Genomic DNA, 144,179 nt, shown 5'->3' with positions numbered 1-144,179 from the left:
TTACTTGCAGTGATTGTAGAGCATGGTGTATTGTGAACTGTTTCAGACTGGGCCCAGCTGATGGGGAGTCAGCTTTTGAGAGTTACAAGACCTGCAAGAGCCTAAAACCAGAGTAGGTGCTTCTGTCATATACACAGGAAACCATGCCACAAAACCAAACATATTTTCTTAATCAAGCACAAAAGGTTGTGTGTAGGTGACTGAGTTTGAGGAAAGAGAGGGTTTCATGACAGTGGGTTTCAAAATTTAGTTTTAAAGTTACAGAAAGGCAGACCTCTGTGCTAGCCAAGCTTAAACCCAGCATGGACCCATTTCTGCTAGTTTTACAGCTGTCTGTGAGAAAAGTAGTTCAGGAGTCCACAGACAAAAATGTAGTCATGACCAATTTCACTTTTGTTTGCCTTACAGTCACGTTTAAAAAGTAAGGGTAACCATCTGCTTTCAGTAGTACTCCAGCATTACTGAAAAGAGCTTGAAAAGAGTCTGGTGGAAGAAGGCATTCTCTGTGAAATTTTTGTTCAGTGGGATTAAAAGTGTTCAGACGTTTCAATTTGGTTAAAACACACTGCCAAGTAGTCCTTATTGCCAGACATAAGCACTTAATTTCTAATGTGTTTTGCAATCATTCAGCTGAGAAGTTTTCAGTAACTTGTAATATTTGGTAGTGAGTGTAATATGAGATAGTTCTCTTACATAAAACATCCGTTTTTATACACAGTTTAAGAGGTAATTCATACAAAACTAAACTTTGTTACACAGAAATGTTTCCCAGACACCTGGCTTTAGTGTTTGTTTATTGATTAGATCCATTAAATGCTTTAAAAGTTGTCTTTCTTCTTATAGTTCATTTCTCTGCTCTTTTTTTTGCAGAGTGCCAAATCTAGACAAGTTTCTCTAAATTTCTCTGTAACAACTGCATGCAGTTACATGTGCATCAAGTAAGTGTAGTATGTCTAAACAGTGTTCTTTGCATTAATAACACACAGAGTTTATTGTGTTTAAAGCTTTTCAGATCTTGTGACTACAAGTTAGATTGCTTCTCAAACCGTATTTTTCCCATGTTCTTTCAATCTGTTACTATAGGACTGAAGAAAGTGGTTTAAGATACTAATTTTCTTTTTTAACTTTTTATTGTTCTTAGTGAAACTTTAGCCCTGAATTTTCTTGGAAAATGCCTAATGTAGAGATGATTGCAGTGTCCTGTTCTGGTTTTATTCATTGCCTGTGTTGCTGCCATAGGAATCTTCACAGATCCCTTTGGATCTTTGGTCCAGCACCCTGCTGGGGGCAGGGACATTTCACTAAGTCAGGCTGGTGAGAAATGTCTGTCTCTTTCTCTTTCTCTCTCTTAAATCCCCTTTAAATATTGAAAGGCTTTCAAGAAGTTCTTTCTGGAACCTTCTCTTTTTGAGGTTGAGGAACCCCAGCTCTCTCAGCTTTCTTTGTAGCAGAAGTGTGCCAACTGTCTGACAGTTTTCATGGCCCTCCTTTGGACCTGTGCCAAGTAAGGAATGTTACCTTTAAATTCTTGTGTTTGGGAATAGTAGTGTGTGTTACATATAGATGAGTTTGTTTATTTTTGACTTGAAAATACCCAGAATCAGTTTGATTGTTTAATCTGATTTTGTAGGTGCTTTGTCATAACACAGCATAAAACAGCTTGCATTTTCTAATTGCTCCTGTTTTACTTTCAGATTTGCTTGTGTGCATGCAAGCATATATACAGTTCTCACCTCTGTATTTAACCTGTGAATCCAAAACATTACTGAAGGGCAGGGAAAGCCCTGTAATGAAACTCATAAGTTATTCTGCTTTGAAACAGTCCAATCTGTATTATTTTCAGGGAAAATATGCTTAATTTTATGAAAAGCGATGCATGGCCTTAATTATTGAGGAAAGACAGGTAAGGTGTGAGCAATGAAAGCAGTTATTTAACTGTAGTGATTTTCACTACATCCTAGTGCTCTAAGAATTTTCAAGGAGAATTTGATTACGATTTTCCCCTGTTTACAATACCAGCACATGATCCATTTCCAAGAGATATTTCTAGCTAATGAAAAGGAAATAGAGGTTGTGTGAGGCTTAATTCTTTTACTATTTAGCTACAAAACTTCCAGATCCTTCTAGGATTATGTCACTGTTTACTTTTTTATTTGTGGAAAAAAATTCAAATCTTCCTTAGATTTTATAGATTATTTAAGTAGAAAAGTGTATTGTGTTGAGATCATTTAGGAGAAAGAATGCAGCACAGAGTATTACACCTTTTAAAGAGTCTGGATTTTGTTAATTTATATTCAGAAAAAATATTTTTGGATCAGTTATGTTTATTTTTGTAAGCATTGATAATTTTGGTTGTTCTTTTCCCTACAGTTCCTGTTTATTTGTGAAGCACAGCTTGACTGCAGAAACACAGGCAGTGACTGTTGAGGTTTTGACATTCACAGGTTCCCCTTTATAGTCTTTGATAGGAAGGTGCTGCTTCAGGGAATGCACCTCTCACCTCCTGCAAGAATGCCTTTTTTGTTGTTTGTCATCTGTGGGAAGCAAACACTTTCAGCCCTTTCATGCCTGCTAGAGTGGCATATGTAGATTTGGAACCTGTTTTCAGAGGTAAAATTACGGAAATTTGTAACCCTGCTAATAAGTTATTTGCCTAGTCTAGAATGAGTTCTAACAGTAATTCAGCAATGACAGCACCTCCTTTTGTTAGCTGCATCTGCCACAAGATAGCTGTAGGGAAGTATTCTTTGTCAGTAGCTACACAATAAGGACATTTTATGGAGGGTCCTTTGGATAATGTAATTTCTTCTTTTGAATGCTTTGAGCTTTGCTGGCATTACCTGTTGGTAAAGATGACTAGTTACAACACATTCCAGGAGGTGCAGCTGTTTGCCTCTTGCAAAGTAATGAATGTATTTGTTGTAGAGACTGCTCAAGGAGACAAATACCCTAATGACTGATACTGCTTTCCTTATGGGAGGGCTTGAAGCCAGGAATCTGGCTTCAGCCAATGCATGTTAAAACCAGCATAAGTTTTTCCAGTCATAGACTGAAATCAGCTCTCCTGCTGCAGTCATCTGCCACCTTCACTCAGAGCCTTTTCTTCCATTGTTACATGAAGAGAGCCTGTTAAAAATACCACTTCCGAATCTCTTCTCATGAAAGGAGAAACTAAACTTATAATATTCAGGGCTTTTTAGAATAGTTTTTGATGTGGCAGAGTAGAAAAAGGTCTATAAATTTGCTAAATGTTGACCTTAAGTAAAAAGATTAAAGAAATTTAACTGTAAAAGTGATATTCATAATAGCAAGTGAATCAGAATAAACTAATGATGGCCAGTTTTGTCAGTTCTGCTGGCTGTGCAATTTTTAGAAATAATATGTCTCTGAACAGACATTTCAGTGCTGTTCCTCAAATAATATTGAGCATGACGTACTTTGATTCATAGAGAATCTTTTCTAGTGTTTTATCACTAATCCTAGGTTTCGTACTAAGTATTTCTTGCTAATGTTTTTGCTGTTACCTCAAAATCAGGTGATGCTTTCCAGACTTTTTGCTCTAATTAAGACATTGCCTACTCCTTTTTTATAAAATGTTCATAAGAAAGAGGCCTTCTGCTCTTGTCCTGTTCCTGTATACACTCATACCTGTTTCATTAGGCTGGTGGTGGCTGTGTTTTCGGAAGAGGTAACTGGGTAAATTCTGTATCCTGAATCACAGGGTCTAGGTCCCCCTGCAGCAAGCAACTGCACCCCATGTTGCAGTCAAACTTCAATTTAATTCTGGGTAGGTGCTTTCATCTTCTGTACATGGTAGAGTATTGCTCTAGTACTGGAGGCTTCTGATTTTTAAAGTTTTACTCGTGTTTTGTGGTTGATGTGATCTTACTTGTTCTTATATCAGCCTGTGAGCTGTTTTTATATTTGAGGTCTTCTGTAATGAGTTGGCTTGTTTAAAGAGTAAGACGAACTATCCTGCCTGCTGCTACAGGATGGGCACTGCCTCTCCTTGACTTCTACACTCTTCCTTTGCATTTCCTCTGGTTTGAATTCTGCTCTTCTGAACAGCATAGGAACATGCATGTGTTACATACATACTTATGGATGTCATAAATGTAGACAGAGTTCTATCTCTGCTGGAGTTATTTCTATTTTTTTTTTCTTTTCTTACTGGAGAGAGACTAGAGGCCTCTTTTGCTAAGGGTTTTATGGTGCCACAGGCATAGACATACCTTAGCATTGACTGTTGTTGTATTGTGGCAGCATTTCTGGCATGGCTTGGAAGACTAATCATCAACATGCAGGCTCTTCTGGTTATGTTATCATCCAGTTGTTACGCATTACTGGTAAACATATGGCAAGACATGTTTGTCTCCACGTTTAGCTGTGAAATTTGCTTTGAGCAATGATGGTTTAGCAGATGCTTTTGGAGCTAAAGGACATACGGGGCTTTGAGCTCCTGAGCAGATTTGACCCTGGTGTGTGCCTCAAAGCTGTGAAGTCCTGACTGAAGCAAAAGAGGTGTAGCATGTTTGGCTCCTTCACTTTCTGAGTGCAAGAAATGGTACACGGTGCTTTGTCCACAAACATTGGCAGGATTCATCCATTTGTGCTAATTGCAAGAATGGTGGAAAACCTGTGAGCAGATGGAGTTGTCCTTGCTTCAAGCAAAGGTTAAACAGTGTTTGTTCTGAGCACTTGCTGCTGAGATAACTGCTTGTCTAGGGTTTGCTTGAGGGTGAAAAAATCCCAGTTTAATAAGATTACCCAGTCAGCAACAGAGAAACTCAGTGATTTTTGTTAATTTTGAAGATACAATATTTCAAGCATCAGTAGTTGGTAGGATTGTGTGTATGTGAGCCTCAAAAGAAGCTGGTGAAGTGAGCAGTCATGCTGCTAGGTTCCCAGGCTGTGGTGGGTGATGGATTTGAAGTCCTCTTCTTGCACCTCCCCCAGGAGAACTGGGTGCTATGCAGTGAAAGGAGAGGTTGCTGAAATGAGTGGAATCAGCCACTGATGCTGACATGGCAAATACGATGCAGTGACAGCCAAGCTAGGAAATTTGGATCTTGAGATGGTCAAAATGCTGGCAGGTTTGGTGCAAGGTGAGTAGATCGAAGAAAATGTGTTACACCTAGGAAAAGCTGTTGAGGGTTGGTAATGTCCTTTACTTACCAAGCATGCTTAATGTCTGAGTGAATGTACTGGGAATTTGGACTCACAGACAGGCTGTCCAGGAACAGTGTTACTGAAGATGTGTCGTGTATGATACTTCAAATTCAGGAGGCCCTGTGTAATTAAGTAGTGAGGGGTTAGGCATGACAGACCACTGAAATGGTAGCTTGGTTAGGGGATGAATAACAGACCAAAATAGTGTATTGTCAGCTGATAAATTTTCAACCTCAGAACAGAAATGAGTTGATTGAAACCATTTTTTGACCTGTGTGGTCTCTGGTTAAAGGAATTATGATACTCAGTTATTAGTAGGTACAGGATAAGAACCAAGGCATCCTTAAGACCATTCAGTTCATGCCTTTTTGTGAGTTTCTATAGAAGAGTTGAAGCTGTGGTTTGTTGTTTAATCACATACCCAAGTGCCTGTGCCATTCTTTGTATGCAGATTAAAGTCTGTGCATCCCACCATTGTTGTCTTATCTTTTCTGGAGCACTGATAGAATGGTTGATTTGTCATCTTGTGGCACCGGGCCTTTCCTTTCTGTTTCCAGCTAATGATATCCTCTCTTTGCTGAAGGATTCAAGTGAGTAAGCACTAATTTCACACACATCTTCGGCTGCCAAAAATGTCATTCAGTCCTGCTCCCATGCTTGTATTATTTTCTTTCCTTGTGTCAGCAGAAACATTCATGTTCATCAGACTGAGGAACTTAATCACAAGATCAGTTAGCCACTGTTTTCTTCAACAAGAGTCTTTTTTTTTTTCCTCTGAATCAATTCTGCAATCTGGTGTACCATACAGCTAAACAGATGCTTACACTACCATGGGGAGCTCTCGATGTGGGGTGGAAGGAGAATCACAGAATCATAGAATCAACCAGATTGGAAGAGACCTCCAGGATCATCCATTCCAACCTATCTAGAACCACTAGAAGACATGTCTGAGGCTTGGGAATTGTGCAATCATTTCTTTTGGAGGCATTGCTTAAAGGTTTGTGTTCATAAAAGTCTCTGTCTGACTTTGTGCTTAGAAAAACTGGTCTGTATCCCATTCACTCAAACTATCCTGGCTCAAATGTATGCTTTTTGCTGTGTGCTTTGTCTTTCTGTGCCAAGGATGCCTCTCAGCTGTTTGGTAGGCATCGCACAAACATGCATATTCTTTTGAGCCAAGTTTTATTACTGAAGTTTTGGTTAAATATGTTGCAAGGTTTAGCCACACCTAAACCGTAGAGCCTGAATTCTTTTAGCCAAACATGTGCCCTTCCAGTAAACCCTGTTACCATTTTCCTTTTAGCAAGTCCACTGTCCAACTATGCACAGTCATCTGCCATTCACTAGTAGATTTCTATATATTAAGCCTAGATCAGGAAAGATAGTAGGTTATTTTCACGACCTACTTTTATGATAACCATTTCTGAATTACATTTCAGTTCTATTAACCTCTCTTTCTCTAAGAGCTTTCCACAACCTCAAATGCTGCTTTAAATCAGTAGGCTTGCAGCTGGTCACTTTTTGCCTTTTTTCATTCCCTTTTGGTTTTTGCTGCTTTGTAGTTTTCCTAAATTACAGATGTAATATATTCAGCTTTGAAACAATGAAACTAACATCTGTATAAATAATGATTTGTAAAGTTTTATAGAACTTTTTGTAGGACTGTGAAATATTTTTAGGAAAGATGTTTGATTCTCTTTAAGCCAGCTTTTAAAGTGTTTTTTGTTGGGGTTTTTTTGTTTATTTTTTTTGAGCATTGAATAGCTGAATACCCCTTGGCTTTGTTTCTCAAACATAAACATGCAAACCAGAAAAAGCTGCCTTTCAGTAGCGCTTATGATCCATAACATGTATGCTGTGTCACTGCAGCATTTGGCACTTTATTAGTGCAACTTGCCACAGCAAAGTGAGAGATTTAACCTTGGAATGCAAGGAAATTTGACCCAGGAATGTCTAAGTGCAGTAGGATGTTTGGAAAACAAAAGATGCTGGATACCATTTTTTTTTTAACTTCATTAATCGTAGCCTTCCTTTAGCTATGTCCAGGATTAAAATTTGCAGGTAGTTCTCACGAATATCTGTCTTCTCTGTGTGAGCAGTGGTAGACTTGCATTCCAGGACATAAATGAGAAGGACTGATGTAGCATCTGCAATCCATATTTGTGTGTTTTATGTTTTTGATAAACCTCTTGCTGTATAAACATCTCAGTAAATAAATATGTAGCTGACAGACATATGCATGTCAAAATATTCTTGTGTTTATACTAGTAAACATGCAGAGTTTTAAAATATGCTATAATGCAAATGGCTAGTCAGTGCATGCAAAGGAGACACTGGGATTTAAAAAAAAGTATTTTAAAGATTAACTGAGGGTGAAAAACTGGTAGTATTTAATCCTTTTTTGCAGTCTCTTTTTCAAAATACATGAAAAAAGTGAAAATTATACTGTTTCTTAAACTGGTTAGACCAAATCTGGAGGTGTTTGCTGTAGTGCTCTGCTTCTCCAAAAGTAATGCACAGAAGGCAAGATACTGTGTCTTGCTTCCCTATTAAAGTTGTATTTTAATATCTGATGAGCCAGAATGTTGAAAGTATAGTAGATATGGATGTCTGATTTTACTGTTTTAAGATTTTTTCCAACTTCTTCAAGAGACAGCTGGTGAGTACATTGTTTAGAGATTGAGGAGGCTAAGGCATTTACTGATTATAACGACAAGAAAGAAGGGGACTACCTACACAATTGTGGCTAGTATTGAATATCTAGGTCATGTAATGCCTTATTAAAATAACCCAGCATTTTCTGACTAAAGCTGGAAGTGGGGAAATTCAGACTGGACGTGAGGAAGAAATTCTCCACCACGAGAGTGGTGAGAGCCTGGAATGTGTTGTCCAGGAAGATGGTTGAGGCTCCATCCCTGGAGGTGTTTAACACCAGGCTGGATGAGGCTCTGGCCAGCCTGATGTAGTGTGAGGTGTCCCTGGGCATGGCAGGGGGGTTGGAACTAGATGATCCTTGTGATCCCTTCGAACCCTGACTGATTCTATGATTCTGTATCTTTGGGTAGAAAAGAAAGCAGAAAGTATCTAATATAGTTTGTGAGATACAGAACAAAAAGTGGAAGCAATGGATATGCTTTTTCATGCTGCTACATCAACTTACACTGCTAGTTTCTTCATCAGTCACCACTTAAATAAAATAAAAAGATAAGTGCTAAAACAGGAATTATTTTATGTCTTACTAAAACAGTCTGGGTTTTGAGGTGTTCTCCTGTGGATTTTTTCTTAGAACAATTACCTGTCAGTACTCAATATTGTGCTAAAGAATTTCTCCTGGTTTTACATAAACTTGTAAAGTTGTCTAACAGCTCTGATCTGCCCTGCCCAAAACTTGTTTGTCAGAAATAATGAGGATAAATGCCCTAAAAAAGAGAGCAGGTGCTGGAAAGTGGTGGAGATCTCCTTTGCTGAGTTTTGGCTTGGAAACCAGAGTGCTGCAAAACTGATCTGTAGCAGCTGAAATGGACAGAGGGAGAGGTAATAAAATGGGTTCATACCGATGGAGCTTTTGACTTTCCTTCTTGGGATGGGGTGACTGTGGTCAGCAGATAAGTTGCCACCTAGTCACTTGCTCGCACCCCTCAGCAGTAGGGAAGAGAATAAGGACAAAAATGAGGAGAAAACCCTCATGGGTCAAGGTAAAGACAGTTTAGTGGGTGGGTGGAGAACAGAAACAAGTAATGCAAAAGCGATATGACCAGTGCTCAACCAGTCCCAGAAAAACAGCTACTTAGGAAAAACCCACTCACCCCAGTTTTAAAGCTGACCATGGCATTGCATGCTGTGGAAAATACCTTTGGTTAGATGGAGCAAACTGTCTTCTGAGCCACCTCCTGACCTCTGGCCCACTCTCAACCTACTCATGGGGCAGAGAGAGAGAGGGGAGGACTTGTTGCTGCTCAGTAGTAGCCAAAACATTAATGTTACCAAGACTGTTTTGGTCACAAATCCAAAATGCTGTAAAGACTACTGTGAAGAAGGTTAACTCCATCCCAGCCAAACCCAGCACACTTCTATCAACTCACCTGTATGGCAGCAAGTACAGTAAATCTCAATAGGTTTACTAAGTTTGTGCTGAAAATCCAAATAGTCTACAGATAATGCTAAAGGGAGCACTCCATCTTTATATGACAAACATTTTAATTTTATTTTTCAAATTAAGGAGTAAATTCTAATGGCCAATGTTAATTTTCCATAAATGCAAGCCTCCCATGTGAAGCCTCATTAAATTAAAACAATAAAGGCTCATGTGAATGAAGATTTTGAGTCCTCTTTCTAACAATTAGACTATTTTCTTGCTCATTAGTTCATGGTTCTTGAGAATAAATTTTTGAAATGTAAATCAAAGTTAGCTATCTCCGTTTTTAATTATCAAGAAGAATAATCTCTTTCTATGCTTAAAATTCTTCTTTAAAATGTTCACTGCATTCCATATCTCTAGCTTTATTCATTTTTTTTTTCTGAGTAAATAACTCATGACTTTCCACGATAGAGTTCTGAGGGCTTGAACTGCATACTTTCCATTATTGGCACAATGTACTGCTATGTAAACACCAAAAATTGAAATTTATTAAAATCATAGAGAAAAGGAAAAATAATTCTTACCCTGAATCTTTTCCTCAAATCAAACCCTTTCATTCAGTCTCATAATTCAAAGAAAATGCAGAAGTGCAAGTGAAACAATTAACAGCTGTGTGAATTAGGTCTGGAAATTAGTTCTGTCTTTGGAAACTCGTATCCAATTGACAATACAAAGCTTCCAGAAAATAGCTTTTAACTCCCTGTCTATTGTTGTGGAGGATTTCCACAGACAGATTCAATTGTAAGCAAACAAGCATGTGCCGTCCTCAGGACTGAGTCTGGTTTTGCTCAAAAGCTTGGCTTAACAAGTCCTGTGAGATGTGTCCTCCAATAGGATAGGCAGATTGTTTCATGAGCTTTTGGCAGATTTTTGTGATTACCAGTTGGTCCTTACAAAGAGACCGTATAACCCAGCACAACTCAGTCCACCAGGAATTGTGTCATGGTTCTTGGAATCCTTAGTCCCAGAGCTAGCTGAAGCACCAAGGTGGTTTCATAAGAAATCTGATGGTTTACATGCTGTCTACCAAAACACCTAGAAACATGGCAGGCAGAAGTTCCTAGTTACTCAATTGAAATGTTTTGCTTGTCTTTTTTAGCAACGAGGATTGTAGTTGGAGTGTCCATGACGCTTCTTCACTTCACATCACAATCCCGAGTAGGCAGTGAGAGGACAACCGCTGGCTGTCGCTCTCTGCCAGGGTCCTTCCCCGCAAACCCCAAAAAGAAAAGAGAGGGAACCCAAAGCAGGCACAGCGGACCCGGTGTCAATCCCGATCAGCTCACCAGCCAAAATGGCAGATGAAGGACAAGAATGGAATCTGGAGCGATTAGCATAGATTTACAGAAGGCAGATTGTACTTGTGCAACCTGATGGCCTTCCAGGGTGAGGTGATGTGATAGATACGGGGAAAGCACTGGATATTGTTTATGTCAACTTTGGGAAGGCTTTTGATATTGTCTCAATCTCTCATAACATCCCCATAGGCAAAATGACAAAGCAGTGCTTAGATGAGTGCATAGTGAAGAGGTTTCAAAACTGGCTGAACAGCTAGGACCAAAGGGTTGTTGGCAGTAGAACAAAGTGCAGTGGGAGGCAAGTCACTAGTGATGTACTATAGCAGTTAATACCAAGGCCAGTATGGTTTAACCTCTTCATTAATGACCTGGAGGCTGGGACAGAGTGGGCTTTCAACAAGTTCATAGGCGGTACAAAACTGGGAGGAGTGGTGGGTACACTGGCTGGTTTTGCTGCCACTCACAGGGACTTAAGCTGCAGAATTAGGCTGAAGCAAGTATCGTAGAGTTCAACATGGGGAAATGCCAAGCCAAGCAACCTCTGGAGATCATTGAGTCCACCTGCTCCTGCCAAAGAAGGATCACCTAGGGCAAGTCACACAGGAGGGCATCCAGACAGGTCTTAAAAGTTTGTGGGTAAGGAGAGAGACTTTCTGGGGAAGGAGTAAAGAGGAGGAATCACTTCACTCATACTGCTGATGACACATCTTTAGATGCAGCCTGGGATATGGTTTGCCTTCTGGGCTGCAAGTGCACATTGTTGAGTTTTGCATGAACTGACACCTCCAAGTTCTTCAGAGTGCTCTCCAGCCACTCCTTGCCCAGCCTGTATTTGTCCTTAGGATTGCCCCAACCCAGGTGCAGGACCTGCACTTGGCCTTGGTGAACTTCATGAGGTTGTCATGGGCCTACTTCTCAAGTCTGTTCACATACTTCTGGATGGCATCCTTTCCCTCCAGTATGTCAGCTGTACCACACAACTTGGTGTCATCTGCAGACTTGCTGAGGGTACACTCAATTCCACTGTCCATACACTGACAAAGATGTTAAACAGCATATATATTCAGAAAAGGAGGCAATGCTGATGATAGTCTTCCTTTCTTTGCCTCCAGTTGTATCTCACCACCACATCTTTGACGCCCTGCCAAAAGTGGTGTGTTCTTCTTCTTCCTGTCTTCTGTATTTGGTCACAGGCTGTGTATTTTCCATTTCCCTTACAGGTATATCATCGTGAACATCACTTACGTTTATGAGGGGTCTGGGGGGAAGCTCCTGGGAGAGAGAGAGGCCCCTTTGGGAGGGTCCCCTTGGGGGGAAGCAAAGGGAGATCGGTTGAGCTTTTCTGTTGATTGTATATATTTGTAAGTGTTGTGAATTTTGTATATTTGTATATATTCATTGCATTTCATTGTAGATTTTAGACTCTGCTTGTAAATACAGCCTTCATTTGCTTCCAGACTGAGCTAGCCTGGTTATTGTTGGTGGGGGGGGCGGAATTTCAGCTCACAACGACACAGTATTGGAATACATGCCACTGTGGGGATGCCACAAAAGAGGAATTTCTATTTCTTGCAGTCAGTAGTGTCAAAACCTTATAATTACTGTACTATTAAGATGGCTTTCCTGTGTTTTTTGTCGCACCTGTGGTGTTTGCAGTGAAGTTTTCTTCTTTGATAAGCCATTATACTTTTGAATTTTCAGGTATCTACATGTGGAGTCTACTGTGTTTAAATTGCATAGGAATTTTGAAAACAGATGAGATTTTTTTTCTGCAGCAGCTGTTAAAAGAGCTGTCTTGAACTGATCACAAGCTTGAAGGTCAGTCTGCATTCACAGTATAAACTGTGGAGTAAAAACCAGAGGACCATGAAACCAAACTCTCAGGAAATGAAGGAAGTATGATGGAGTTAGTATTATGTTGCCCAAACATCTTCACTGTTTACTTTCAAGTAAGCTTCTGCTGGCTTTTTCCTGATCTTAAAAATAAGTTGTTATGGAGTTGTTGGAATGATCTGTTTTGGGAAAGCATTGCACTGGTTTTGAGTCAAATATATTTGTAGCCTGACCTCATAATGCTACATTTCACCTCTGCTTTTCCCCTCATCGACTACGTTTGCTGCTGTTTCCTACTTGCAGTCAACTGTGCTGAAATCAAGTAAGTCTGTTTGGATATAAAACCAGCTGTATAGCTAAGTGAGCATATGAGCTTTCTGCTGATTAGGTGATATTTTACTGCTTTAATTAATGTGTTCTTTAGTACTGTTCTTTTTCACTGGTATTTGATAAAGAATGGAAATTTGTATTTGCAGTTTCATTTACAGAGATTGAGAACTTGATAACTACATTGGCTTAAAATATGGATCAGGATGATGGGGAACATCCTATCTGCTTAGACAGCAATGGGAATGTTTCTTCATAGAGAATGTGAATGCATTTGTGCTACATTTAGGATTAAATAAGGCAACTAAGAAGTAGAAAACATTGATTTAGTATTTGTTTTATTTTCTTATTGAAAACATGATAGGTAGATCTCTCTACCCAGCAATGATTAAACTAGAATATATTAATTTGTCATATTGCATGCTGTTACTGTAAGTGATAGATTAGTTGCATTTTGTTAAAATGTCTGCTAAGATTTTAATTGCCATGTAGAAAAAATAAGTGACTAATTCTTGGGAAAAAATTATTATTTGGGATAGGCCCCACATAATATCAATTCTGCAGTGTACATAGAAACAACTACTATTGTCTAATTTTAGGTGAACCATCCTTTCTCCACCATTTGAGTTACTTTTAATTTTCAAAAGAAAAAGCACTTCAGAATTTTTGAATTCTCACAGAGTTACTGAGGCTATCTTTTTCTGGAAGTGACACAAAAGCAAATGTGACACTTGGGGATGTTTTGCAGGCTTAGTGAAGGTTGTGTGGCCTTTATCCATGGCATTCCTTGGTTATGATGGTTATTTTAATAATGCACAGTAGTTCTGACGGCATCAGACCTTATTACTGCTACACATCAGGTAAGAGGCCCTCAGGATTACCAATGATTAGATGAGGACAGATGTTCTCTCTCCCTTGCTCTGGTCCTAGGACGTATTTCAGCATGACATCGTCTTCACTGAGGGTGACTACAGTGTGACAAGTCCAGACCCCTCCATCCCGACCCCTTTATCCACTATCTCCTGATTTATCTGTGCAAAACAGTCCTGTATCTCATGTGATAGGAAAGGCTGCCACTGACTTTGGAGCTGGAGAGGTGAGTTAAAGATACCTGAAAACCTCTCCTATTGCAGGGGGGGAAAGGTTGCATTATCCCATTTCTTTAAAGGATATAGCAGGATTGGAAAGGGGAAAACATACAGGCAGAGAAAAGCTGAATTGAGTCATTGCAGGCAGAAACTTGGGGCAAGAAATGAGCATCATGAGTAGCACAGTTGTATCTATACCTTGCAGTGATAGTTGAAATTTTATTATGGTTTTAAATTCATGGAGCCAAGCTGTTAGCAATATACCATCCATTATATTGCTGGTTTAATGTTAGTGTCCTCTAGAAGGATTTGAGTAATTTCTCAAACATGTCTGGGATTTGTGTTGGAAAAAATGATTGATATTTTCTGCTGCTGCCTCATGTGTTAGCAACCCGTTTCAGGTGGCAGCCACTGCATCAGGAAGTGTTCGGTACCACAATTTCAACCTTTCTGTGAGTTGCAATATAAAATGTTAACGCAAGGCTGTGCATGAAGCTGCTTAACTTTTTTACCAGCCCTTTGCTTCTGGCTGTGCTCTGTCTCTAGACAGGAGCAAAACAACCATGAAGGCCTGCTCTTTTTTCTCAGGGTGCTGTTGCCACCTGGTGGCATTGGCCAAAACCAACAACAAATACTCTGTGACTTAGATCAGTCACTGACTGATGTCACAAGTGAGATGGATGTGGGATGCACAGATCGGAGCAGGTGGATGTCTTTTGAGTTTCTATGTACACTGCAGAATTGCTATTATGTGGGGCCATTCCCCCATAGTATTTTTTTCCCAAGAATTAGTCACTTATTTTTTCTACATGGCAATTAAAATAACAAACATTCAAAAGTTTGTTATGTGGGACTTCTAATATAAGTGCCCCATGCCTCGAATGCCAACAGTGGCAAAGTCGGTGATAGTCTTTATTATTTTTTTTTTTCTGTTTGTCCTCAGCCTTTAGGAGGAATTGCAGTAGCACAGTCCTGGTAGAATATCCACCTGAAGATTAAGTCATATGAAGTATGTGCCATAATTCAGCTTTCAGCAACTGAGATGTTGAGCAAAAAGAGTAGGAAGTCTTGTTCAGATCTTGTTGTCTACATTTTTTTTTTAACTGAATACTTGAAATAGTTCATGGGAGTCTTGCGTGAACCCTGTGAAGTGGTATGGGCCTAGCCCCAGAGTGCAAACTGTGTTGTGTTATTGTTGCTAAAGCATTCTAAGAGCTGAACTATGAATTTCCTGCAAAGTAGATAAAATACTTGAAAGGTTAAACATACTTCTAATAATAAACTCATTTGGGCTCCTGCAAAAATCATGTCATTTCTCCCTCCCCCCCCCCCCCCTGCTTTTTTTTTGTTAATTGGAACTCACAGCAGTAAATAAATACCTGAGTTTTTAACATAATGGTAAAATACCAAACAGAGTTTACACCTGGAATTTGGGAATTTGCCTGCATTAGTCATTACTGTAAGCCTTCTTAATATAGAGAAAAATAAGCAAGGTGTGGGATTTCAGTTGTCATAGCCAGATTAGAACTCAGCCAAGACCTTCTTTTGTGAAAGAAATTCCTACTTTTAGTTGAAATGACTTTAGTAGATTATTTTATTGGGGGGGGGGGAGGGGGGGAAGAGAGAAAAAAAGGGATCAGAGAGCTATTTTAGGCCACAAAAAGGCATTAAATTAAATGTTAGCTATAACTGGGATCTTCCTTAAGTGGACACCATATGCATACACTGGCACCATAAGGGGAAAGAAAGATGAGGAAGACACTGCTGCTCTGTTAGGTAGTCTCACTTAGATCAGCCTAAAGTGTTGATCTCCCAAATGTACTTTAGTTAGGAAAATGTCACCACAGGCCAGAAGAAGCAAGTGCTGAAAATCATCCCTTTAAAGCTGCCATAAATGCTGAGTTCTTAAATTTGTTTGGATATTGGTAACTGGTTTTTCAGCACTTATTCAGCGTAGTCTTAGTTAATATTTTCCCAATAGAAATCCAGTTCGTGTCAGTACTTTTCCAGACTCTTAATGTGGCTTTATTCTAAGATTTAAGTAATAGACTGATTTAAAACTAATTCGGACCATACAGAAATCAGTATGGTTCTTTGAATGAACGCTATAATTAGATACATCTGGCATGTGAATGTAAACTATAGCTGAACCAGATTTCTAAAAAGCAAACTCTGTTTAGGCTTAATATTTATTTAAATCCCTCTTTTAATCTGTTTTAATTAAATTTGAAGTAAAAGGAGATTATTCTCATAGCTTGGTATTTTTCAGTTTTGTTCGATTTGCAATTATATCTAGGTAAGATTGCATTTGATACAGAAGTGGTGTTTTGACTGTTTATGTGATTAATGGCTTTGGTATCTAAAATATAAAGGGCATAGTTTGATAGTTACACATCAATTCCTTCAGACTGGAACACAGCCCTCGTGAGCTGAGATACATGTGTTTTTCCATATGTACACAGCTTTTACATGAACTAAAACCTTACTTTTTAAAGACAATATTCATTTTTTTTTAATTCTGTCAGCATCACCGCCATACTTTACAAAAAACCAACCAACCAACCAACCAACAAAAACCCCAAAGTGCCTTATTAGCCATACGCTCCAGTAGCAGTGTTTAAAAGATACTGTATTTAGCACTGGTTCAGACACTTTGTTTTACAGTTCTTTCTAACTTTTGGCTATGTGATAGTGTATTTCCTGGTTTTAATTAAAATATCCCATTTCAATTAAAATTGTTCCAGCATTAGGTTTTGATGTCTGAGTATCTGGCAATATGTCTTTTCTAATGTCTTGCTGAGAGGGGATCTGGTTTAAGTATCTCTTCTTGTGGCCTGTGTCGTCAGTCTCTGTGTGGCACATTGACTCACCACTTGTGTAGGGAATCTGTGATGCTTTTGTGTGATTTCTGTTTCTGATGCAGGGTTTATTCATGTTTGGTTTTGGCATTCTGCCCCTCAAATTTCTCCTTAGACTTTTCCTTCATTTTCGTTAAGGCTACAGTGTTGCATAATAGCAATAATTTACTAGGTTCACAAAGGTCTCTTCATCAATATCTTGCATGCTGCCTTTTGCTCATCATAGCTATGTTGGCAGTAAGCAATGTGTGTGTGTTCCTTTTGAAGGAAAATTAAAATCATGAGTGAAACTTTCAGTATCTTGAGAAACAGTGCTATAGCTTGCCATCACTACCCGTTGCAGTTCTTGGTGCGAGGCCCTCAAAAGGCAGCTGACCTTGACTATCTGTAACTTCTTGTTACATCCTCTGGGAACTGAACACTCAACAACCATGATTATCTCCTCTTTGTGGATAGCAGCCAAGTCACTGTGTGTTACTTAGCATGTTTGCTCTTGAGAAATTGTTTTATACTTGCTCCTGCACTGCAACCTTGTTTTCAGTAACTGGTAGCTGATGACTGCCAGTGCATGGCATCTACATGGCTACAGTAAACCCATTGTTTATTGTTAGTGGTTTTATACATCATGAAACCTCTAGTCAAGGGAACAGAATTACATGAGTTCATGGCTCGGAAGTTATGGCATTGCTGTGTGTGTGAATGTGCAGAGGTGTTTGGAAAGGAATAAGGTAAGCCTCTGAAATCTGTTCTGAGCCAAGAACAGTCTCATACCCCAGGAGTGTGCTGCTGTGCTGTGACAGATAGTTGTCTTGAGGCCAGAAGGTTTAAGACAGTATTCCAATCTTTTCCTGAGGCTGTACTGTGGCTGAAATAACAATTACTGGCAGATGCAGATAAAGCTCCTGAAGAAAGCTGCGTTGTGAGGCTAAGTGAAGATGTTTCTTTATCTCATGGTCACAGAGATTTTTACTAGAAGCAGCAGCAGCTTGAAGATAACCTGTCACTGAAAACAAATAATCTTGGCATATTTCTAACAGGGACATAGGTTTGAAAGATACACACTGCAGAGGGGCCTTGACAGTTTGCAAGGTGTTTACTATTCTCAGGTTGTCAGTGCTGAAAATTCATAGATGTGATTGTGGGTATTGAACAGGTTGACAGTGTAAACTATATGGATGAGACTAATGTGATTTTCAAATTTCATAACCATGTTATGTTCAATATTAAGCAGGCACCACTTTATGAAGGGTATGTTTGAGTATACTCTCCTGTCTGTTTTCTGTCTGGTGGAGAACAGCTGAGGTGAGTAGCCTCTGTAAGGCAAATTTTACAGCATCCATATGGAAACCAGGTTCTGTTCCCTATATGCTGCTTCTTCCTATTCCTAACTTGATAGGTGCATTGTGAATTTGTTTGTCGCCTTGTGTTGCTGTTTATTTTGCCAGTTCATTATCAGAAAGGAGGTCCTGAGACATACTATTGTAGAGCTTACTCTATGATGAATGCTTACTTTGACCGAAGGCCTCATCAGCAGTGTGGCATGGGTTCATACCACACTAGATTAGCCATATATTGCTCTTCCTATTTGGAGATGAAAGAATGTATCGTCCTCAATAAATCACTAGCAGGGTGGAGAATGGATGCTGAACAGAAGAGTATAGAAACAGGTAAGGAGGACAGCACAGGGGAGGAGGGAGAATAGGATAAAGTGCTGGATGCCAAGCATGGTGCAGAAGCTGTTTAGCCTGATGCCTTGAGCCTGTACTTCTCATAATTTGTTAACTGTGCGATAGCAGCGTGCACCAGAGTCTCCTTTTGGGTCTGCCCAACAGGTGGAAGTATTGTGAGTGCTTCAGTAGTTGGCACAAGCATTGTCTGAAGTCCGTTGTGCAAAGGAGAGAAAACAAGTTTACGATAAGGAACAGCAAGGTGTGATAATCAGGCCAAAACCAGGAATACCCATATTTTTGAATCTGGTTTATAGATCTGTCTGCTGGTGTTTTAGTTTATTTTGTCTCCAGATTTCAGTGGACAGAATTTTCCTAAAGTAAAACCAGTACCCCATATATGGTTTATGTCCATGAAGACAAATTGCTTAAAAATTCTGCACTGTAGATCACTGAGCTGTTCAAGTTGTGCTGTTGTATGAAAACACTGAATGCTGTATGCTGAAAACAGTATTTCTGACATCAGTCAAAAGCTAAGCACTGCCTAGATTACCTGGATACATCTGTATTTTATGGTATAAGATAATAAATAGAAATTGGAAGCAAAGTCTGGCTACAGTAACAACAGATGGGCTATTGTACACCATCCCTTTAGTTACAGAACTATATAAACAGTGTTATTAAAATCAGACAGCTATTCAAAAGTCCGCTTTTTACTGTAAAATAATATTAAACCCCAAATTAATAAAATTGCATAAAAGTGTGAATTGTTTTTGCTGTGCTTACACTACATAATGCTTACTGCACTTCCTTTTGCAATAATAGAAGTAACCACAGATGGTGTTGCTCTACCTCTGGGTTCGGAACTGACTTTAAAACAGCATCTCAAGTTGCTAATTTCAATGTCTGAGTGTAACTTTAAGTGCATATTTGAAAGGGGAACAACTCGGGTACAATACAAGAAAACTGAAATTTTACTTTTTTTTCCTGTGACTCTTCTTACCCTCTACACCTTTCCTCTGCCCACGCTCTATTGTGCACACGTGATGTATGTGTGCACCTTCATGCCCACATGATAACTGTGCGTGGCAGCAGCAGACACCAGGCTAGGGCTGCACTGTTTGCCACCTGAGATGATGCCTGCAGATGGATTTCCTAGGGCATGGGCAGTGCTGGGGGAGGCAGCAGCCCTTTGCTCTGTGCTGCAAAATCTCAGTGCTCTGTAGGGATGCCAATGTGCTCATCCACCAGTCTAAACTAATAGGGAAGGACAGGAAAAAGTGCCTCCTGTTTTATAAATGTCTGCATCTTGAAACTCAGGGCAGCTGTGATCTGCCTACCTGAAAAAGCGTTGTAGAGGTACTGGAAGAGATGCAGAAAATGGAGCAAATCAAGGGCACACTTCCATATTGTCTTTGTTTACTCAATCAGTAACTTCTACTGTCCAGGTTTGAGGCCAGACAGAACGTCTCTTGCCCCGAAAAGGACAAAAGAATCACACACACAAACGGATTGGAGAGTGATGGAGAGTTTAAATGGAAAAGCAATTAGTGAAGCTACAAAAACACTACAAAGCATAGTGGCAAAGAACATCCTAAAGCATACAAAGTCCCTTACACAATTCCCAGAGGCTTCCAATCCTTCCCTCCTCTCACCTGAGGGTCTACCCAAAACCCCCAGGGCTCTTTCTTCCCCCCTCCCACTGCTAGGCAAGTCTCAGGCTGGCCTGGTCTGAGACTGTCCCCCCACCCCCCTCCATTCTCCTCCTGGCATTAGGCCTAGACAGGCCTAAGGGGCCTGAGATACTCCCCCACTGTTACCCGATAAGAGAGAGCATGTCCCACGGGACCAGAGAGGGAAGAAAGAATATGACTCTGCAGATGGCTTTATAGGGCGCAGGATTTATGGGTAGAAATACGCCGTGTCCTGTGTCCACCCCTATTGGGTGGGCACCCGGGACACCAGAGGTGTATCTCATGTAGCAGTGGCAGGGGGCACCCAGCCTAAACTGCCACATCTACCAAAAGATCTTTGTGGCAGAACCTACAAGTTGACAATGTATCACTTGAAGAAGAGACAGGTACAGTTAATTCCTTACAATATCTCAGTGTGTCTTCCAGGCTTTTGAATCTAACAGTTGGCCTCTTTTTTCCTTTTTTCTTTTTTTCATTTAATTTTTTTTTCCCCATGATATGCTGTGTAAATGTCTTACTGCCCTTCTGACCGGGCAGCATGTTTGGAGATTCCATAGGTGTGTGCAGACCAGCTCTCTGCTGCACTTATTTCTGCCTGGGAGATTGTGGATTGACATACATCAGTCTCACATCTCATTCCCTTTCAGAACATTAGCCTGAGAAAACCTCATGTATTTGAGAATTGGTGAAATGCGTTAACTGTGGTAGGTGTAACATATAAATTCTCATTGTATTTTAGAAATTATACATATGAAGATATAATACATATGAGTGCTTCAGGACAGTATTCAATGTTCTCCTTGTCCTGTGTGAAAACTTGCATTATGTGCCTGGAATCCACACCCATTGAAAAGCATTAGAGGCTGAAAATTTGTCAACTCAAATCTCTTGTATCAGAAATAAGGACCTTTTGCTGGGGCTACAGAAGAAATTTGGTGTGAACTTTCCTTGTATTTATTGCATGATTACTACGTGGTAAAATTTACATAACGCCTAGGTTATACTTTTAAGTATGATATATTTGTGTTTACTCCATGAAAGCAGCTGGTTGACAAGCTTTGTTTGTAGTAGTACTGTGAAAGCCAGTACCATACAGTCACACATGGGACAGTGTAGTACAACACTTCTACGTCATTAATCCACACAACATTCCACATTGCTGCAAATTAATGAGAAAGAAAATCCCTGTAGCATGGTTGTTGGCATACCACAGAGAAACCATACCTGCAGTTATGTGTATTATGATCTTTCAGGATACTTGTACACCTCTTTTCTCAGCTGGGAGTAGGGTGGGAAGCCTAGATGTCCTCTGCCACCATCAGAGTTCTGTCGTGTGGCTTTAAATAACTCAGTGCAGTTACAGCTGGTGCCAGACATAGAGTTGACTTAGAGAAAATGACTGGTGGCTGTTGTCTTTAGCGATGAGTTGAAGTTGGTTATGGACTTATTTGTGTAGTTTAAAGATTTGTAGTCTATTGACCATGATATTCTGGAAGAGAAGTTACCACCAGAGAACTTGAATTACATTAACCAAACATAGGGAGATTTTAACTTTTTTTTAAAAACCCTGTTATAATGTAATGTCTGAAATGTTATATTACCACTTCCTTCTCTAGAACTGTCTTAGGGCTGTGCAGGGCTTTTTTTTTCAGTGGGAGATTTTTTGCTTCGCTGTGCAGGGTTTTTTTTTTCAGTGGGAGATTTTTTGCTTCCATGCCAGCTGCCTCCTCTTGAAAGCTTCTTCCTGGTACTTTTCATGTAGTACTGCTGCTTCCTCTTTTTTGTGAACCAAAACATGACAGTCTTTTTTGTCATTTCAGGACTAAGCTTCCTTGGCAATAATTTTAGCACCATGATTTTTATTGTTTACTTTAAATATTTATAAAATATGTAATAGGATTTTTGACTTGTGTAGCTAATGAAAAAATGCTGTTGCTGCATGCAGTGAGACACAAAACATAAGCAAGGTGTGGTAGGTTTCCTTTTTGCACCCAAGGGTGATTAATTTACATTCCACCACTTTCTGTTCAAGATCTACGCAAAAGTTTAAAGGTACAGCCTAAAACTACCACAGCAAGGTTTTGAGCTGGGCTGGAGATGTGCTAACACAGCTACCAGTCCTTGCACAGTGCCCTACATACTGCTGTAGCAGGCCAAGGCCTGGCTACAGCCTGTTCTTTCTGTGGTAACTCTACCTTAGTGCTGGCAGAAATTAGGACAATTTTGAAATTATGAGCTAAAAGGCAAACCAAACCAAGCCAACACCAACTTTTTTTTTTTTTTTGTAAACTTAAAACTAGATGTTTTTCTTTCAGCAGAAAAGGGTATAAAGGATCATACTTCACTGTACCACCTTGTCTGACCAAGCTTCATGGTTTTTGGACTTCTAACCACTGAAACTTAGTATGTAAATCTATTTGTGTGTGTGTGTGTGTGCACCACACAAAGATTTAATTTTCCTCTAAGAATTCTGGCCATTGCTCCAAGACAGGGTTTCTCCAAACATGTGATGGGTTTTAGGTTTTTTTAAGGAAATTTATTTGCTTTTCCCTAAGAAAATCTGCTCTTTGAAATTTAGTTGTATCTGATGATTTCTATTTTTAGAGGTTTCATTATTCTTTGTTTTGTCCTTCCTACTCTGTGTTGCATGCACAGTTTGCAATTTAAGAGGTTTTTTTTAAGTTCCCAAGCTGCTTGCTTATCATGGGATTCAAAAATCACTCTGGATGCTTTGATAACTGTCTCTTCCATGCAGGTCATCCCTTTCCTGGGCTCCAAGTGTTGTCAACAGTTGTTTAATTGTTATGTGCCCTAGTCCATGAATTTTACTGGCCTAAGTGAAAATATTTGAGTTCATTGAGTGCAGACTCATGGTGATAAGGTCCTCATGATCAAATCATTGCTTGCTAAGATCAGAAAACTACCTACCTAAATTCTACCTGGTTGGGTTTTTTTCAGATGATGCATGTGTTCTTTAGAAGCATAACAACCAAAATGAAACATAAACTTTTATGGAGTCTGAATTGTGACCCAGTATGCAGGAGAAACAGGGCTGAGTGAGGAGATGTAATCTTGACCCTTTAGGGAAGAAACAAAACAGAGGTCTGAAGTTTCAAGAGATTTGTGAAATTTTAATTCACAGAATTTGCAGATGTTTAACCACAAGGCTTGTTATCTCTCCATACCCATCTGTCATCTAAAATAAGAGAAGTATCAGGGCTCCTGATACTGGCTTATATTCTGGCTATTTTATCTGTCTACCAACACTTACTAAAGGGCTCCACAGGCTATTTCACTTCATGATGATAAACACTGTTTCTTCCTGTTCCTCCTTTGTGTGGATTTTTTTGAGTGGTTTCAATCTACTAAACAGTAGTTACCTGAAACCAGTAAGTTTGCAATTTTTTTAAAATACTTTTTTTTTTTTTTTAGCTTGAAAATGGCACTGCTTTAGGTAGTCCAGTTTCTATTTTTTTTCCGCTTGTGATACTACTCAGGGCAACACTTACTTTCATTCTCTGTGCTTTGAAGGATACAGCTGCTGTGCTTTGCCACACCACAGGACAGCTAGCTTCTCTAGGAATGTTTGTAAGGGACCTGTGGAATTGTGTGCATTGCAAAATAAAAAATTGGCATTTATATAGCTTTTAACTAAAATGAGATCTGTTTTAAGCATGTGTGAAGTACATTAATAAAATCACTCAAAACAGGACAAAAGTTGCTTACATTCTGAAATGTTCTTTACCCCAGTCCCCATAGCAACTTTTCCATGTCAGAGGAATTCTAACCACCTTTTCTGACTGCCTTTTACTTAGAAGAGCATCCTACCTACTTATAGTCTTCCTATAAGCTTTAATAAATACAGCTGAATGTTATAATATGAAATGCTCTGGGTTTGGTTGGTTGGTTTTGTTGGGGTTTTTTTTCTTCCCTATGTGCCCAAATTTTGTGCACCTCACAGCTTTGGCTCCTTCTGACTTCATTTTGAAATGTACTTATTTCTGCTCGACTCCACTGGTAGCTTGCTGACTAGTAATAGCAGTAAGTAGTATTACTTCGACCATGATAGCCCTTCAGGTGCACACATTTAACCTTATGAGGGGGCGTTTGGTTGCATGTCAGAGCTAACAGCACCACCAGGATTTCTCCTGAAAGATCATGCCTCTGCTTTTGTCTGAGCAATCATGTTTCCACTGAGATTTTGCCCTATTCACTGTGCTAAAAATATGTTAAATGAGTAAGTAGGAAAAGATGATTCCTTTTAATGGTAATTTTGCTGGAGGCTATGCCAGTTGGAAACTAGGCTTCCAAGTAATTCCCCTGATTTTGCTCCAAAGGTGTGTATGATGTATGGCAAGTTGGGGGGTGACTGCAAAAGACCCCAGTTTTCCTGCTGTGCTGTACAGCAGTATTGGGTAATAGAAAAAAATTATCTTTTCTACGAGGCAGGGGTCTCTGTAGCACAAAGAAATCAGATTTTCCATGAAGGAAAGGCAAATCGCTCATTTTGGGCTAGACAGCACTATGCACTGAATGTGATTAAAAAAAAAAATATATATATATATAGCTTGAACTACCTGAAAGAAAGCAGCAGTTTCTCATCCTTCAAGCATATATTTACTCATCCTGTATTAGTCAGTGTCATTGCAAAGGCTGCAGAACTAATTCCAGATAGTATCCTGGTGTTGAAATGTACAATTTAGGCTCACAAAATAATTTATTTTAATTAGATTTTCCTGCAAGTTAAGAGAACCCCACTCTGATTATCGGCTACCGCAATCAGACAGTGCTCAATGCTCAGGGATTTTTGGTCTCCTCTGCTTGCTTTCCCATACCACGTTGGCAAGCTGCAACAAGTGAAAACTCCACCCTTCCTACAGACTGGAAAGAATAAAATGAATCAACGGCAACTGCTGGCGAGTAAAATGAGGGTTTCTGTGAAGGTGCCGGGTTTCTACACAGTCGCTGGTGTGCAGTGAGAAAGGGGCGGGATCTCCTTCAAGTACCTTAGTTGTGATTTGCTGAATTTACAGACTTTTCCCCTTAAAATCCCAACCCTCTCTTTCCCTTTTTTTTTTTTTTTTTGAGAAGTTGTCTTGGGGCTGTTTCTCAGTGTGCGCGTCAGCTGTGATCTGGTCCTCAGTGCCTTGTGCTGACACCATGAGTCTGGAGGCTGATGAATCCAAGGAAGGTATGGTTTTGGTGTTTAATTGTTCTCACAGGAGAGGAAATGTGCACGCTTGTGTCACAGAGGAGCCGCTTTTTGAGCACAGAGGAGAATTTCTGCTTGCTGTAGCTTTCGGGTGCTCAAGGGGGGCGGGGGAAATGCCTTGGCAAGATCATCCAAAGTTCCTGCCAGTTCCGCTGGATTTGAAATGACCGAAGTGGTGTTCCTCAGGGGTATCTGTCTGTCTCGACAATGATAATTTACTCAATGCGTGGAGTACTGATAAGTGGAATGAAACAATGTTTCAGAATGCTGGTAGAAGAATATAGAAAGAGGAAGATGGTTTTTGATTTGGTGGAACTGTGTTTTTCAGCAAAAGAGGAAGTTGCATGAGGGAGAAGTGAAAGGTCATTATTTTAGGAACAAGCTTGATGCCGCTTACTTCCCTGCCCTGTGCGTATGTGTGTGTTAAAGCTGAGAGAAGTGTGCCAAAGCTACAGGGTTTCATTTACTACTCTAGAGTGGAACGTGTGGAGAAGCTGGAAGTGCTCCAACAAAAATACAATTATTCCCTAGTGTTGATTGGGAGGGGGTGCAAGCCAGAGCAGGACAGTAGGGAGCAAGCGGGGGAGGAGGAGGGCGATTTCCTGAAAGTGCCTATACACAAAAGAGCATTTATACAGAAGAGGGAACAGGGCAGTGGTGGGGTTATACACTGAATTTCTTAGAACAGAACTGATGTTTCATGGCTATGAATAGTCCTTGGGGAAGGGTAAGGGGCGGGGGGGAGGAGGGGGTGGGGCACAGGACACAACTCGAACTCGATCCAGTATGGGTCAGGGAAGTAATTTAAAAACCATAACACATAAGCAAGCAGTAAGGCAACCTAAGCATTTTTATTTGGTGAAAACAAAAACTTCTCAGAATATTTCAGGTGATTTTCCCCACATACTCTGTACAACTTCCCCTGCCTGAAGAATGATGTTACCAGGGACCTCTATCTGTTTATTGTATAGAAGAGTCTGGATGATTTGTAGAAAAGTCAGAAACTGGACTGAAACAGGTTGCCCAAGGAGGTGGTAGAAGCCCCATCCCTGGAGGTTTTTAAGGCCAGGCTGGATGTGGCTCTGAGCAAGATGATTTACTGTGAGGTGTCCCTGCCCATGGCAGCGAAGTTGGAACTAGATGATCGTTGTGGTCCCTTCCAACCCTAACAATTCTATGATCTATTAATGCTAATGATGCTGATAGAACCTGATTAGTAACAAGGAACAACAGCCTGTGTTTTAAAAAGAATTGCAGCGGTGCTTTCTGCTTTCTTTTACTTCTTTTCATCAAATGAGCAGAACTAAAAGGATCTAAAAGGCAGCTTTTTTTTTGTTCCCCAATAATATTCTGTAAGACAGATTTCCTGAAAAGCAGAACAGAAAAAAATTTATCTATAGAAACTGTTTAAAAAAGACAATTTGTGAATAAGATTATGTCAATGTGAGCATTCTCCCTCAGTTTTACAGCAAGAGACATTAGCATATGTGCCATAGCATGAATGATCCTCTGGTTTCATGCAGGAGGCTCCAGACAATTTTACCAAGTTGTCTGTATTTGAAATGTAAATTTTCTTTTTTAAAGAAACCTCTTGCCTTCTTAGATGACTCAGATTCTTAAAATACTTTGAAAGTATTTTTGCCTTTCTGTGCATTTCATTTGAAACAATTTGAAATGCCAGGACCTTTATGCTGGAAAAAACCACACTTGGAGCAGGTGGCTGAGACAGAAAAGAAAGGATGGCTTTTTGTTTAGTTATTTTTAGCTAGGAAAATATTTCGGTTTTGCTGTCCTGTGATTTTAATGGGTTAGAATGGAAAATAAAAACAGTAGGCATTGTGGGAAGGTGAGGTACAGATGTCACTGAGAAGATTTTCCTGTTGGTTTGTGAATGTATTCCTGGTAATATATTCCCATCTGTAAAGGAATAATTTAGAAGGTGCATGAAAAAAGGGAGGTTGGTGTGTATAAAGTCTGAGATTAACAGATGAAAATGTAGAACTGCAATTTTTACACTACTTTGACCTGTCTGAACGTGGCATGAAAGATCACTAATCATATACAGTCTGAAAAATACAGTCAAATACCTGTGGATTTGTAATGGTCCAATGTATGTGGCATAAAAATAGGAATTAAGAGTCTTTCAACTTACTAGTTCTGTTAAGAAACTGTAGGTATTGCATAAAGAAAATTGATGCTTCACAAATTCAAACTTAATTTGGGACTCAGGCTTTTGACACTGAGGATATATAATCTTTTAAGTGGTTTACAAAAGGGGTAGTGGTTGACTTTCCCTTTAGGTGCAAGACTGAACATCACATTAAAATAGAAATTTTGATTTACTCTCAAAGGATGAGGGCCAGCTACGGAATTAGTAGGTAAAGGTCTATGACTGATCATGGAAGGTGTAGAGGGTACATTATTGTGAAATATTTATTTTACCAAATTGTGTACATTTCAAGCCCAAAGCTGGTGATGAAAGTTTAGTGGTAGGTCTGCTACATGATAAAAAGGGGAAGAAAGAGAAAGCTACAGGGAACGTGTTACTTTAATGAGGTTTGAAAGCAAAAGCAGCATTTTTCCATTTTCTTTAAAGCAGAAATGCTCAGATGGCCAGGGAGCATCCAGAACAAAGGTTTTACTACAGTAAAAATGAGCTATACTCATTGTTGCAGTGGAACCCCAAATAAATTTTGAATAGCAAACTCCTGAAGATTTTATAATTAATCAAATAAAGGTAACATCTTTGACATCAAGTCTAATTTTTTTTTTTTTTTTAACAAAGAGCTGGGAGTAAAAAGACTTTGTTAGATGTTAGTTATTTCACTGTATTTTGGACTAATTGCTGGATATGGGCTGTGTAGCAGTGTATCTGGGCTTTTCAGCTTCTGCCTTTGATCTCTGCGTGGTCCATATTAGAATGGTAACATGAAACAGGCTTTTGTTGCCTCCTGTCTTGCTGCCTAGTTACATTAGAACTGTCTTCATGTTCATCTTTATCCCACAGTGCTATAGTAAATACGAATGTGTTGGTTTGTTTATGGCATTGATCTGTATTGCATTTACAGACTCCAGCAACTGTCATGATGTAAATAACCCTGGCATATTTTTCTGTAGTTATTTTTTATCATGATGAAGCTAAGAGCATGGTAAAGTCCTGAAAAGGACAGTAGCATTTAACTGCATGGCGTAAGTCAAGTCTGGTGTTGCATGGTGGCGTGGCATGTCATGTACCAAGGAAGGTACCAAATGGTTTCAGACTGCTATTTGGCTTAATTCCTTTCTGAAGCTGAAAAAAATGTTCTTAATGCAGTCATGAAAAGTATGTGTCAGCAATATACGTTTTTAATACATGCCAGTACCAGTTTAAATTGTACTACTAATGGGTTTCTTACATAGTATTGCTTAGCAGAAGGAAAAAGTAATTTAGGTAGAGCTTCAGAAAACTTCAGTTTCGTTCTACAGGTTTTATCTTGTATAATTAGAAAACAAGAGGAGATAAAGCTGGTGTCTCCAAGGAAAAGTAAAAAAAATAACAGATACCAGAGTGAAAATAATACATAACTTATGAAATGATGGATTTTTCATTACAGACTTGGAAGCAGTGAAAGCCTGCGCTGGCCCTTTTATCATACTTCATTTTAAGTAACCATGTTTCATGGGAGAGAGAGGTATTTGCATTCCTACAAGTGCTCAGAGCATTTTACATACAATTAGCATTTTTTTTTAATCCAAATGAGATTACTGAGGAATGAGCTCACCTGTTTTCTCCCATTTAGAACTCAGAACAGAGACACAAGGGTTATAAAAGCACAGCACACTCACCATTTTGAGAAGTCAGTATTTCCTGCTCTAAGTATTCATGGATATGCTTTGATATTTTGCAGTCACCTCTCATTGTATGAGTTTTCCAGGGTAGAATCATGTCCATTTAGATTACAAATTGTCTGCTATTGTGCTCCTACAGGCTACTTGTTCTATCTAAAACATTCATGGGAGTCTGTTATGTATGAGTTCCCATCCCACTGTCTCCAAAACCAGCATTTGTCAGAAGCTTTTGTGCTTTTATGACAGTTAACAGGAAGATCCAAATTGTGAAAGTAGAGCGTTATTCATAAAATTAGTACTTAACCCCACATATTAGACCCACCTTCTGCTCTCACCTGGATGGCTATGAAATGTAGGCTTTGTTTCACCTGCTTTTCACCTACCTTCCCTTGTCAAAAACATCTCTATAAAACAGATTTAAGGGCCACAAAACAAGGGCTTTAGGTTAAAAGTATTCTGAAAAGTTCACTTCAGGAGCAGGAAGAATCACCTGGCCCCATTAGATGTGTCAGAGGTTAGTCAGTTTTATTTTTTTTTATTCCACAGGTAACTTGTCTACTGCTCATGCAGAGGATTAAAAGGTTACTGGGGTCAAACAAATCATGTATGCAGCTCTATAAATGAGAGCAATGGCTAACAATTTGGCATTTAGAGGAATCCCTTCTACAGCTAGAATCCAAGATTTAAAGGGCAAGCTGCAGGCAAAATATATCACTTCAGTGCAATTAAGGAGAAAAAAAAAAAAGACCTAAGCTTATGAGACATTAGCAAGAACACATTATTACTACCTGAACAGAGTAATATTTTATATGAACAAGGAAAAGTATTTTCAGAGTTGAAAATAGTGGGGTTGGAGGGAAAACCAACTCCTTAATGAGGAAGGAGCAAAGGCAAATTTGTAGGAAATAAGACCATGGTACACAGGCAAATCTGAACTGCTACTTTTTTTCATGTATTTTGGAGGATTGTATGCTTAATGAAGCAAGATGCAGGAACCAGATAAGAGGCTTTAAGGACAGAAGTAAAACTGCTGTGGTCTGTAGTACAGCTGCTGCAGCTCCATCTAGATACAGGCACTTGAATCTCTTGATAAGAAATTCAACTTAAGCCATTAAACCATAAGACTCTGAAAGCAACTCTGCATCTCTCCCCTTAAAAATTAAAAGAATGGTTTGTTTTATTTACCTGGCCAAATCAGGGTAACCTTCAAAATAATCTGTGAATGGCTTAGGTTGTCACTCATTGCTTGTTCTATAGTCTCAGAACTGAATGGGCTGAACTGGTGGTGGTGTATGTCATATAATGTTTGGAAGCCCATATAGAGTAGTTGTCTTCTGTAGAGCACTTTGTACCCCCAAATATTTAGCAATCTCTTCTTGTACAGTTGGAGCAGATGAGGAAGCTGGATGGTAATTTCAGCAGAGGCCACAGGATAAGCACTAGCTGTAGCAGGTGCTACTGTAACTCTGAACAGGTTAATAATTTAGCTGTGATTGTTGGATTGAATGCTAGATTGGTTTGAGAAAATTCCATTGATATACTTACATAATCAAATCTTATAATCTATAGCAAACTGCAAGACTCACATGTTTAATTTCAAGGGAGATACAGCCTCTTGAGTTACCTGCTCAATAGAGAGAATCAAAGATTAATTGAGGCTGCAGGGAACTTCTGTAAGTCGTACCTTCCATTTGAGGCAGAGTCAGCTTTGTAGCTGGATTGAAATTCAGAGTGATACGAGGTTGCTTTAGGGTTTTTCCAGCCCAGTTGATAGTGTCTTCAAGAATAGAGGTCCCATAACTTCCGTAGCAAGGTACTGCAGTATTTGACCACCTTTGCTATGAAGGTCATCATTCTTAGAATTTCCCTTGCTGCTGCTTGTGTCTGTTGACCCTTCCTCTTTTGCTGTGTATGTTCAGAAAAAAAGGCTGGCTCTGTCTTCTCTGTAATTGTTTGGTATGAAGTTATGTGCCTGTTAGGTCCACTAGTAGTCTTCAGGTTGAGCAGATCTAGCACCCTCAGCTTCTCTTCTGTATCATGCACTCTAGCTCCCTGATCATCTTGGTCATTGTCTTCTGGGCTTCCCTGTTTGCCTCTTTGGAGAAAGGTGGGCGAGCCCCAAAATGGATACAGTATTCCACATACTTTGTTTTCAAATTCTACCAGTCTTTTCCATCTTACAGACCTGATTGTTGTACTGGAGACTTAAGCTTTCCCATCTTCCTTCCATTTAGCTGATGGTGACAGCATTTGATATATTATAGACTTCCTACACTCTCAAGTTTTTTTCTTTGAGGAATTTGCAAACTGTGCTGTCATGAATGAGACCAAGGTTAGAGAACAGGGAACAGAAGTCAATGAATCTCTGGAGAATCTGGGTAAGGGAAGAACCTTGCACCCAAATTTGGAAAGCCTGAATTCTCCGTTGGTATCATTTCCAAGTACAGCAACAGGCTGAATGAATGGCTTCTACAAATGGCTATTTTGCAATGGATGTGCCAGTGTTAACATAAGGAAAACATAATGCTCAGATACTGATCGTAATTCCTATTTTTTATTCAAAGACATACATCCTTCCTTTAACCAGTAGTGATTGTTTGGTCAAATCTCAAATGGGACAGTTTTATAAAGGTTCTTAAATACTTTTTCTGAGAAGCATAAGCTTATTTTTCCTACCTTTTGCTGAATTCACTATCAATATTTGTGACAATACAGATTTCTAGTGAAAGATCAAAAAGTCTGTTTTACATAGCAATAGGGGAAACAAACATTTCCGTTTGATCTACAATATACAAATGCTGGGGTGTGTGCAGAGAGTCCTGTTTCTGCTGGCACTTCACAGTAATGAGAATAAATTGCTTTAAAGTGGAAGTAAGTATTTAATCTGTTTGAGAACACTTATCCTTGAAAAGTTTGCAATTTGAAATCCAGGGACATACTCTGAAATGTATTTTACATATCTATGAAAAGTAGTACTTGCAGGCATCTCTGAGGAATTGGTACCTGACTTGTGATTTCAGTGAGCCTCTGAGAATGTGATACCCTAATTTCTTGATCCCAAAACGTTTACAATTCACTTCATATAGGAGTAAAGCACTGAATCAGTGCTTGCACAGACAAGCTTCCACTTAATTAACTTCATCAAGGTGCGTAGGAAAATTTTACTTTGCAAAATGCAGAAATTCCATTGTTTTAATACTTAAAAGCTTTCATGAGCTCCGTTTTTGCTTTTATGGGGTCTGCTTTGCCAATCTGTTTTACAAAGGTACTTTTATTTATAGAAACAAGTTTAACAATAGCAGAAGCAAGTACATGGTACTGGTGAATATTTCAGCTGCTGATTGCAAGGGCTATTTTCTCGTAGTTGCCAAAGAGAAAAGGAATGACTGTTTCTGTTCACTTAAAAACTCTTATATCAAAAACATTTATATTAAAAATATTCACAGGGAAATGGTTACTTAGACTTCAGAAACTGACAAAGAACTTGAAACAATGAATCATGAACTTGAGCAGCTGTGAATAGGAGCAGTGAGTACTTCAGGAAATTGTAAGAATAAAGCTTGGCTCTGGAAGTGGTGAGAATAAAGTTTGGCTTTGGTGTCTACATCTGTGAAGTCTTCATCAAGATCATAGGCTTGTCCTCAGTGCAGGGGATTAGAGATTTGGAATTCCATGATGCAAACCATCAGCGCCTTGGATGTGTATTTAAGCATATGTTTCTTTACATCAAGCTGTTGGTATTATAATCAATTCAAAGAGATGTAAGTATTGTGGATTTAAATGATGGTCAGTTTGTTGTGGCTTCTTATGAAATGCAGTGCAGTATGGGAGGACAGAATGGCAGTATGACCATGAGATAAAGAGAAACTGACATTTTTATTTCAGTGCAGTAATGTAATCTAATTAATTCAAAACTGAGCTTGATGCTGTTCATTTTCACCACTTGAGGCCATTCCTTCTCTTAGTTACCTTCCTTCTTACTTTTTTGGGTAATCATTCTGAAAATGTCAAGCTACAACGTTTCCTAGAGAGGGATGTCCCTTCATAGTTGGTCAGTGCTGTTCATCATCTTCTTTAAAGTAGCATTTGATGCCAGAGGAAAGTAAAGAAGCTGGACATTGAAGTTCTACAGTGGTCAACAGCTGAAAAAAACAGTGCACTCAATCTCCTCCTTTGCCTGGCCCTAAGGAGTGAACTTATGTTTTATATTCTACTAGGATTTACGGACATTAATTAAAGCAAAACCAAACTCTTGAAATATGTGGACCGGTGTTTTAGCAAGTCTTAGTTTGTGCTTGAAAATTTAGGTATTATTAATTCAAAGACGTTAAAGGTGGTTGGTTCTGTTTTGGTTTTTCTTTTTTACTTCCTGTACATTTGCATATTTTTTCTGGGGGTTTTTTTGAGCATTGGTTTTGAACTGAAGATGCCAGAAAGATCTGAACTGAAGATGCCCAGTGGAAACAATTTTGGAGTCAAAGCAAAACCTCTAAAAGATAGACTCGGGGGGTGGGGATGAAAGTCCTGGTAGTTGTAATACGGATACCAAAGGAACAGGCTGTGGCTACTAAACATGGAGAGAAGAAATTAAAACTGGTGCGTTGGTTTATTTTCCTCCTTGTGAAGAGGATGAGAGATACATGTTGGCAATGGAGAAGACCACTATGTCCACCAAGTGTATTCCTCCATAATCATAGGTCTCATGAATGACTGGTGCAGAACAGAAGACAAAGTATATATTCTGTGTACAGCCATGCATTTAATGCTAGAAAACTTACCTCCATGCTATAAACCAGGAAAACATATAGTGAACAATCAAACACTACAGAAGACATGAAGGGTGTCACTAGTGTCTGAAGCCTAAAGAACAGCCATTATCTGGTAAGTAAAATTCTTAGGTGGCATATTTCCTTATACTGTATAGTCTGTATTTCAATGTTGATATTGAGAAAATAATATACAATCCAGACACCTGAGAACAATGTTCCTTGAGAATCACTCTCTTGTAGCTGTGGCAATCTTCACTGCCTCAGAAGTGTCTCCTCCTTTAGAAAGGAGAAGACATAAATCAAATTATTTGTGTGTGAAACAAGTGTCCTTTAGTTTCTCAGAGCAACCAGTGGAAGATACAAAAGTAATCATAGGTTGGAAGGGACCTCTGAAGGTCATCTAGTCCAACCCCCTCTGCAGTAATCAGGGACATCCTCAACTAGATCAGAGCCCTGTCAAGCTTCACTTTGAATATCATCAGGGATGGGACCCCAACCACTTCCCTGGGTAACTTGTACCAGTGTTCCCCTACCCTCATAGTGAACAATTTATTCCTAATATCCAATCTAAATCTACTCTAGTTTGAAGCCATTGCCTCTTATCTATCACTACAGCCCTTTGTAAACAGTCTTTCTCCATCCTTCCTGTAGGCCCCCTTCAGGTACTGGAAGGCTGCCATTAGGCCTCCCCGGAGCCTCTTCTTTTCCAGGCTGAACAACTCCAACTCCCTCAGCCTGTCTGTAGCAGAGGTGCTCCAACCCCCTGATCATTCTTGTGGCACTCTTCTGGATCTGCTCCATCAGGTCCATGTCCTTCCTGTATTGAGGGCTCCAGACCTGTAGACAGTACTCAGGTGAGGTCTCACGAGTGCAGAGCAAAATGTTGGAACCCCCTCTCTGGATCTGCCTGCAACACATATTTTGATGAAGCCTAGGATGTGATTTGCCTTCTGGGCTGCAAGCCACACTGTCTGCTCATGTCCAGCTTTTCGTCTACCAGCACCACCAAGTCCTTTTCCACAGGGCTGCTTTCTGTCACCTCATTCAGATTGTTCTGACCCAGGTGCAGGACCCTGCACTTGCTCTTGTTCAATCTCATGAGGTTCACCTGGGCCCATCTCTCTGGCTTGTCCAGGTCCCTCTTGATAACATCCTGTCCCTCTGGTGTATCAGTAGTAAACTCAGCTTGGTGTCATCTGCAAACTTGATGATCCCACTGTTTATATCACTGATAAAAATACTAAACAGTACAGACCCCTGAAGGACAGCACTCATCATTGCTCTCCAACTGAACTTCAAGCCATTGAGCACTACCTTCTGGAAGCAACCATGTGTAGTTAAAAAAGTGTAAGCCAGCAGTCCAGCCTTCTTTCAACATTATGCTGAAAGAGAGAGATGGAAGGACTCCTGTCCTTTCTGCAAGACACAGACAGGGTGGTGATGTACAGATTAATGTTGAGAACTAGAACCAGAACTAGAAATACAGGAAAATCATCTTTGCTACTTCCAAAGACTGTTTAAGATAATTTTCAAAACTTTCCATCATTCAAACCCTCTGAAGCCTCCTCTATGGCTTTCTATACATACTATTCAAAATACATGCCCTTTGCATTTTGACAGCCAGGTTTCTACCTTGTCCTTGTAATTGAGTTTCCTGTTCCTTTCATGCCAGATTGCCATCTTGTCTCAACCTTCCAGTTAGTGTTACTTTTGCCACATGTGTCTTAAACTTGCTTTTAACTTCCCACTCTGTCCCTGTGTGTGTTGGTGTGAGCTGAAATTCCCCCCCCCCCCGACAATAACCAGGCTAGCCCAGTCTGGAAGCAAATGAAAAGCTGTATTTACAAGCAGAGTCTAAAAACTACAATGAAATGCAATGAATATATACAAATATACAAAATTCACGACATTCACAAATATATACAATCAACAGAAAAAAGCACAATCGATCTCCCTTTGCTTCCCCCCAAGGGGATCCTCCCAAAGGGGCCTCCCTCTCCCAGGAGCTTCCCCCCCAGACCCCTCTGGACAGAGAAGCAGAGTTAGTTAAGCAGAAAGTTGTTAACTTAGCTGCCAAGGTCAGTGTGTTATCTTCAGCCAGAAGAGAAGAAGAAACAGCAGCCAGACAGCCCAGCAACTGCCCCCACTGCCGAACGCAGAATGTGCAGAATGCCTACTTTGTTTTGGGTAATAGTTCTTAAACATTTCTATCTATCCAATGGAAGTGTTTAGAACAATCGTTATTTTGCTTTCTTACACCCAATAGTGACTTATTTACATTCTTTCACTTTCTCTGTTCTGAACTTTGCAAGGAAAAATTAAAAAGACAGTTTCAAACCACCACAGTCCACCCCTTCTAAACAATTCCATTGGCTGCTACTATCATTTATCTAATCTAAAATAATATCTACAACAATAGGTGAATAAAGACCATAGTCCATTCCGGCTATTTCAGATGTAGATGATTCAAAAGAGTCAAATCACAGGAAAAAACAGCAAACAGCTTGTTTCCTCGCAGATGGAGCGAAGGAAGGAACAGGGACTCTCAGGTGACTCAGGGCTCTCAGGGTTCGTGCACCGTAGATCTCATGGACTCTCCTCTTGGGCGCGATGCTGTATCTGCGCAACACTCTGAATTTAACCTCTCTCAGCCAAAGTTAGATTTCTTTGTGGAATACACTGAATTTCACCATTTTCTTGCATCACCCAATAGGTGTGACCAGGACCTTCAGCAGAAACCACCCCTCGGACAGGTTTGGCCTCTCCTGAAGGAGAAAATACCCAAACAGTTTTGCCTAACAGATTCTTTTCTCTGATAACAGGAACTCTATCACCTTCCTCCTTTCGCAACAAATCTGATTGGGCAGGTCCAGCTCGATTCACTGAACCTCTACTATTCACCAACCAGGTTGCTTGTGCTAAATGTTTCTCCCAGTTTTTCAAAGATCCACCCCCCATGGCTTTGAGAGTGGTTTTCAGCAAACCGTTGTAGCGTTCGATCTTCCCTGCAGCTGGTGCATAGTAGGGAATGTGGAATATCCACTCGATGCCGTGCTCTTTGGCCCAGTTTTTTACAAGATTGTTCTTGAAATGAGTTCCGTTGTCCGACTCAATCCTCTCTGGAGTTCCGTGTCTCCACAGGATTTGTCTCTCCAGGCCAAGAATGGTGTTACGTGCAGTTGCATGAGGAACTGGATAAGTTTCCAGCCATCCAGTGCTTGCCTCTACCATAGTCAGCACATACTGCTTACCAGATCGAGAACGAGGTAGAGTGATGTAGTCAATCTGCCAGGCTTCACCATACTTGTACTTGGACCATCGGTCACCGTACCACAAGGGCTTGATCCGCTTTGCCTGCTTAATAGCAGCACAAATGTCACAGTCATGGATGACTTGTGTGATAGCATCCATGGAAATGTCAATGGATCTGTCACGAGCCCATCGGTAGGTTGCATCTCTGCCTTGATGTCCTGACGAGTCATGGGCCCACCGAGCTAAGAACAGCTCACCTCGGTGTTTCCAGTCAAGATCAGGATCAGGATCAGAGTTTGTGTCCACCTGGGAAACTCTTGCAGCTAGATCTGCCTGATGGTTGTGGTGTTGTTCCTCAGTAGCTTTGCTCTTAGGAATGTGAGCATCGATGTGTCTCACTTTCACTGGGATTCTCTCAATGTGAGCAGCAATGTCTTGCCACAGATCTGCAGCCCAGATTGGCTTTCCTTTCCTCTGCCAGCCATTCTTCTTCCAGTCTTTCAGCCAACCCCACAAGGCATTGGCTACCATCCACGAGTCGGTGTAGAGATAAAGCTTTGGCCATCTCTCACGTTCAGCTACGTTAAGAGCTAGCTGGACAGCTTTTACCTCTGCAAATTGACTGGATTCTCCTTCTCCATCTCTCGCTTCTGCAACTCTGCGCGTTGGACTCCACACTGCAGATTTCCATCTCCGCTTGTTCCCAACAAGACGACAGGAACCGTCTGTGAACAAAGCATATCTCTTTTCATCATCAGACAGATCACTGTAAGGAGGAGCTTCCTCAGCACGAGTTACTCTCTCCTCTGGAGGTTTAGCACAGCTTGTGCCTTCTGGCCAGTTTGTGATCACCTCCACCAAACCAGGCCTTTCGAGATTTCCCATTCGAGCTCTCTGTGTTATCAGAGCCATCCACTTAGACCAGGTAGCATCTGTTGCATGATGTGGTGAAGAACCTTTGCCTTTGAACATCCAATTCAGAACTGGCAATCTAGGAGCTAGAAGAAGTTGTGACTCAGTTCCAATCACTTCAGAAGCAGCTTTCACTCCTTCATAAGCAGCTAAAATCTCTTTCTCTGTTGGAGTGTAGTTTGCCTCTGAGCCTCTGTAGCCACGACCCCAGAAACCAAGAGGACGTCCTCGTGTCTCCCCTGGAGCTCTTTGCCATAAGCACCAGGTTGGACCATTGTCACTCGCGGCCGTGTACAGAATGTTCTTAATGTCTGGACCAGTTCGGACAGGTCCCAGACCCATCGCTTGGACTACCTCTCGCTTGATCTGGTCAAAGGCTGCTTGTTGCTCAGGACCCCATTGGAAACTGTTTCTCTTTCGAGTCACATCATAGAGAGGTTTCACAATCTGACTGTATCCAGGAATGTGCAGTCTCCAAAATCCCACTATGCCTAGGAAGCGCAGAGTTTCTTTCTTGTTGATGGGATTTGCCATGGTGGAGACTCTGTTTATCACATCCATTGGGATGTGACGGCGACCATCTTGCCACCGCACTCCCAGAAACTGGATTTCTCTGGCAGGTCCTTTCACCTTGTCTCGCTTGATAGCGAAACCAGCTTGCAAGAGAATGTCAATGATTTTGTTACCTTTCTCGAAGACTTCTTCAGCAGTCTCACCCCAGACGATGATGTCATCGATGAACTGAATGTGTTCTGGAGCTCCACCTTTCTCCAAAGCATCATGGATCACTGCATGGCAGATGGTTGAACTGTGAATCCACCCCTGGGGCAAACGATTGAATGTGTACTGAATGCCTCTCCAGGTGAAAGCAAACTGAGGCCTGCATTCCTCTGCTATGGGAATAGAGAAGAAAGCATTAGCAATGTCTATGGTAGCATACCATTTGGCCTGCTTGGATTCCAGCTCATATTGGAGTTCCATCATGTCTGGTACAGCTGCACTCATGGGTGGAGTTACTTCATTCAAGGCACGGAAATCAACTGTCAGACGCCACTCTCCATTCTGCTTTCGCACAGGCCAGATTGGACTGTTGAAAGGTGAATGAGTTTTGCTGATGACCTTCTGACTCTCCAACTGACGAATCAAGTTTTGAATGGGCACCAAAGAGTCACGGTTGGTTCTGTATTGTCTGTGATGCACAGTTTGAGAAGCAACCGGCAGCTTTACATCCTCTATCTCATGTTGTCCCACAACTGCAGATTCATCTGAAAGCTCAGGTCTAATGGACAACTTCAATTTTCCTCCATCAATTTCTACAGTTGCTATTCCAAAAGCCCATTTGTAACCCTTAGGGTCTTTAAAACGCCCTTCTCTCAGAAAGTCAATTCCCAAAATACAAGGTGCATTAGGTCCTGTTACAATAGTATGTTTCTTCCACTGCTTCCCAGTTAAACTTATATCAACCTCTATCTTAAACAACTCTTGAGATCCACCAGTGACTCCCTGAATAGTTATAGATTCTCCCCCTTGATAATTTGATGGTATTATGGTGCACTGAGCTCCTGTGTCAACCAAGGCCCTGTACTTCTGAAATTTTGAAGTGCCAGGCCACTGGATGTACACATCCCAATAGATTCTGTTATCTCCATTATCCCTTACCTCCCCCTGGCGGAAGGCAGGGCACCCCTAATGGTGGGGATTACCTCCACATGTACAGCCGGCACAATGTCCAGCACCAGAATTAGGATCACTGTTGGAGCTATCAGAGTTGTTCTGGGAAACTGAGGAAGTGACAGCTACCCTCCTGGTATTGCTACCTCGGGATCTGCCCCTCTGCAGCTCCCGTAACCTCTTGAAAAGATCAGAAGTTGGTTGACCATCCCATCTGTTCATGTTCTCACCAAACTGATCACGCAGAGTTATCCAGATACTGCCACGTGATTGCCTCTGCTGTCTGTTTTGGTTTGACCTATTCTGGAATGGCCTTCTTGGAGCACGTCTGTTCCTAACAGCTGAAACTTGTATCCATCTGGAGGAAGAGGAATTAGAATCATCCCCCTTCATCAAGTTGGATATGGAGGTTTTAAGTTCCTCCTTCAGCTCTTTCATGCAATTCTTCATTTCTCCAGACAAAGTTTCAATGGCTGAAACCAAAGAAGTACGTGCAAGACTATCCTCCAATTGCCTCATCTGGTCAGTGAAATGGCCAACAGTAGGAGGTGCTCCACCATAATTTCTTGCCACAATCCTGCTTGCCAGAATAGTGGCATAATTAGGAGGAGCAAGCTTAATGAGCTTTTTGGCAAGGCCTGTTCCAACAGGAATTTCATCAGGATTCAGAGTCTTATGATCTCCATACATTACTTCTCTCACAGCAAATTCTCTCAGACGCTTGATTCCCTCAGCTATTGTGGTCCAAGGCTTAGGGTTCCATGGTAAATCATCTCTGCTGGGGTACCTCAGCGAGACTGCCAGTAGGAGGCGTGCCCACAGAGAAACTTTACCAATGCACTTGCCTAGATGCCTGTCTATGCCTGTATCCTTTGAGAGCATCCCCAACTGAGAGGCCGACTTGTCACCTACCACCAATGCTGGGGCTCCCATATCAAAACACCTGGCTAGCCAAGACAGGACTGGCTCATTATCTCCTCTGATGTAATCCTTCCTCACATGTCTAATTTCCTGTCTGGGTGCATTAGCTGACTGTATGTCATCCTCATCTCATCATCATCATCATCCTGAGGTTGCTGTCCCCATAATCCTATTTTAATCCTCCGTTGAATTTCTTTGAGTTCAGAGGCACTACCAGCAGTTGCTAATCTACTAGGGTCTACATCCTGACCTACATCTCCATCATCCATGTGGGGTCTCAAGAGGTCTACCAGAGTTTTAAGGCTAACCCTCTCTTCCTCATCAGAAGGATCTTTCTTAAGAGAGGGACCCTGAGTAGAAGGACCCTCATCTCCATCTGCACCATCTCCTGCAGCATCTGCATCTCCTTTACGCTTTCTGGTTACAGTGGCCACCAAATTTACTGGCTTGGTTTTCACATTCACAGCAGAGTTGGAAGAGCAAGTAGCCTTATGTCTTTCTTGACACAGTGCTATCAGTAGCCATATGATTATTCCAAGAAGCAACAAAATTAAGATTAAGGCTAGTACAAGATATCTAGGGTACCACTGGTTACAAAGACCCTCTGTAGTTGTAAGAGGAGTAACAAACTCATATGTGTCTGCTAGCAGATCCATAGTTGAGTTACCATAGCTTCTTAGCCCAATAAGACCATAACAGAATTCACCAACATTCAGTAACTTGTTCTTAACCCAAAGAAATGACTTATATGCCACATATCTCACAATCTTGTCTATCATGCAGGAAACAGCCCATCTGTAGACAATCACACTGATAACAGAGGAAATAAAATTACTCAAAATCCAAAACAGCTTCATTTTGCTTCCTAATCTGAGCAGAAATAAATCAAACAAGCAATCGAGCCCCGAGTTGGAGCGCCAAAAATAAAAAGTGTGTCGGTGTGAGCTGAAATTCCCCCCCCACCGACAATAACCAGGCTAGCCCAGTCTGGAAGCAAATGAAAAGCTGTATTTACAAGCAGAGTCTAAAATCTACAATGAAATGCAATGAATATGTACAAATATACAAAATTCACAACATTCACAAATATATACAATCAACAGAAAAAGCACAATCGATCTCCCTTTGCTTCCCCCCAAGGGGACCCTCCCAAAGGGGCCTCCCTCTCCCAGGAGCTTCCCCCCCAGACCCCCCTGGACAGAGAAGCAGAGTTAGTTAAGCAGAAAGTTGTTAACTTAGCTGCCAAGGTCAGTGTGTTATCTTCAGCCAGAAGAGAAGAAGAAACAGCAGCCAGACAGCCCAGCAACTGCCCCCACTGCCGAACGCAGAATGTGCAGAATGCCTACTTTGTTTTGGGTAATAGTTCTTAAACATTTCTATCTATCCAATGGAAGTGTTTAGAACAATCGTTATTTTGCTTTCTTACACCCAATAGTGACTTATTTACATTCTTTCACTTTCTCTGTTCTGAACTTTGCAAGGAAAAATTAAAAAGACAGTTTCAAACCACCACACTGTGTCAAATCAGTGTCTCTCCAATGAATTCAAAGTTCCCCAGGGCTGTGAGTCTCAGTGTTTTAACATCTGTGTTCAAGCCAGAAGCATTTCTGTTATACTGTAGGCTCTGCACCTACAGCTGAGGGTTTATTTGTGAAAAGACACGTTTTGTAAGAGCCATTAGACACCTCTTTTAAAACTTCAACTTGTGGTAAAGCATTCAATTATAATGGCCAGAATATTACATTGGAAGTGCCACTTGGCTTAGGGAGCTTGGCACATTTGCCTTGCAGTTCGGTATGTGTTTGTAAAGCTGGACAGAAAAATACAGTACCTGTGTTGCATTTGCTTGGTTGAAAGGAATAACCTAAGATACACTTTGCTTCCTAAGAAAAGATTTGTGCAGCGTTACTGTTGAGTGTTAATGAACACCTGGTAGATACAGAGGAGCTTGATGTAGCCCTGAGATGGCCAACAGCTGAGAGGTACAGGGTGTATATTTAATACCACAGCACCTGTTGTTGCATTCCAGAGAGGATAACAAATGGTTGCAAAGGAGAGAAATACCAAATTGAGTTCATGACCCTACTTTATGTGACTGTCATTATCTCTGTTTAATATCCAACACATTTTAAAATACCTTTCTCTAAGAGCAGTCACCAGAAGTTAATCTGGTATTTTTTTTTTCTTTCTTATTAAAGCTTCAGAGTTAATTAAAATATGTGGAGAGACTCTAGGAAAAAGGGCTTTAAGAAGGCTTTTAAATAAAATTTCTAAATCAGCTACAGTCTGTGTATCATGTGATGCACAGGGTGGCTGTGGGAAGCATGGGCGTGTAGAACCAGAATAACTTGTTGGCACTGACTGCTCTCATGGGACTGCAAAACTCTGCACGCACATTGTTGGAAATAGTATCTTTCCTTGCCACACTACCCTTAACCTCCAGGTGCTTTATTTTGGCAACTCTTCTCACCTCTTGATCAAGAAAGTATTTGATTTTCTGGTTTTTCATGGTTTGGGTTTGGTTTTGCAGTTAGAATGTAGGCCATCTTTTGCCATTGGTCAAATTTTGGACATTCTAATACACTGAGCACAGAATTAAATAGCAACTCTGGGAACCATAGAACAATATTATATGCATTTTGCAAACCTAATAACAATGCCTTCTTCAGCACTTTGAGTGAAATAAAGGTGTTCCCAGTGGTATTTGCTAGCTGTTCTTTTATCTTGCCTGTGTTCCTGCTGCTGAATATATCCTTACTTTGTACAGATTGGACATACTACATATTTTTTTTTTAATGATGGTCTAGCCAAATTTTTTTCCAAAAGTGATTGGTTAAGTGTTGCTTCAGAGTGCCTTGCCAGCCTCAATATTAACTTCCAAATCCAGTAAGCCTGCTCATGCAGTATTTGCCATGCTTTAGTCTTTCAGACCTTTCTTTTGAAGGTCTTCCAGTGTGAATGTTAAAGGTAGTATGCTTTGCTTGACTAATTTACAGTCTCAGTTGATAAATGTTATAATGAGTGAGAATTTGGTACAATTTACTGTACCTACTAAGACAACTAAGGCAAAATTTACTTACCTTTATGAACGAGTGCTTTGTATGCATTGAAAAATTTAAAGTGTTCTCTAGTTAAAATTGATATGCATATATAAATCTCCCTTTTAAAAGCAAAGTGCCAAATAAAATATTTGCTCTTCAAATAAGGACCTTGTGTACCAGAATTTAAAAAAAAAAAAAAGAGGTGAGGCATATATGGAAGAAATAACTACTGTATAGGGCCCTTGTTGGGGATTTTTTCCTCCTTCTGCACTCAGCCGTGTCCCCTCTGGATTTTCCACTGCCTGATGATGCTTTTCCAAGCTATATGCCCAAGCTATGTGTTGCAGTCCTTTTTCTCAATAAACCTTGTGACTGCCCTGGTCTCATCTCACCCGTTGCATCTCAGATAGCTTGAAAGTTGCAGTTTCAATGTCTGAGGAATGAAAGCTGTCTTACTTGTCTGGTACAAGCTTCAGTTTTCATCAGCTTTTGAAAAGCCAGCAAGTGAATAAATGCTTGTGAACACAGAGACTGGCCAATATGCTGAAGTGACCCTCTGGGGACTGTTGCATTTTTGGAATGATTTCCACATTGCAAGGATTTTATTTGTGCTTTTAAAAAAGTTTAAATTTAACACACCTTTCACCCAGGAAGCTTTGAAGCACGTAGATAAGAATCAAAACACTGACTATTCTGGTTAAATTAAAAATAACAAACCACCACCAAAAAATGTTCTTTTAAACTGTGACTCACTCAGACAGTTATTAAGAAAGAAGCTATAAATCATGGTGGCAGCTAGAAGATTCAGCTTACCTTATTCATATCTTAAGAATTCATAATCTGTGTCCTACCGTTTTTTTAATCTTATTGTCATGTAATAAGTACATTATGAAAATTGTTACAGCCCTGGTAACACGTTTATGACTGTTTCTGCCTGTCCTGTACTTCAGGACTTGTTCATTCTCTTGCAGTTGATCGCCGTTGGAGCTTTACCTTACTGAAGTCATGTGTTTATACATGAAGTCATATATTTATGTGCCTCAGTATATTTATTTTTTTAGTATTTCTGGCATTTATCATTCCTGAACACAAGGATAGCCCTCTAAAGACTCAGAAAGCAGAAGACACAAGAAGAAGTAAAAATGCAGGGTGTTGTTTTTTGTTTTGTTTCTTTACCCTTTGATATCTAGAAATCTCATGGTTTTGGAGGTGCATGACTCATGGTCATATATGTTTGGGAAACATACCACCTTCAGTCCCTTGATTTCAAGTTGTCTTCCCCCAGGAAAATGATGCTTTCTGACTCTGGGAGTTTGACTGAACATGCAGTTGTATGACATGTTCAGGCTTTTAGCTGTAGCTCTCACCCACAGTCTGTAGAGAGGCAAACATGCTTGTCCACACAGGAGGCTTGGCAGAAAACCAGTTACCACGTTTCTGAAAGCGGTGTGATACAGTCTTCTAAATGTTGCCTGAGGCGCTCAGTCGCTGCTCTCTTGTTTCCTCCTAATGCCATATAAGTGTCCTTAGCACCTTGCCCAAAAACCTCTGTCATTTTTGGGCTTTGTGCTCAGCAGGTACTGGTGCAGTAAACAGTTTGCCAGTCACTGAGATGAGAACTGGGCCTCACGCATCGGTGTTGTTATTAACGGCTTCACAGTCACATTTTCTCTTCTGCCACGACTGTTGTATCAACATACCGAGAATGTGTGCTGGATGTGCAACTAATGTCAGAAAGCTCAACTCTTGACTTGCCCATGGGACTTCACTTTGTTTACTGAAACTTTTTCCTAGATGCTTTTTTCTGATCCTTCTTTATCACACCAAGTTTAAAAATACTCAGTGACTCAAGTGTTCATTGTCAGCACACATGAGATTGAATACACTCAACTGCAAGTGATGTTGAATCTACCATCGACTATCATCTTTTGGGAAAAACATTCTGCCTGAAGACAATGAAATCATCTCATTCAACTTTTTTTTTTCTCCCCCAAGCACTTCATGAGTTTTTAGTTGTTTTTTATTTTGTTTAAGCAGAGTTGAGAAATAGTGTATTTGGTAATAGGTATTTGTCACAGCATGGAAGGAAGTATTCTGGCTTCCATGTCAAGAAAGAGTCAGCGTCGTAGCCATAAGTGGGAGCCTTCTTGTACTTTCATACCAGTTTCCTGGGAACTTATTAGCCTGCAATTCTAAATTTTCACTGGAAGTTTACACTCCTGCCAGTTTTAACGAAAACTTGTGTAGGGTAAAATATTTCAGAAAAAAATACGTACAGAATTGCTACATGTGCAATGTTTATTGATTTCATCATACAAAACCTAATGTTAATTAAACCTGTACTATCGGTTGCAAAAATAAAGGCATTTCATAATTAATAAGCTTCCAATTTTGATGGGAGGCAGTCTTTAGCAACTAGATTAAGCTTTAGATTTAGGAAACTTTGCAGATGTTCCCCTTATGCCTAAGATCCTGTGAATTTTGAAGTAACAGAGGCAGGATTTCCTCTGATAACTTTTCCCCTTGGGCTGCTCTCTTCCATGGAGGGGCAATCAACTGAATATAATCATGTTTATTAGTATAGATCATCCAGAAAATAAAATCCCCTTGATTTCAAAGAGGTATTTTTGGTGATCCACTTATAAAAAGTGAAGTGTAAAACTTCACAGGAAAAAAAACAGGAGGTATAAAGAGCAGTCATGAGAAAAAAATATTGGAGATGCTTATAATTGCTTGGTCTGCTAAAGGCCACTAGAGAAATGGCACTTATTTCATATCAAAGTGCAAAGATGCTACCTGTCAATCCAGGAGGTGTGGTCAGAGGTTTGTGTGTCCTGGTAAGCTACTGTAATCACTCTTAAATGGTGGCTGACTATGTACAAACAACCCAAAGTAAAGGAAGCTGCTTTAAGTAGTTGTCTAAATGTGGATTTGCATGCTTCTTTTTAGGTGCTCACATACAAAGTTGTAGTCAGAGGTTTTAAAGGGGTTGCTCGGCTGTCCTCACATTGGGAAGGGTGGCTGGTAATGAATGCAGCCAGTGACTGCCTCTCGCCATCACCCTTAATCGGGCGTCTCCCATACGCACCAGTATCTGCATTTGCAGATACCATGTTAATGTTTTAACCTCTTCTTGAGATGTCTCCTGCCCCTTGGAGTTACAGGACCTTTCTTCTCTCTACCTTTCTGCTACTTGTTCCAGTTGTCAGTTAGCAGTAACGGCTGTTGGTGTTGCACTGCTTGCTCAGCAGTGCAATTTCCTTTCAGCTCTCTTTTCAAGGAAGTGAAACTACTGCCTCTGCAATGTACTTTTGCATTCTGAGGTGCCGAAGCAAAATGAAGCACTGCAGGCAGGAGAGAAAGGTAGCTGAGAAGAGCTGATATTATGGTGAGGGGGAAAACCCCACCTTCACTCTCTGATACCTTCTGACAGAGTTTCAAAGAGTGTGATAAAGTGCGTGCTGGATTTAGTGGAATAAATAAGCCTCAGGCCAGTCTTCACCTTGGGTAGTTTGCCTTCCTTTCTGCTGTCAGCACTAACAATTGCAATTTCATTTGATGAATAAGTAAGTAATTTACTGTTTTTTAACGACCTGTGTGTGTTGGTTACTGCTTAAACTTGGTTTTATTTAAATAGTTGACTGTGAAATACATTTTAGGTCATTCTGCCATCAGTAGTGAGGGGGAGTTCTGATTATAAAATGCATACAGTATGCAGGTTCGCGTTTGGATTGACTCAAATACCAAAATACAAAAATTATATATTAAAAATATATATTAAATTAGATTCAGGGAGACCAGTGGATATAGTCTACCTTGACTTCAACAAGGCCTTTGACACTGTCTCCCATGACATCCTAGTGAGCAGCTCAGGAAGTGTGGGATGGAAGAACAGACAGTGAGGTGGATTAGGAACTGGTTACAAGATAGAGGTCAAAGAGTGGTGATCAATGGTGCCAGGTCCAGCTGGAGAGCTGTAACTAGTGGAGTCCCCCAGGGATGAGTGCTGGGTCCGGTGCTGTTCAACATCTTCATCAATGACATTGATGAGGGGACAGAGTGTCTGCTCAGCAAGTTTACTGATGACATCAAACTGGGAGGCTTGGCTGATACAGCTGAAGGCTGTGTGGCCATCCAGCGAGACTTGGACAGACTGGAGAGCTGGGCACAGAGGAGCCAAATGAGGTACAACAAGGACAGGTGCAGAGTCCTGCATCTGGGGAGGAATAATAAAGTGCACCGATAGAGGTTGGGAGAACCGCCCCATGGAGAGGGACCTGGGAGTCCTGGTGGACAACAAGTTATCTATGGGACAGCAATGTGCCCTTGTGGCAAGAAGGCCAATGGGATCCTGGGGTGTATTAAGAAGAGGGTGTCTGTCCAGCAGGTCAAGGGAGGCTCTCCTCCCCCTCTACTCTGCCCTGGTGAGACCTCATCTTGAGTACTGTGTTCAGTTTTGGGCTCCACAGTTTAGGAGGGACAGGGACCTGCTGGAGAAGGTCCAGCAGAGGGTTGCAAGGATATTAGGGGACTGGAGCACTGCCTGGTGAGGAGAGGCTGAGGGACCCGGGGCTTTTTAGTCTGGAAAAGAGAAGATTTGGAGAGGATTTAATAAATGTTTATAAATATCTGAGGGCTGGATGTCAGGAGGAAGGGAACAGACTCTTCTCACTTGCTCCATGTGATAGGGCAAGGAGCAATGGATGTAAGCTGCAGCATAGGAGGTTTCACCTCAACACAAGGGGGAACTTCTTTACTGTAAGGGTCACAGATCACTGGAACAGGCTCCCCAGAGAGGTTGTGGAGTCTCCTTCTCTGAAGACTTTCAAGGCCCATCTGGATGTGTTCCTGTGTTATGTGAGCTAGATTGTACAGTGCTGCTCTGGCAGCGGGGTCGGGCTTAATCTCTTTGGGTCCCTTCCAACCCCTCACATCCTGTGATTCTGTGGTTAGAACCTAGGTAATAACACACGGAAAATGAAGCTGACTTCTGGTGTATTGCAAAATAAAGAGAAAGCAGGCTGTGCTTGGAAGTCCCAAAATTGGGACGGTTTTAAAGAAATGCCACAAAGAGTTTAATATCTCTTCTAAGTGAGCAATTCCTTTTATGCTTAGCAATGGTAATTACAGGTCAAGCTCCACTTTGTCAAATGTTAAATTATGTACTGTGAGGAGGTTTGTGTTGAGAAACTGTAAAGTTTTTAGAAACTTCATGTTTTCAGTTTCCTGAAATCAACACTTTGTGTTTATATGTAAGTGGTTAATACCATACTTGAGTATTTGTATGAGTTGCTGGAGGCAGGTTGTAAAGATTTCTGTTCAATTACAGTGGAGCACTGTATGTGACACAGAATTTTACAAGAATACCTGCAGCATCCTGTGAAAGATGTTTTAAATCCATACCTACTGCATTGGCAGGGAGTGTTTCTCAGCAAACTCATGGAAAATACTTTGAACAGCAACTGCTAGTAGTAAAAACATCAATACATTTTTGGGGAATGTCCCAAAGTAGACATCATGAGCAATTAGTAAATTGGAGAGCTTTAAGAAATGAAAGTGATGAAAAAACAGTAAGTATTGCTGGTTTGGAGACAAAAGAAATATTCATCCATAGTGCTTTGTAAAGCAATGGCTCTTGATTTCTAGGATTTGGTCCCCCTTCAAAATACTTAGGTTAATTTGATTTGAATAACAGTTGCAGTTTTATAGTTAAAAAACACAGAAAGTGAATCATTTTTTTTGCAGTTCAGTTCAATTCCTTAGCATCTTTGTCTTCCTGGATCTTTGTGGTAGATAAATGTGTCTGTCTTGTGACCTTGAGTGCTTTTCCCAAGATAGGGAACAATGAGTTCTTTGGGTTTTTTAGGGTCCTCATGTAGTAAAGTGCTCAAACACTTCATGCTTAAAAACAAAATACAGATATGCATTGAATGTCTTAAGAAACAAATCTGCTTTAAAGTTTACAAGATGACAAAAAACCAGCTTGTTTATCAAGGGCAGTGTTGAAGAAAAAAAAATGCAGACTTGCGTCTCACATGTCTTGATGGACAAGTTCCTTTTATTTGTTGGAAGCCCAGAGGCACCATGCATCTGAACATGCCCAGATACAAACAGTTAAGAGGAAACCTTTTCCAAATTCATGGGCTTACTGTTTGGTATCTCCAGACTTTGTTTTCGTGAAAAGAAACAGGGAGGCAAAAGTGCTTCAAGGCTTTGTGTTTGCAAAGCAAACCTTCCATGTGTAAAGTAAATGTAAACTGATGAAGCTCTCCTTTAGCCTGTGTGAGACTCCAGGAAAGCTGCAGAGTAAAAGAAGCCATCTCCCAGACTTTTTCAATGTGCACCTTGGTAGAGAAGGTGCTGCAAAGGGAATGTGCTGTCAATAGCTGTCACTGGCAACAGAACATGAGCAGGAGTATTTCACAGAATAAGTTTATAAAAGAAGTGTTGAAGAAATTGCAAAATATCACTGGGTATTGTGCTGGTTTGAGGCCAGAGAGATTCTCTCTTGCCCCAAGAGGGACGAAAGAATGACACTCACACAAACAGGTTGGAGACTGATGGAAAGTTTAAATGGAAAAGCAACTGGTGAAACTACAAAAAACTACAAAACATAGTGACAAGAATAACCCAAAGCGTACAGAGTCCCTTACATAATACCCAAAGGCTTCCCAACTCTTCTCCCCACCTGAGAGTCCACCCAAACCCCCAGGGCTCTTTCTTCCCCCTCCCCACTGCTAGGCAAGTCTCAGCCTGGCCAGGTCTGAGACTGTCCCCCGCCGGCCCCACCTCCTTTATCCTCCTGGCATTAGGCCTGGACAGGCCTAAGAGGCCTTGAGGTACTCCGCCACCATTACCCAATAAGAGAGCATCTCCCACGGGAGGCGAGAGGGAAGAAAGAGAGAATGACTTTGCAGATGGATTTATAGGGGGCAGGATTTATGGGTAGATATACGCTGTTTCCTGTGTCCACATTATTGGGTGGACACTCAGAACACCGGAGGTGTAACTCATGTGGCGGTAACAGGAGGCACCCAGCCTAAACTGCCGCATTTATGTATATAGTTTTGCTTCTTGGTAGCGCCGAATGTCCTGGCAATCCCTAGAATGTTAATTTTTGGCTGTTTCCGCAGTACATATAGGACATAGAAGTGTTAATCAATACTTTCTTTCCTTATGAAAACAATCTTGTTCAGATTGCATCTAGAGAATCTCAGTATGGTTTGCTGACAAAAAGATTTTGGTGTTTGTCTTTTTTTTTTTATCTATATGTTTATATAAAGTATATGTGTAAAAATATAATGTATGTGTTGGATCTGAATTCACTGATCATGTAAAATGCTAAGCAAGAAAAAGTTTTCCAATAGTCATTTCACTGTATATTGTCTCTGAGTAACACATAATTGTCATGATGTTGGGATAGTCCTGGTTTCATATTTCAGTATGAATATGAGAGTCAGATCAGACTTATGGCTCATGTGATCAGGTAGGGCAGGTTATTGTCTCAATTTGAAATACCATTAATTCATATATATAGAGAGATTTTGTACCATTTTTTAGCAAGTTCTATTGCATTTTGTATTTTCTCAAAACAGTCTCAGGTAGTGTAAACCTAAAGAGAATAGCATAGTGATTGAATAGATGGAGGCTTCTGCATCTACATACATATATTTGCATTATTTTTGTAGCAGTTAGTAGGACTAATATGAATTGGTGTATGTAAAATATTCCTCAGCCTTCTGTTCATAGAATTTCTGTTATGAAGAATTGACTGATTATTTATTTATTTATTTATTTCCCTCCCGCCCCCTGCAGTGGCCACAGATGTCTTCAACTCCAAAAGTCTGGCCATTCAGGCTCAGAAGAAGATCCTTGGGAAAATGGTGTCCAAATCCATAGCAACTACTTTGATTGATGATACAAGCAGTGATGTCTTAGATGAGCTCTACAGAGTGACAAAGGAATATACACAAAATAAAAAGGAAGCAGAGAAAATCATCAAAAACCTCATTAAAATAGTTCTTAAATTGGCAATTCTCTACAGGAACAACCAATTTAATCAGGATGAAATAGCCCTGATGGAGAAATTCAAGAAGAAAGTTCATCAGCTGGCTAAGACCGTGGTCAGTTTCCATCAGGTGGATTATACCTTTGACAGGAATTTTTTGTCCAAACTGTTAAATGACTGTAGAGAGCTACTTCATGAAATCATTCAGCGTCACCTAACTGCCAAGTCACACGGACGTGTCAACAATGTGTTTGATCACTTCTCTGATTGTGAATTTTTGGCTGCCTTGTACAATCCCTTTGGACCTTATAAACTCCATTTGCAGAAGCTTTGTGATGGTGTCAACAAAATGCTAGATGAGGGGAACATATAAGTGCTTGTATGAAAGTTGACTGCCTATGCATTAGTTTTAGATGGAACACTTGATTTATGAAGGAATAAGGGAGTATGCAAAAATGTTTTTTTACATTATGACAAATATTTCTAAAATATCTTTATTAAATTGATTCCTTATTATGAGCTATCTGTTGCTATTCACAATCCATCTGGAAGAAAGAATGCACATGACCATGTTTTACTGTACTTTGCCTACGGAAATAGCTGGATAAAGACAATAAACCAGAATGGTCCCAAGTACAGTAAGAGTCCTGGAAGATAGATATGCAAAACGAAACAATATGCTGTGAGACAATCCACATCTTTCACAGGTTTAGAGAATTACTCCTAAACTATCACAGTTCAATTATGTTGGTAACAGACTGTCATGGTGATGGTACACTCTATAATTTCTTTGACTTATTTGTAAACTACATATATTTGATTCACATTTATAGTCTTTGTTGCTCTCTGCACAGATCACAGCTTCCTAATGTTGCCCTTATGAAGCATTCAGTTTTAAATAATACCAGTGATGCTGTCATGTAGAGTCTTAACAGGTGAAAACTTTTCTGTCTGCAAGGCTACCAAGTATAGTACCTTATAGACCTGCACAGATGCTTGCTTCCTTTGATTATATGGGGATTATTTGAGGAATAAGCTACAGTAACACAGCCTGACTGGGGAAGCACATTTCCTTGAAACCACTTGTGGTACATAATTTTAACTCTATGCCTATAATAAGGTGAAATGCAAGGACTATCTGTGCAATTCCTTAAGATATTTAGAATCCAGCTTAATAGGTCACAGTTCATTTTGAAGAGGTGTGAGTCAGGAATTTTTACCACACTGATGTGTATGATGATGTCAATTCAGAAAGTTTGATCATCTGAAAGTTAATTTCAAGCCTATTTGGTGATGAGACTGGCAAAAGAATTTAGTCGTATTGTGCTATATACTATTTAACTAATGGAAAAATAGAACCTTGAATACATTTTTTAAATTTCCTCTTCTCTCCCCTCCTACCTTTCATCTCTCTTCTTCTTCCAGCCTTGCTCTTGGGGATAAAAAAACAAATGTGACTTCATAGACACTGTAATGTACTACTTAAAAGCGTGAAGTTAATACATTTCAAACACCTGAAGACTTTTTGTTAGGAAGCATATAAAGAATTTGCTGTTTATTTAATTGCCAGTGGTTTTGCTGTTTGCTGTGTCTTTTTTGTTTTAATGAGTAAACCAAAGAATATGTGCACTTTGAACTTTTCATGCCTTTTTTTTTTTCCTTGTCACATTTTAAGTTAAAAAGAGCAAGCTCGGCCTGTGCTGTGCTGTGCTGAGCAATAAAAGCATCATGGCCTCTTACATATGGCTTCAGGATTACTTACAACTTTTTAAGAGACAAAATTCACTTTTATTTTTGTTTGGTCACTAGGCTCTGAACATTCCCAGAAATGTGGTTTTGAAATGCGAATTAATTTTATGCAAGCCACTGTTGTGCAGCAGAGAGAGAAGATTAATGTACTAGTAGGCTGGAACAGCTGGGAGCTGATGTAAGGATAATACATCAGAACTTTCCAAGAAATAGATTATTAGGTTGATAATCTAAAAGAATATAATTAAAGATTCCTTCTCATGTTTTACTTAAACAGAAAATACATTGTACATGTGTCTGTCAGAAGCCAGGTGCAACAGGAGTGCAACATCATGAGGAACATCCCACAAATTGTAAAGAGTGTAGTTTCTGATGTATTTGTTCCACCTATTTATTTTCTTTTCTCACTTAGAAAAGGAAAGCTGTTTTTTTTCTCAGTTCTCTCTGAGGTGAGAATAAAAAGTAACTTCACAAGTCCTGTTTCTAAATCATGTTCTGATTCTCCAAAATTGCTTTTATTATCGTTTATAATGAATGGTAACAGTTACTCAAAGGAGGACAGAACAGCACCTTATTTGGAAACAGGCATAACATATTCATGAATTTGTAAACTATGAAAGATTTTCTTCAGCCATGACGTAGAACATTTTGACTGTGCTCGAATTAAGATTTTTCTCTGGTACAAAAATTGCTTGAATGGTCTTTGTATATAGATTCCCACTTAGATGTATATGAGCCCTATTGTGTCATACTATGTGTATTTTCAGTAGCAGAGTAACTTCTTACTCAGCTGCATTATCTGGCCATTTAGTTTTTAGAAGAAGTGAAAATTGCTCATGAAGATTTGCTTATAAGCATAAAAACTTGACAACTAGGAGAAGTTGTATTTAGCTTGCAATCTAGTTACATTCTTCTGAGATGCTCTAACAGTAGTTCTGCCTGGCATTCATTTTCAATTGCAAAAAAGTGATTTCTGTAACGATGAAATAAAACAATTGTATTGGATTTCCAAAGCCATGCTTTTGTAGGGAACGTGACATAGCACTCCAGCTGTATGTTTTTGCAATTAGTTTATTTTTCCTGCAGAATACATAAATAGTGTCTTTAATTGCCAAAATTCAGAAATAAATCGATGGCATTTTTTTCTTGTACTAACATATTGACCCTTCTAGCTGAAACTTCATGAAGTCAAGTTTAAAAAAAGATTACAGTTGGGCCATTTAATTAGGGGTAGGGATAATGCCATTATTTAATGCAGTGATGCTGTGTTTTAATAGAGCAGAAATTATTAATATATTAAAATCCAATCATAATGGATCCGTTTCACAAATGGCTTTTAAATCTCGCTTACCTTAGATGTTTCATATTTTAACACCCCTTCAATGTATATTGGAATATATTTTGAAAGTGTATATTGTTAAAGTTGTCAGAGTCACAAACTTGACATTACAGCCTTTTAAAGGCTTTGAAAAAGTGGAAGTCAGACATTGGCTATATTTTTCAAGGCATACCAAACAACCATGGTCTAAGCCATACAAAGAAAAACAGATGGAGGGAGGTTATCTGGGCTGTTTTGTGTGTTCCCACCTCAAAAATTAATTCACTAGAATTTCTGGCCACCCCTTAATTAAGTTTACATGCATTTGTATGTATGCACAGACAAAAAGAAAGAGTTGTGTAAGTTTCAAGGTTTGTTCTGGTCCTTAATGTCTCTTGAGATATATCTCCACTTAGAAGATACAGAAATTATCAGGAGTCTGGAATCTTTCAGTGACTAGTGTGGTTTATATTTTTTTTCTTTTCGTTAGGAAAACACCAACTCGTGTCTCTTCTAAAAAAAGATCCAACCTCTCCCATAAAGCAAATTCCTGTAAAATAAAGGAATGAGGAGATGGCTAGTTGCTTCCTCACATCTATTCCTAAAAGCATTGCATTGTTCCAGGGAAGGAGGGAACTGATTTTTATGGCAGTTGGCTTCAGTTGCTTTCTCCCCCTTTATTCTAGCTATAACAGCTATAATATACTATTTAAAGGTAAACTTGAATCCTGCATTTAACTCTTCAGAGGACCAGAACATGCTTGGTTTTGTGGTCTAGCAGAGAGGAATCCACACTACTCCGAAGTCCATCGTTGTTGAAAATGACAGTGTTATGAGGAGGACAGAGAAGCTGCACATTGTATGGGCTTAGATGTTCTCTCTATGGTGAGTGTTTACCATCTGGTGACCTGCTACCACAGCTTTCTTTCAGCCTTACGTGCTTTTCCTGCTCTTTTGAGCAGCAGAGCTACTCTTCAGACAAGTCTGTTCCTTCCCTACCATTTATACCCCAGGATTATATTACATTGTGTATGTGTCTAAGGAGAACAGCAGACAGAACGTGTTACCCACTCTGCTTAAATGAAATAACCCAGAGCTAAATACCAGTTTCATGTTTGGTTTTTTTATGTTGTTTTTTTGCAATGCAGTTTGAAATCTGAAAGAATATTCTGCATCTTGATTTAGTTGCTAATAGTGTTTTGACTGTAATCTATACCCTTATCAGTATAGTAAGCATTTAGCTGTGATTTCAATACATGTACTTCTAAGTCTTTATAAAAAGCAGTGCTTTTGGAATGCATTACAGGAGGGTATATTTTAGCATGAACATGAAATGAAGATTCCGTTTGCATAACCACTCTCAGAGAAACTTTCTTGTTACAACTGGTTTTCATTGAGATTTGAGCAGGTCAGCCAACATTCATGGTGAAGTGGAAAACATCTGTGCTCTGGATACAGCAACTGTCAAAGGAGATTAAAATTGTCCAGAAAGGTTCTGTAATACCTTATTATTATATTTTGCACATAAATGAAACTCCTTTGGGGAGAGGAAATTCTCCTATCTATTTTTTAAAAAAGATCCTTACCCAAAACCACACTGTTGGCTAATTCTCAGAAATTTTATTCTAAGTAGTTTAGTTATTTCCAATTAATGTAAAAAACCACAAATCCCCTTGCATTTGTTCTCCTAAAGAAGTTCTAAAAAAATAATCCATACTGAATTGTTAATGTATTTGTGATGAAGTTTGTATACTGCAGCTGAAATTATATTGCAACTTTGACATTCATGTCTATAGTACTAAATATTTTAGGTTACCATGTGACTTATTTTCATTCTATGAAAATAAAGGAGTGGTATCCTTACAGGCTATGCCTTAAGGCTGTGTTCTGTGTTACAAAAGTCTGTATCACAAATCAAGGTTTCTTAATGCTTAAACTACAAGTCTCTGAACTGACCTAGTGCTCAATTTTAATATTTAGAGTTTTGGTTTCCTATTTTAAAGCTGGTATTTGTGGCCAAGACATTCCTGAATCAATACCAGCTTCTTCTTGTGAGCAGCTCATAGCCCATAATTACATAGTATGAAGCAAAGCAGCAGACTATAATAATTAAGAATAATGGAATTAAGCAGGTACATTACGTGCCCAGCTTTCCCAAGCAACTTAAACCTGTTTGCTGTTTGTGGTTCTCCCTTGTGGGAAAGTCTTGGTGAGGAAGGTGGAGGACAAAGGTGGAGCTTCCTACAGTTGCTGTGATTTAGATATAATTTCTACCATTACATCTAAGATCTTCCACTATGTACTTTACAAATCTTAACACTGGATTTTAAAATCATACTCTCCATTGGTTTTGTGGCAAATTAATTCCTTTTTCAGTTTGTATTAGTTGTTTAGGCTATGTAATTTTATGCATAATTATGATCTGAAACAAAATAGAAGTCATCCTTCTGCATCACATTTTTTTTCCTGGATATCTTTTGGTTTTTTAGTTCAGTCAGTAGGTGTTTGGTGCGCTATAAAAAACCTTCTTGTTGGATGTAATTCTGAAGGTTTTAGTAAATGCATGGTGTTAAAAAGAAAACAGTTTGATTTTCATCCATTTGTTCTCCAGGTCCTGCTGGCACATTTTTAAAGTATCAGCCCCACTGGTCTTTAAGCATGGCAACCTAAAGCTTTTCATTTGCAACACATTTGTGTAAAATTTTTCAGAATTCATTTGTTGTTCATTGTTCAGGCCAAACCACAACTGATACCGGATGAAAAATATTATTCCTTTTAAGTTGTGTGATTTTTTTTTTTTAATACAGATAGTATAATGGTGTAGATGGAGTAAATCAAATCCTGTATGCCACCAACCCTTCTTTTCTTGCCTGTGGTTAGAAGCGCACATGTTCTACTACATTATAGAATAGCTTTGAAAAAATATGTGGCTTTATTTACGTCTTTATAGAGCTGAATTTAATTTAATTTCATTTCATAAGCTATTTCAGTAGCTGGGCTTTGCTTAAGTTCTGAAAAGAAAGCCCCCCAGTTGCTGATAGACTTGCTGTTAAAGGTTTCTGTGGTGTTAAAGGACAGCCTTTCCCCATTCCAAAATGCTTCACTGACTGGACTTGAGCTACTGTGAGTTTTTCCTTTGTTTGTTTGGGGTTCGGTTTTATTTTGTGGGGCGTCGAAACCTACAACGCTATCATCTTCTAGGCCTGCTAAAAGACTTCAGAAATAAAACAGAATGAGGCAATGCTTCAGGCTGGGGAGTATAAGTACACTGGTCCTAGGATGTGACAATGAGATCTGCTGTTAATTTCAGGAGAGCTGTTTCCATATCTCAAAGATCTTGATAATTCAGCAACAGAAAAGTGATCTCATTCTTGGAACTCCAGTGAGTCTCTTTGCCCAGCTGAAAAGCTCTCTCAGTTACAAGCTGCCAATTTCAAAGATATGGGCACTCCCAAAGGTACATTTGCTGTGCCATCAGACAAAAAACTCTTAGGGAAAAGCGGAAAGGAAACTTCATCCCTTTTTTGGAAGACAGGGCTGTGATCAGATGAAGTTCTCATTAAGTTTGCTTTACCATCTTCCCTGTGGTACTGCCTACCATAGGCACAGACATTTGATTTCAGCTAAGTAAGACAATATAGAATCATAGAATCAGCCAGGTTGGAAGAAACCTCCAAGATCATCCAGTTTAACCGATCACCCAGCCCTATCCAATCAACTAGACAATGGCACTAAGTGCCCAATCCAGTCTTTTCTTGAACATCTCCAGGGACAGCGACTCCACCACCTCCCTGGGCAGCCCATTCCAATGGCAAATCACTCTCTCTGTGAAGAACTTCCTCCTGACATCCAGCCTATACCTCCCCTGGCACAACTTGAGACTGTGTCCCCTCATTCTGCTTATTTCTGTAGACAGCAATAAGGTCTCCCTTGAGCCTCCTCTTCACCAGGCTAAACAACCCCAGCTCCCTCAGCCTCTCCTCATAGGGTTTGTGTTCCAGGTCCCTCACCAGCTTTGTTGCCCTTCTCTGGACACATTCAAGCAACTCAACATCTCTCTTGAATTGAGGAGCCCAGAACTGGACATGATACTCAAGGTTTGGCCTGACCAGTGCTGAGTGCAGGGGAAGAATACCTTCCCTTGTCCTGCTGGCCACACTCTTCCTTATACAGGCCAGGATGCCATTGGTTCTCCTGGCCACACTACTGGCTCATGTTCAGCCTACTGTCAACCAGTACCCCCAGGTCCCTTTCTGCCTGGCTGCTCTCCAGCCACTCTGTCCCCAGCCTGTAGCACTGCTTGGGGTTGTTGTGGCCAAAGTGTAGAACCCTGCACTTAGCCTTGTTAAATCTCATCCCATTGGTCTCTGCCTACCTAACCAGCCTTTCAAGGTCCCTCTGCAGGGCCCTCCTACCCTCCAACAGATCAACACCTGCCCCTAACTTGGTGTCATCTGCAAACTTACTGATGATGGTCTCAATCCCCTTGTCCAGATCATCAATAAAGGTATTGAAGAGGATGGGGCCCAACACTGATCCCTGGGGGGCACCACTAGTGACTGGCTGACAGCTGGATATGGCACCATTCACCACCACTCTCTGGGCTCAGCCCTCCAGCCAGTTCTTGACCCATTTCAGAGTGAATCTGTCCAAGCCATGAGCTGACAGCTTTGCCAAGAGCTTCTTGTGGCAGACAGTGTCAAAGGCTTTGCTGAAGTCCAGGTAGACTACATCCACAGCCTGCCCCACATCCACCAGGCAGGTAACCTGATCGTAAAAGGAGATCAGGTTGGTGAGGCAGGACCTGCCCCTCCTAAATCCATGCTGGCTGGGCCTGATCCCTTGACCATCCTGTAGGTTCTGTGTGATTTCACTCAAGATTTCACTGTTCCATAGTATGTTTAAAGCTTACATGTAGTTCCAGTATAGTATGACATAGCAATCTACAATTTACCCCATAGCTAGAACTGAGAAGCTCATGCTGCAAAACAGGGAACAGAAAAGTAGGCCATTTACAAAGCAGTATCAAAAATAAATCTTTGCTACTGTTTGGAGTTGGGAGAACCTTGGCTGGAGAATTCGGACTTTCCACCTCCTTTCTCATTAGCAAAGTAAGTGCTGAAGAGGAATACAAGCTCCTGTGGGAAACTCTGGGGTTTATGTTGTTGACTGGCTGTTCTCCATCTATCCATCTTGCTTCTCAGTGGGATATTCCATACTTCATGTATTCTTGACTAAAATTGCTCTTTACTGCAGGTTAGGGAGGAATTCTTACCACAAAATACAGTCAATCTGAACCTGTGGTGTTTGGCTTTCATTCTAATTTTTGTGCCGGTTGGGATGAGAGCTGTTGGAGTGGATATTTCTGAAAGACAACTCTAAGTCTGCTCTTTGTCTGGGGGAAGTGAGTATTTGTGTGCTGTTGTGCACAGAGAAAGTTTCTGTAACATTGGGAGCAATGATCTTGGTGGCAGCTTGAAAGTAGAGGTTATTTTTGGAATCAGGGTAAAACTAGCTTATCTTTTGTGCATGTTTTCTGTTTATTAAAGGAACTGCCTGGATTTATTCTATGAGCAGAACCTCTTGGAATTTTTGACTGTTCCAAAGTTCAATATTGCTGTTAACTCAGAAAGCAACTCCATTGAATTAGTTTTCTCAGGAGACATTTCAACTCTATGCATTAAAAATCCAGTTTAGAATCTGATTTTCACCAAATGCAACACAGTTATTTGGTAGTCTTTTTAACTCCTGTTTTAATCCATGTGGATTTTATTCTCCAGAGGTGTTTGTTTTTAAGGAGACTAAGATTTTTCATAAGGAATCATTTCATTTAGGATGAAATTGAGTGTTTTTTGTTATGGGGCAACACCATAACCTTTTGCTGGCCCCTCCCTAAAATCTCTCCACAGGATGGTTTTTCAAACGTGTAGATGTGCACAAGCAACTCGTTTCTGCTTAATGAGTTTGTTCTACTAATCTGTTACTACATACCAGCTCAGCAGTCCACTGAGCCCTGACTGACCCAGGGCTTCAGTTTCCTTTAAACCTTAAGTCCTTGATAGAATCAAATGGAGAGTTTCCATAGCACGCTGCTTGTGCCCCCAGCATGGATTTTCCACTTAATTGAGTGGTATGTGCAACAAATGCCAAAATTAACGTTTCTTGCCACAACAGGGACATGAGACCTCCTGTGATGAGGGTTGTTGACAAGAGCTATAAAAATGTTTGCATCTACATTTGCAGCTGGTTTGTAAGGGTATATTCACTGTAGGCTGCTCCTCAGCATCACATCAGGAGACCTGCTTTTCAAGTTCTGAAGATGACAAGCAATGGCTTCAATGGCAAGAAAGCCCCCAGTAACTTATGTAGGCTCACATAAAAAGAACACAAGAGAATGCAAGTTAGAATGGAAATAATACTTTTTGCTCTTTCCACAGATGGAAGGAATAAGTAGAAATGCTAAAAGTTAGCTATGAAGAATACCTCAGCAGGGGTTTCTATCACATAAATTTACATACCTGATCAAAATAAGTAGCTTTCTGTAACCAATATTACTAGGAATTAGTGGACTGAGCTGGGCATAAAGTTAGTTCAAGATGTACAACTGAGGGCTAAGACCTTTCTATGATGCCTCTGCACAGGCAGCCAGAAGATGGCTGCAGAAAAAGAGGAAAAAGGAATGATGACCTGGCTGCAAGCACGGCTTCTTTGGTCACAGCAGAAAATGTCTGTCTTCAAAACCCCCAGGAATTCTACAGGACTAAGGCTGTAGGAAGGTACCATCTGTTCTAGGCCATGCTGCTTTTGTAGTGTTCAGTGAAGGGTGCCATAGTTTTTAATGCAGATTCAGTATCTAGTTGTTGGTCATGTCAAGAAACTTCTGTTTGCTCCCTTTACTCATGTAAGTAGAGAAATTCCAGCTGGTTGATGGGGTCAAGGAGCAGTGTTGTACTCCTGAAATCCATGTGGAATTAGTTTGAGACTTGTTGAGTCACTTGGATATTCACAAGTCCATGGGACCTGATGGGATTCATCCTAGGGTGCTGAAAGAGCTGGCAGATGAGCTGGCCAAGCCTCTCTCCATCATTTTCCACCAGTCCTGGCTCACTGGAGAGGTCCCAGAAGACTGGAAACTGGCCAATGTGACACCCATCCACAAGAAGGGACGAACAGAAGAAGCTGGGAACTACAAGCCTGTCAGCCTGACCTCAGTGCCAGGGAAAATCATGGAACAGATTGTCTTGGGGGCAATCACTGCGCACCTGAAGGATGGCCAAGGAATCAGGCCCAGCCAACATGGATTTAGGAAGGGCAGGTCCTGCCTCACCAACCTGATCTCCTTCTATGATCAGGTAACCAGCCTGGTGGACATAGGAAAGGCTGTGGATGTAGTCTACCTGGACTTCAGCAAGGCCTTTGACACTGTCCCCCACAGCAAACTCCTGGCCAAGCTGTCAGCCTGTGGCTTGGACAGCAACACTCTGTGCTGGGTTAGGAACTGGCTGGAGGGCCGAGCCCAGAGAGTGGTGGTGAATGGTGCCACATCCAGCTGGCAGCCTGTCACTAGTGGTGTCCCCCAGGGATCAGTGCTGGGCCCCATCCTGTTCAATATCTTTATTGATGATCTGGATGAGGGGATTGAGTCCATCATCAGTAAATTTGCAGATGACACCAAGCTGGGAGCAGGTGTTGATCTGTTAGAAGGTAGAAGGGCTCTGCAGAGGGAGCATGACTGACTGGACAGCTGGGCAGAGTCCAACATGATGGCATTCAACAAATCCAAGTGCCGGGTGCTCCACTTTGGCCACAACAACCCCCTGCAGAGCTACAGGCTGGGATCAGAGTGGCTGGAGAGCAGCCAGGCAGAAAGGGACCTGGGGGTACTGGTTGACAGCTGGCTGAACATGAGCCAGCAGTGTGCCCAGGTGGCCAGGAGAGCCAATGGCATCCTGGCCTGCATCAGGCATAGTGTGGCCAGCAGGAGCAGGGAAGTCATTGTGCCCCTGTACACAGCACTGGTTAGGCCACACCTTGAGTACTGTGTCCAGTTCTGGGCCCCTCAGTTTAGGAAAGATGTTCTGTTTTCCAGGGGGAAAAAAAAGAGAGAGAGAGAGAAAAAGGAAAAGGAAAAGAAGAAGAAAAAGAAAAAATGGAAAAGAAAAAGAAAAAAAAAAGAAAAAGAAAAAAATAAGAAAAAGAAAAATTTGTTCTGAAGAGTGAGCTCTCTGCTGATTCTAATCCCAGTTTATGCAGCAGAATGAGGAAGCTATAAAAGAGCCTAACTTGCTTAGAAATCCTGTGTGTTAGCTACCTGAAGAACAAATCATGTTAGAGAAATACCTTAGTGTCTAGATCTTACTTGGGGCATGTAACTGTTACCTTCCAAGCAATTCAAGAGTAGAGTCCTTTCCTTGAATAAAAAACCCAGGACATAGAAAACTGTGGAATATGGAAGACTAAAGCTGAAATGGCCTTTTCAAGACCATGTTAGACAGCAGAACCAGTACTGAAAACAAATCAAGTTCTCCTAGGACTAGGTTGTAGCCATGCACACTGAACTATGCTGTTTTAGAGAGATATGATTATATACAGGATTGCACAAATAAATTTGGTGGTGTCCTTACATGACCACATTTGTTCCTGTGAACCCGATGTTTCCAGAAGCATATGCACAGCTGACTAAACTGGGAATTTCTGCTGTTAGTTTGCACCTGTTTCCCTACCCTAACTGAGTACATCCCAAACTTACTGGACAGTATAAACCAAGCTCCTAACTTCCCCAATAAAGGCGTGGAAGCAAATAAGGGTACGTAACGCTCAGCAGGTAGTACACTGGCAACAGTACTCAGAACAAGGCTCTCTTCTGTGCACTGTACCTTTAAAGGTGCATGGTGTGTCACCGTCACCCAGGCGGTTCTGGCAGCAGAGAGCCGGCAGAGCTCTTACCCTGGAGCCTTCCCTCTCTTCTTTTAAGTGGGAGCCCAAAAACACAGGTCTCAACAATAACCAAGATATTAAGTGCTGAGGCTGAACCAAAGCTCCCAAACGGTTATGAGCTCAATCTGTTACTTCCTCAGGAAGAGCAATCGCAAGCTGACTCACTGCTCTGCCCTCTCGGGAAGCAGCTTCCTCCTGCTGTTGAGTGTAGTGCAGACTAGTCACGATCACTGATGTCCTCTGCAATAGGCAGCCAGCTGCACTGGGCTTCTCACTTCTAGGAAATTTTCTCGTGTTGAGCTGTATTCGAACGCATAAACAAGCAAACCTCAAAGGGGTGATTAATAGTAGGTGTATTTCGTGCTCAGTGCCAAAATGCCACACATCCAGTGCAAGGGGTTGTTTCTGTGCACATTCAACAATATTTCTCATGATTTTTGTATACTGTTTACCTGTCCTGCCTTCCCTTACCTACTTCCAGAATAACTTTTTATAGTTCCCAGTGCATACCATAATGTGCCCATACAGTCAGAAGAATGCCACCATGCCAGTGAATCTATTGGCAAAGTAATACCAGTGTGTTTTAAAAGCAGTGTCCCTTTGACTCCCTCTATGCGCAAGCATTGTTCAGTTTCAACGTCTGCGAATTTAATCACTTGTGGTATGGAATCTATGAAGGGAGAGATTAGTCTATTTTACTGCAGTACAAGGCTCCCTCCGGTGCCCAAACTGTGAATTGCAGCTATAGTGCTTGCCGCAACGCAATTTCTCCGTTCAAGCGGTAACTGCACCGAAGAAAACCATAGGCAAGGCGATGCATCTCTGTCCCTCATACTTCTAAAGGAGTGATTGGTACAGATTACTTGAGGCCAGAAATGCTAGTATCTTCTAGTTTGGAAGTCTTCAATTTGCTCTTCCTTCGGTAACCATCACCTGTCTTTACTGTAGAGAGTAAGGCAGTAATAGACAAAGGCAACAACCTGCAGCAAACAAAATTTTCTTTCTACTACTTCTAGAAATAATCCAAACTTTATAAACTGTACAAGAAAGGTTAATAGTGAATTATGGTTTATCTGTGCAGAGGGAGTATGTAGATGATTTGCCCAACAAAATAAGCTAGTCAGCTGCTCTGAACTCTGGGCACTTATTACACCATCCTCTGTTCCCTGAGGAACTCCTACATTTAAGACAGACAAGGAAAAGCAGCAGGGAGTTTTTACGGCTCCCAGAGGTTCAGGCTTATAGTGTTCTCAGTCAGTAAGGAGAGTGAGCAAGTAAGAAGGAATAGCCTCTGTCCTACAGTTCAGATAAAGTTTGTTTGGTGTGCAACACTGGAAAATCCTAGCTCAATACACTGCTGAGCTGCAGAGCTGTGACCCTGTGATTACATTCTGAATGATAACGTCTCACACTATGCCATGCCGGCAATTTTGTAATGAATAGACCCCTATGACCTTCTTAACCCGCTGGCTAGTTCTCTCATCCCAAAGGCAGGCTTATTTACTCAGTGTGCAACAGCAAATAACAAATACAGAAAGGAGGTGCTTTACTTACCTCAGAATTGCACAAGGCCAGGAGCTAGGTGGTATTACACAGACATACCTCTACCTATTTACAAAGATTCATACATTTATGCAAGCCTCATTAACATACTCCTCCTGCCCATACATATCTATAGTTATTATGATTCGTGATTGGTTTGCAGCTCCTTCACCTTCATTTAAAGCAATAGCACCTACAAAATTAGTAGCATATGCTCTGGGAGGGGTGGTCTTGTAGGTAAGGGGCTTCTCAGCTCAAGGGGGTGTGTGTGTTTTAGTATTATAATTGATGGGACTGAAATTTTGTGTTTACAAATGAAGATGCTGCTAGATGAAACTTGAGATAACAAAGAGAGGACCAGGCTAAGAATCTTGGCAATTTGGCCAAAGGGTAAAGCCTAATTTTAACGAACATGGTATGTAAGATGCAGAGAGGTGTACATGTAAGGGAGGCAGACCAGGAAGTCTGTACATTCCAAGTACCTCAGCCAGTGGGGAAAGGAAGAGGGTCATTTATGAATTTAGATAAAAGGATACTGCATTCTCCAGCAATTTGAGAGACCCCACAGAGATCTGCCCTGTGGACTCTCCCTTTATTCAAATAAAGTTTTATAGGACGCCTCTGTTTCCTTTGTGAACATTAACCTCTAGGGGTGAATTTTTTCCTTATATAATGATATATAATAAGTTAAGTTAGGAACATAAGTTGCAAAACTTTAAAGTCATCATAGTTTGCTGATAAAAGTTTCTTGCATTGACAAGTTCTTCTTTCTTTAGGTCTTGATGCTGTTGGTGTCTTACAGCCTCTTTTTACTTTTATGGGAATTTCAGCACAAGCCAGCCATCATCAATCTTTTAGCTCCTCTTCAAGTCCACAGTCCGTAGCAGGGCATGCATTCTGTATACAAAGTGACCAGCTTAACACCACAAAACCTCAAACAGTGTCACTGTAACCTAGGCATTTATTCAAACAGATTCACTTACATAACCTTTTCATAAAATACTATCCTCTCTGCTGCTCTTTCCTCCTCAAGCTGTTCCTCTGCTTTACTGTGAGGTCACTCCCATATTCTTCAAGAACTGCTCCAGCATTCTTGAATGGGATGCCACCCAGAGGGACCTGGATAGGCCAGGGAGGTAGGCTGAGGAGAATCTCATGAGGTTCACTAACACAAAGTGTAAGGTCCTGCACCCAGGCCTAGATATGAAAATAGGCTGGGGAATGATAAAATTGAGAGCAGCCCTGCAGAAAAGGAATTTGGGGTGCTGGTAAATGAGAAGCTGGACACGAGCCAACAGTGTGTGCTTGCAGCCCAGAAGACAAGTCACATCCTAGGCTGCACCAAAAGACGTGTGGGCAGCAGATTGAAAGAAATCTACTCTATTCTCTTCTAGTCAGACCTCACCTGGAGTACTGTGTCCAGCTGTGGATTCCTCAACACAGGAAGGACATGGACCTAATGGAGGAGGTCCATAGGAGGGCCATGAAAATTATCAGGAGGCTGGAACACCTCTCCTGTGAGGACAGGCTGTGGAAGCTGTGGTTGTTCAGCCTGTAGAAGGCTCTGGGCAGACCTGATAGCAGCCTTCCAGTACTTGAAGGAGGCCTACAAGAAGGCTGGAGAGGCATTGTTTACAAGGCCTGTAGTGGTAAGACAAAGGACAATGGCTTCAAACTAGAGAAGAGTAGATTTAGATTGGATGTGAGGAACAGGTTCTTTTCTATGAGGGTGGTGGAACACTGGAACAGATTGCCCAGTGAGGTCGCCGAGGCCCCATCCCTGAAGATACTTAAGATCAGGCTCAACAAGACTCTGGGCAGCCTGATTTAGTGGAGAATGTCCACCCACAGGCGGGTTTGGACTAGATGACCTTTGGAGGTTGCTTGCAATCCAAACCACTCTATGATTTTGTGATCTCCACAAAACGGTAGTCTTTCAGGAACAGACTCCTCCAATATGGATTACCTGGGGGTCACAGGTCCAGCCAGAAAGCCTACTCCACTGTTAACCTTCATGGGCTGCAGAGGAACAACCTGCATCACCATCATCTCCACCATGGGCTGTAGGGGAATCTGCTCCAGTACCTGGAACACCTTTCTTGATACCTCCAGAGTTATTTCTCTTTTCTCGCTGACAACTTCAACACGGTGGGTTTTTTTTACCCTTTCCTATTGCTTTGCAGAGGTACCACCATCTTGGCTGCTGGGCTCAGCTGTGTCCTGCAGCAGGTCTGCTGGAACTGGCTGGAACCTGCTGTGACTGGCACAGCGTGGCTCTGGCCTCTCCTGAGGACCCTGCAAGTCCCCTGCCTGCAGCCGGACAGACACTCAGTACAGCTTGTCACACACGGAGAGGCAAAATCGGAGGGGGACGGTGGGGGAGACGGTGTTATTTCACATTTTTTGAGAACTCCTACGACCAGGAAAGAAACAGCTGAAAACAGTGATTTGCATTAGGAAATACATCTTAAAAATTACGCAACACAGGATTAATGTAAAATAAGTAAGAGCTTAAGTTTAAAGAGGTGTGATGTCTACACTCAGGCAGCCAGGTCTTGAAATCCACTCTACGGAGTTGCGGCCTGTTTAGACCCTTGTGAATACGTCTGCCTGCCCCGAGGAAGGACAGACACGATCGCCTGTCTAAACCCCTCTACTCCACAAACAGCTTGCGGACTGCAGCCCGCACGCCCTGACCTGCTCCGGCCTCCGGAGCCGCACTCCCCGCCCGCAGGCGGGCCTACGTATCACAGCGACGGCGGTGGCGCATGCGCGGCTCCGCGTCTTGCTCCGCCCCTACCGCGCTACCGTGTTGTCTTCAGTCGTGCCAGCGGAGGGTGAGCTGTTTGGCAGCGTACTGGCAGCGTCCAGCGGCATGGCAGCAGGCTTGAGGTTTGACGGGCGAGTGGTGCTGGTGACCGGCGCTGGAGGAGGTGAGCAGCACTGTTCCGGGCTAGGGTGCGGTGTGACAGGGCTTTCGTCCCCGCGGGAGGCGTCTGGGTCCGTGGCGGAGCTTTCCGCGGAAGGTGGAGCGAGGCGGACAGCCCACAGTCGCCGCTGTCCTGACGGGTGTCTCCGTGCCCTCAGGTGGTAGCCGCGGACAGCTGTGAAGGCTTCACTCGTTAAAAGCGTTTTTTCCCCTCAGAAGAGAGAGGGGCGGCGGCGGCGGGAAGGAGGCACGGTGTGCCAGTTGGCCGCGGCGGGGGAGGCCGGGCCCACCGGTGGCCCTGTCAGGTGCCGGCCCTGACCCGTCGGGGGTGCCGCGTCGGTGCCAAGGCTGTACAGGGGTTACCGCCGCGTTGCTTGCAGCCCTTTGGAGCTACTGCAGTTTGATCTGAGTCCCGCTACCGAGGAAAACGAGCAAGTTAGTACTGCTTCCGAATGCGTTCTTTCTGTTCTTCAAATACAAGGGCAGAGTAACGCTGCTTTACATCAGTCAGTAAGAGATGTCATACTCCCCATACTGTTTTGGTGTCCTGACTGCCTTGGATCCAGTCATCGGCACTTGTAACCTGCAGTGTCTGGCATGGTGTTGTTCCATCAGGGGTTTGACATGTACCAGCATTGGTGCAAAAAGCAGCCTCTGACCTGCTGCTGCCTTCCCTGACCTCCTGGGAGGCAGCCTGAAGGCGCAGGGAAAAGGGCAGCAGTACGGGGGGCAGAGATTTTCCACAGCAGAGGTGGCCCTGTGCTGTTGGTAGGCTGCGGGCCTGGCCTCTCCAGGGTGGTGGTTTTGCAGTGGAATTCTTGGGTTTGGCCAGAATTGTTCTTGTATTTGCTGTTGTGGCTTGGGGTTGGGTGAAGTTTGAGTGTGTCTTTCTTTTTTCTTCTGAATGTATGCTTTGACTTCTGGCTGCTCTGGTAGTTCCAGCAAAGATAAGAGCTATTAGTATGGACAAGGGAGGGAGACAAAGTTTGTAGTTGTGATGAGCTGCTGAAGGAGCTTGTTCTGCTATCCTCAGAGAAGGTTTTGCATTCCCACAGTGAGCTTTTACCTTTTTTTTTTTTTTCTCCTGTGGAGCTGCACCACCAGGTGAGTAGTTTTGGAGGCCTGGATTATGTGAGGTTGAAAAGGCCCAAGAATGTGAGATTTTTTGTGGAAAGCACTGAACAGTCCACTCAAATCACCTGGATGTGACAAGCCTGAAAATAACAGTCTAGATCTTTGTATGGTGCTTCTCAGTTTTTACCATACCTGTATGTTCCTCTTTGTACGAGATGACTTTAAGTGGCATCAAAACAAAAGACACTTTGGCAATAACAAAGCTTCTAAAACACATTTCATGGAGCAAAAATTGCTCATTGTAAGTGTGAGTAGAGTGACCCTTGTACTTCTTATATAAGGCCATTTGAAAATGGTTTGTTAATAGATAAAACTGCCCTTGGAAGTTCTGTTTCACAATAGTTTTGATAACATTGATTATGTGTACAGGCAAGGTACAGGCAAGGCCTATTAAGTTCAGATTAGTTCTTGTTTTACAGCACTGTAGTTACAGTTTACTTCTAATAGCATTGTCAGCATTGATTTTTTTTCTTTTTTTAATTGGATGCTGGTGCACAGATTAAAGCTGGGAATTTATCTAAAACATTTTAATCACTAACTTGTTTTAAAGCAAGACATGTTTTCAGATCCACAGGCATCTAAAAATGCATCAGTTTTTCACTTTGGGCCAATCTCTTGTGAAGTATGGTTCCTGCCTGTCTTGTCGCATTGTCACTGTTCATGCAGTTCAAGATAGTTTCTAACTATCTAAAAAGGCAAGCAACATCACTAATTTTAATAACTTTTGACTGGCACAGTAGATAATATCTCTATAAATCATTTGTTGCAACAATTAACTAATGTGTAACACAGAGTATAAGCCGGAGTAATGGTGCTATAGTCTTGCTTTTGTATGTAAGGCAAAAATGGCAGTCTTCTGTTATGATAGATGAAGTATGGATGAATCTTGTTAATTGTGGTATTAAATGATTCTTTTGTATCCAAATACATGGAGGGGTTTTGTCAGTGTATCTTCAGTTACAGTTAAATTTTCAGTTTCTTCTTCAAGTTAGTCTTAAAGACTAACTTACTTTGACTGTAATTAATTAACTTGAAGCATCCCCTCCTCCTTCAAGTTTGCATCAAAACTTTAAACCTTGTGCCTTACAAATGTATTTTTCTGTCACAAGCACAAACTCAGCAACAGACAGCTTTCTCTGATGGTTCTCTTAAGTGCAATACAAAAGAGTAAGCATGGTTTGTTTGCTTTTTCTTGTCTTGACTAGAGGTTTTGTCAACAATTTGTCTGTTTGCTGACAAGTTTTGAACCTTTTAACTTGTGGGGGAAATAGTTACTTTGAACCTTTGAGGTGTCTGAAGATTTGGTGCATTTTTCTTGATGCAATTAATTTTTATGCAGCATTTTCTCTGAATTGTGATCTGGGAAACAAAATAACTTCCTTTTTTACTTTTTTTCCTTTTTATTTTTTCCAACTAGGCTTGGGGAGAGCATATGCTCTGGCTTTTGCTGAAAGAGGCGCTTCAGTAGTTGGTAAGTTTTTTGTTAACTAACCTGATCTAGACAATAACCTTTGGCTTTCCACGTAGCTCACATTTTACATTCTAGGTCCTTCTAGACAGTAACCTTTGTTATTTATTGGTTTTCTATCTTATCTTTTGCTATTTAAATTTTGTTTCTAAGCTTCGTTTTCTCATGAAATAAGGTCTCCAAATGTGCCCAAGTGATTATCTTTTCTGGAAAACCAATTTGAATCAGATAATTTCCTGGACTGGACTTTCTTCCACGTATACCAATCTTTATCATGAATTATGGCCAGAGAGGGTGTTGTCTTGTGTGGATACTGTTCAGAAACTTTTAATGTGACCCTTTGAAAATGAGAATATGTTATTGCCTATTACCTTCTCCTAGGAAAAGAGTTACTGGAATGTAATGCCCAGAAAAATGCTGAAAGTGCCCTGCATTGTTTCTTTTTGCAATATATTGCAGAGAAGAGCCATCTGATTTCAAAGACAATGCCAAATAGCTCTCAGTAAAGTGTTTCTGCTAGTTTCGTAGTCATGTGGTTGAACCTTCTTCAAGGAAGAAGTGCAAAAAGCTGTATCACAAGCTGTTTCTGAAGGCTAAGTTGTGTTCTTGAGCATGTTTTGGCAGTTGGCTATACCATTTTACTGTGTAGAAATTATTTTGCACAGGTGGTGTTGGTGAGTTCCAGATTAAATGCATAAACAGGTTGTGGGCAAGAGCTTGCTCACTTACTCTTAGTATCTTTCTAATGAAAATCCCAATTGCACTTTACAAATGTAATAAAATTGTTTGGGTTTACTTTATGGATTAAATATGAAAGTGTTACATGGAGACAACTTAAAAATAAATCTAGGTTGTGGTTTGGGTTTTTTTTTTTTTTTCCGGTAGTTGCCCCTTTGATACTTACTTACTAAGAACATGAATACTTCATTTCAAGTTCTCATTTAACAAAAAATAAATTACTAAAGCAGCCCAAATATTTAGTTGTACTGACTCTGTGCAGCTAGAGTTACGACTTTCCAGAATGATTGGAAAGAATACATACTGTATTGCCTGATCACAGCTAATGCACCTTTCTTTTATTGCATGGCTTTGTTATACAACAGCTGAGTCAGTATGGGAAACTCATTTCCCTTTGGAAACCACTTCATCTCTTTCTAGTAATGCTGTGCAATTACCTCTGCATGCTTGTATTTAATTTTCTTGCTTTTGTTATTTTCTGTTTCTGACTTCAAAGATTTGAGAAATTCCTTGTGTAAAGATTTTTTGTAACAAAAGCAGGTATGAAACTTTTATCTCTTTAAAACAAATTCTCTTAAGATATGGAAATGAAGATTCATTGTAAGAATAGTGATCAAGTACTCTAGCTGGAGGAGTAGCAGTGGGTCCCAACATGATGTTCCACATCTCTCTCTGTTTATAATCTTCTATTGAGCAAGTTGCTGTTGGTGTGGCTAGACTGGCATTTGTGACCCACAGGGAACTCTCCCTTTTCTTACAACTTTTGCTACCACCTTTGGTGGTTTTTTTTGTTGTGGTTTTGTTTGTTTTGTTTTATGCTTCATCTCTTAAATGCTTTTCATCAAAAATAGTTGACAGCAGAAAGAAGCTAATGCTTTGTTCTTGTCTTACAACCTCTGTATATCCAGACCCTACTGTTTCTTCAGTTTCCCTGCGAGCTCTTCTGTGTAGCTGTTTTAGTTTGTTTGTTTACTAGTCCTGATTTGTATGATCTTATATTTTTTGCTTGCATTGTGGGATGGCACTTAAGTGCATGAGTGGAGTTCTTTTGAAAACTAAACCGAAAGGTACATTTTGCTGTACACCTTAATTGTTTGGTTTGTGTCAGATGACAGCAAGAAATGATCTGTTTTTTTAAAAATAACCAAATGTACTGTAGATGTCAGGTCCTCAGCACCAACTGCTTCACTCTACAGATTTGTTTCTCCTTGCTGATAATGTACTTATAGCCTTAGAGGAATTCTTTTTTACAGTTCATACTATAACTATACTCTGTCATATCTGCAGTCTCTGGCTTGCTTCTGCTGGATGTTCTTAACAGCAAATTACATGATGTAAAGCTTGATTTTAAAATTTATTTGTTGTTTTGTGTTGGTTTTCATTACTTTATCACATTTGTGGAGTATTTTATAATTTTCAAAATCTAGAATAACTCTTGTGCGCTTGCTTTTGCTTCAACTCAGTGTTTGCACTGAGCCTGAAATGGTTTGCTGCTTCTGGAAGTTTTGTCCAAATATTTAGTTAAGCTTTTGTCAGCAAATTTCAATTGAAGTGAAGGATAATCATATATAAGCATGTCTTCAGTAGAGAATTGTAATGTCTTAACAAGACTAACAATGCTTTTGTATAAATGTTTACCATAAAGTCGTCCACTCATCTTTCCCAGGACATATGAGAAATCCTGGTGCTGTTCCTGACTTGCTCTTCTTTTGTATGTGTTAAAGACCTTTGATGTTGCAGACAGAGCACTTTGACCCTGTTGCCTATTGTAACACTTGGAAATTTTCCCTAATGCCTCATCTGTATTGTGCTAGCTGCATGTTCAACCTGTTAGATACTGATCTATTTAGCTTGGAGATTTTATTTGATTTCTCTTAAGTGGTGCACACATACTTGAATACAGGATTCTAGAAAAGACTTTTTTGATCCGTGTAATAACAAACATTTTTCTCATGTGTTCTGCAAGCTATGTTCTTCTTTACACGGAGATTTAAACAAAAAAAGAAGAGGCCCAGTATGGGTTTAATTCCTTTTGTGATGATACAGCGGATTTAGTTACAGGACCAGCAACAATATCTTGCATACGTTGCGAATTTCTCTGTCTGGCTTCTTGAGGACTTAAAAACGTTAGAAGGCACAAAGGTAGAGTTCACCAAAGCAAAAGGCTGCTTATCAAACTACCAATGTCACGTGTAAATCCACAGTCATTTCTCATTTCCTTACCATTTCACTTTGTAGCAGTTTAAACATACTTCATACTATTACTAGGTTTTAATTCTTTGTCCAAATATGATGGATAAATTGATTTTTTTTTAATTGTTTTGTTTGAGAGTGCTTTTGTTCCTCTGAATTCTGTGAAACTGTGGACCATGCAAATGCAACAGTGTAGCACTTTGTGGTGATATTACAGAGCAGCCATAGATAATGATTCGTGCCTGGAAACAAAGCAGCTCTCTGTATCAGGTGGCCCTCTTACTCCACAGGAGCTGTTTCTGACACTTCAGAGAAGGCTCTTCTGTCTTTCGTCAGAAGGCTTAAACTTCACTATAGTGAAGTTTACTACTAATGTTTCAGCTATTGTATTAAACAGAAATAGTCTTGCCATCTGGTTTACAATTCATGCAGCAGATGTGTAGCAGTTTGGCAGGAGACCAGAGTTAATTGCATATGTTTGGTATGTAATCTTGATCTTAACCTCTGAATTACAATAACACAATTGGAGAGGTAGGCTAGAAAGAGGAAGCAAGTTGAATATATGGTGGAGGTAAGAAACATGATTCTGTTTCATATGGTGTGTATATGTGTATATATATATATATATATGAAAAGATGTGTGTTATGCTACTTCTAAAACTAAAAAAGCCCAGTGTGACCTACTGTTCTCTAATCATCTGAGATCCTCAGTGGTATCCAAACACAGCAGATTTTAATACACCTTATAACTTCCAGTGTGATAATGAGACAAGGGGAGGCCATGAAGTCTAAATGTTAACAATGAAAAAATCATTTCTTTGTGATGCACAGTGAATGATCTGGGAGGTGATTTCAAGGGGTTTGGCAAGAGCTCCTCAGCTGCTGACAAAGTTGTCAACGAAATCAGAGCAAAAGGAGGGAAAGCAGTACCCAATTATGGTATGTTATTTTTCCAGGTTAGTATAATGCTTTACCTATAAGGAATAGTGCACCTGTTGAATGAAAAGTTGACAGTGCTTAGTAAAGGACTGCAGCTAGCTTACCAATACCATATGAATTAAATAGGTGTAGTGTAGAGTAGGGAGACAGAGATACTAAAAGCAAGCACATAATTTTTTTTTAATTAATAATATCTAGTAATACCTGTTTCTTTCATATGATTTCTTAATATTGAAATAGTAAGAAATGGCCCATCTGCAGTTCTCAGAGGCAAAATGGAAATGGATTCTTACTTGTTTTTCTTCATGATGTTTTGTGTTGTGTTTTTTTTTTTTTTTCAGTGGCAAACATTGTGCCATTTGGATTTACTGTGTGGGATTTACTGTAGTGCACACGCAAATAGTGGCTGGATTTGAATTATTGTATATTGGGGTTGCATGCAATTTATTTTTCTTATCTTCATGGAATTATTTGTTTGTATTCTGGAAGTGCAGTGTATCCAGTTAATTTAGCTTGAAAAATAATACTTTTTTTTCTCTCTACAGATTCAGTGGAAGATGGTGAAAAGCTTGTGAAGACAGCCCTTGAGGCTTTTGGGAGGATAGGTACATTTGCTTAATTCTTGCTTTAATTTGTTTTTAAGTGCAGAGCCATTATAAATGGTGCAACTGAGAGCAAGTATATGAATTACAGTCACAACAGTAGAACTCATCAGACCTTGATGCCCTTAGTCAGTGAAAGCTAAATTAAGGGCTTTTCACTGTGTTTTTCGTACTTTATGGCAGAGGCTATATATATGATTCTTGTTTTCTTGCCCTTCAAAATTTTAATATTTAAGTAATGGTTAATGATTCTTATCTCAAAGCACGCAATTCATCAAGTGTTACAACTAGCTGAATAAAATTAAGGTAAATGATACTGCTGAAAAGTCGGAGATGCCCTATCTTGTTTTGGAAGCTTTGTGCCTGTGTGAAGATCAAAATTCTTAAACTAAAAAAAAAAAAGCTTTAGGTATTTTATCTAATGAGTAACTTCCCTCTTTACCATATGATTACCGCTGTTGAATTGTAAAGTTTTGTGATTTTTAACTCGGGGTTGAGTAGCTGTAAGTACATGTGAACAAAGCCTACAGGAACCAGACTAAATATTTGATGGAAAATTATGATGATCCAGGTTGCTTTAATGACTGTGACTCTGTGATTCTTCTAGTTATGATTTGGACTTTCTGCAACAAAGATGGTGGCACAAACTGCATAATCAGAAGCACTCTGAAATTCAGAGCAACCTGCCAAACTGTAGGGTGGCTGCATTCTGCAGATACTGTGTTTCTAGATCATGACCACTTCTCAGCTATACCTCATTTATCATACTTTGTTCTGTTGGCAGGCTGAGACTTGCCTGTACTGAAGTATTTTGTCTTAACTATTGTTCAATGGTAGGGTTCCACTATTCAGGACAAGAAGCTATAGAATAGCAGTATGATTTACAGTGTTCTTGTCTATATATGGTTTTAGAAGTGGGGAAAAAAGTAGAAACAAGCTTGTATTTTATCGATTCATTCCCTTAGTGTATTTTTTTTTCCTTTCAGATATTGTTATAAACAATGCTGGGTGAGTAAATCTGGAGGTTTGATTGTGGGCTGTCACTTTTGTGTAAACAGCTTTCCATCTTTGTTTTAATTTGTTTTATTCTGTTCTAATGATACGTTTTAGGATCCTAAGAGACCGTTCGTTTGTTCGGATAAGCGATGAAGACTGGGGTGAGTTGATAAACTTTAAAATGTACTTTCTGTATGAAGGGTAATGGGCACATCTCTCCTATTGGAAGGAAGAAGAGAAAGTGGGAAAGGCTGTCTGTGCCAGATCAGGGAATTACCTTTTGCCATGAAAGTTTAGTGGTAATCTCCTTGCATTCAGCTGCCTTGATTTCCACTTGCAAAACAGATCTGTGCTGCAATTCATGGTAGGTGTTCCAATGGGGAAGAAAGGCTCTAGCTACCACTCTGGGTTGTCTGAGTGGAATATAAAAAAGTCACATGAAATGTATGCAATAGTTTTTGCAAGCAGAACCCATTCCTAGTGCCAGCAGTCACTGGGTGAATACTAAACAGGCTTAAAAGACCCAGAACTAACAACAGAGGAGAGGAAGCTGATGTCCCAAGGGGTGTAAGAACTGGGGGAATCTTCAGTGAGATAGCTGAGCAGACTTTTGCAAAGATGGTCTAGCTTCTGTAGTTCTTACGTGCAGGACTGTCCTTAAGTGCAGGGATTTTGAATACTGGTGGATACTGTACAGGAGAGCCCCATCCAAGAGGCGTAAGACAGTCTATGTTCAGGCAAGCACTTCCAAATGATCTGTGAAAAAATCACCACAAAAAAAAAAAAGAAAAAAATCCCCGTTTCTTGTAGCAGTTTGAGAGTGTGAAGGCATGCAGTTTTCTTCAAGACAAAACAAAGGGTGTAGTTGGGAGACAAAATCTTGGAATCATTAAACCAACATAATTTGTTCCTAGATATAATTCATAGAATTCATTTGAGGGGATCATTCCTGGTCACCCGAGCTGCATGGACTCATATGAAAAATCAGAAATTTGGCAGGTAAAAATCTGTCTTTTTTTTCCCCTCCATTCCTTTTCAGTAAAGTGTAACAGAGTGATACGTGCCCTGACAGTGAAGGCCTCTTGCATCCTTTTGTTTCACTGTCGCTGGAATGAAACCAAATCAGTGTAAATGTATAAGCCTTTAGCTTTCAGTCCTGCCCTTCTCTACCTCTCCAGCCAAATATTTAAAGCTTTTTTTGGTGTAGATGCAAATATCCTATACAGGAAGAGTAGGATTATAGAAATACCATTTCTTTTCATGAGGAGTGGTTAGAAAAGTTTGTTGCTTCTATGTTACTGCAAGTCTGAGACACTTCTCTGCTGCTTCCTTATCAAATAACTGGTACATGCAATTCTGCTTGTGGGTATATTTTCAGTTTGGGTGGCTGATTTTTTTTTTTTTTTTTTTATTTCCCTCTTTGGACAAATGTTTTAGAAGCTATGGGAGTGTTTTTACTGTATTTGGTGTGTGTTACTTTTAATTCAGAGTGAAGTGAATTCAGACCTTGAAGTTTTTTCACTTTCGTTGTTTTTCTAATCAAAATGCTGATATGATTCTATTAGTCTTAACAACCATATTCATATGTTGAAAGCAGTATGGACTTCTTTGTCAGTCTGTGACCAAACTGACATTCATTCTTATCCAGTGAACTGAATGGTAGGAAAAAGGGAAGAGATCAGCAAGCAGAATACACTGCTGAAGTCCAGGAGTTGCATCCATTTAGGAAATGCTTCCGTAGGCTCCTTTTCTGTATTTGCTTAGGTAACAAAGATAGTGAGTCCTTCTGAGTCTCTGTATAGATGTATACCATCTGCAAAATGCCTGCTTTATATAGATTTTGTGGCTTTTAATATCTTGATTGTACTTGCAGCACATCTCTATGTTAAAGACATTGGATTATTGTCAGATAGATAATAAAGATTAAATAGGTTTTGATCCCAGCTGTGCAGTGTTTATGGTAGATTGGAACAGATTCTGATAAAGCTTGTTTTAAAAGTGAAGGTGGAGACTATTGGGGTTTTTTTGGGTTGGTTTTTTTTTTTCCTTTGAATTCTGTTTCATGAGAAGACATACAGCATAATGTTTCCCAGTTGTCTTGCCTCAAACCATCTGTGACCTGCAGTAGTTTTAGAGACTTTCTCTGAGCAGGTCCGTCATCTCGACAGCAATAATGTCAAGGGACAGCAGGAGGCAAAACTTTGCTATCTTCTTGCCTCATGTGTTTAATGCACATTAGGATTCTTTGAATGTAAATTCTGTTAGAATGCATCTTCACATGTTACCAAGTGGATATTAAAGTGACGTAACTTTCAGTAAAATAATTTTCTTCTGACTGAAACCATTTGTTAGTTACAGGAATAACACCACTCAAACTGCAGTTAGAACAGGAAAAGACATTTCTCTATACTATGTCTCATCATTACAGAATGTCTCCGTTCTAGCTTTGTAGACAAAGTCAGAAAGGCTCATGACTTTAAGTTTCTGCTACTATGACAATGCTTTGGGAGTTGTCAGATGTTTTCTATCCATACAACATAAAAAGGTAGATATTTGTTAGCAAAACTAACAAATAGTGTTTTATTTGCATACTTTTGTGGAATTTGGAGAGTATAATGCCAAGCTCTTTTATGGAATTACACACCTTGAAGAAAACATTGAACCTTTGTTTTGTTTCATTTGTTTGATTGCTTTTTCCTCCTCTCTCCTAAGAATAATTATGACTTCTTCAGCTTCGGGAATATATGGAAACTTTGGTCAGGCAAACTACAGTGCTGCAAAACTTGGCCTTTTGGGTCTTGCAAACACGATTGCAATTGAAGGTGGGAAGTATAACATCCACTGCAACACAATTGCTCCTACTGCTGGTTCCAGAATGACCCAGACTATCATGTCACCAGGTGAATAATTTAACGTCTGCATGTACTGGTATTTTTCAGGAAATTGAAGCACAGCTGGCTTTCTTACCTCTTAAAAAATATAAATCCTTTATGCCTCAACTGTTATCTTTTTGTCTCTGAACTGTCAACTTAGTCTGTTGTAAGGGATTCCAATTTTCTGCTGCAAGATAAGATGCAATTTTTGTAATTCATAAAAGCAATTTCATGTGGCAAGGTGCCTTAATTATGATCTAGGATCCTCCTATAGTATATGAAAGGCTTATTTTTTTATCAGCTGTGGAATCAGGTGTTAGCCCTTGTTATATTGCAAAATTAATTGCAAAATACTGTCTTTTGCAAAACATGTCATGTGTTTACTTCTTTGTTCCCTGATCAGCAGGAGATAATGAGCTGAATTGCCTAATATACTCTGGTTTTCTTTATTGCAGTTACTAATCCTTAAATGCCTGAACAGGTTTTAAGGGAGTGCTGCAATGAGAAATCAGTACAAAGTGGTAGAGACAGCTGTGTAAGAAGTGTAAGTTTAGGATAAATAGAGTGGCTAATTACTTTGGCAAATGACCAGAAGAAACAAGAATTTGGTGTGGTAGTTTTAGGCTGTATTTTTACAATTTTCCACAGATCTTGAACAGAAAGTGGTAGAATGTAAATAAATCACTATTGAGTGTTTAATTTTCTTCCCACCCTTCTTTTCCTTAGTGATAGTGAGATTTCAAAGCCAGTGGAATCACTCAATTTTCCACGTGTGTATGTAAAATAGTGAAGCGTAATATATTTTATACAGTAGCATGTGGATTGAACACATGATTTCATTTGACTGATTAAGTTCTATGTAAAGTATCCTGGTTTAGTTCTAATTAATCCAAATTATCTAGAAATTCAGCACCACTGTGGGTCGTTTGTTCCAAGGACTTACTGCACCTACTTACAGAAGAGTAAAATGCATTAAACTTGTCGCCATGAGTTCCTGAAGTGTAAAGTGGAATTCAGCAGCTGGAATTTCCTGAAAATATTTACACAGAGCACAAAAAAAGCACATCTTATTTTTCTTTGTTACTTAAAGAATAATAAGATCCTCTGGTCCTCCTTTTAAGTTAAAGCTCTGATAATTTATTTCTTACCTTGCTCCCTCCTTCCCTGTCCAGTTTTTCAAATGCTCTTAAAAAGTTTGGACAGCAGACCTTTAAAAAACATTTTCATATGTCTTATCAAATTATCCTTGTTATCTTAGTGCTTCCCTGTTCATCTTTAGATGTCTGCAAGCACCTGTGCTTTAGCATTACCCTGGCTATTATGTTCAGCTTGGCCCACTTACTGTTCTTGCTAGAACTGTAAATGTAGTTTGTACCTTTTGTATGTTTTTTTTAACTTTACAACCTGTTTCTTAATTTAATAATGGATTAATAACATCAGTGATAACAATCTTGTGCTAATTTTTGAGAGTAAATAGTATGTAGTGTGAAGTTGAATACTTTAGATAAGCCTAACGGTTTTGTTACGCACTTAGCGCGTACCATATGAAATGGAGTTCAGTTAGATTTTACTTTTGTGGAACTTCTGAAAATGAATTTCTGCTCTTTCAGCTTGGATATTAACAGTATCTGTAATGATAAACTTTCCCAACTCTTTGTCTGTCAGGATACATCTAAAAATACATGTTGACCTTTAGCTGAGGGGTCTGTTGCTGTTGAAGGAATGATATTTCAAAAGCTGGAAAAAGGGAATTAAACCGGGTTATTTTTTATTTTTCAGACAGTGGATAGAATATATAGTAAGAGCTGCCTGGACAACCATACTTTGCTCCGCAGCGATATCTCCATTTTCAGATAGTTTTCTTCTGTGATAGATGACAATGAAAATCCCCTAATACAATTGATACGTAAATTTGGAAGGGCTGATAACTCTCAGTATCTCATTTGGAAATATTAGCATTTTCAAATGGGATATTTCTAAAATATTCAGCAGCTGCATTTTTTTTCATGTTGTCTTTTTTTTATCACTGACTATCAAATTAAGAGAAATTGCTCAGGTGCATCTCCATCAGGATTATGTCTAACCAGCTTGTCCTTGCTTCTAGCTGCCTACCAGATGGAGATACTGACATTGCAGTCTGCATATTAGTGTTCCCAACATTTAGAGAGTCCTTTAGACTGTCTGAAAAACAGTGTCATCGGAGTTGGAGGCATAAACGTATCTCAGGAATTGTTTGTTTTTTGTGAATCTTCAAGTGTTTCATTTCATATGTCTGTCCTTTTCATGGTAAAACGTTGTTTAAATTCTCTGCTGTTCATCAGAAGGCATTAGATTAATAATTTCGTGAAATCCTACAACATTTCTGTTTCATGATTTCACCTTCCAATTTGCTCTAGATCTGATCGATGCTTTCAAACCAGAGTATGTGTCTCCCTTGGTTGTTTGGCTTTGCCACGAGAGCTGTGCAGAGAATGGCAGCCTGTTTGAGGTATTTTTTATATTCCCTTTCATCCTTCTCTTAGCCTCATTTTGCCCCTTCCAATGAAATCAGTCACTTGCTTTAGCCTGTCCAGTCTTAACCTTTTTGCTAAAACTGAATTATCATGTGCAATACTACACAGTCAGTGGTCAGAACAAGTGCTGACCCTGTTGTGCTGTGTGACAGTTACAACCTTGTCAGATTCTAGTTTGTGCTCAAAATGCTACTGATTTGATTGTTACAATTCTTGTTGAGCGCTATTAAGTATGAAAGGTACCAGAGAAAATACTACAAAAGACGTTTTTGTGTTCTAAAGCATTTAAACACAGAAAGCAACGTGCAGGAAGGATTAATTACTTAGTTTTGGAATACATTGTAGGTGTTGTCATCAGACTGCTAGCTCAAAAATTGTATGCAAGCTGTTGTTTTGTTCTTAGGGTTTTATGTTGCTTGCATTCTAGTGCCTAACTAAATTGTGAAATACAACCAGCAGTAGTTCAGAAATTTTTTTATGTTGAGTTTGTTCTGAAGTGTAGTTTTGTTGCCCTTCATAAGCAAAAATTGGCTTTGTAACATGGTAAGCTGATGGATTTTCTTTTTTGTCTTGGCAGGTGGGAGCTGGATGGATAGGAAAATGTAAGTACTTTGTGTTGCAGGATTGATCTTGTTTCTTGAATCGACAACAGAAGTGTGCAAATGATCTTTGCAGTTAGCCTCTGCTCAAGACATTTTTATTTAGAGAGGATTAGCAAAAGCCTACTGATGAAACTACTTATTTTAAGTAAAGGTCGCGAATTTCACTACACATGGGAAAATCTGGTAACCTCATATAGCCTTCTACAAGAGTTTTAATAAAGCCAAAATCTGTGGCTTCTTCTCCCTGGTCAAAAGAAAATACTATTTTTCGTCGCTATAATGGCTACTGTTGATGTCTTTAAAGTGAAATTGGGTTGTTAATGAGGTTCCAGTATGACCTTATTCATTGTCTATTACTAATTAAGAGTGAAACTAACATGACGGATTAAGGATTAGTTTCAATTCAGGAAGTCTGTATCTTTCCAGAACTGATTTTACATTAACCTTATCAGTTTTTCTCAAGTTACAGTATTGAAATAAATCTTCATGGACCATTTAGATATGCTTGATGTAGTAACATTCTTTCATGGATAACAAGTAGTTTTCATATTTCCCTGTAGTTTTCCAAAACTTATAGAAGATTGTTAAGCTTTACTAACCAAAATTGTATTGAAGACAACATATATGGATACCTACTAGCTACAACTTTTCACTAGAAGCTTCACTAAAACTGATGTAAGATTTTCAGGGAGCAATCAGTTTGTGGTGGCTTTAATGAAATTTAAAACCATGGCATTCCTTTTCTAGATGTCAGTTAAAAGCAGTGAGCCCCTTTAGTTCATCTTGAAGTTATGCTAATAAGCTAAATGGGAATACTTGCAACATTCATTTTTTTTGCACCTTCTTGAAAGTAGTGGCCCAGATGAAAGTGATCTCAATGAACTAAACGTTTCTGTATTTGTTACTTGAACTTTCTGGCTCATGTTTTTCATTAGTACGCTGGGAGCGATCCTTGGGTGCTATTGTCAGAAAGAAGAATCAGCCAATGACAGCCGAAGCAGTGAGAGATAAATGGGAGACGGTCTGCGACTTTGATAATGCCAGTAAACCCCAAACTATCCAAGGTAAAAAAGACTGTGTACTGGTTTTAGGGTTATACCTTTAGAATTTTTCACAGATCTTGGGCAGAAAGTAGTAAGAATGTAAATAAATCACTATTGGGTGTAAAAAGGAAAAATAATGATCATTCTAAACAATTCCATTGAAGGGATAAATCCCTTAAGATTTAATTCTCAAAAAAAAAAGTTTGGTCTATCTCTATTGCAGCAGTCTAGCAGGGTGTTTCTTCATTTCTTGCATCCTTTGCTGGGGAAGGTAATAACCTGCATGCTGACCTTGGCAAGTTCTAAAATAATCTCTGCTTCTTTTTTTCTTCCCTTTGGACAGGGAGACTGGGGGGGAGGCAGAGTGCCAGCTTTCCTGGCTTTGGCCAGGAAGGTTTTTGTGCTGTTTTTTAATTGTAAATATCTGTAAATATTGTAAATACTGTATTTTTATATATATTGATTGCATTCCATTGTAGACTGTAGTTTTGCTTGTAAACAGCCTCATTTGCTTCCAAACTGAGCTGGTCTGGTCAAGTTAATGCGGGAGGGGGATTTTAACCCACCACACTTTGATAGATTGGACAAGCAAAGCTTTCTGGAGAATGCTTTTATGTAAGACACTTACTGAAAATTAAAGAACCAGTGTATTCTTTTGTAAACAAGTAATACAAATCATTTACTGTTGCAGTACAGCCAGATCTTTTTAAGGAAGCTTTTGTGTTCTTACCTATTGAATTAAGTCAGTTTTATTGGTCTTAAGTGTTTCTAGGGAAACTACATCACTGTCATTTTATGTCTTACATCCTGACTAATGGTAACATTTTATTTGCACCTACATACAGATAATAGGGTTTTTTGGTGGGTTTTGTTATGTGTTTTTGGTTTCTTTTTGTGTCCTGGGATCTTGTTTTTTGGTAGGTATTTCCGTACCAAGTAGTTCTCTGCTGAAGTCATTTGGTGTAACACAGAAAAGTTCTTCCTTACTGCCTTGAATTCCTGGGTAATAGCACCCAAATGTACTGTCTCTTTCAATATTTTCTTTGTTCCTTTCCTTTTTTTTAGGATTTTTTCACCAAAATTGCACTGATCTTTCCTGCTTCATGCTTCCTTCTCTTTCATCTTCCAAGCTTTCTCTTTTTTGTCTTGTGACTGTTACTTATTTAGCTCTGTAGTTGTCATAGTTCATAAATGAATGACACAGACTGATTTATCCTGACTGCTTTCCAAGATTTCTCAAGATGTTAACCTTTAGGTTGTCACTGTGAGTTACATGTGCTAAGTATCGCTGATGGCTGTTTCATTATTATGCAGATTGTTATTTAGGTCAAAGATTATTTGTCAAATTAAGAAAAGGTGGAAGTGGGAAGGAGGCATGCTTATCTACAATAACAGCTGAATTTCAGAAACACTTGGATACAAAATAGATGTTAAAGCTGTTGATCCTGAAATCCATAAAAGTACATGGATGTGGTTTTAGACCTATACCAGATAATAGGCCACACCTCCTTTCCCTTAGATCCTGATAGAGGAATGTAACTGACTGCACAGTAGCTCTGTCACCTTACTGACTGGTGTCCCATTTTCAAGTGTATGTCAGTTTTGTAAATGTTCTTTGTCCTACTATGGCGTGGTCTCTCTAACAGCATAATGCCAGCTTTATAGCTTCAGATCTGTTCTCCAACCTTTCAGATGTACTGTGTTATTTTTATAGGCTGCTGGAATTAAAAATGTTGTAGAAAAAAGTTGTAGGTGGGAATTTATTTTGACTTATGTTTCAGCATTACATGTGATATTCCACATCTGCCTCTGGATGCTATTGGGAGAAAAAGAAATTATAAGATTTTGCCCTACTGGAGTAGGTGTGCTTACATTGTAGGTTTCTACAGTCAGAAAATTGTACCTATTGTATTAGTATGTGTCTGCCATGCAGAGTACTTAGCTTAACTTCTATTTTGTAAGGGACCTAGCTAAAAGACAGCATTGTTCTCTCAGTGACATCAAGATATACATACCATCAGGCTGAAAGAAAATGCTTGCATTAATTCATTTTATGTGAGCAGAAGGGTTGAAGAAAATTCTGAAAACGTAGAACTTATAATTCAGCTATAATTAAAGCTTTTTCTACTGCCAAAATCTCCACCTTCTTATTTGAAGGTATTCAACTGTTAAATAAGGGAAAGCAATTAGTGCTTGCATTGAAAATGAAAAGCTACAATACCTAATATCTGCAAGTTAAATCTCTTCAAAAAGATCTCATTATTTTGAGTAATTTGATGCTGTGAAGAGCAATCATGTACTAACTACTATGTATAATTATTAAAAAATACCCAATTTGATAGAGTATTTGCTTGTAATATAGTAGAAAATCCCTTAATCAGAGATGTTAATCTTGTTTCATAATTCAGGCATACTGATAAGTGCATCTTTATTTGGTCTGGGTTAGAAAAAAAGTAGGAGAGTCAACAGTTGATTGGTTAATGTTTAGTTTTTTTCATGTAGTTTTTTTTTTATTTGTCTCACAGTCCTACATAAGTCAGTATTTGGATTCACATTATACTTTTTTCTTTACTTAGAATTCTCATTTTTTGCAAGGATGGGGGGAAATCATTCTCATAGAAATGGGGCTTTACAAGGGCTCATAATGGTAGGATGAGAGGGAATGGACTGAAGCTTGAGGAGGGCAGATTCAGGCTAGATACTAGGAAGAAGTCTTTTAGAGTAATGGTGTTGAGACACTGGAGCAGGTTGCTCAGGGAGGTCGTAGATGCCCCCTGCCTCAAGTTGGATGAAGCCTTGAGCAGCCTGGTCTAGTGGAAGGTGTCCCTTGCCCATACAGGAGGTTTGGAACTAGATGAACTTCAAGGTCCCTTCCAACCCAAAACATTCTATGAATCAATTAAAACAAATGCTCCATAGCTAATGTTTGAATGATCATGCCCAGCAAAGCCCTCCTTTGATGTTTACCTAGAACATATTAAGAACTGTATTTTAGCTGTTCTGCTGGAGATGTTGAACTCTTGAACACTAAATGGGAGTACTGTCTCATCTCTGTTTTAGGAGCAGTCTTGTAAGAAGTTAAAACATTGTTTGTTTTTTTTTTTTTTCCCTTAAAGCCAGTTGAAGTAAAAATATTTTGTTTCTTTTTTTCCCCCATTCATTTTCTTTTTGATTTTTTTTTTTTAAAGTACTTCTTCAGTTTCTAGGTGTAACTTGTTCTTCTTGCACACAAACAAAATCAAACAAACCCCCTCTTGTTTGTGTAACAGAATATGCTCTTCTGGATTTGTGCAAATTTTAGTTAATAGGAGATACCTAACTGTCACTTAATTTAGCAGTTGATGTTAATTTGCTAACTCATTGAACTTTCTCAGACATCACAATAATGTGCTTAGTAAAGCAATTTTCTTGGAAGCTACCCTACATATTTCTAGATGAGCAGTTGCTGATAGTGCAGTACAGTCTTGCATAGACTCTTCCCCTTACCCCAAAAGCTATCTCACAGTCAGTGTAACTGACTGTGCCTGCCTTTTCACTTTCCTTTTACTGCCTCAGGTGTCTTTGAACATTCTCTGAGGTTATTCCCTAAGCTTTACAGAAGTAGTCCTTAATGCATGTGGAGAAGTTCTGGCAGGGCCTATGTACTCCCACACGGTTTTCAAGTTTGTTAACCAGTGAAATGAAACCAGATATGATTACTTGTGCATTCATGTCTTTTTAGCAACAGAAAAAAAATATGAGAACAGACTTCTTAAAAAAAAAAAAACAAACAAAAACAAAACAAACCAAAAAACCCCCCTGTGCTAGGTTTTAGGCCTTAGGAAGTTGAAGTAGAAGGTACAGTTTTACTGTCTTGTGTTCTTCTGCGTCCTCTTTATGAGGAGTGAAAGGTAACCATCTATTTAACGCAATATGAAAATGTCACTGCCTCCAAGGCAGCAGTAAATCTGCAGCTGACTTATGTGTTTGATCTTTTTCCTAATTTGCATGATGATGCCACTTTCTTACCAATGATTAACTTGAAGTAATAGTTTCAGCTTACTTTATACAACTTCAGAACAAGTTAGAAATCTTTCAAGAAGCTAAGTAGGGCATAATCAGAGCCTTTACATTAGGACATAGAATCAACTTAGTGTACATCAGTGAGTCCCTCTGTGCCCTTAGGCAGTTTCAAATGCAGAATAATGTGACTTGGCTTAACTAGAAAATAATTGCTCTGGCTCTCATTTCCATCTGAATCTAGTGAGCTGACATGCTTGTCGTGGTAACTCAAGCCTGTGTTTTGAGATGCTGAGGAGTCCTGTGCTCCTGTGCCTGTCTGTAAGCAGAAACACCAAATTAAATACTGAATTGATATAGAGAAGCTTCTGAATGTGTGCTGCTTGTGCATTAAGTCATAGTTGCACCTTGCACTGATCAAGGGAGGTGATTCTCACTCTCTGCTTCTTGCTGGTGTGATGACATGGAGTATTGTATACAACTCTGAAGCCCTCAGCACAAGGACGTTGGCCTGTTGGAGTGGCAGAGGAGGGCCACAAAATGTTCAGAGGGCTGGACAAGCCCTCTGTGAGGGCTTTTTCTGTGAGGACAAGCTGAGAGACTTGGGGTTTAGCATGGAAAAGAGAAGGCCTCTTCTTATAGCAACCTTACAAGGTCATTGTAAGAGCCCTTTGTACAGAGCCCTTTCTGTACTTAAAGGGAGCTCCTGTAACAAAGATGGGCCCTTAGCAGGTCCTGTTTTTATTGGACAAGGGGTAATGTTTTTAAACTGAAAAAAGAGTAGATTTAGAATAGATACAAGAAAGAAATTTTTTACTATGAGGGTGGTGAAACACTCACACAGGTTGCCCAGAGAGGTCATAAATGCTCCCCCCTACCATCAGGGGAGTGCTCAAGGTCAGATTAGGTGAGGTTCTAAGCAATTTGATAAAGTTGAAGATGTCCCTGCTCACTGTACAGGGATTGGACTAGATGACCTTTAAAGGCCCATTCCAACACATACCATTCTGCACCATTATATTCAATTACAGATTGCTTTTGTCCTGTTTGTCTTAATGATATAATTGCATTTGAAATACCTGCTAGTAACCTTCTTTTCACATTTTACCATTGAGAACAACAGTCATTTTTCCTGCATGGAAATGAGTTGTGGACTTGAAAAGCTGAGGAAACATTCAGATTTACTTTGAGGTCAAAGCTGCACTTTACCTTGAAGATTTTGAAGCAATGTAAAACCTTCTCTTTGGTTCATACAGGAAAGTTAGAAATAGCATGTTGCTTATTCCAGCTGCTTACACAGCAGCTCAATGCTACTTTTATTTCATTAATTTTAAAGGGTTCTTACAAATTACAAATCTCATCTTGCAAATTTTCACATTCCACAGATGTCATAACCTCATGTCATGTTACAACATTGCTCGCACTGAGAGATAAAGCTAGTCTTTGGCAGGTGACAACACACATTCATTTTGTAGATGGTCCTTTGTGAGATTCAAGCCACAAATAAAACATTGGAAGTGAGACTGAGAAGCGAGAAGTAGTTTTCAGGAACTACGATTCTGCAAGCGGGTATGCAGTGAACTCGCAGGATATTTAGGGGAGGCCTGTGTAATAGGGCAACATGATGTTAGTCTGAGCAGCAGTGCAATTCAGTATGGGTATGGGGGTTTTGAAGTGGAGCAGAGTAGTTCCAAAGTAAAGGTATTTCAGTAATGATCACAGAATGTTAGGGGATGGAAGGGACTTGGAAAGAGTCCAACCCCGCTGCCGGAACAGGATCACTTAAAACATTGCCTTTATTTTTCTGTGCGTGATTCTCACTGCTTTTTGTTTAAGTCTAACACAAGTGTTTAATACTGTTCTAGCCATGCTGAGTTTCAAGAAGCAGGCTGTTACTGGTTTCTGCCTTTACTGTAACTGAATTCTGTGTCTCTGCCATGCATCATCTGTCTTGTAGTCTTGGCATTGTTCAAGTCACAGATGTATTTATTTGTTAGTGTGACTCATGGCTTGAAAAGTGGTGTATAGCATCAGTTACTGTGTTTCACCCATTTGAATTAAGTAGGTGTTACTGATTGCTGGGTGCAGAACTATAGGGACTGCTGTAGGGATTGCTTATCAACTGTTGTGTAGTTTCCTGTAAAATGCAGCATTGTGCTAAATTTGCATATGTGTATTTACTGTGTTTAAAAATTAATTGAGAGGTACCAGGCTATATCTCATTTGCTAACATGTTTGTTGTATGTGTAACTGGAATTAATTTATGGTTATTTATAAGTGATTTTATTCTTCCCAATCCTTTCTCCAGAGTCCATAGCTCTATTGAATGATGTTCTAACTCAGATAGAGTCTCAAGGGAGCATTTCTATGAATTCAACAAGCTCTGGATCAGCAGTCTCTTCATCTGTTGACACAGTGAGTACCTCTATCTACCAAATGCATGTGGAAAACCTTGAGCAGAGAGACTTGTGTTGTTCATCAGCTTCTACTCTGTCTCATGGTCTGCAAAAAAAGGAAGGTAGGGTTTTAAGCTAGAAGTGAGGAAGCACAATAAGAAACATGTTCAGACTCTGCTTTATTTTTCTTACTGATGGTGGGAAAACTTAAAGCTAAATAGACAATAATGCAGACTGCTAGTTCATGTAACTTCTGTAAGCCTCTGTAGTTAGGATATTGTTCAGGAAAGGGAGAAGTCTTTGGCAACACAGCCTCCTTCTCTATAGATAGATAATTTTAGCTTGTTTCAGTCTTGTTATAGTGTCAATTATTTTTGGTTTATTTTAGAAAAATTGTTACGTACTGCTAGGAGTGGAGCTCTGTGAAGTTACACTACTTATTCTCAAAGCAAATTGTTTGCAGCATGATACAATAAGGTTGCTTGTACTGTAACAAATGCATTTGCATTTTATGGTTTATTGCTTTATGTTCAGGCTTGACTATGATGAAAACGCTCAACCATGAATTCTGTTTGGTATGAGAATTATAGAAGGAATGTGAAATATTAGCTGTTACAAATTTCTATTTTTTACTCACTTTTTTTCTTATACTGACTTTCAATTTCTAGGCAAGCGTTGTTGGCCGGGAGTTGTCTACCAATGTGTATACGTATACTCACTTAGAGCCTATTCTGTATGCCCTTGGTGTGGGAATGTCAACTAAGGATCCGGATCACCTAAAATTTCTCTTTGAAGGAAGTGAAGAGTTCTGCTGTCTACCGACCTTTGGAGTAATTCCTGCTCAGACATCAATATTTCATGATGTTCCTTCTGTTCCAGGACTAAATATTGATTTCACAAGGGTATGGAAGAGTTTTATACCTAGATTTGTTTGTGCTTTGTATAACAAGAAACTTGCTAATTAGTATATTTGTAATATTATTAAGTTCCCTTTATTACAGAAAAGGGAAACTCAGTATTTTGTGTTCTTACATTCTGAGAAATTATGTCACTAATGTCATTTGTGTCATTTGTATAAGCTGTGTCTTCCTAAGATGGTATGAATGATCAATTTTGTGTAAAATTTTCAGTTCACTGTGATTTCAGTAAAATACAAAAGTTTAAAGCTTTCTTTGGAAATATTTTGTGCTGGGGATGAAATGGCAAAACAAACCAAAAAGTTTTGGAGTTCTGCACACTTTATAAAATAACTGTGCATCACAACTGCAAGGAAATACAGCAAGCAATAGAATATATTGATTGTCGGTATCCTTTCTTTATGTAGATGCTGCATGGTGAGCAATATCTGGAGCTGTATAAACCATTGCCAACCTCAGGTCAGTCCTTTTGTGTTGCTTGATTTGCTTTTCATTATGACAGCAGTTCATGTAGACATACTATAAATTGTGAGAGGTAAGCTCTATTTCCAGCTTGATTTTTTTTCCATATTCTTTCTACAAGGGATGAGGGAGAAGAGAGGTAAGCTGTATTATTGAAGGAATTCTGAAACTGTGTTCTTGGAATCAGGTGTTGCTTTTCTATAGTGTACATTACATGCTGGTATATTACTCATATAATTTGATACTTATTAGCAGACTTCTGACTCTTGCTGTAAGATTGTACTATAGAAATTTTGGGATGCTTACTTAAGAGTTCTTCAACATTGTTTGCATCTGTGTGCCTACAAGAGGACAAGGTTTAAATTATCTAGTTAAAAGAGGAATGGACATCTTAACAGGGAGGCTACAAACCATTTACTTTTCTTCCTGTCAAAATTCTCAATATATTGGTTCTGCAGCTCTTTTTGCAGATGACAGTTTTCCCAGATTACAACACTTGAGAGGTGCTTCTTAGACTCATTCAGGATATGCATGGATGTGCCTGGGTTTCTTTTAGTGTTTTTTTTAAAAATAACTTTTACAGACTGTAGAAGGGAAAAGAAAGTAATCTTGCAAGCCACAGATAAATGGTATAATTGCTTGTTGAAACAAAAAAGAGACATGTGAATGTTACATGAACTTCAGTCTGATCATAATGGATTGCCAGGGTTTCAAAAAACTTTGTATTTTTCCATTTCATAGGCTAACTGTGTAAACATACATGGTTACATGCCCCTCTAGAGCAATGTCTTTAGAGGCAAACTTCATAAACTCACAGACCTAGGCCCTGAGCTGAGCTTCTCTTCTGTAGAACTGTAATTGTCACAGCCCTCTTGAAATTTGTGGACAATCCTGAAGTGATTGGAGCGTCTTTGAAGTCTGTGATGTGTTTGAGCCTCAGAATTGATTTGTGTTTAACCCTGAATAGATGAGCTATAGCAACATTGTATTAAAAATACACCAAAAACTTAGGGGAAAAAAACAAATATTCCTCATATCTGCAAACAAATATTTACAAAGATGCCCAGACATTTTTATTGCAGTTATGATGATTGTGGTTACTGTGACTATTACTGTGATTATTCTTACTGTTAGTGTTAGTAAGGAAGTGTAAAGTGATCTGTGGACTTCATTCCTGAACCTTACAGTATGTATGTGTTCTTCCTTTCTTACAGGACAATTAACTTCAGTTGCAACCGTTGCTGATATTCTTGACAAAGGATCAGGAGCAGTCTTGCTCGTAGATGGTAAGAAGGTTTATAATTTTTGGAGAGGATGCAGTAAAACTTGACAGGGTCAATTTAGCTGTACCAATAATTTCCAGCCTTTTCACAGTAAAGACTGTTAGATTACCAAATGTCAGTGAGAGCTGAGAAATGAGATTAGTGATAGCTATGTAATGTAAAATGTATTTGTTCTTAGGCAGTTAAGATACTGAAATAAGAACACTGACTTTTGACAAAGATTTCAGAGTTTAGGTTTATTCTTATGTAGGTGGAAACATGCACTAGGCAAACCAAACAAAATTCTTCTGATAATAACACCTAGTCCTATTTAGTACTATTCTACTGGCTTTCAGAAAGGGGATGTGCTTTTCTGGGGGGGGAGAATGTGTGTATGCAAAGGTTAGTCATATATATATTGTGGAGACTTCTGCAAAGCAGCTATGTTTATGAGCATGTCCAGACATTCTTTTTTTGTCTGCACTATTCTCTTCTAAACAAAGCACCATTTTCTTCATACTGTATCCAAGTTAAATGATGTTCAGAATTTGAAGTTGTCATTTTCAGAATTTTGGTGTCTTTAGTTGTGATCATACAAAAACACCTTGGGAATTTAAACTGGAAGGGTAGGCAGTGAATTCCTAAACATTCTTGAGCTTTTATTCCTTCAGTGTACGTATAAATCTGTAAAAAGGTCATTGCTGTCCCTTTGTTCCTTCTAGCTGTGTTGCTTCGATACTAAGTTAACATAAAGTTGTCCTGTGTTTGCAACATGCAGAAGTTCTCTCTGTCAGCGCAGTATCACCCTATATCAGAGGTTGGAAGGGACCTCAAGAGATCATCAGGTCCAAGCCCCCTGCCAGAGCAGTCCTAGTGGTTTTTAAATTTCTTTTGGAACTGGAAATGAACATTGCTAACAATACTGTAAATTTCAGTCTCAGAGGAAAGGGAGTGGAATAGGAAGTGTGAGGCTGAATATTGATTCAGCTTAAGAAGTACAGCTTCTACAAAAGAAGGGACCAGGTGACCTTAAACTAAAGCCTGCTCTAGAGTCCTTTTCTTACAGAATACTAGTACCACATTTGCTTTACAAACATGGGATCCTTAATAGCTCCAAATGCAGCATATTTTATGGTGGAATTTTATCATATTTAAATGAATTGGTAATTCAGTGTGATATGCTGAAATAAATTCTAATTTCAGCACTCTGAAATATCTTCAGTGCCTTGAATGTCATCAGAATTTTGATGGCTCATGTTTAAGTTTTAATGCTTTCATATAGATAAAATTGATGATTATGTTACTTGAAACAGATCATAAATCTTCACTAGTCAGAAAGTGATTTGCAACAGTGCAAAATCAAAGTGTTGACCATTGCCCTTTCAGGTATTAAAATGAACTTTATCATGTTGGAGGTTGAACTTTTCTTCTGTAACAACACATTCAATCTCTTTCTCTTTTGTTGTCTTTCAGTGAATACCTATTGGGGAAAGGACCTAGTGTGTTATAATCAGTTCTCTTTGTTTTTTGTTGGAGCTGGAGGATTTGGTGGAAAACGATCATCCGAAAAGGCAAAGGTAAATTCATGCATACCTGCTTAGAAAACCCCACAAGCTTCTGTCAGCATGGCAAGAAATACTGGAAGAATAAACTAGCATTTGAGCAGTGTGTCAGTACAAACTCAAATGTCATTTAAACATTTTTGTTCATTAAACAGCTTGGATAAAAGGTACTCTTCAGGGAAACCAATGGTTTAGTTCTGACAGGAGAAAAGTGAGTTGCTAAACATGCAACTGATGAGATCTCTACACTGAAATATTTGAAAATGTAGGTATGTAATATCCTAATGGTAAACAGAATAGGGAGATTTACTGAAAAAAGTTTAGAATCTAGATTCTTTGGACTTAATATTAGAAAACTGTCTGGGATTAAACTAAAATTGAAACTAATATTAAATACATGATGATGTGGAAGAAATTGCTCCGGTAGAGGATTTTATTTAGACCTTTTAGAAAACAATCTTGAAGTTTACACTATGGCAGCAATAATCTGACCCAATTAGTTCCATGGAAGTGGTAAAATCTGCTACATGTACTTTGGGCTGTGCTGAATTACTTTGAATCTTTCTTCAGCAGGTCTTTAGACTGTCTGGCTTGGCAAGAGTCTTACTGCCTGTTTTGGGAAACCAAGATGTAAACTTTGCCAAAAAAAAAAAAAAAAGAAACTTTATGTGGTTTGATACTGTTTTTAGATACCTTAGCTCACACCTGTAAATGAACAGATGAGGCAGGTTGGTTAATTTCATGTTAAAAGCTTGGGAAAGGCTTTGTTTTCTTAATCTGCTTTTGGTCTGAAAAGTTTTTAGAGAGTTCTTAGAAAAAGAACAGAGAAGTGGCTTTTATTTATTAGTCTTGTTTTTCTTCAATTTGATTTGAGGATCTTTACCTCTCTTCTATGTTTAGCTTTAAGAGCAGATTTTTTTGGCTGCCCTTGTTTGAGTATGCGCAGCAAGGAGAGTGACTGAGACATTGAGAGTTTACATGCTTTTTCTGGAGGCCTGCTACTGAATTGCTGCATCGTGTCAGCTAGACTCACAGCAGAGTCCGATTTAAGCCTTTCTCAGCTCTGCTGTCATGATCACATGTCAGTTTCTGCCTCTGTGCTCCAGTCAAGAATATGTGGTCTATGTGACGTCAGTTTAGCTCCAGCTCAGAGATTTCCTTTGCTTCTGTTTAAGGTGATATTTATTTAAAAATAAATTGATAGTTTTAATTTCATGTGTACGTATACAGAGCGTTCATGTTCCCCTTAGCCACATGGTTTTCATGTGTTAAATGTATGCTAATAGATGTGACCGTATGTTAATATCGCAAGATATTGCTGTGGTAAAAAGACTAGCTCAGTGAAAAGCTGGGAAGTTCTCAGATGTGTGGTGTTAGGTTTGAACTTGTAATTTCTAGAAGAGATCTCTAGATGTAGCTCTATATAAACCAAAGTATTTGTGAGAAAGAGGTTTGGAAAGTATAAAGAGGAAAAGAGAAGCAGCATTCTAGTTTCTTCCAGTGGATTAGAACTTCTGCGTTTTGGTAGCAAGTTAGCAAATGGAAAACATTGAATGTCACATGAACACAGAATGTGTTTGTCCAAATGCATGAAGTATCTATTCAAGGACCTGACATATAAGTGTTGTTTCTTTCCATACCATGTTTCATGGTAAGCTGCAACTGAAAGTTTTTTATTGTGAACTAAGTCCTTAATCACTACAGTAATAGTCAATTAAATACAGGGTATCTTAAGCTCAGTATTTTTTGAAATTTTTAATGAAATACCTATGTTTTTTTATATCTGTAATACTGTAGGTAATGTTCTTTGGGATTTTCTGTTTAAATTTAAAAGTTTTTTCACTTATATCTACATCAGTTCATGTAGTTTTTCCATTTATAACTTTACAAATGAGATCTTGAAATGTCTGCTCCTTGAAAGAGAAATGAAAAAGGCCTGCGTAGTATAAAAACTACACAGAATATTTATTTTAAATCGTGTATAAAAGTCTTCAGAATCCTTAATTATTCCATAATCAGATTTTAAAATAGTGCATGTGAAAAACCGCAGTGGGTCATAGGAAATGTGCTAATATGTAGTGGTAGTGTCAGTGACTGCACTATAGTGGCTTGGCATTTTTTAATTAAGCATTGCACTTTAGGTCACTGCAACTTCTTCACACTAGAGAAGTATGAAAATGCTATATAAATGAGGCAACAATCTTTCTTGTGATAGAAGAATAAACAAAATGTATTCTAGTTAAGATAACACAGTGGTAGTGACTTAAACAGAGGCCTCTGTGTAGAAGAGGCCAGTTGCAAATACAAATTTTCTTGCTTTGTCTTTGCAAACTATTTAAAAAGATTTTCAGATCCCTCTGTGCCAGAAAGAAATCCCAATCTGTGTCATTTTGTGCTTTACAAATTTACTATATCTGTGGACTGTGGCGAACAGATTTCCAGTTTGTGGTCTCTAATGCGCAGCACATGTAGGTCATGTCTCTCCTCTTGAGTTAGCATTTTCTTGCCCTATTGGCAGAGGAGTTTCCTTAATTATTCATATGCTGCCAAGTTGTAGTGCCGTAATGACCTGGTAGGTCAGGTTGCGTGTCTTCAAACCAATCAGATATAGGTTGTTGAGACATTCTTGTTTTGAAAGAGTTTTAGGTAGCGTCCTTGTTGTCAGGCTGACAAAGGTGTAAATTCATTGTGGTTCTCTGAAGAGACAGAAGCAGGAGCTATGTTACCAAGTTTTTCTCTGCTGTTATTAAATATGAAACTGCTCAACTGTTTTGTTTTTTTTTTTTGGTTGGTTGGGTTTTTCCTTTGGTAAAGAGCTTACACAAACTAGGTAGAATTCTTACATGTGAGTCAACTTGCTTTCTTTTATTTTAGAAAATTTCAATTTCTCCTTGTTTAGGCTTCTGTGTTTGTTTTGAAAACCTAAGGAGAGGGAGGAAAAATTATTTCAGCTACTTGAATTTTGAATTGGTTATGGTGCTCTTTGTTTATCATGATCTAAGATTTCTCTGTTTAGTCTGTTGGTAAAGTTTATATCTGAAGCTGTAAATTGCATGAGGAACAGCTGTTGTACGATAATGTGGGACTTAATATGTAGCATGTCATTGCCAAAACAAAAGAAAAAAGTTCAATAGTGAAAAAAACACCTGGAAGCTCTTAGAAGCCAGAATTGATATAGTCTGTGAGTAAGGTAGTATCTAATTTTGTAATCCATTGTGCTTTTGTGAAGTATTACTTTGAAAACTTCGGTTTTGTGTTCTAAAACATTAATGTTCTACGAGACAACTTCCCCCCTGCCAAGGTAATAATTCTTGCTTCAGTTTTTTGGGTAGGAGGAGCCTTAAGAATTTTGTAAACGCGATTTCATTTTATACATGTATGACATATTCTGGCATGGGTACAGATAAAAGATTTTTTTTTTTTCAGTGAAATATTGATACTACTACTTTTACTTTAGGCAACAGCAAATCCGCCCAAGAGACCCCCTGATGCTATAATGTCTGATGTCACAACAGCTGATCAGGTAAAATTTTCTATGCTCTAGGTGTATGTTTGATTGGTTGGAGAAAGGAGTCTTTCTTGATGTTTGCTGATAGTTCAAATTTTCTGGTATACCTCAGTCATTTATATATGTTTATTTGTGTGTGTATGTATATGTCTGTATAGGTATATTGTGACGCCAAAATTTGTGCTAGATTGTGTTCAGTGTTGCAGTTCTGTGAGGTTTACAACAAATAGTGTAAGCAAATACATCATGACTAAAAGAAAAATAAGTTCACAATTTTGAAAAAGCTAAACTACTTGTCAGGTAAACCTGTAATACTGCCAGAGACCTGTCTGCAGGTCTGTCTATCTGCAGTCTCACTGAATCACAAGCATTTACTTTTCATTAAGTAAAATCTGAGTAAATAAATGTATCCTCCTTTAAAGGTAAACATATGCATATGTCAGATGAATAAGACAAGAGAGTCTGGAGCTAAGACAGAGTAGTATTTTCAAAAGAACCTTATTCATGGCAGGAGGCTGTAGCTTCTGGTGATGCAGTTACAATGTCGACCATGAGCTGAACAGTGGTAACTGGGATTTCTGCTTAGCTTGATTGTATATGGAGTAATTAAAGTCTCATCCAACTCATTCATGTGCTTGAAATCCAAATTAGCCCTATGCCCTTAAACCAGGAAAGAAAGCTTAGGTCAGCATTTCTATCACTGATTTACTTGCTGCATCCTAAAATTCACAGCATCAGTGTAGGAGGGACAGACGCCTAGTTCTTCTGAATAGGCTTTGTTGAAAGCTGACAAGGTGAGTGTTGTGATCCATTGTCAGAGTAAAGGTTCACAGGAGGCTCTTTAGGGATCCCTAAGGAGTGAGATGAGGCAAACTGAAATGGCTAGAATGATTACAGATTTATTAATTACATGTTTGTGCAGGCCATGTGCTGCTTTTGTGTTGGCACAGGCACATTGAGTCCCCTGTCATTCTTGGGGCATGTGATGTTATGGTGGTTGCTGAATGGTGAGTGCTCCCAGTATTCCATGTGACCACTGCTTCCGCTTTCTTGGGCAAACTGTTGTGAAGGTGGCAGCAATTCCTTGAGCTGGCACAGGTGTAGGCCCCCCAGGCAGTGTCTGAACCACAACATCCTGTTCCAGGAGCAGACTCTCATGGTTGCTCATTCTGATTAGTTGGTCTGTAGTAAACACCCACAACAGTATCAGTCATGCTAGCCTGCCCCTTAATTAGCACTCAAACTCTCAACGTACCCCTCCTCCACCCCTGGACAGAACTCAATACATTCTAGTTGCTCCCTGACGTAAAGAGCAACTCTACCACCTCACTTTGTTGACCTGTCTTTCCTAAAAAGGACATAGCCATCCCTGACCACATTCCAGTGATACGTGCTGTCCCACCATGTCTCTGTAATTGCCACCAGATCATAAACCCTTGACATCACATGGATTTCTTACTCCTCCTGTTTATTCCCCATTTTGTGTGCATTGGTGTACAGGCATTTCAGGAAGCCAGCTGAGCACACCGATTCTACCGTTGTAGGGTGGGAGCACTTCTGGTCTTCACTAATACTGGAGCATTGCCCCACTGGTGCAAACCCAGCAAAAACCCTTTCCCCCTTTGATTCTAGTTTAAAGCTCTATGAATGAGCCCTGCTAGTCCTTGTCCTAGAATCCTTTTTGCCCTGTGAGATAAGCCTTTCCCATGTACTAGCATTAGTCCTGTTATCCTATAAAACCAGCCATTATCAAAAAACCCGAAGCCCTGCCTGCAGCACCAGTCTTGGAGCAAGGTATTTATGGACTGGATTCTTCTATTCCCTTCCATATCATAGCCAGGTACTGGAAGCAGGGAAGTGAAAATAACTTGTGCTCCAGACTCTTTCACCAATTATCCCAATCAATGTCTGCGGTTATCTTGAACATTATGTTCAGTTCTAACTCAACTACATTGGATTCATTTTTTTCCCAAGAGGAAGCACTGCTTAGTGAAGAAGATACTGGGAACAGAGAGCTAATAACCATATTTACCCTTCACCATGTGTTCAGCAGAACAGAGGGTACAGCCACCTACAGTTTCTTGAAAAAAAAAGTGTCATGTTGGTGACCACTGATCCTTTTGGCTAGTGGTATCAAAGACTAATAACAGGTACTATAATGAATGTTTATTCCTTTCAAATCTGTTCCGATTCCTGAGACGTTCTTTAAAACCCAACCAGTGTTTATGAATGAGTTGCTGTACCATGGTGTAAGCTGCTTAGAGATGAAAAGTGGTTAAGGAAAATTTAGAAGTAGTATATAACCTTCCAAAAGGCTTTAAGGCTTAAAATTTGCATCTTGTTTATGGACATAAAAAAAAAGTAATCTAGTTCTTTGTGGAAAATTCATCAAGACAGAAGAAATATTTTATCATCTTGCCCTGTAGAGATATGGATGCGCTGTGGTAATTTTTTAGCTTGTTCTTTGTCTGTAACGTGATCTGTGCTTTACTAGATATACTGCCATAAATCTTTTGAATAAAATAGACCTTTTGACAGAAGATCAAGAAGACTAGAGAGTGTTTGACTATTAGCCATTTAGCAAGGAATGAATCACTCAATTTCAACCCTGTAGGGCATGTTTAATGTGGTAATAGAGCTTCAGTATCACCGAGTTACTTTTGTCCTGTCAGTTTTCAAATTAGGACCTTAAATTAATCAAACAGATTTTGCTTGATGGTTCATAATGAAATTAAGAATCACAGGCAGTGAATGACCTGTCTCTGGAGAGTTTTGTTTCTGTAGAGCTTTCTTTTCACTCCATTCCCAAATGTGTTGAATTCTTCGGAATTCATTTTTGATGACCCAAAATAAGCTTCAGTGGGTTTTTTAAATGGATGATGTCCAAATGATAGTGGCAGTTTTTGAAGGAAATAAATACAAAGTATTGAGTTTGTTGAGGGCTTTCTGTTTGTGTGGTTGGGTGGGTATTGGTTTGAGTGTGGGTGTTGGTTTGGAAGAATGGGATTTTGATCTTGTTGCCTCCCAAGAAATTAACTGTTCTCTATCTCCAAATATCAGAATTAATATTGAGAATATGCAGTGTTGTGGCAATAAGTGAAAGAGTATAACAGTAGCCCATAGATTGAATTTTTCAATAAGTCATTGAAGTTTTACTATTCTGTGTTCCTCCTGCTCTGAAAGCTACTTTGTCCTGTTTGCACATATGAAAAAAAAGCAGTAACATGGAGTTTGCAAGAAATCCAGCTATTGGTTAATATCAGTTCATTTCAGTATAATGTCTTAATTATTTTAAGAAATGGCTGCCACTTGAAAAATTCTCTTACTCTTTTGCAACAATCTTACGTATTTCATCAAAGCATTCTCCTACTTCAAATTCTGACTCAGTGTATGTTACTCACATTTATATAAGGAGAAATAGACATGAAAAAAGGGAGATGATTAGATTTTGAAAAACATGTCTCATCCTGCCATGCGGTGTACATGCAACTGTTCCCTCTATAAGTCTCTACAGAGCAGTGTCATGTGAGTTATGATGTGAATTTTTGCCAGAGCTACTTTTCCATGCAACTTACGTATCTCAAGCATGTAATACTCTGAGCGGTTTCTGGGGTCAGGAAAATCAGTCATTCTTCCTTTTTAAAGTCCTTGTTAGAGCCAATGAAACTGAGGAGGAACAGTTTTTTGATATCCTGTAATTTTTAAGTTGCTTTCATGTGGAAAACTAAAGTAGTGTTTTAAATGTTTCAGCATCTCTAAAAAGAGAATAAATCCAAATAAAGCTTGCTTTGTTTGTATTCTTAATACCCTTTGTATCCAGTGCTCTCTGGTACAGTTTTCAGTCATGCATGCATAAATGATGAATTTTATCTCCTTCAAGAACTCCTTCCACAGGCAGAGAGGGCTCTAGACATAGATGAGATAGTGTAAGAGTTAAGTTTTCCTGTGCTATTTGTTGGAAGAAGTTGTGTTCTGAGAAAAAACGGAAGGAAAATGATCTTGGGATTAATGACTTGTTTGAGCTGCATTTTTTTTTTTTTAAGATGGATTTTCTTGCTTTGTCCATGAAATTCTTATGGCCTGTGGGCAGCTCTTGCTCAGGTATCCCAAAGTACTCAGCCATATGGGTGTTCCTTAATCAATGGCTTTCACAGGAGAGGATGAGATCATGGAATTAGGAAGATGGGATTAGAACTAGCAGGAAGGTGTCTGAGCATCACAGGCTGAAACTGAAATTCATAGGAGCACTGAGTTTGAACAGTATGGCGCAAAAATGTGGTGCACTTGGAAGAACTAAGCCTTCAAGTGTTCAGCTGGAGAGCTGGAATTCATTCGTGCTGCTGACAATTACAATCTTTTCTGCAGCCTTGTATTTTCCAGTCAATAAAGTAAGGATATTTGTGAATGAGACATTTAAAATCGTATAGTATTTAAAGGAGTGGCATATAGCACCCAGTGGTGATATTTGAAAATGTGATACAATAAGCAGCATTAAAAATAAACCACTTTGGAGAATATAAGGATGCTTTACTAATTCATGGAAATTTAGACAAATTCAATAAATTCACACCTAGATTAATCTGATAGGATTTAAAATATGCAAGGTATGTAAAGCCTTCTGTTCTAGGTGTAAATCAAGCATTGACTGACAGAGTGTAACAAAATTGCTGCTATTTAGTGGTTTGGGCTTTTTTTTTTTTAATGTACAGTTATTTTCCATTTTTTCAGAAAAGGGGATAAAATAATTGGCACCTGCCATGTTTCAGAAGGCATCATCAGCATGCAGTGACTAATACTGCAGGATTGTCCTTCCCAACCTGAATCATTCTCATTCCTGCAGTCCTCTTGCTCATCCTGTTTTTAGTTAGCTATCTGAATTTTATTTTTTGTGTCAAGCTCAGCTATTGCAGTTCTTAATGTAACTGGAAGCAATTACGAAGACAATTCTGCACAAATCTAGTTCACTGCAAGAGAGTGGACTTTCTAAGATGTCTTTTTAAGAAGTTTTTATTGCAAAGTAAAGAAGTTCATGGGAAACATTTAACAGCCTAATAAATTACTAAACTAAAACCTACTGTAAAATGTTTTCTGCCTGTTGTCAGCAGGTTCAGAACTATGAGTCAGTGCTTTACTTTGAGAACCCTTGCAAGCTTCTTTGTGATTGGGAAAGTCAAAATCCCTTATTCTTTATTTAATTTGTGGTTTAAGTGTATGTAAATATTTGCATGTGTTTTTTGAGAAGATATCTGTATTTAGAATAAGTAATTGTTAACTATTTTTCTGTTGTTTGTTTGTTTGTTTGTTTTTGAGTGCAATGCAGTTTCCAGCATTTATTTGTTTCTAGAATTTAAAGAAATTATATGTGGTTTGAGCTAAGGTTGGTTGTTTTATGAATGAGTGCAATCAAGTCATGTGAGAGAGAAGATGATGAAAACATGTGCATGGATGGGGAAAATACAGTTACAGGACAAATGGGGTTTTTATGTCCTGCTCGGTAAAGATTGTAGTACAGTGTTGCCTGAAAACATGTAAATTTAAATTAACTTCAGAGAACAGCACAAAAGAGCCTCCTGAAAGCCGCAGGTGATTTTTCTCCTGTTTGTAGCATAAATAATTTGTGTCATGATAGAGATAATGAAGTGCCGCAGTGGATTCACAGATAAGGAAAGCACGCCAGGAAAAAAATGCTTAACAATAAAGGACAACGCAAAACAAAAGGGATGTGAAGCCATTGCAAGGATTTGGTAGTGTTTTCCTAATTTCTGTAGAGATTTCAGTATGCAGTTCATGCTCTCCAAACTCTTGACACAGTGAGTGACCAATTGTAATAGCAATTACTTCAAAAGTTTGTTACATGCTATGATGCTAATTTCCAGATTTGTTACTCCCCCCATACTTTCTCCATTTATATTTTCATTATGAAGAGCAGAATATAATTTTCTAATTAGATCAATTTTGAAAAGTGATTGAGAGCTTACATTGTATTAGAATTTTGCGTGTTAAGATGATAAAAGAAGAGGAGGTACTAGCCTGGCAGTCATTTCATTTAAACAAGGTGGCCTGCATTACCCTTTATCCTTAGTAAAGAATATAAAAGTTGTTACTTCATTTGAAGTGCCCCAGACCAAAGCAGTTTGCTCTTTTTGATTGAGAGTTACTTAAAGAAAAGCTTTCTTGTGCTTTTGCCATGCTACTGAAGAGCCTGTGCCAGAAAATATAAGTTGATTTTAAATTTGAAAAATATGCGGTAGGGATAAACACTAAAGACATGAATAATGCAGTCTGAGGAGGGAGAAAAGATGTACTACTGGTTTATACCTAAAATACTTATTCATGTTTATAGCTGTGTATGTGAGGGTGTTTTATGGAATGTTCTAGTAATTCTTATTCTTGAGGGATTCAAAGGTATGAAGGGAATAAGGTTGTGTTTGGATACTCCAGACCACTAAGGACATATAACTTCAAATTAGTCCAGGAAATTATACACTTGTATTTCTTAATTAGTTTTGCTTTAAAATAGAATCACGTGTGATGCAGAATTTCCACAAAATATACTTAGCTATTGGAAACTGTTATGAGTAACTTGAACTGTCTTATTTTGTTTCTTTTTGGCATGTATCTACTTTGAGAACAATAGTTGGTTATCTGGAGGAACAAATGAAGCCTTTTGTCTTTGTGTGTTGATTTCTAGCAATCACTCTTGCCTAATAAATCTCCTTATCCCTACAGAGATAATTAATTAGAAAAGAAGGTATGGCAAATGGCAGTCAAAGAGTAGCTGCTCAATTTTAAGTAGAGTCAATTACTTAAGTACTGTGCTAAATTGAGCCCTTGAAGCATCAGCAATGCCAGTTTAACTGGAAACATTCATTGTTCTTCATGTGAATTAAGAACATTGTTCTTAATGTAAATTGAAATGTGTAGGTGAAATTTGTGTGTTTTTCTTTATAAGATTGCCTTGACTGCTTTCTCTTACTTAAATAAGCTGTTAGGTAAAGTACACGTTCATACATGTACAGATGTATGCATGTACATATATACACATACATTTGGTAGGAGAGGCTCTTTTGCTCCCCAGTTAGAAGGGAAAATACATGAATAGTTGGCTTCCTTTTTTGTTATCTTTACCAGTGACCTTTACTGCAGTCTGCAGCCAAGACTGAAAAATTGGCAGTCAGGTTGGGTATCGCCTTTCTTTTGTTGTCTGGCAGAAATCCTAAATTGTTAGGAAATGAGACTTGACAGTTTGTGTTATTAATTGGAGAACAATCTAACCATATTATGACTGACTTCAATCTAATGCCTCACATCAATTGTCTCCTGTCATCCTCTAAGGATACATAAATGTGTTTTGTTTGGTTTTGTTTGGGTTTGTTTTTGTTGTTTGATTTGGGGATTTTTGTTTGGTTTTGGTTTTTTTAAATGCTATCACTCAAGACTTCAGGAAATGTCATCGTTCAAGGAATATCTGTTCTCACGTGGAACATAATTTATGTAATGAAGTAATACCAAAGGCTGGGGTAAATGAAAGTAAGTTTTCTGTAAGAGCTGACTTGACTGTACTGGATCTAAAATAACCTGCTGTGTAACTGTTTATTCAGTTCAGCCTATGTGTTCTCTGGCTATGACCACTGCTACTCTAGTTGCTGAAAGTACAAAAAGAAAAGTACTGTCACCCATACTCATGTGCCAGACCTTTAGTTAGATATGTTGATTCCACATAATTCTTTGAATGTAATTATTTCCTCACTGCTCTGTTTTTGTTGAGAAAGCACAAGTGTTTTTACTATAGTAATTTCAAAACTCATTTAGTGGAAGTATTGTCTCCCAAGTAGAGCTTTTTATCTCTCCAAATAAATGGCTGATTCTTTAGTAAGCTACTAAAGCTAGTACTAGCTTACTAAAGCTTAGTACTAGCTTTAGTAAGTAGTACTAGCTAGTACTAGCTTTAGTAAGTAACAGCTGCATAGCTAGATTCAAGTTCATATGAGCTTAAAACACACATTTGTCCTTTTTTTCCCTATGTAAATAGAGCTTTCCAGTACTACAACTGTTTAGTTTGAATTAAAATTTATTATAGCAGCTCCTTTTAAAAAATGGCCTCCTGACAGCTTTCAGAAAAAGAAAAGTTAATGGAAGAATGAAAGTGAGATCTTAGAATTTTAATCTAGATTTAAAGTAATTTCATTATTTAATGTAATTATTTCACATCTGGCAATTTTTATTTTCTGATTCTCAGGAGTGGTGATTTCTATAAAGAGCAGCTCTTTAAGTTGTCAAGTTTTGGCTTTGGGTTTTCTTTTAAAAGGAGCTAAGGGTTTGTTTCTCACTAAAATCTTTTTCATAATGTTACAACTGATTGTGGTGGCATTAAAGCTGCTTATCTCTACCTTTCAACCATGAAACCATAGTTTAAACAGCTAGTCAAGGGGAGAGTTACAGACAAGTGAAGACACAACAAACTGGAAGAGCAGCATGTGCACATTCTTCTTTTATCCTCTGCTGCTCTGGGTTTCTTACGTGTGCAAGTAGGAGTGTGGTGGCACTCTTACCTTGTTTCTCTTCTCTGTGTAAGAATCGAGATAGAGAAGAACAGTTAAGGGAGCAGGTGCTCTCCATGGATGGCAATTATTAGCCTGTTCCCAGCTGTCTCTTTCCACTCATTACCCTGACTGCCCTAGTGGTGAGGGAAAGTGTAAATATTTACATTATCTCAGTTTGCTTTCCTGTTCCACCCCCAATCAGAACCATGTTTCACCACATGCTTCTTGGCTTCTCCCTATGGAACAGGTTCTGTGGCACAGGATCACTTGGCAGCCCATTTCCCTTTTGGGTTGCTAGCTGAAGGGTCTTGGCACTGGAGGATACACCTTTAGGAGATCTTGACTTAATTCTTCAAGTGAGATGACTTAGAGCATCACTAAAGAATAGAAATAGCTAAGATTAATTTAAGGTTGTCTGTTCCTTCAGCAAATTATTTGCCCTTTGTAAAATTCAGGTGTGTCTGAACTTAGTCTTACGTTAGTGTGAACTTTCCAATCTTACTGTTTTCCACAGAATTTTTAGGATTGGTTAGAAGATAATTACCAAAATATGTTATAGTAAATACATGTTTTGGATGAAAGTAGGATGGCAGTTAATTTCAGATCCAGTGATACTGTCAAAAGGACAAGTTTTTCAAAAAGATTAAACATCAATGTAAGCAGTCAAGAAGAATTATTACCTTGGTATTTGCCTTTCTATTATTGTGTGCTTAAACTATGTTGCTATTTAGGATTTCTTCTTGCCGTTTTTAGCGTGTGTATCTGACCCTGACCCTCATGCACAAAAGCAGTCAAGCTCTTCTACATTCCAGTGTAACTGAGACTCAAAACATTTGCTTTATTCATGAATGCTCTCAGGACAAATATGAGATAATTGAAGCTAGTGTGAAAGTTGTATATACTTGAAGAAATGGACCTGAGTATTAACAGACTAAAAATACAACATTAATTATGGATTAAAATGGTAATATGAGTTCAGAAAATCTTTAGTTACACCGTCCCTTGCTTCAGAGTTCACAGAATCACAGGAACATTCAGGTTGGAAAAGACCCTCCGGATCACCAAGTTCAACCTATAACCCTACTTTACAAAGTTCACCCCTAAGCCATATATCAAAGCACCAGATCCAAACGACCTTTAAACACATCCAGAGTTTGTGACTCTGGGCAGCCCATTCCAATGCCTGACCACTCTTTCTATAAAAAAACTTTTCCTTATGTCCAATCTAAGGCTACCCAGTTGTAGCTCAAGGCCATTCCCTCTTGTTCTGTCACTGATTACCTGTGAGAAGAAACCAGCACCAGCCCCTCTGCAGCGTCCTTTCAGGTAGTTGTAGAGAGCAATGTGGTTTCCCCTCAGCCTCCTCTTTTCCAAACTAAAGAGCCCCAGCTCCCTCAGTCACTTCTCATAAGATTTGTTCTCCAGACTCTTCACCAGCTTCCTTGCCCTCTTCTGTACTTTCTCCAGCACCTCAACATCTCTCCTGAATTGAGGTGGCCAAAACTGTACACGATTTGACACAAGACACAGCGTTAGACATGTATCAGAAAAGACTTCCTTTGAGGAGTCTTTCTTTTTATTTTCTTTCTTCCCTTTAAGAAGTCTGTTAGCTTGGATAAATACTTACTTATGGTGTGGGAGAAAATTCTTATGGAAGAGGTTCGGAAAGCTAATAATGTGCTTGATTAAAAATAAAATTTGTTTTTTGTTTAAAAGCTCTTTTCAATTAAACTAATGTTCAATTTGTATATGCTATCATATAAAACTATTATATTCTCAAAGTCTTTGGCATTATTAGTTAAACTGATGTACTAATAGTCTTGGTACTTTTGGGAATGCTATACTAGAGAGTACTCCACAGTTGCTCAGACACTGAATTGTACTGCAATCTGATATAAATTTTTAGTCCAGAAAGATGCACAAGATTGGCTTGTTACACTTCTCATACTATGAAATGCCGGTCACTGTACACATACAGCAAATAGAAAATTTGATAATATAAATGCTGTGGCCATATAGAGACAGAAAACTGAAGTGCAGTGGCCATTATTGGATTTATTTATGTTCACAGTATATACAGCACACTAAATCGATCTCTCTCCTCTTTATCCTAGTGAAAGAGAGCCAAAAGTCTTGTAGAAAGCTTGGCCTGTTACTTGGGGGTTTGTTTTTAGTATTGGGACCAGCTACCCATGAAGCTGCAGTCAGTCATGTTAGTCTTAAAAGGGAAGGAAAAGGATATTTCTGATCTCTCTAAGATGAATCAAATGTTGAAAAAGCATAGTAGTTTCTGTGTTTACAAACCAAAACCTGTTCAATATTCAATTTTCTTTTAAATTGGGATGAATCTATTGTGGAGGAAGACTCTTTAAAATGACATCTCAAGCTAAATAACCTATGGACAAATTCAACTTCACTGTCACCAAATTTTAGTGAAGCCAGATCTGTATTGCAGCAGAGTAGGTTGTTTTTTCCCTCCCATTAAGCAGTTCTATTACTTTTTTTGTATACCAGGACCACACACAGTTCTTGGCACATTTCACTGGAGCTTTAGCAGTTTGTCTGCTCAGTAACATTTAATTTCCATTTTACTTGCTTTGTTGTAAAGTATGCTATCTAAGTACTAGTGAAAAGGATTGTGATAAATTTGTTATTCTGTCTTAGTTTTTGAGTGACTCTTATCTCTGCCAAGCACAGCTATCCTCACATTTTTCTTTGTTTCTGTAGGCTGCCTTGTATCGGATGAGTGGGGATTGGAATCCTTTACACATTGATCCAAGTTTTGCTTCTCTTGGAGGTGAGATGAGGGATACCATTTTATTAATACTTGTACAAAGAATGATGTAAATATATTTTTTAATTTGCACTGTACATTTTTGATAAGCTAGAATAAGCAGTGCTGTTTTTTAACTGTTGCAGTGCCATAATTAGATGTCTTCAATGTTCTGTGTATCTCCCATAATATCCTCATAGAAATGCTTAGGAAACATGGCATAGATGTCTGGTCGGTGAGGTGGATTGAAAACTGGTGTGACAACAGAGTTCAGAGGGTTGTCATCAGTGGTGCAAAGTCATCTTGAAGGCCTGTGGCCAGTGGTGTTCCCCAAGGATTGGTACTAGGTCCAGTTTTGTTCAATGTCTTTATCAATGACCTGGATGAGGGGATTGAGAGTACCCTCTCAGCAAGTTCGCTGATGATAGAAAACTGGGGGGTTTGGCTGACATCCCATTGGCTGTGCAGCCATGCAACATGACCTGGACAGGCTGGAGAGCTGGGTGCAGGCAAACCTCATAAAGTTTAATCAGGACATGTGCAGGGTCCTACATCTGGGGAGGAATAACAACAGGCACAAGTACAGGTTAGGGGCTGCCCTGCTGGAAAGCAGATCCACAGAGAAAGACCTTGGAGTGCTGGTGGACAGCAAGTTCTCCATGGAAGAGCAATGTACCCTTGTGGCCAACAGAGCCAATGGTATCCTAGGATGCATCAAGAATGGTGTGTCCAGCAGGTCTAGGGAAGTTCTACCTCTCTGCTCTGTCCTGGTGAGACCACACCTGGAATACTGTGTCCAGATTTGGGCTCCCCAGTTCAAGACAGACAGAGAACTGCTGGAGAGCATCCAGCAGAGAGCCACGAGGATGGTTAGGGGACTTCAGCATTTCCCCTATGAAGAGAGACTGAAATCCCTGGGGCTATTTAATCTGGAGAAGACTGAGAGGGGATGTTATCAATGTGTATAAATATCTGAGGGGTGGGTGTCGAGTGGATGGGGCCAAACTCTTTTCAGTGATGCACAGTAATAAGACAAGGAACAATGGGTTCAAACTTGAGCATAGAAGATTTCACCTCAACATGAGGAGAAACTTTACAGTGAGGGTGATGGAGCACTGGAACAGGCTGCCCAGGGGGTTTGTGGAGTCCTCTTCTCTGGAGACTTTCAAAACCCACCTGGATGCGTTCCTGTGTGGGCTACCCTAAAGGATCCTGCTTTGGCAGCTGGGTTGGACCTGATGATCTCTTGAGGTCTCTTCCAAACTCTAATATACTGTGATACTGTGAATGTTAAATGATGCTTAGACTCTACTTACAATGGAAACCTGGCTCCTAACCTTGTTTTCCTTTCAGATCTTAGTATGTTAACAACCATTTCTACAATCTATTTCACATAAGTAGACATAATTGACTTGTCAAAATTCAGAAGGAATTCCATGAATTCTTTGATAGATAATTCTTTCAATCTAAGTAATTTTGAAATTATGTTGGTCTTGGTGTAGTCTTGTCAATCCAAATAAAACACAGGAGGAGGGAAGAGAGTTCATTAGCACTTCTCTCCTCTAAAATTCCTTAACTGCAACTCTTGTTAATGCTGCAGTTTATGTAATACTACATGCCAAAACACAGAACAGAGGCTACTTTAACTCATTCTTGCAGAGATGTAGTTACTAAAGAAGGGTCTGTTTTCTTAAATTTCTATTGTAAGGCCTTTAAAATTTTTTTTTCAGTCCTTGCTAGTAGTATGGGGTGATTACGCAAGGTAGACAGCAATTTGATTTACTTAAGAAATTTTTCTAAATGTATATTATCATCATAAACTTTACTGTATGACTATTATTACTGTAATAGTCATCTGCATATCTCTGGTGTCTTAATACGTAAGTGTTATTGTATGATGTACCTACCAAGCCAAATAGAGCAAAGCTGTGCCTTCTTGTTCAGTTCACTTCCACAAATACATCCTTTCATAAATACATACTAAGCATTTCAATTAACTCCCTTTTATGTAAGTTTGTGTTAATAAATAATGATAATCACACATTACGGTCTTTAAAGAGATTTACCTAGTTTATTAAACAATTCTTTTTTTTTGTTCAGCTGATGATTTTTGATACATACTTAAAGTCACCCAATTACTCTTGAAGATGCTGGAGGAGAAAAATACATGCTTGTAATTGAAAATCCAGTCTCATCCTATAAAAAATCCTAAAAACCAAAAGGAGTAGAAATCTACTTGCTCACACAGAGTGCTGGCACTTTAGACAGTGAGAAAATGAAATTAATTTGGTAGATGAGGTAATAGTCTCTTTGAAAATAATACTGCCAGACTGGATTTTGGAACTGTGGCAGTTCCTACTCATATACTAAATGTGGGTTCAAACACAGAAGAAAAATACTGCAGGGATATTCTACAAGTATTTTTTTCTACTTACACCAAGCATTTCTTTGGACGTATTCATACACTTTCTTGTCTTGGTTCTCTATAGATGTTCTCTTTGACTGGCTGTCACCGCTCCGTACTTGAAGCAAGCATTCAGTGACTATTTTTAAACCTTAGTGTGAATAATGTTTTGAAACTACATGAAAACACCTGTTTTTATCCTTATGCCTTTATTTCTATAATTTGTGAGTATTTCTGAGATCTTAAAAAGCGAAAGGAGCGTTTACTTTGTTTTCATTTTAGTCTTGATAAAAGACTTGGTTTTTGAGTATGCACTAGTGTTATGAAGAAAATACTTAGACCATATATATTTGTCTCTTTCTGAGTTCTGAAAATAGTGGTGGCTTTTGGTTCTTGCATGGTGGACTGAACTAAGCTTTTAAAGAGCTAAATGCCACTAAACACTCTGTATGAGAGATATTGAATATTGATACTATTAAAATAATGGCAGTAAGCTGTTTTAAAATTGATTGCATGGTGTCTTTGTGCTTTCAGAAATACTTGCTGTGTCGGTGTGAGCTGAAATTCCCCCCCCACCGACAATAACCAGGCTAGCTCAGTCTGGAAGCAAATGAAAAGCTGTATTTACAAGCAGAGTCTAAAATCTACAATGAAATGCAATGAATATGTACAAATATACAAAATTCACGACATTCACAAATATATACAATCAACAGAAAAAGCACAACCGATCTCCCTTTGCTTCCCCCCAAGGGGACCCTCCCAAAGGGGCCTCTCTCTCTCCCAGGAGCTTCCCCCCCAGACCCCCCTGGACAGAGAAGCAGAGTTAGTTAAGCAGAAAGTTGTTAACTTAGCTGCCAAGGTCAGTAGTGTTATCTTCAGCCAGAAGAGAAGAAGAAACAGCAGCCAGACAGCCCAGCAACTGCCCCCACTGCCGAACGCAGAATGTGCAGAATGCCTACTTTGTTTTGGGTAATAGTTCTTAAACATTTCTATCTATCCAATGGAAGTGTTTAGAACAATCGTTATTTTGCTTTCTTACACCCAATAGTGACTTATTTACATTCTTTCACTTTCTCTGTTCTGAACTTTGCAAGGAAAAATTAAAAAGACAGTTTCAAACCATCACAGTCCACCCCTTCTAAACAATTCCATTGGCTGCTACTACCATTTATCTAATCTAAAATAATATCTACAACACTAGGTGAATAAAGACCATAGTCCATTCCGGCTATCTCAGATGTAGATGATTCAAAAGAGTCAAATCACAGGAAAAACAGCAAACAGCTTGTTTCCTCGCAGATGGAGCGAAGAAAGGAACAGGGACTCTCAGGTGACTCAGGGCTCTCAGGGTTCGTGCACCGTAGATCTCATGGACTCTCCTCTTGGGCGCGATGCTGTATCTGCGCAACACTCTGAATTTAACCTCTCTCAGCCAAAGTTAGATTTCTTTGTGGAATGCACTGAAATTCACCATTTTCTTGCATCACCCAATAGGTGTGACCAGGACCTTCAGCAGAAACCACCCCTCGGACAGGTTTGGCCTCTCCTGAAGGAGAAAATACCCAAACAGTTTTGCCTAACAGATCTTTTCTGATAACAGGAACTCTATCACCTTCCTTCCTTTCGCAACAAATCTGATTGGGCAGGTCCAGCTCGATTCACTGAACCTCTACTATTCACCAACCAGGTTGCTTGTGCTAAATGTTTCTCCCAGTTTTTCAATGATCCACCCCCCATGGCTTTGAGAGTGGTTTTCAGCAAACCGTTGTAGCGTTCGATCTTCCCTGCAGCTGGTGCATAGTAGGGAATGTGGAATATCCACTCGATGCCGTGCTCTTTGGCCCAGTTTTTTACAAGATTGTTCTTGAAATGAGTTCCATTGTCTGACTCAATCCTCTCTGGAGTTCCGTGTCTCCACAGGATTTGTCTTTCCAGACCAAGAATGGTGTTACGTGCAGTTGCATGAGGAACTGGATAAGTTTCCAGCCATCCAGTGCTTGCCTCTACCATAGTCAGCACATACTGCTTACCAGATCGAGAACGAGGTAGAGTGATGTAGTCAATCTGCCAGGCTTCACCATACTTGTACTTGGACCATCGGTCACCGTACCACAAGGGCTTGATCCGCTTTGCCTGCTTAATAGCAGCACAAATGTCACAGTCATGGATGACTTGTGTGATAGCATCCATGGAAATGTCAATGGATCTGTCACGAGCCCATCGGTAGGTTGCATCTCTGCCTTGATGTCCTGACGAGTCATGGGCCCACCGAGCTAAGAACAGCTCACCTCGGTGTTTCCAGTCAAGATCAGGATCAGGATCAGAGTTTGTGTCCACCTGGGAAACTCTTGCAGCTAGATCTGCCTGATGGTTGTGTTGTTGTTCTTCAGTAGCTTTGCTCTTAGGAATGTGAGCATCGATGTGTCTCACTTTCACTGGGATTCTCTCAATGCGAGCAGCAATGTCTTGCCACAGATCTGCAGCCCAGATTGGCTTTCCTTTCCTCTGCCAGCCATTCTTCTTCCAGTCTTTCAGCCAACCCCACAAGGCATTGGCTACCATCCACGAGTCAGTGTAGAGATAAAGCTTTGGCCATCTCTCACGTTCAGCTACGTTAAGAGCTAGCTGGACAGCTTTTACCTCTGCAAATTGACTGGATTCTCCTTCTCCATCTCTCGCTTCTGCAACTCTGCGCATTGGACTCCACACTGCAGATTTCCATCTCCGCTTGTTCCCAACAAGACGACAGGAACCGTCTGTGAACAAAGCATATCTCTTTTCATCATCAGACAGATCACTGTAAGGAGGAGCTTCCTCAGCACGAGTTACTCTCTCCTCTGGAGGTTTAGCACAGCTTGTGCCTTCTGGCCAGTTTGTGATCACCTCCACCAAACCAGGCCTTTCGAGATTTCCCATTCGAGCTCTCTGTGTTATCAGAGCCATCCACTTAGACCAGGTAGCATCTGTTGCATGATGTGGTGAAGAACCTTTGCCTTTGAACATCCAATTCAGAACTGGCAATCTAGGAGCTAGAAGAAGTTGTGACTCAGTTCCAATCACTTCAGAAGCAGCTTTCACTCCTTCATAAGCAGCTAAAATCTCTTTCTCTGTTGGAGTGTAGTTTGTCTCTGAGCCTCTGTAGCTACGACCCCAGAAACCAAGAGGATGTCCTCGTGTCTCCCCTGGAGCTCTTTGCCATAAGCACCAGGTTGGACCATTGTCACTTGCAGCTGTGTACAGAATGTTCTTAATGTCTGGACCAGTTCGGACAGGTCCCAGACCCATCGCTTGGACTACCTCTCGCTTGATCTGGTCAAAGGCTGCTTGTTGCTCAGGACCTCATTGGAAACTGTTTCTCTTTCGAGTCACATCATAGAGAGGTTTCACAATCTGACTGTATCCAGGAATGTGCAGTCTCCAAAATCCCACTATGCCTAAGAAATGCAGAGTTTCTTTCTTGTTGATGGGATTTGCCATGGTGGAGACTCTGTTTATCACATCCATTGGGATGTGACGGCGACCATCTTGCCACCGCACTCCCAGAAACTGGATTTCTCTGGCAGGTCCTTTCACCTTGTCTCGCTTGATAGCGAAACCAGCTTGCAAGAGAATGTCAATGATTTTGTTACCTTTCTCGAAGACTTCTTCAGCAGTCTCACCCCAGACGATGATGTCATCGATGAACTGAATGTGTTCTGGAGCTCCACCTTTCTCCAAAGCATCATGGATCACTGCATGGCAGATGGTTGAACTGTGAATCCACCCCTGGGGCAAACGATTGAATGTGTACTGAATGCCTCTCCAGGTGAAAGCAAACTGAGGCCTGCATTCCTCTGCTATGGGAATAGAGAAGAAAGCATTAGCAATGTCTGTGGTAGCATACCATTTGGCCTGCTTGGATTCCAGCTCATATTGGAGTTCCATCATGTCTGGTACAGCTGCACTCATGGGTGGAGTTACTTCATTCAAGGCACGGAAATCAACTGTCAGACGCCACTCTCCATTCTGCTTTCTCACAGGCCAGATTGGACTGTTGAAAGGTGAATGAGTTTTGCTGATGACCTTCTGACTCTCCAACTGACGAATCAAGTTTTGAATGGGCACCAAAGAGTCACGGTTGGTTCTGTATTGTCTGTGATGCACAGTTTGAGAAGCAACCGGCAGCTTTACATCCTCTATCTCATGTTGTCCCACAACTGCAGATTCATCTGAAAGCTCAGGTCTAATGGACAACTTCAATTTTCCTCCATCAGTTTCTACAGTTGCTATTCCAAAAGCCCATTTGTAACCCTTAGGGTCTTTAAAACGCCCTTCTCTCAGAAAATCAATTCCCAAAATACAAGGTGCATTAGGACCTGTTACAATAGTATGTTTCTTCCACTGCTTCCCAGTTAAACTTATGTCAACCTCTATCTTAAACAACTCTTGAGATCCACCAGTGACTCCCTGAATAGTTATAGATTCTCCCCCTTGATAATTTGATGGTATTATGGTGCACTGAGCTCCTGTGTCAACCAAGGCCCTGTACTTCTGAAATTTTGAAGTGCCAGGCCACTGGATGTACACATCCCAATAGATTCTGTTATCTCCATTATCCCTTACCTCCCCCTGGCAGAAGGCAGGGCACTCCTAATGGTGGGGATTACCTCCACATGTACAGCTGGCGCAACGTCCAGCACCAGAATTAGGATCACTGTTGGAGCTATCAGAGTTGTTCTGGGAAACTGAGGAAGTGACAGCTACCCTCCTGGTATTGCTACCTCGGGATCTGCCCCTCTGCAGCTCCCGTAACCTCTTGAAAAGATCAGAAGTTGGTTGACCATCCCATCTGTTCATGTTCTCACCAAACTGATCACGCAGAGTTATCCAGGTACTGCCACGTGATTGCCTCTGCTGTCTGTTTTGTTTTGACCTATTCTGGAATAGCCTCCTTGGAGCACGTCTGTTCCTAACAGCTGAAACTTGTATCCATCTGGATGAAGAGGAATCAGAATCATTCCCCTTCATCAAGTTGTATATGGAGGTTTTAAATTCCTCTTTCAGCTCTTTCATGCAATTCTTCATTTCTCCAGACAAAGTTTCAATGGCTGAAACCAAAGAAGTACGTGCAAGACTATCCTCCAACTGCCTCATTTGGTCAGTGAAATGGCCAACAGTAGGAGGTGCTCCACCATAATTTCTTGCCACAATCCTGCTTGCTAGAATAGTAGCATAATTAGGAGGAGCAAGCTTAATGAGCTTTTTGGCAAGGCCTGTTCCAACAGGAATTTCATCAGGATTCAGAGTCTTATGATCTCCATACATTATTTCTCTCACAGCAAACTCTCTCAGATGCTTGATTCCCTCAGCTATTGTGGTCTAAGGCTTAGGGTTCCATGGTAAATCATCTCTGCTGGGGTACCTCAGCGAGACTGCCAGTAGGAGGCGTGCCCACAGAGAAACTTTACCAATGCACTTGCCTAGATGCCTGTCTATACCTGTATCCTTTGAGAGCATCCCCAACTGAGAGGCCGACTTGTCGCCTACCACCAATGCTGGGGCTCCCATATCAAAACACCTGGCTAGCCAAGACAGGACTGGCTCATTATCTCCTCTGATGTAATCCTTCCTCACATGTCTAATTTCCTGTCTGGGTGCATTAGCTGACTGTATGTCATCCTCATCATCATCCTCATCATCATCATCATCCTGAGGTTGCTGTCCCCATAATCCTGTTGTAATCCTCCGTTGAATTTCCTTGAGTTCAGAGGCTCTGCCAGCAGTTGCTAATCTACCAGGGTCTACATCCTGATCTACATCTCCATCATCCATGTGGGGTCTCAAGAGATCTACCAGAGTTTTAAGGCTAACCTTCTCTTCCTTATCAGAAGGATCTTTCTTAACAGAGGGACCCTGAGTAGAAGGACCCTCATCTCCATCTGCACCATCTCCTGCAGCATCTGCATCTCCTCCTGCAGCTCCTTTACGCTTTCTGCTTACAGTGGCCACCAAATTTACTGGCTTGGTTTTCACATTCACAGCAGAGTTGGAAGAGCAAGTAGCCTTATGTCTTTCTTGACACAGTGCTATCAGTAGCCATATGATTATTCCAAAAAGTAACAAAATTAAGATTAAGGCTAGCACAAGATATCTAGGGTACCACTGGTTCCAAAGACCCTCTGTAGTTGTAAGATGAGTAACAAACTCAAATGTGTCTGCTAGCACATCCATAGTTGAGTTACCATAGCTTCTTAGCCCAATAAGACCACAACAGAATTCACCAACATTCAGTAACTTGTTCTTAACCCAAAGAAACGACTTATATGCCACATATCTCACAATCTTGTCTATCATGCAGGAAACGGCCCATCTGTAGACAATTGCACCTATAATAGATGAAATAGAATGACTCAGAATCCAAAACAGCTTCATTTTGCTTCCTAATCTGAGCAGAAATAAATCACAAGCAATCGAGCCCCGAGTTGGAGCGCTAAAAATAAAAAGTGTGTCGGTGTGAGCTGAAATTCCCCCCCCCACCAACAATAACCAGGCTAGCTCAGTCTGGAAGCAAATGAAAAGCTGTATTTACAAGCAGAGTCTAAAATCTACAATGAAATGCAATGAATATGTACAAATATACAAAATTCACGACATTCACAAATATATACAATCAACAGAAAAAGCACAATCGATCTCCCTTTGCTTCCCCCCCAAGGGGACCCTCCCAAAGGGGCCTCTCTCTCTCCCAGGAGCTTCCCCCCCAGACCCGCCTGGACAGAGAAGCACGGTTAGTTAGAGCAGAAAGTTGTTAACTTAGCTGCCAAGGTCAGTGTGTTATCTTCAGCCAGAAGAGAAGAAGAAACAGCAGCCAGACAGCCCCGCAACTGCCCCCACTGCCGAACGCAGAATGTGCAGAGTGCCTACTTTGTTTTGGGTAATAGTTCTTAAACATTTCTATCTATCCAATGGAAGTGTTTAGAACAATCGTTATTTTGCTTTCTTACACCCAATAGTGACTTATTTACATTCTTTCACTTTCTCTGTTCTGAACTTTGCAAGGAAAAATTAAAAAGACAGTTTCAAACCATCACACTTGCTCACAGTGTACAAAAACAAAGAGGGTGCTATTGGAAGTGTACATACTCAAATATTTCACAGAAATGAAATGGCAGAATAATCAGAGTGGAATACATATATAGTGAGAAAACAGACTCGCATTCCTCTAGCCTGTGAATGATGTCTCTTCTCGTAATCTAATGAGCCAACATTTCTGTTTTTTTTCCTTAATCCTGCTTGTCTTGTCTTTCCTTTGAGCTATGTCTCAATTCCCATCTTTCCCAGGACTCAGTCCTAGTGGCTTTTTTGTCTCTGTCTTGAAAGTGGGTTCTTCTATATCTTCTGATTCATTTCTGTCTAGACTTTCTTCTGTCTCCTCTTTTTCTTTGTTTCGTTGTTTTCGTTTGTCTTCTTACTCACAGCTGTTAGCCTTTGGGAAAACTTCTCGTGTATATGCTAATAGGAGTTGTTTGTTGCTCAGGAAGCCAAGAGTGGCAGAAAAGTCCAGCTAAAGCTCTGAGAGTCCTGACTTGAATCCATGGGCTCTTGCAAGTGTCATCAATTCCTGTTCACATACTCTGTCAGGTCAGAGTAACCTGCTAGGGGATCAGAATATAGTCAGTACAAGCAGCATCTTTAGGACTTAACTGTTGCACTTGAACAAATATCAGGCCAGTTTTCAAATGTTTATTTTGTCAGACTTTAACAGGACTGGGAAAAGATTGATCACTATAAACATTATCCTCTACCAAGCTTCAGCTCCTGTGCCAAAGCATAGAAGTGTGAGGAAACATGACCAAAAATGTCAACATAAATGAAACATGGCAATTTTTCCCCTCTCTTTTTCTGTTACAAATGCTAAAATGTTATTATTTGAAATAGGATTTAAGAAGCCTATACTTCATGGACTATGCACCTTTGGATTTGCTGCTAGAAACGTGTTGAAGCAGTTTGCAAGTAACGATGTGAACAGATTCAAGGCAATCAAGGTCTGTGTGTTCATTCTTTGCAGTTAATTTTTTAATTCTTCTGGGTTTACTGTCAAAAAAAAGCTTCAGGGTGGGAAAAGGCTTTTTGCACTGGCTTAAGTGCCACAATTGCTTTAACTTATTGCTGCATGTGTTTTAATATCTCTGTCTAATGTGTTTACTTAAATAGTTAAGCTTTCCACATTGCTAGTTGACTTGATTTTTCTCTCTGTTTTTCTTATTTCAGTAGATCCTATGCTTTTAAACTTTGCATGTACATATGACAAATCTGTTCACACCTCTGTTCTGTTTGTTTTTTTACTTTAGGTTCGCTTCGCAAAGCCAGTCTTTCCAGGGCAAACTTTGCAGACAGAAATGTGGAAGGAAGGAAATAGAATCCATTTTCAGACAAAGGTCAGAACACCTTCACTATTATGATCATTAGAGAAAGATGTATTGGTTAAGACTGGGGCTATATTTGGAAAAGCAAAAATGTGGCATATCACACACACCATTGAAGAAGGTTCTGTAAAGAAATTAAATAAAATGAAATATTTTTGGTTTCTGGTGTCACTAAGATTCCAGTAAAAATACCATTATAGTAATAGGAATTAATATACTCCTTGTATTAAATAATAAGTAGTCTCATTTAATTGTGTTGCATTTTCTGTGCTTGTCCTTTCTGAGAGAAAAACAGTCATTCTCACTGAGCGTAGTTTGTACTTGCTTTTTGCAGTTAATCATAATCTTTTGTATCCATCTTTTTTGACCTTTTTTTACCTTAAATCAACTTCTGACAGTTAGTTTATGCAGGTAAGCCTCTACACATTTAACTGAGTTAAGCTGAATCTACACAGAACAACTTAAAAATGGAAGTTTCATAGCAGTTGGACATGGTAACTACGCTAAAAAGGAATTTGCAGTTTTATAAATTAATTTTTAAAAATTATTTTATTGTCTTTGCATTTTGTGTGAGTATTCTGTAGTTGTAGTCTCCTGAATCTGGTAAGATACTTACTGGAAGCTAAGGGCAAAATAATCCATGTAAAGAGGAAAGTAAATTTTTGATGCTTCTGTTGTGGTATCCTAGGACACTGTGACTTTCTTAAGCTATGATTTGCTACTGGTATTTGCCAATGTGTATTGAGTTATGCAGATGGAATTTGCATTGCTTTGGTTGGCCAAAGGTTTGCAGTGCTGTCTTTGTAAAACTGTAGCCAGCTGTTAATGAATGAGTATAGCAGCAGATTCAGTTGCAGCAGTGGGGATAGTTGCAGCTGCAGGAAGGACTGGGCAGGCAAAATCTAAGAGGGGAGTCATCATAAGGGCATGGGATTGTGATTTCCTTAGGAATTCAGCTTTGTAGAGTAAATTTTGACTAAAGAAGGTACATTTTGTTTGCAGACCTGATGAGTTTTAGTAGCTGTAGGACTTCAGAATAACATCATCAAGGCTACTGTGTACAAACTCTTCATCTCTGGTTACTAGTAGTAAACAGTATAGTGTGGTGCCGCAGCTGAGCTTTGGAGATTCCTGCAGATGGCATGGCTGTATTTAGCTATATGTAGCAGGTACAGCTATATATAAAAGGTACTATTACTCAGTCCTAGCAGCATTTCTAGGCTTTAGTTGATTACTTTTGAGGGCTTCTATATATAGTGTAAATTAACAGAATTCATTATAACCTTCCAGGCCCTTTGGAATTTGTAAACAGAGCGAGACACTTAGTTGTTTTTAAAGGCTAGATTTGTTATTATGCTTGATTTGGTGATTGCTGACATGTGGAGTTTTTGGGGGATTTTGCTCCACTTTTTTTCCCACAAGTGTTTAACAGGCTTATAGCAAAACACCTTGTTTCAACAGTTACGAATTGTGCAGAATTCTGTTTCTTATTGTGTATTAGGTAGTCTGAAGTGAAGCTGTCTTTGTACTTTGTAATAAACTGGTTAAGTCAAACTAAGAGTACACATACAGCTTCACCATTTCAGTTTAAATCCATTTGCAGCATTCTCAAGTGCAGTGGCAGCAGGTGACAAAGCTCTTAAGTGTGATTTCACTAATCATTCTGTATTATGAGATCTTTCTGTATCAATTTTCTTCTCTGGCTTAACTATTTAAAAAACCAAAACAGAGGAATTCAGGTATTTTTCATCTTTCTTCTTGTAATATTTCTGGTTTTGCAATGCTTAAAAACTGTTTCTAGTCTAAGTTGCAGTGTAGGGCACCTGGAGATAATGAAACTATAGATGAACTCTTGACAATTGTGTATCTACATCAGGGAAAAAAAATGTAGAATATCTTTCTTGGAATTATTTATGAAGTAACATTAACAGTAACTTAAAGACTGGAGGTAAATTTTTGGATAAATAAGGTTTTTCTCCCATTTTGTGAACAGAGTAACACTATTATGTGCTTCTTGAGAAATTAATGCTCAAATACAATTATTTTGTTTGAAGAACTGTGTGCAAAACGCAAAGCATAGTATACTAACTTGCTACAAGACTCAAACACATTTTTGAGGTGGTGGTTTTTCACTCTAGGACTTTTAAGTTTTCTCTTTATCTCTGATTTTTAAAATGCAAGGAAGAATCTTTTGTTGCCCTGCTGTTGTGGCTTTTTGTGAATATGTTATCCTCTTTAATGTGATTGTGGTTTTGTTTTTGTGGGTTTTTTTCCCCTACCACAGGTCCAAGAAACTGGAGAAATTGCTATTGCAGGAGGCTATGTGGATATAGTACCAGGTTTGGATAAGCCTTCTGTGCTGGAGCCTGTGAAGGTAGGGGGAAGCAGTAGAAGTCTTAACTTGCCAAGCAGCATAGTTATTTTTCATAAAAAGCCACAGGAAAAAATACTTAATCACTTGCCAATCTTATTTGCAGTACTTAGATATGACTAGATGAGTTCATACATGTTGTTTAAGATACAGAGATTCACAGATCTATTTGAGGAGAAAAATACAGTCATTCTAAGATACGCAAGGTAGTTAATGAGCTTTGAAGTTCCTGATGCCAATTGAATTGTTGGAATAAGCATCACGTTGTATGTTACAAAAGAAGTGAGGCATGCACCATCAAGGCTCACGAGTTTTGAGCACTCAGGATTGAAATTAACCTAATTTGGATTTGTACCTGTAAAATCGGCACTTTGTTTTTATTTAGTAAATGTTGAAGATAAAACTCAATGTACGTTGTATTAGAGTGGCAGGAGGGCATCAGAAGAACCAAACAAATGAAAATGAGATAGTGTACTCATAGGAAAGAAAGTGTTGAAAGGAGGCTCTGATGGTTCTTGGTGCATGTGGTCAGACATAAATCGCAATATGCATTTTATGTATTTTAAAAAATCCTACGTTAAGCCTTGTGGATTTCTCACAACAAAGGGATTTGTACATGCAATGCTGAGAATGTCTTGGGTTCTTAATGTGGCCTGAAAAGCTGTGGTGCACAGTGTATTACCTTAGCATATTGTATCAGCTTTTTCTCCCATTGATTCCTACCTGGAAAGGGTGAAAATTTAGTGCATTGAATTTTGTGCAGTACTGAGATAGAACATTCGTGTGACACTTCTGATATATTCCTAGAACCCATTTCTTTTGGCTGTTTTTGTCTGAACTATTGCTAAATCTGCATTTGAAGTTCAAATACAAGCATTTGGACTTTCCAGTGAAATAATTATAGATGGGGGTTTGTTGTTGTGGTGGTTTTTTTAACAAGGCATTGACAAAGCTTACTCTGAGAAGTTAAGGTGCACTGGCAAAAGTTTGCTGCCAGCAGTGGATATTCACCAGGGAAAACTAACCTGAGTGAGTGAAGACTGGCAAACTCAGATATCATCGGGAACTCTTTTATGATTGAAAATGTTAACTTTAACCAAAGAGGTGACGAGATAGTAGCATGAAGACTACTGCATTCTGGTGTGTATAACTGTGTAGAATAACTAAAGCTATGAGAGCTTCTTTGCTCTTTTCCTGGATTAGGACCTAACTCTTGACAGCTCCAATTCCATTTAGATGAAGAATGTCAGTGGAATAGTTTGTGTAGCATTTTATTCATTACAAATAATTGTTAAAGAAGGACAATTAAAAGCTTGCAAAATAATATGCCTTTGGGAAGGTTGAAAATCTAAATGTATCTAATCTCACTCTTAAATGACAAGCACTTTGTCTACACAGTCAGGATTCCAGTGTAGACATCTTTCATGTGAAGTTAATGTGCTGATAAAAACATTTCTGTGTTCTGAAAACTGACACACCGTTTGCTGTGGAAAAAGTGGCAACGGTTATCCTGTAAAGGGAATAAAGGCCAATTCAGAAACTCTTAGAGCCCTAATTATAAAACCTATCTTAAACTATAGTGATAAGTGACAAAAACTGCAAAGGCAAGATTTGAAATAATTCTGAAGGAAGAGTCGATGAAGTGTTTTCTGCTTGAATGTACTCTTTAATGCTGACAGTTGCTAGAGGTGATTATTTGTGGTGGAAGAAGTCTTAATTGCATTTAATAATTCTGCAATAGAGACTTTCTTGGACACAGTACTTGAACTAATAGGCATATTTAGTACTTTTTAAACAGAGTTTCAATTTTAAATTCTTTCTATTCTCTTTTGAAGACTGCAGGGCTGCAGAGTGACCTTGTGTTTGAAGAAATTGGTCGTCGTGTAAAAGAAATAGGAGGTGAACTGGTAAAGAAAGTAAATGCTGTATTCCAGTGGGACATCACCAAAGATGGAAAAACAGCAATGCAATGGAGTAAGCTCTAGATTTTATGTATATTGCCCTGATGTCTTTTCTTCTTTTCCTCTTTTCCTAATGTCAACCATTCTGCATTGCCACTTAGAATTCTGAGCAGCAAGACTGCTTTCCTGTTGTTACAGGAAAATTTTAGGTAGATTGGACAGGATAATTCTCTTCTACCTGTATTGCCTTTTAAGCAATATTCAAGAGATAAGGGTTGATTTCCATTTGGACATCAGTTAATTGTTATGTTGAATATGTCTTATGGGTTATGCAAGTTGAGTACCAATACCTCAAAATGAGAGGGGGGATAAATACTGCGTCATTCAACTGAGAAGTTCTGTCTTAAAATTCATTACTGCTCTTAATCATTCCTACCATCTGCAGTTTTCCACTTTTGTATTCAGTAATTTAAATAGTGAGCATACTTAGAACTGGACAGAAGATCACCTGTGTTCTTGCTTACATTTTTGGAACATATATTAAAGGACACTCACTAATCTCCAAAACACTTAAAGTAGATACTTGTTTGTTAGAGAATCATTCTCTACACTACATCAGTCATGCCTATTGGTTCATGTGTAACTAAACATAATGTGATTATGTGTATAATAACAACCAGAAAACTATCTTCAGGATGATTTATCATTGTCTCCAGTTTTGGAACTGCTTTGTCATATAAACTCATCTTTATGTATGTTCAAGGAATTGAGAGACAGATCAATGGAAGAAAAATACAATGTTGAGTCTTCAAGACCTGAATAAAATTTCTTGCTTGGGAAGACCTTAAGCTGCCAGCTGCTGAATTCGAAACAGACACACTAATGATTTAGGCCTTACCTCCCTATCTGGAAGGATGATCTATGGAACTACAGGCCTGTCAGTCTGACCTAAGTGCCAGGAAGGGCAGGAACAGGGCAGAGAATAGAGAAGGGCAATCAGACTCATCGAGAGCCTGGAGCACATGACCTACGAGGAGTGTCTGAGGGAGCTGGGGTTGTTCAGTCTGGAGAAGAGGAGGCTGGTGGGAAACCTCATCACTCTCTACAACTACCTGAAGGGAGGTTGGAGCAAGGAGGGGGCCAGCCTCTTCTCTTTGGTGGCAAGCAACTAGACTAGAGGAAATGGTTTCAAGCTGCACCAGGGGAGGTTCAGGCTGAATGCTAGGAAGTACTTCTTCACAGAGAGGATTATCACAGAGAGGAATGGTCTGCCCAGGGCAGTGGTGGAGTTACCGTCCCTGGAGGTGTTTAAGCAGTGTATAGACCTGGCACTTAGGAATATGGTTTAGTATTCACCCACCAGTACTGGGTCGAAGGTTGGACTGGGTGATCTCTGAGGTCTTTTAGAACAGGATGTTTTCTGTGATTCTGTGATTGTGAGTCCAAATTTTCATATAAAGTAAAGATGTGGATGCTTTTCCATTGTAGACAAAGAGTGTTCTTCCTTTGAGTAAATGAAGAGTAAGCCCTTACTGTTTTTCAAACAAAGCTTATTCTCTCTTCCTACTGAAGCAGTGGGAGGAAAGCAGTGCCTTTTCCCAGTGCTTATTTGCCTAGCTAAAAGGGATTAAGCAAACATAACTTTGTCCTGTTCCCTCCTCTTCTTCTTGCACTGAACAGTATCTAATTTTGCATGAATTTAGAACTACTTAAAGCTCCCTGTGGGATGAAGGGTGGAGGAGGTAGGCTAATATTTTAAACATTTCCTGTTACTGCCTGTTATGATCCTAAATGAAATATTTCCAGAATCTTGGAGAAGCGACTGCAAATTACTGTACAGTATGGTCAGTTCCTTCAAGCTTAAATATCAAAAGAGTGGCTAGTGTTCATGAATTATTGTAGTCTCTATGCTGTAGTAATAATTATGTAAGGCTGAATATAAATGTTTAGGTGACAGGAAGGGTGTTTGTAGAAAATGTTGTTCTCATCATGAATATTGGTATGCAGGTACTCCCTCTGTATATCACTTTTTTTCCGAAGACTTTTCTGTGTTGTCTGATAGTTTATTGAAAACTTAGATGTCTTTGAAATGTCAAGCAGTTAAAGAATGAACAAGGCAGGAGGTAGTTATTATTAAAATAATTAAAAATGTTTCAGTTAATAATTTAAATATTTAAATGAATTATTAAAATGGTTATGTACACTCACTGGTAGAGTGTTAACAGTTGTGACAGCTATAGCGTCAGCTCTCACAGTGTGTCCTTGTGTGGATTAATACCATGCTATTGTTGCTGTCTGCTTGTCAATTGCTAGTGGCAAGGTATATAGATAGGCTTGATGGAATTTTTATTTTGTCTTTTTTTTCTTTAAAACATTTTTCTGATCTTAAAAAAAAACAAAACTCGAACAAATGCAGACACACATAAAAAACACCCCAAAGAAAGCAAGCAAACAAACAAAAGCACCCATCCCCAAGACTCTTGTAATTCACATGAATGATGATGACCAATTTAGAATACAAAGCATTGACAATGTCATTTACTGACTGGAGTGCTTTTCTTTTTCTATTTTTGGTATCCTGGAGGCTTCTGTACATAGTGAAGTTTTAGCCCTTAAAATATTTTTTTTTTAACTTTAAAAACTGAAGATGATAGTAAGGTATTACCTTTGCTGTAGCTTGAATTTAATTATGTGCCACTATTTTGGCCAGTTTCAAACCTACTTTAGATTTTAATGTTAGTCAACTACCAGGAAAATTGCCCTTCTTTATACTACATTTAAATTTGGCTTGCTGACCATTAGTTGATTGTCTGTGGGCAATAATTTAAAATCAGTTTTGTAAATGCTATACTGTTAGATTATAACAGTTTTGCATTATCTTTATCTCTTTCCTTGAAATAAATGACTTGAGAGTGAGATCCTGTCATGTACATAGCTACAGTAAAGCAAAGTGAAAAATCTGACATTAAAATTAATTCAGGATAATACTGCATACTCCTTCAATGTATGGTCAGAATTCTTGACATCAATGAAATAACTGAAACGTGATTAGGTAGATTATTTTGGGAGAGTGTTTTGTGTTGTTTTAAGCCTTGGGTGGATGCTAGTATCTGCTGTATCAGGCTTCACTTTATAAGGGCCTTAAAGTGCTTTACAGGCAGCGTTCATGGTTCTCTTGGGCTGCCTGCTAGGCTTCTTTCCCTTATTAAATTTCATGTAGTTAGGCTGGCTTGTCTTCTAATTTTTTGACTTGTCGCTTTTGCACAGCTTTGTGCTGTTGTGAAAACTGCAGCAACTGACAGCACTAGAAACAATCTGGGCCCTGCAGCTCATTGCTGTCTTAGTGATTGTAGCTCTAGCATCTTCTAATGTCCTTGAGCCTCTTCATATCTGGGAGACGGCTGGTACAGGGGCGAATGAGAGGTAGCAGCACTGTTGAGGAGTGCTGTGAAATTTGTTCATGTGAGCATAATTGTTCTGATGTTTTCCAAATTCTTCAGGAAAAAGGTTTTTAACAAATTTGTGTTTCTATCATATGATAGTGTATTTTTATTTTTGTTTGAATTGGAACTGTAATATTTTGATCTGTATTCTTCACAGTAAGCTGAGATTTTTATTAAATTGGTTTTGTGAATTGGATTTAACTTTTGTTGTTACAGAGACACTTCTTGATAGTAGCACTAATAATAGTGACATTGGTCTGTATAATTAGTGATGACCTTTACTTTTACTTAGTTCTCTGTGGATGGTCAGAAGCCATGGGGCAGTGCAGAACTATTGATCTGGCACTCAGGATGTGAAATTTCAGACAGCAAATTTACTGTCTAAACAACATTGATCTGTAGCATAGTATTTCTTTATAGAAGCAAGTTATAATTTAACAGGACGTTGAAAATCCTCTTAAGAGGATAAAGCAGTACAGATTTTGGCAGTATCAAAACCTAAGTAATAAGCTTAGTGGTACTGGAATTACCTTTTCTTGTTTTTTTTTTTTTTTTTTTTTTTTTTTTTTTGTTTGTTTGTTTGTTTGTTTGTTTTGTTTTGTTTGTTTGTTTTTAATCTTAGTTGAGACTCTCCAGCTTCAACTTCTCAAGCTGGCTGTGGTGGAATGGTGAGGAGTACCGTATCTGTTTCAAACTCCTCTTTTTGTATGGAGTGAATCAGCCCTCTGAATGTCTAGGAGAAGAGCTGTACATGTGGCAGCCAGGAAGGGCTGCACATTCTCATGAGCAAAGAACACTGGAGATGTCTTTAGGCTACTCATCTGTTACTGCTAGAAGTGGAGCCACACTTAGCAGTATGCAGGGTAGTTGCCTAGCAGCTCAGGTCACTAGCCACCTGAGTGCTGACATAGCTATGCCAGTACCAAGTTGTACCAAATTGTTGCCAAGCTAGCTGCTGCAAGCTGCAGTGATAAGATGGCAGCTATAACCATAGAGACATGTATCCAGGAGATGTGTGGAGGACAGGTGTAGGAGACTTGCATCAAAACTGTTTTCTGCAGCTGTCTTACTTAGCAGTATCTTAAAAAGTTGTGTTTTACAAGGAAGCACCCTCTGGTCGTTTGGAAAGCTAAATTTTTTCTGCTCTAACAGTTAGAATCTGTTGTGGTATTTGGCTCATTTCTTTCATTGCTAGTTCATATCCATTTGTTCTTGTGCCAGTGCTGTAGTTTAGTCTCAGTTGTCATTTGAATACTCTAGGCTAGGTGTATGTCAGGAGGCAAGAAAAATTATCATATATGCTTCTAATCCTTCTGTGGTTTTTTTTTTTGTTTGTTTTTAAACGTTTTGGTGTGTTTCTCTGCAAAAAAAAAAAAAGAGCAAATTTTGGGGTAGTTTTCCATTCTCTGTAAGGAGGGAAGTCCCTTTCCCACTTTAAAATACCAGTATATGGTATTTAGGGTCACTCTTCTCCAATGTGATTCACCAGAATTCATCCACAAGTTTTGGGATTTTATATCCTGCATGTTCCTTTGGGCTTTGGGTAGATTTTTAAAAATTATTTTCCGGCTGCTTTCATAGAGATGCTACAACTCACATATGATAAAGCTTAAAAAAAGAGTGGGTCAAGTAACAGTAGAAGAGCTTTCATGTTTTTGTGAAAAAAACCCAAACAAAAACAAAACCCACCAACAAAACCATACACACACATGCACAAAATAACCCCCCATCAACCCACAAAGCTAAAAAAATCCCTAGCAAAAAATCTTAATGCTATTTGAAAAGAACAAATAGAAATAATATTTTCATATTTTGGGGAAAAATACTATTAGATTGATCCTCTTATATTGTTCTGGGGGTTTTGTTTGGTTTTTTTAATAATTTCTAGTAAGTTTTAATTGAAATGGGTTAAAGATTTGATGTGCTTAGACATAACTGTTTTGCCCATGGTACCATAATTGTGCAATGTTTACAAGGATATTTGTGCTTTGAGAGTTTACAGTTAATTCTAGGTGTGGATTGATAAGTGATGCTCTTGAGACACAGGAAATGGAGGTGAACAGGGATTGTAACCATGTGGAGTATGTACCATATTCATACTAAAATCTGAGAGTGTTAATACTTGCCTGAGTTGCTACATCTTTTTCATTCTACACTTTACACTGCTTAGACTGATAAAGTCATATTATCAATGATATATATTAAACTGATTTTCCAGCCAGTGCTTTGTATAGAGGGAGAAGAAAATCTATTGTCTTGAGAGATGTTATTTCAGGCTTTCAGCATCTGGGTTCCCTTCTGGAATGTTCTAGGAAGGGTAGGGACAAATGAAAAATTAATGCATGTGAAATGAAGTACAAGAAGGGACTTATGCTCTTTTAAAAATTACTTCTGGGCCTTAGAAATCAAAATTACTAATTAAGAACTGTAAGCATCCTAGAAACCATGTGTGTATTTTGTGAATTTGTGTGTGTAGTTTGCTGAATAGTACTATTTGGCTCAAAGGGAGGTAAGTTTAGTTACATTGGTGTAGTTCTTTACATTGCATTGCAAGGATTGGAGTAGAGGTGTATTTTAAAAGCACATTGACAATTAAGCTTGGTTAAGTTAATCTGAGGAACTGGTATCCCCTGTGAAGTTTTCATTTCATGATTCTATAGATGATTTTTATTTTATTATTGGTAAATAATAGCTTGTACCTGGAGAACCTACAGGAGCAATGTTTAAAGGCTCACTTATGATTTTAGGCTTTATAGTAGTGGGTTTGGTTCAAAAGAATGCTTCACAGCTTCTACCCACAAACATAGAATGTGTAGATTGTTCATTTAGTGCTCAGGAATTTATTTTTCTTCTTTCATTGCATCAAGTTAGTGGTGTCATTGAAACTGGTTGCTGAAATTACAATTTACCTTTAGATGAAGTGGATAATAATAATAATCCAGTATGTCACTTCTCACTGAGCATCATTGTGCATGTAGTTCCCCTTCTAGTTTTGTTATAACTGGATATATGTTACTTAGAACAGACTTCAGAAAATGAAAGACCTCATTTGAACAGACGAAAGCTATTTCCAGCCTGTATAGTTCACCTTACCCTCTCAGAAAATTAGTTGGAAAAAAAAAATACACGTGAGATAGTTTATGCAGAAATTATTCTCCATAGTTAGTCCAATGTCTTAAAATTTGTCAGCTGAAAGAAACCAACTGACAATATTAATATTGGCTAAGCAGCTATGATTCTGTGATTAGGGATGTCATGTCCTTATGGGAACATCCACTTGAATAATGATTTTATTTTGTGCTAAAAGTGCAGTGGGGAGAGGACCAAGTAGAAAAGGTTCAAAGGGAAAGACTGGGAATTTGCAAAATCTGAAAATTATTTGGCAGAACACATCCTGTCAGAATTACTCTCCTAATATTCTTCTAAACAAACGACACAATATACCTAATAGTGCTAGCTGTCTAATAGATTATTTTGGCAGGTTGTTTGGTGTGGGGAGGGAAGACTGTGGAGCTCCATACACTTTGAAGAATAGTTGGCTTTCCAGAAGATAAAGGACAGATATTTGGCAAGGCTTTAAATGTTCTGTGCATGAAGCAGAACACAAGGCTACATTGCCTGTGGGAAAGAAGAGAGAAAACGTAGCAGCATGTTTCAACACCACTACATTTACCCTCTCTGAATAAAGAATACTGTTTTAAAACATTGGAACATTATTACTAACTTTAACATTTTTTACAGTAATTACACTAATTAATATATTGTGTATCTCAAGCATTGTTTAAAAAATGGCTTTGGCCATCTCTGCAACAATTTTCAAGTGGCAGTCCTTGCTGTAAGCCCCCCTCCCTTTCAGTACAGGAACTTTTTTTTTCCAATTCTATTCCCATTCTTTTTATTTCTGTTAAAGAAGATTAATTAAAATCCTTTCATTTTAAAGTGGCTGTTAGTGTAAGATACCTATTTAGACTGGGTGCTTTATACTAATAGATAAGGACAGTAGTGTTCTTTAGACTGAAAATTTTATCTTTATTTTGAAATGAAACTGTCTTTGCTGTTTCTCCTCAGCAATTGACTTAAAGAATGGCTCTGGAGCAGTCTATCAAGGACCTGCAAGAAAGCCTGCTGATACCACATTCACCCTCTCAGACGAGGATTTCATGGATGTGGTACAACAAAAGACCAACCCACAAAAGGTAAAAACCTGTGTGCCACAGGCATACTTTCTTGCATGGGGACATATTATTTGCCTTAAATCAAGGTCTGATTTATGACTGTTACATTCTAAAATCTGCAACACTGAATGTTGTCACAGTGCAAACCAGAGTCAGGTGAACTATAAGCACATCATTACCTTATTCTCAATTACTCAGAAGACTTGATGAGGAATTTATGCATCTTTATACTCTTGAAGCAAAGATACCTCGAATGACTTTAAGCCTGGAAATACAAAATTGTTTATTTGTTTCCTTGCACTTCACATTACTTGATGTGCAAAGTTAGGGTTTGTCTATTTCATCAGTCAGGCTGTTTTGATGGGGAAGTGTGTGGGGAAGTCAGTATTTGTTGTATTGTTATGATTTACGGCTCCTACTGAAGCAAAGAGAAATTTTGGACAGTGTGTGCATGAAAATCCATTGAAAAGGGACAAAATTCACCCAAACTAGGCAGATCTTAAGGAAAAGAAAGGTTTAAGAAAGGTGTGTAATCTGGTTCTGCACTTTCAGCCTCTTGCAGTAATCAGCTGCTTAAAACTGCTAATTTTACTAATAAAAATGCTTTATGTAAAAGTAAACTGTCACAAATGTAATGTCAGTTTATAGATAAAAGCTTGACCAAATGAAAACTTTAATTAAGGTCATTATATATCAAACAGTTCATTTTCTTTGATCCAAAGAAGTTGTTGTTGGAGACTTTGATTATAAAATTGGAGACTAAGGACAATGCCAAATGTTGGGAGTCCTATGTACTGCATGATTATTAAAATCCCTTATGACCCTCTGTGTATACCAGGCATAAAACATAAACAAAAAAGATGTCAATGTGTAATCTTCAGAATGTTAAAGAATAGTGATTCCAATTCAGAAACATTATCTGTTCATAAGCATTAATGTTTTCTTTGAGTTTCTGTTAAGTTTTTCATCCAGAAAGGCTCAAAGAATCTATTTAAATTATTGTCTGCTGGCTCTCTCTATTCACAATTTGCATGTATTTCAAGTTAGTGAAACTATGCAAAAGCACACTGTTTCAGAGCTTTCAAATTGCAAACTCACTGCAAAGCAAACCTAGTTTAAAAAAAATGGTGAACTAGATTGAAAAAAGGTATACAGCTCTCTGAAGCAGACAATAAAAACGTAGTATACCAGCATTTCAGTAAAAGTGTTGGTTGATCTATGATTCTGCAAATGCAGTAAAATCTTGTTTGGCTCCTGTTTGTTGTAATATGCTATGTATATAGCCTGTGCCTTTCTTTGGAAAATGTATGTATCTATGTTGTCCAAGTGCTTCCTGTGAGGATTTGTAATTAATTTTGGTTAATATCCTTTTCATTATGCCTTTGATTTTTCATGGTCTTTTCATGTGATTTTCTTACTTCATATGAGGATACATAGATAGATAGTCAAGGAGGACTGGGGGCATTATTTTTGCGTCCTGGTGAGGTTTTGCCATCAGCTTTGGTGAAGGAGTTTGGTTTACATCAGAAGTCCTCTGTGCAATACATAGAAAAGAAATGGAGGCCGCTGAAATTCCTGCACTCTCCATAGAAAACTCTGATTCTGGATGCTATTAAAATTTAACTTGGATGGCTTTCTGTTAATTACCAATAGCCAATGTACGTTGCACACTGAAAGCATTCTCTGGAGCACTAGACATCTGTACTTCCTTTGGCTTCATGCTTGGATTGTAAGTAAACAGTTGAATACATTTTTACTTTTTTCCCCCTCCTTTGTTTTTTGTAGGCATTCTTCTCTGGTAAACTAAAAGTGAAGGGGAACATCACGCTGAGCCAGAAGCTGGAAACAATACTGAAAGATTATGCCAAGCTCTGAACTGCTTGATCACCTACCACAGTAGTGAAGAACCCCAGAAGACAGAAACTTCAATTAGTTCAGAATCAATGACTGAAATATTTGTAGGCTACTTAATATCATCATACTGATTCATTATACTACTAGTATACAAGCTGTTTTAATTACAATAGACAATATGATATGAAATTAATATAACTGTTAATAATCCTTTTTTGTTTCTCAGCAATGGTAAAGAATCATACTTTGTAAAACTTTATCTGAATAAAATGTATGTAATTCTTACAAAGATACATATATTTCTGTATTAAGTCTGAAGAAAATTAAACCATTACACCTCTTTGGTGTCTCCTTCTATGTGTCTGTCAGTCTTCATTTATATTGCCTTGGATTGTCTTAATTTCTATGAATCTAGATTTTTTTTATTAAAATAAATACAGTTTTAGTTCTCATGATCATCTTAAGTTCTAATGATTGCATTGAAACAACTGTGATCCTGTAGACATCACCTGGGATATTGCATCCAGTTCTGGGCTCCCCAGTTCAAGAGGGATCAACAGAGGGCTACCAGGATGATTAAGGGACTGGAGCCTGTGCCTTATGAGGAAAGGCTGAGAGATCTGGGCCTTTTTAGTCTGGAGAGGAGAAGACTCAGAGGGGATCTATTAAATCTATATAAATATCTGAAGGCTGGTTGTCACAAAGGAAGGGACAGCCTCTTCTCACTTGTGCCCTGTGATAAGACAAGGGGCAATGGATGTAAACTACAGCACTGGAAGTTCTACCTCCGCATCAGTAGGAACTCCTTTACTGTAAGGGTCATGGACCACTGGAACAGGCTCCACAGAGAGGTTGTGGAGTCTCCTTCTCTGGAGACTTTCAAGACATGTCTGGGTGCATTCCTGTGTAACCTACTCTAAATTGTATGGTCCTGCTCTGGCAGAGGAGTTGGACTCGAAGATCTCCACAGCTCCCTTCCAACCCCTAACATGCTGTGATCCTGTGAACTGGAAGATGGAAGCCAGTTCCATTTATTTATATCTTGTCATTATGCTTTTTTTGCAGTACAGAAAAAAAAATCTTGAACTTTATCTCTGCCTATATTATTTAGACATTTTATATGTTACTCATAAATTACGTGCAAAGTGGTATGCATTCATTCTCCACTGAAGGCTCTTGCTGTACCCGAATTGTTCATGTAGGTGCACTCTCATGAGGGCTAGTATCATTGCAGCAGGAAAAGAGGTAAGAGCGAATTTCTCATTTTGTCCCTAGGGCCAGAACTGAGACAGCATCTATGGCCATATGTTTTCCTGACAAAAGTAGGCTTTTAGTTTCCAGTTGTCATCTAAAGACCAGGAGAGAACTGGGGGATGTAGTCCCAGGCCACTCTCTATAATATTTGAAAAGTCCTGGCAGTCAGGTGACATCCCTGGTGACTGGAAGAAGGGAAGTACTGTGCTCATTCTTAAAAAGAGTAGAGAAGAGGACCCTAGAAAACACCAACCTGTTAGCTTCTCACCTGTGCCTGGGAAGATCATGGAACAAGTCCTTATAGAAGTTATGCTAAAGCACATGGAGGACAGGGAGGTGATTTGGGACAACCAGCATGGCTTTGCCAAGGGCAGTTCCTACCTTGTCCCACCTAGTGGCTTTCTGCAATGGAGCGAGTACATCAGTCGACAAGAGAAGACCAACAGATGTCCTTGGTACCCATACAGGCTAGGGGATAATGTGACAGAACAACCTCGCAGAAAAGGATTTGCAAAAGACAGCCCAGCAACTGCCCCCACTGCCGAACGCAGAATGTGCCGAATGCCTACTTCGGTTTGGGTAATAGTTCTTAAACATTTCTATCTATCCAATGGAAGTGTTTAGAACAATCGTTATTTTGCTTTCTTACACCCAATAGTGACTTATTTACATTCTTTCACTTTCTCTGTTCTGAACTTTGCAAGGAAAAATTAAAAAGACAGTTTCAAACCATCACAGTCCACCCCTTCTAAACAATTCCATTGGCTGCTACTATCATTTATCTAACCTAAAATAATATCTACAACAATATCTGAATAAAGACCATAGTCCATTCCGGCTATCTCAGATGTAGATGATTCAAAAGAGTCAAATCACAGGAAAAACAGCAAACAGCTTGTTTCCTCGCAGATGGAGTGAAGGAAGGAACAGGGACTCTCAGGTGACTCAGGGCTCTCAGGGTTCGTGCACCGTAGATCTCATGGACTCTCCTCTTGGGCGCGATGCTGTATCTGCGCAACACTCTGAATTTAACCTCTCTCAGCCAAAGTTAGATTTCTTTGTGGAATGCACTGAATTTCACCATTTTCTTGCATCACCCAATAGGTGTGACCAGGACCTTCAGCAGAAACCACCCCTCGGACAGGTTTGGCCTCTCCTGAAGGAGAAAATACCCAAACAGTTTTGCCTAACATATTCTTTTCTCTGATAACAGGAACTCTATCACCTTCTTCTTTTCGCAACAAATCTGATTGGGCAGGTCCATCTCGATTCACTGAACCTCTACTATTCACCAACCAGGTTGCTTGTGCTAAATGTTTCTCCCAATTGTTCAAAGATCCACCCCCCATGGCTTTGAGAGTGGTTTTCAGCAAACCGTTGTAGCGTTCGATATTCCCTGCAGCTGGTGCATAGTAGGGAATGTGGAATATCCACTCGATGCCGTGCTCTTTGGCCCAGTTTTTTACAAGATTGTTCTTGAAATGAGTTCCGTTGTCTGACTCAATCCTCTCTGGAGTTCCATGTCTCCACAGGATTTGTCTTTCCAGGCCAAGAATGGTGTTACGTGCAGTTGCATGAGGAACTGGATAAGTTTCCAGCCATCCAGTGCTTGCCTCTACCATAGCAGCACATACTGCTTACCAGATCGAGAACGAGGTAGAGTGATGTAGTCAATCTGCCAGGCTTCACCATACTTGTACTTGGACCATCGGTCACCGTACCACAAGGGCTTGATCCGCTTTGCCTGCTTAATAGCAGCACAAATGTCACAGTCATGGATGACTTGTGTGATAGCATCCATGGAAATGTCAATGGATCTGTCACAAGCCCATCGGTAGGTTGCATCTCTGCCTTGATGTCCTGACGAGTCATGGGCCCACCGAGCTAAGAACAGCTCACCTCGGTGTTTCCAGTCAAGATCAGGATCAGGATCAGAGTTTGTGTCCACCTGGGAAACTCTTGCAGCTAGATCTGCCTGATGGTTGTGTTGTTGTTCCTCAGTAGCTTTGCTCTTAGGAATGTGAGCATCGATGTGTCTCACTTTCACTGGGATTCTCTCAATGTGAGCAGCAATGTCTTGCCACAGATCTGCAGCCCAGATTGGCTTTCCTTTCCTCTGCCAGCCATTCTTCTTCCAGTCTTTCAGCCAACCCCACAAGGCATTGGCTACCATCCACGAGTCGGTGTAGAGATAAAGCTTTGGCCATCTCTCACGTTCAGCTATGTAAAGAGCTAGCTGGACAGCTTTTACCTCTGCAAATTGACTGGATTCTCCTTCTCCATCTATCGCTTCTGCAACTCTGCGTGTTGGACTCCACACTGCAGATTTCCACCTCCGCTTGTTCCCAACAAGACGACAGGAACCGTCTGTGAACAAAGCATATCTCTTTTCATCATCAGACAGATCACTGTAAGGAGGAGCTTCCTCAGCACGAGTTACTCTCTCCTCTGGAGGTTTAGCACAGCTTGTGCCTTCTGGCCAGTTTGTGATCACCTCCACCAAACCAGGCCTTTCGAGATTTCCCATTCGAGCTCGCTCTGTTATCAGAGCCATCCACTTAGACCAAGTAGCATCTGTTGCATGATGTGGTGAAGAACCTTTGCCTTTGAACATCCAATTCAGAACTGGCAATCTAGGAGCTAGAAGAAGTTGTGACTCAGTTCCAATCACTTCAGAAGCAGCTTTCACTCCTTCATAAGCAGCTAAAATCTCTTTCTCTGTTGGAGTGTAGTTTGCCTCTGAGCCTCTGTAGCCACGACCCCAGAAACCAAGAGGACGTCCTCGTGTCTCCCCTGGAGCTCTTTGCCATAAGCACCAGGTTGGACCATTGTCACTCGCGGCCGTGTACAGAATGTTCTTAATGTCTGGACCAGTTCGGACAGGTCCCAGACCCATCGCTTGGACTACCTCTTGCTTGATCTGGTCAAAGGCTGCTTGTTGCTCAGGACCCCATTGGAAACTGTTTCTCTTTCGAGTCACATCATAGAGAGGTTTCACAATCTGACTGTATCCAGGAATGTGCAGTCTCCAAAATCCCACTATGCCTAGGAAGCGCAGAGTTTCTTTCTTGTTGATGGGATTTGCCATGGTGGAGACTCTGTTTATCACATCCATTGGGATGTGACGGCGACCGTCTTGCCACCGCACTCCCAGAAACTGGATTTCTCTGGCAGGTCCTTTCACCTTGTCTCGCTTGATAGCGAAACCAGCTTGCAAGAGAATGTCAATGATTTTGTTACCTTTCTCGAAGACTTCTTCAGCAGTCTCACCCCAGACGATGATGTCATCGATGAACTGAATGTGTTCTGGAGCTCCACCTTTCTCCAAAGCATCATGGATCACTGCATGGCAGATGGTTGAACTGTGAATCCACCCCTGGGGCAAACGATTGAATGTGTACTGAATGCCTCTCCAGGTGAAAGCAAACTGAGGCCTGCATTCCTCTGCTATGGGAATAGAGAAGAAAGCATTAGCAATGTCTATGGTAGCATACCATTTGGCCTGCTTGGATTCCAGCTCATATTGGAGTTCCATCATGTCTGGCACAGCTGCACTCATGGGTGGAGTTACTTCATTCAAGGCACGGAAATCAACTGTCAGACGCCACTCTCCATTCTGCTTTCTCACAGGCCAGATTGGACTGTTGAAAGGTGAATGAGTTTTGCTGATGACCTTCTGTCTCTCCAACTGACGAATCAAGTTTTGAATGGGCACCAAAGAGTCACGGTTGGTTCTGTATTGTCTGTGATGCACAGTTTGAGAAGCAACCGGCAGCTTTACGTCCTCTATCTCATGTTGTCCCACAACTGCAGATTCATCTGAAAGCTCAGGTCTAATGGACAACTTCAATTTTCCTCCATCAATTTCTACAGTTGCTATTCCAAAAGCCCATTTGTAACCCTTAGGGTCTTTAAAACGCCCTTCTCTCAGAAAGTCAATTCCCAAAATACAAGGTGCATTAGGACCTGTTACAATAGTATGTTTCTTCCACTGCTTCCCAGTTAAACTTATATCAACCTCTATCTTAAACAACTCTTGAGATCCACCAGTGACTCCCTGAATAGTTATAGATTCTCCCCCTTGATAATTTGATGGTATTATGGTGCACTGAGCTCCTGTGTCAACCAAGGCCCTGTACTTCTGAAATTTTGAAGTGCCAGGCCACTGGATGTACACATCCCAATAGATTCTGTTATCTCCATTATCCCTTACCTCCCCCTGGCGGAAGGCAGGGCATCCCTAATGGTGGGGATTACCTCCACATGTACAGCTGGCACAATGTCCAGCACCAGAATTAGGATCACTGTTGGAGCTATCAGAGTTGTTCTGGGAAACTGAGGAAGCGACAGCTACCCTCCTGGTATTGCTACCTCGGGATCTGCCCCTCTGCAGCTCCCGTAACCTCTTGAAAAGATCAGAAGTTGGTTGACCATCCCATCTGTTCATGTTCTCACCAAACTGATCACGCAGAGTTATCCAGATACTGCCACGTGATTGCCTCTGCTGTCTGTTTTGGTTTGACCTATTCTGGAATGGCCTTCTTGGAGCACGTCTGTTTCTGACAGCTGAAACTTGTATCCATCTGGAGGAAGAGGAATTAGAATCATCCCCCTTCATCAAGTTGGATATGGAGGTTTTAAGTTCCTCCTTCAGCTCTTTCATGCAATTCTCCATCTTTCCAGACAGAGTTTCAATGGCTGAAACCAAAGAAGTACGTGCAAGACTATCCTCCAACTGCCTCATTTGGTCAGTGAAATGGCCAACAGTGGGAGGCACTCCACCATAATTTCTTGCCACAATCCTGCTTGCCAGAATAGTGGCATAATTAGGAGGAGCAAGCTTAATGAGCTTTTTGGCAAGGCCTGTTCCAACAGGAATTTCATCAGGATTCAGAGTCTTATGATCTCCATACATTACTTCTCTCACAGCAAACTCTCTCAGACGCTTGATTCCCTCAGCTATTGTGGTCCAAGGCTTAGGGTTCCATGGTAAATCATCTCTGCTGGGGTACCTCAGCGAGACTGCCAGTAGGAGGCGTGCCCACAGAGAAACTTTACCAATGCACTTGCCTAGATGCCTGTCTATGCCTGTATCCTTTGAGAGCATTCCCAACTGAGAGGCCGACTTGTCGCCTACCACCAATGCTGGGGCTCCCATATCAAAACACCTGGCTAGCCAAGACAGGACTGGCTCATTATCTCCTCTGATGTAATCCTTCCTCACATGTCTAATTTCCTGTCTGGGTGCATTAGCTGACTGTATGTCATCCTCTCATCATCATCATCATCCTGAGGTTGCTGTCCCCATAATCCTGTTGTAATCCTCCGTTGAATTTCCTTGAGTTCAGAGGCTCTGCCAGCAGTTGCTAATCTACCAGGGTCTACATCCTGACCTACATCTCCATCATCCATGTGGGGTCTCAAGAGGTCTACCAGAGTTTTAAGGCTAACCCTCTCTTCCTCATCAGAAGGATCTTTCTTAACAGAGGGACCCTGAGTAGAAGGACCCTCATCTCCATCTACACCATCTCCTGCAGCATCTGCATCTCCTCCTGCAGCTCCTTTGCGCTTTCTGGTGATAGTGGCAACCAAATTTACTGGCTTGGTTTTCACATTCACAGCAGAGTTGGAAGAACAAGTAGCCTTATGTCTTTCTTGACACAGTGCTATCAGTAGCCATATGATTATTCCAAGAAGCAACAAAATTAAGGCAAGCACAAGATATCTAGGGTACCACTGGTTCCAAAGACCCTCTGTAGTTGTAAGAGGAGTAACAAACTCATATGTGTCTGCTAGCACATCCATAGTTGAGTTACCATAGCTTCTTAGCCCAATAAGACCACAACAGAATTCACCAACATTCAGTAACTTGTTCTTAACCCAAAGAAACGACTTATATGCCACATATCTCACAATCTTGTCTATCATGCAAGAAATGGCCCATCTGTAAACAATCACACCGATAATAGATGAAATAAAATTACTCAAAATCCAAAACAGCTTCATTTTGCTTCCTAATCTGAGCAGAAATAAATCAAACAAGCAATCAAGCCCCGAGTTGGAGCGCCAAAAATAAAAAGTGTGTCGGTGTGAGCTGAAATTCCCCCCCCCACCAACAATAACCAGGCTAGCCCAGTCTGGAAGCAAATGAAAAGCTGTATTTACAAGCAGAGTCTAAAATCTACAATGAAATGCAATGAATATGTACAAATATACAAAATTCACGACATTCACAAATATATACAATCAACAGAAAAAGCACAATCGATCTCCCTTTGCTTCCCCCCAAGGGGACCCTCCCAAAGGGGCCTCTCTCTCTCCCAGGAGCTCCCCCCCCAGACCCGCCTGGACAGAGAAGCAGAGTTTAGTTAGAGCAGAAAGTTGTTAACTTAGCTGCCAAGGTCAGTGTGTTATCTTCAGCCAGAAGAGAAGAAGAAACAGCAGCCAGACAGCCCAGCAACTGCCCCCACTGCCGAACGCAGAATGTGCAGAATGCCTACTTTGTTTTGGGTAATAGTTCTTAAACATTTCTATCTATCCAATGGAAGTGTTTAGAACAATCGTTATTTTGCTTTCTTACACCCAATAGTGACTTATTTACATTCTTTCACTTTCTCTGTTCTGAACTTTGCAAGGAAAAATTAAAAAGACAGTTTCAAACCATCACAGGGGGTACTGGTGGATGAGAAGCTGGATGTGAGCCATCAATGTACACTTGCAGTCCAGAAGGCAAATTGCTTCCTGGGCTGCATCAAAAGAAGCATGGCCTGCAGGTTGAGAGAGGTGATTCTGCTTCTCTCTTCTGAGATCTTACCTGGAGTATTGTGGAAGGCCATGAACCTGATGGAGTGGGTCCAGAGGAGGGCCACACTCGATGTTCAGAAGGCTGGAGCACCTCTCACCAGCAAGACAGGCTCATGGAGTTGGGATTGTTAAGCCTGGAGAAGAGTGGGGAGACTTAACAGCTACGTTTCAATATCTGAAGGGGACCTACAGAAAGGCTGGGGAGGGACTGTTTAAAAGGGGTTGTAGTCAGGACAAGGGGCAATGGTTTTAAACTGGAGCAGGTGGATATTAGGAGGAAGTTCTTTGCAATGAGATTAGTGAAACACTGGAACAAGTTACCCAAAGATGTAGTTGAGGCCCCATCCCTGGAGACATTCATGGTCAGACTCGATGGGGTCCTGGGCAGCCTGATCCAGTTGAAGATGTCCCTGCTCACTGCAGGAAGATTGGACAAAATTACCTTTCCAACCCAATGCATTCTATGATGTGCCTGAAGCAATTTGGAGGTTGTAGGTTTTGTTTTCTTCCTGGTAAGTGAAAAGCTGTTTGTGGTTGCTAACTTTTAAGAGTAGTATTCTCAGAAACAAGGTACCTTTAAGGTTAATCTTTAAAAGCATCCATGACGAGGGTGTGTTAGCCAGTTTGGTGGGTGGTTGTTTCAGTCTGAATGATTCTCGACTGCTTCCATCTATAACTATGCCATTCTGTTTTGGGGCCTCATGTTTAAATGCCATCCATAACTCTTTCATCTGGAATGGTTTTGAGGACCTTTATTGTCATCCAGCAGTAACAGTACAGTGTTGTGTCCATTTCCACATAGGACCCAGAGACACGCAATAGCAACAGACCACATTCTTTTTTTTTTCAGGGTAGCTACTCCTTTGATTTTTTTTTTTCCTTTTCTCCATTTTCTAGGTGTAAGTGTGCCTTGGATAGCAAAGCGTCATTTGTTTGCCAGACATCTCAGATAGCTCTTCAGTGATACTGGTAAATTCTCTAGCAACTAAGGTGGCTTTTACAAGCATCTTGGCAGTAAAAGAGTGCCTAAACTCTATTTAATGTAGAGGAGAGCAAGTTTGTCTACTGTTTTAATTCTGTATACATGTAAATAAGATGCTGTCTGGACATCAGACTTTGTAGCAGTTGGAGGTAGTTCAGTTTTTTGTCTTCCTGGAATAACTGAGTTGGTGCTAAACCTGATTATGTAAATTGGTGTGATTTTTAATAATCACACAGTATTATTTTATTTCTCTTTTTCTTTCTGTTTGCATTCATTCCAGTTGTCCTACTGACTTGCAATTATGTCCATCCTCCAAAAAGTAAAATGCTGTTCCACTGATATATGTCCTCTACAGTCCTTTATATAAGTGCTCTAATTAAAGCAGGAGAGCAATAGTAACAGATGGGGAAAGTTACATAGACTTTCTGTCTTAGTATTGGCTTTGGAGAAGCCTGTGCTGAATTTTATGCTTTCTAGTCACTGGAATTGTTCTTAATTAGTTTATTTCAGAGAAGTTCAATACACCTTCTGGCTGTCATCAATAATTACAAATAAGAGCTTTTTAAATGTTGGCAAGTGCATTCATGATCAGAGAACATTAAAACAAGTAAAATGAGGGAGAAACAGAACATGAGAGAGAGGTAAACTTAGAGCAACTTGAGACAGAGAAGCTTAGATACTGCCTCCTTTAAGGCTTATTCCCACTGCCCTGCAAGCATCACACTCCTAACGGTTATTTATATTCTAGTCTGTTGGGCTGCACTAGTTGCAGAAACAACTGTCCTTTGCTGCTTAAATTAAAATGCTTTGTAAAATGGAAGAATTCAGTGGTGTAACAAATGAAGTATTCCAAGCTGGATAAATAAGCATTTAAAATAATGTAATTTTTTTTTTAAATCTCTTTGATGTAATGCAATATGCCCCAATAGAGGTGGCTGTCTGTGAAATGATGTCTTCCCTTACCTTCCACAAATCTTAGGGGCAGAGCAGCATTCAGCAGGTGAAGACTTTACGTAATGTTGTCTCCTGTAGCATGAATGAAGATCTGTGTAAGAAAAGGACAGGTCTTATTGCAGTTTTGTTTCTGATCACAATCTTTGAAAGGGTAAAGGGAAAAGGGAAATACTAGTATCTCCCAATTTGTGCAGGGTTTTTTTTCTTCTGCTTCAGTTGGTGTAGGTATCTTTCTACTCACACAAGAATGATGACACACATGAATGCGATGGTTAACCTGCAGTATGAAATTCCATCTTTTAGGCCACTGGCTGTATCTTCAGCAGACTCACCTAGACAGCATTGAGTGTCAGCAGACCTGAAGTCAGTCAGGAAAAACATCGTAGGCTATGAGTGTAGTTGCATGTAGATGACTTTATGATAAAATTCACACATTTTGTCTGTCTAAAAATCAGTGCATTGAACTGGCATGGTTGTATCAGTGTGTCAGTCTTGTGTCAGTGATAGGCTGAGCTATGCAGGACGTGGATCTCTGTGTCTCGCATTGAATACTATCAAAGTTCCCATTCTCTGCTAAATTAAATTACGTGTTCTAAATTTATTGTCTCAAAGATGGAATAAAGCAAGCAATATATAAAGTTGTCCAGATTATATGGTGTAAGGTGTGTTCCTCTTGCTGAGAAGCATTTTCCAACGTTCCTCCTCTTATGTTTCCCTTTATTACATAAAGCTCGATGATGTCAAGTGCCATTTATTCACTAAAATTAGTACTATTTTAACAACAACAAAAAAGGCATCACAGAAGCTGAAAGAACAACTGAGAATACCTAATTTAAAAGAAATACTTAGGTTAAGATTAAACTTTTAAAAATTTCTAATTACAGAAGCATATAGTCTCATACTGTCTTAAAACATTTTTTAAGTTTCACAAGTCAATCTACTGAA

General features: G+C 39.6%; 2 protein-coding genes across 2 annotated transcripts; both read left to right on the top strand.

The window, feature by feature from the left end:
• The first annotated feature begins 51,498 nt into the window (after nt 1-51,498).
• On the top strand, nt 51,499-52,059 carry TNFAIP8 (TNF alpha induced protein 8). The gene has a single exon (XM_054398033.1). It carries the CDS (start codon nt 51,559-51,561, stop codon nt 52,057-52,059), a length of 501 nt encoding a protein of 166 aa, XP_054254008.1. The 5' UTR covers nt 51,499-51,558.
• A 16,048-nt stretch (nt 52,060-68,107) lies between these two features.
• Nucleotides 68,108-133,460, top strand: HSD17B4 (hydroxysteroid 17-beta dehydrogenase 4). Its single transcript, XM_054397228.1, has 24 exons — nt 68,108-68,165; nt 70,713-70,766; nt 74,526-74,633; nt 75,179-75,238; nt 76,222-76,243; nt 76,346-76,392; nt 77,146-77,230; nt 78,944-79,131; nt 81,501-81,592; nt 82,195-82,219; nt 83,155-83,283; nt 89,570-89,676; nt 90,326-90,559; nt 90,982-91,033; nt 92,251-92,322; nt 93,772-93,875; nt 97,318-97,383; nt 108,639-108,708; nt 119,009-119,115; nt 119,422-119,508; nt 121,781-121,870; nt 123,703-123,841; nt 131,280-131,407; nt 133,172-133,460. Exons 1-24 carry the CDS (start codon nt 68,108-68,110, stop codon nt 133,259-133,261), a joined length of 2,214 nt encoding a protein of 737 aa, XP_054253203.1. The 3' UTR covers nt 133,262-133,460.
• Nucleotides 133,461-144,179: the final 10,719 nt, after the last annotated feature.

This window comes from Indicator indicator, chromosome Z (assembly GCF_027791375.1).
Source record: "Indicator indicator isolate 239-I01 chromosome Z, UM_Iind_1.1, whole genome shotgun sequence".
Classification (NCBI taxonomy): Eukaryota; Metazoa; Chordata; class Aves; order Piciformes; family Indicatoridae; genus Indicator; species Indicator indicator.
Note: the sequence above shows the minus strand (reverse complement) of the source record. Positions and strands in the feature narration are given on the sequence as shown.

What these genes read in the sequence shown, in the direction of transcription:
- TNFAIP8 (XM_054398033.1), top strand. Translation starts at nt 51,559, where the DNA reads ATGGTGTCCAAATCCATAGCAACTACTTTGATTGATGATACAAGCAGT.
- HSD17B4 (XM_054397228.1), top strand. Translation starts at nt 68,108, where the DNA reads ATGGCAGCAGGCTTGAGGTTTGACGGGCGAGTGGTGCTGGTGACCGGC. An exon ending in AGAATGGCAGCCTGTTTGAG is followed by an intron (nt 81,593 to 82,194) that starts GTATTTTTTATA and finishes TTGTCTTGGCAG; the next exon opens with GTGGGAGCTGGATGGATAGG. An exon ending in GATCATCCGAAAAGGCAAAG is followed by an intron (nt 93,876 to 97,317) that starts GTAAATTCATGC and finishes CTTTTACTTTAG; the next exon opens with GCAACAGCAAATCCGCCCAA.